At 45.5% G+C, this 144179-nt stretch overlaps 3 protein-coding genes across 3 annotated transcripts; 1 reads left to right on the top strand and 2 right to left on the bottom strand.

Moving 5' to 3' along the window:
* Positions 1-20245: 20245 nt before the first annotated feature.
* On the top strand, positions 20246-41362 carry TECPR1 (tectonin beta-propeller repeat containing 1; the record flags this gene model as incomplete). The annotated part of the gene is made up of 24 exons (XM_084251543.1): positions 20246-20470; positions 20936-21118; positions 21326-21448; positions 22314-22439; positions 24336-24510; positions 24615-24715; positions 26296-26397; positions 27513-27658; positions 29749-30212; positions 30536-30681; positions 31518-31673; positions 32179-32328; positions 32427-32584; positions 33431-33558; positions 34537-34639; positions 37049-37145; positions 37216-37295; positions 38036-38092; positions 38561-38741; positions 39016-39151; positions 39919-40011; positions 40628-40734; positions 40869-40988; positions 41201-41362. The coding sequence occupies 24 exons, from the start codon at positions 20246-20248 to the stop codon at positions 41360-41362; spliced, it is 3519 nt and encodes a 1172-aa protein (XP_084107669.1).
* A 3525-nt stretch (positions 41363-44887) lies between these two features.
* BHLHA15 (basic helix-loop-helix family member a15) lies at positions 44888-45451 on the bottom strand (the record flags this gene model as incomplete). The annotated part of the gene is made up of 1 exon (XM_084249496.1): positions 44888-45451. The coding sequence occupies one exon, from the start codon at positions 45449-45451 to the stop codon at positions 44888-44890; it is 564 nt and encodes a 187-aa protein (XP_084105622.1).
* A 5730-nt stretch (positions 45452-51181) lies between these two features.
* Positions 51182-140411, bottom strand: LMTK2 (lemur tyrosine kinase 2; the record flags this gene model as incomplete). Its single annotated transcript, XM_084248777.1, has 14 exons — positions 51182-51210; positions 52185-52427; positions 52936-53068; positions 59054-62012; positions 63235-63384; positions 67677-67798; positions 68946-69030; positions 81442-81575; positions 91984-92071; positions 95922-96040; positions 97702-97775; positions 102124-102268; positions 105623-105747; positions 140318-140411. 14 exons carry the CDS (start codon positions 140409-140411, stop codon positions 51182-51184), a joined length of 4500 nt encoding a protein of 1499 aa, XP_084104903.1.
* Between the last annotated feature and the right edge of the window lie 3768 nt (positions 140412-144179).

Below are 144179 nucleotides of genomic sequence, written 5' to 3'. Positions count from 1 at the left end.
CAACATATTTATCTGAAGCACCAGAATCATTACTTGCTGTTTCCACTCTTTCACTATCCTAACTTGCTGCTTTAATATTCTTTATTTTTAAAGATTTATTTATTTATACAAGAACCGGGGTATAGGCCAGATACACGGGAGGGTGAGAGGATTCACCAGAGACAGAGCGGGAAGCAGAAACAGGCAGATTGATGAAACACACTGCTGAAGGGAGCAGCGGGCGGGACCAGAGAGGTCTGCTGTGCCATGTGGCATTCTCGCCAGACGGCTGGGATTGAACCTGCGCTGCAGGTTCACAGTGTACAGCTTCACAGTGCGGCGCTCAACCATCTGCGCCACCAGGGAGGCCCCTAATTTGCTGCTTTAATTGATAATGTTCCTGTAGAAGTGCCTCTAACTGATTAGAATTGACACCAACAACCTTATTCCCAGTTCTGGATATTTGAAGAAGTGTCAATGATGCTTGACATTGCTGACTTAATGCATCGATCTCCATGTCCATTTCTTGGGTTAAGTCTAATAGGTTGCTCACAGCTTCCCCATCCATGTGTTGAAAATGACTTTCAAATTCAGTGGACAGTTTATTATCATCATCTGGAATTCTTAAGTTCTCTGCTTCTTTAGCAGTACCAATAGCCATCATTTTGTGATACTCTCCTTTGAGATTGTTATTTTCCCTAGTCTTCTCATTTAAAACAGCCAGTACTTGTTGTTCCCTTACCAAACCATAAGCTTGTTGCTGCTGCAGGTCCCCAACATCCTGCCTGTGGGTAATGGAAGTTATTTTACGGTAAAGATCTTGAATTTCCAAGTATTTATGCCCAATAATTTCAGCTGGTCTACCAATCTCGTCTTTGGATGGCTGAGCCATATCGGAGGTAGTCTGGCCAGAGAGCTCAAATTTTATCTCAAGCTTTTTGATTAATCTTTCAGGTTTAGTTTGAGAGAAATCATAGTCTTCACTTCCATTTTCCAAATTAACTCTCTGAACTTTGACAATTTGCAAAATATCATAATTTTCTGTTTGAATGCCCTATTTTTCTTTAAGAAAATATGTGTTTATTTGCTCTGGAGTTTTCTTCAAATTCTTAATTTCCTTATCTCCGGCTGAGTATTTGCCATATTCATTTGCTCACGTTGGTATGTAAGATCATCCATTTCCTCCGTCTGCTTTCCTAAAGGTGGAAGTAGTTGCATAATTTCCTGGCTTTGGTCCTCAGTTATCTTTGGATGAGGGTTGATGTCTTCTTCCAAATTATTATCTTTGCTTATGTTCAGTTGACATATCTCAGATTGGAGTTCTGTCGTCGTGTCTGGTATTTTGGGTTCAACCACAGGTGCAACTGGACTCTTGTCCCTCCAGTTGCTCCAGTTCTTCTTTCAGAGTCTTTTCATCTTTCAGAAATGTGGTACTGATGTCTTTTTCCTCTACGGTTTGCTGTACAGCTTCATCGTATGGAGGTGTCAGTATATTCTAGTTCCTTCTGAAGCTCTGAATTTTCTTGCAGAGGAGACTTTTCATCTTTCAGAGATGTGGTATGGATGTCTTTTTCCTCTACAGTTTGCTACATAGCTTCATGGTATCGTGAGGTGTCAGTATATTCTAGTTCCTCCTGAAGCTTTGAGCTCTCTCGCAGAGGAGACTTTTCGTCTTTCAGAGATGTGGCACTGACACTCAAGGTGTCAGTATATACTAGTTCCTCCTGAAGCTTTGAACTTCCTTTGTGGGTAAAAAATTCTTTCTCTTTAATAAGTAGTACCAGTTGCTTCCACTCTTCTAAGTGAGACGACAAAATGGCCTTAGTTTTCTGATCAACTTCTATCCTCTCCATGTTCTTTTTGAGTTCTGCTATTTCCAAGTCTTTTTCTTGATTGATTCTAATTAAATCTTCCTGCTCCTGCCATAAGAGAATGCTATCCAAGTTACAGTTACTTGATAATTCTTGAATGGTTTGCTCACTTATTTTCATAACTTCTGACAGCCCCTTTTCAGCTTCATGCAGATTCATCTTCCATTGCTCCCTTTTCATCTGGAAAAGTCCCACAATGGTACTTTTCCCCAAAGAATCCTGATGGTTCCAAATAATCACCTTTCCAACATAAGTCTCATATCTTCATATGCTAAAAACGTTTCACATTTCATTTTGAAAGCCAAAATGGCTTGTGAACTGTTATGTAGTTGTTCCAGTTTTGAAATTATTTGCTTTAAGTTTCTATCTTCCGCTTCCCTTTCTTTAAGTATGTCACCCTCAAGATGATTATTAGTGTTTGATTAAGAGAGTAACTTTAGTCATTCCTGACTTCACAAAGCTCTTCATTTTGTTTACTATGTTCTTTATCGTTAAAGTCTTGCTGAGTGTCTAAATTATATTTTTGTGACTGACTGAACTAATGTTCTAAAGTATCAGTTTCATCCTCAAGCTTCTGCATGGTTAAATCCAAACAATTAACATTCAGTTCACTTTGGACTAACCTCAATGCAAGGCCATCTCCAGAACTGACTTGGAGTAGCTACAGCTTCTGCAATTAATTGCTCTTCTGGCTGTGCTGTCTTGTTTGAAGTTTTGGTTGTCATAGTTAAACTTCAGCAGAAAACCGTTGAAAGGTCAATGCAGGGGGCAGGAATGCAGAAGCCCACCAGGGGCAAGAAGCCCATCAGGGGGCAAGAATGCAGAAGGCCACATAGAAAAAATCAGATAATAAACCTTTTCCCAACCGGTAAACCTTTCCCCACCCTGCAAACATTTTCCCACTGTGCAAGTTTCCCGCACTACAATCCCAGTTTCCCACCTGACCTTTCTCACCCTATAAAAGGACATCTCCCCCCCACAACGGGTGCGACTTCTCTGATCCCCACAGGGGTTGGCGAACCTTGCCCGGGGGCACAATAAAGTTTCCTGCCTGTGAGAAACTTGGTCTGGCTCTCCTTTTCTTTACCACTCCGATCCTTTAATCTTGGTGCCAAAACCCAGAAAGGCTGTGTCCCCTGGCACCGGGACTGCCTTCCCGTTCCTGGGACCTCTCCTCTCCATTGCAGACATCTCACATCCACCACCGGACTTGATCCTTGGAGTAAATCGCCTGTCTGACCCTCCTTTCTGGGAGGCCCTCAGCCCTGGTTACCCAGCTCCTCTCCTAACCCCCTACCTTGGTTGACTGTTCCATAAACCATGGGCCTACATCAGTCGACCCCCATTGCACATGGTTCTGGATTTGGGGATGCCCGTTCAGACCAGGTGTCCCAGTCCAGGCGACAACCGAGCAGTGGAGATATCCTTCTCACTTGTCTGCCCCCATTCCAAAGGCCAGGAGCAGGTCATGGGACACTGCAATTCGGGGTCTGTGCCCCCATAGGTCAGATCAAGTCATGGGATGCTGCATTCCTGATGCTGCTCTGTACCCCTATTAGTTGGGTAGAGCAGCTGACTTAGCCATGGGGTCCACAACTTCTAAGCCTGATCTGGCTACTCCACTGGAATGCCTTCTCTCAAACCTCGGTCCGTTGGGACTAAGGCCAGATATATGCTCTAAGTGCCTTACTTTTTATTGCAACACTGCATGGCCTCAATACCAATTGGATAATGGCTCTCACTGGCCAGAACATGACACTTTTGATTTCACAGTCCTTACAGACCTAAACAATTTCTGTCACCGCAATGGAAAATGGTCAGAGATCCCTCATGTCCAGGCTTTCTTTCTCTTACACTCCCGTCCCTCCCTCCTGTCCCTCCCTTCTGAAAACCTGCCATACTTTCTAAGTCTCGAGACTCCTCTCACTCTTCGCCCTTTCTAGACCCCTCTTCAGCATTCTCTGATCCTCTAGATTCTCTGTCTTCACCTCCTTCAGCTACCCAATCTAGCCCCCCACCTTTCACCTCCTAGCCGCCATACCCACTCTTGCAATCATCCTCTTCTCTGTCCCCCTAGGGAAGTGGCAGGGACTGAAGGAGTAGTTAGGGTCCACATTCCTTTCTCTCTGTCTGATCTCTCCCAATTGAAAAGCATCTTGGCTCTTTCCCTAACAATCCCACTACCTACACCAAAGAGTTTCGTTATCTTACCTATGATCTTATGTGTCATGATTTACATGTTATCCTCTCTTCCACCCTCACCTCTAATAAAAGGGAATGTATTTTTTGGTCTGCTCAAGACCATGCAGATCAGGTCCACTTAACTGATACAACCATGCCCCCAGGCCCTGAAGCAGCTTCCAGCCAGGAGCCTGGCTAGGAATACGCGTCGCCAGGCAGGGCTTGCTGAGAAAGCTTCATCACCTGCCTCTTAGCCAGTCTTCAAGCAGAAGCCCATAGGCAGTTAATTTTGACAAGCTGTGAGAGATCACCCAGTTCCCCTCAAAAAATCTGGCCACTTTCTTTAGCCGCCTCACTGACGCCCTCCAGCAATACACTAGGTTAGATCCTGATTCTCCAAGGGGTGCCACAGTGCTGCTACTCATTTTATCTCCCAATCAGCCTCTGACATCAGGAAAAAACTAAAGAAGTCTGAGGACAGTCCTCAAACCCCTATCCGGGATCTGCTGAATATGGCCTTTAAAGTATTTAACAACCAGGAGGAATAGGACAGGATGGATAGAGAGACCTGTAGTCGCCAGAAGGCTGAGCTTCAAGCTCAGGCCCTAGTAGCGACCTTGAGACCAGGCCCTGCACCTGCTGCCTGACAGAGGACAACAATGGGTCCCAAGGGCCCCAACTGACCACCACCAGGAGCCTGCTTCAAGTGTGGCCTGGAGGGCCAATGGTCCAAACATTGCCCCAACCCCCACCCTCTGCCAGGACTGTGCCCCATCTGCGACGCCCAGGGTCACTGGAAAAGTGACTGTCCCTCTCTACACCTGGCTGTGGTGAGCCAGTCCTTCCAGCCCCTGCAACTCTGCCACTGGCAGTCTTGGGTTTGGTGGCTGAAGACTGAAGAGGCCTGGACTTGTCAACCCTGATAAACTTCGAGGAACCCAGGGTAACAGTCAAGGTAGCAGGTAAGTCCACCTCCTTTCTGGTTGGCAATGGGCTACCTTCTCTGTCCTCCCCTCGCACTGCGGTCAAACTTATCCTTCTCAGGTCTCAGTTACGGGTGTTGACAGCCTTCCTTCTCAGCCCAGGACTACTGGACCCCTTCAATGTCAGCTTAACAAGCCCTTAGTTCACTCCTTCCTAGTCATGCCTTCTTGCCCCATACCACTCCTGGGTCGCGACCTCCTGACCAAACTCGGGGCTACTCTCTCGGTTCCAAGATCCTAGCACTGCTCTCATCCTCCCACTGCTCCAAACATCTCCTAATCCTCCTCAGGACTACCCTCTGTCTCCTTCTACTGCCAACTCTAGAGTATGGGATGTCTCTACCCCAACTATTGCCACCCATCATACCCCAGTCCTCATTTGCCTCAAGGATCCCTCTTTTTTTCCCTTCGCCCCATTTCCAATTTCTCTCACTCACCATCAGGGTCTCAAACCCATCATCCAACGACTCCTGGGAAAGGGAGTCCTTACTCCTATCAACTCACCCTGTAATACTCCCATTCTCCCCGTTAAAAAGCCTGATGGTTCTTATCGCCTAGTTCAAGACCTTTGCCTCATCAACAAGGCGGTGGTGCCTATCCATCCCATAGTGCCAAACCCTTACACCCTTCTAGCTCATACACCATTTTCTACCACACACTTCTCTGTACTTGACCTCAAATATGCCTTTTTTACCATCCCTCTGGATCCTCAATGTTACTTCCTATTTGCTTTTACTTGGGAAAATCCGGACACACACACCTCCCAGCAACTGGCCTGGACAGTCCTGCCTCAGGGTTTCCGGGACAGCCCTCATTTGCTTGGGCAGGCATTAGCTAGTGATCTCCTGTCATGTCATAGTCCACCCAGCACTCTCCTCCAGGATGTTGCTGGCCTCCTCCTCTGCAGTCCTTCTCCGCCACAATCTCAGGAACACACTGCACAACTCTTCAACTTCCAATACCATGTCTCCCCATCCGAAGCCCAACCTTCAGTTCTTACAGTGATTTATCTGAGTCTTCATCTCACTCCTTCCTCCAAACAGCTGACAGCAGACCGCAAACAGGCCATCCGGGAAATTCCCCCCACTGAATCTGCAGAACAAACCCTTTCCTTTCTAGGTTGGTTGGATTCTTCCGTCATTGGGTCCCTAATTTTGCTTTCCCAGCCAAACCACTGTACAACGCAGCAAAAGCCTACCCTGAAGGACCGCTCCAATCCCCTGGGGAGGTCCACAGGGCCTTCCTTTTACTCAGAAATATCCTTCTTAAGGCACTTGCCCTTCCCCTTCCTGATCCAGAAAAGCCTTTCCTCCTGTTCACAGATGAACATCGGGGTATTGCGGCAGGAGGCCTTTCCCAGCCTCTCGGGCCAGCCCTGCATCCTATCGCTTATCTCTCCATGAAGATGGATCCCACTGTCAGGGGCTGGCAACCTTGCCTTAGAGCCCTGGCGGCAGCAGCTCTACTCACCCGGGATCCCTCAAACTTACACTGGGTAGGCCTATCCCAGTACATTCCTCGCACGGCCTTCAGGACCTCCTGTCTCACCGCTCGCTCTCCATTCTTACTCCTTCACACTTACAAGATTTCCATATGCTCGTTATCAAAAACCCTCTGGTGAGTCTTACTCAGTCAAATTCTCTCTACCCAGTCACTCTTCTGCCTGTCTCTAGTCCCCATGTTCTGCTGCTCATTTGTGTCCTGAAATCCTGGACAAAATGCAAACCTTCAGACTGGGTTTGGCCGACTCCTCTTTGTCAGATGCCTACTGGATGCTGTTTGCACACAGCAGCTCTTGCGTAGGTGCGTGAGGTCAGAGGAGGGCTACCTATGCCATTGTTATTGTCGATCAGGTAATCGAGGCAGGAAAGCTGCCCAGAGGAACCACCTGCCAAAAGGCAGAGCTCATAGCACTTACCAGGGCCCTTACTCTCAGCAAACATAAGAAAGTCAACATCTATATGGATTCAAAATATGCCTTCCTTATTGCTCACAGTCATGCTGCAATTTGGCAGGAAAGGGAGTTCCTTTCCACCAAGGGGTCCCCCATCATTAATGCTAAACTGATCCTTAAGCTTTTAGCGGCCTTGCAGCTTCCAACTGAAGTCACCATTATCCACTGTAAAGGACACCAAACTGACAATTCTCATGTTACCACAGATAATAACAACAAGGCTGATGCAGCGGCAAGGCTCTCACAACTGACTCTGCTGCAGACCCTGCCCCTATTCTCTTTCTGTCAGTCCCCTCCATCGCTCGGACTTATGAGCCTAATGAATGCCAATTCCTCATGTCAAAAGGAGGAACTGAAATAGCCCAGGGCTGGATTATGGTAAATAACAAATTGACCTTACCTGCCAAACAGGTGGACTTGGTCATTCAACAAGTCCACAATATCCTCCACATCAGGCTGTGCCCACTACACAATTCCCGAGTTCGCTCTTCTTCCACCCACCCCTTGAGTGCAGAAGTCTGGCAAATATGTTCCCCTTGTCAAACCTTTGCTCATGCGTCACCTCAAGGGGGAGTCCGCTCACCTTCTTCTTTTGCAGCTCATCAACTGCATGGATACTTACCCGGACAGGATTGGCAGGTTGATTTTACTCACCTCCCTACTCACAAGAAGGTTAAATATCTGCTAACAATGGTTGAGACAATGACAGGTTGGGTTGAGGCCTTCCCTGCAGCTAGAGTAATGGCTCAGGTGGTAACTGAGGCCCTTCTTAACCACTTTATCCAGCTCTTTGTCCTCCCCAGCTCTCTCCAATCTGACAGTGGTCCAGTTTTTATCTCAAAGATTATTCAACAGGTCTCCTTGGCTCTGGGTATCACCTACCCAGTCCTGCCTCGGATCTCGACCTTTTCAACTGACCTTCGCCACCACTGCATCCAGGAGACCAAGTCCTGTTCAAATCACTTCAACCAAAGCCACTGCAGCCTCGGTGGACTGGTCCGCACACGGTCATTCTCACCATGCCTACAGCGGTAAAACATCTGGGAGACCCCTCCTCGCACAGTCTATCACGGACCAAACATGCCCCTGAAGACAAACAGTATGTATGTCATAACCTGGGAACTAGTAGGATGCATATTTCTTGTCAAAATCTTCCCTAGCCCAGTGTCCTATGTATGGAAATTCAAAGTTAGGGAGACCTGTGTCTCAGAGTCTACCAAGACCACCCACTTGGTGGGCACAGCAGACTGTCCCCTAGTTAGTTTTTCTGCAGAAATCTCAATAACTCTTAAACTTGGCTCAGAAAACACCATGTACCAACCTTTCCTCTACCCATGATCAAACGCAGGACTACTGCAAAAAGGAGTCTACTTGAGGGAAGAATACAGAGGCTGCCCACATTGGAGCTACAAGATTCATTTGTCTCACTACAAATGGAGCTCCACTTTCCTCCTGGAAGGAAATCAGTCCAACTTTAAAATCCAAAATCCCTGGGACACAGCCTTATTTCTGCCCAGGATTTTTATGAACAAATAGATATCTCCTTAGAAAAAGTCTATGTGTCTTTAGCATCATTAAAAAGACAGCTCACCTCACTGGCACAGGTCACTCTCCAAAACCGGTGAGCTCTGGACTTGTTAACAGCTGATAAGGGGGGTACCTGCCTGTTCCTCAGGGAAGAATGTTACTATATCAATGAGTCAGAGATTGTAGAATAAAATGTGGAAGCCTTAATGAAACTACACAAAGACATGGAAAGGGAAAGAGGGGGCTCCAACTCTGCTAACATGGTCTCAAAATCCTATAGTCTTATGGCTCCTCCCACTCTTGAGGCCAATACTAATGATAACCTTTTTTTTTTTTTTTTTTGCTCCTTGCCTCCTAAAATTCATACAGGCTTGATTTGGGAAATGTCCTGTACCACCTTTAACTAACTCCTTCTCCACCCATATTCTCGCATCCCTGCAGAAGACCGTCATAACCAGGCCTAAGCCCTCCCCCCTGGTCTTCACCCCTTTCCAGCAGGAAGTAGCCAAAGAATGAGCCATTGCCCCTTTTCCTATCAATAAAAGGCTGGTATGAAAGGTCAATGCAGGGGGCAGGAATGCAGAAGCCCACATAGAAAAAATCAATAAAAGGCTGGTATGAAAGGTCAATGCAGGGGGCAGGAATGCAGAAGCCCACATAGAAAACATCAGACAATAGGGCCTCCCTGGTGGCACAGCGGTTGAGTGGTGAGTTGTGAAGCTGCCTGCAGCCTCTGCAGCGCTGGTTTGATCCCTGGCCACCAGTGAGGGTCCCACATGGCGCGCAGACCTCTCCTGCCGCCCGCTGCTCCCCTCAGCAGTGTACTTCATCAATCTGCCTGCTCTGCTCTCCGCTCTGACTCTGGTGAATTCTCTCACCCTCCCGTGCTTCTGACTGTACCCAGTGCTTGTATAAATAAATAAATAAATCTTTAAAAAAAAGTATGACTTAAAAATCCATGAACAAAAAAATATTAAAAAAAAAAAAAGAAAAAATCAGACAATAAACCTCTTCCCGCCCTGCAAACCTTTTCCCACCATGCAAACCCAGTTTCCTGCCCTACAATCCCAGTTTCCCAAATGGCCTTTCCTCACCCTATAAAAGGACATCTGCCCCCCAAGCAATGGGTGCCACTTCTCCAACCCCCACCCCCAGGAGTTAGCAAACCTCACCTGGGGGCGCAATAAAGTTTTCTGCCTGTGAGAAACTTGGGCTGGCTTTGCTTTTCTTTACTGTGCTGGTCCTTTCAACTGTGAGTCTATATCTCACAATTTGTAGTTTATTTGAAGGTCTGATGTTTTACTCTTCTATATCACTATAGAGATTTTTTTAGGTCTCTTGTTTTTCTGATCTTAGCAATGCTTGAATGGCTTTAATCTCCTTTCTGCTGAAATTAGTTTTCTCCAATCTACCTGTGCCTTTCAGCACATCATTTGCTATGTTCAAGATGGATACAGTGAAGATTAGTACACTATTACCCAGTTGTCCAGGTAATGGTGATTGTGGGAGCAGAGGCTCCCTAACTAGGTGTGACTCTATCAAACGCTGAGGGTGACTGAACTGACCTGAAGAGCTCAACAAAAAGCCTGCGGGCACAGTCAGACTACCCCGCCGAATGTCCCCGAAGGGCTGCAAGCACAGGGCTAAATAAGTATCATAATGTTGGCGCTGCTGAGCAAACAATGCCAGGCTGTCTGGAAATGCTGAGGTCTGGGTGGAACGTCACAAAGGGTGGATGGGGGGTGGGGGAGGCCATGGAGCCAGAAAGGGATGGGGGGGCGGTTGGAGGGAACTTGGCTCAACCCCACTATGCCCTAACTTGGGCCTCTTCTTCCTTAGCTTCTGGTACTTTCCCAGGTGCTACCCAACCCCTGCCACCTCCGACAGTGGCCACCTGCAAAACACCCTGACCTGGATGCCTTTGAGCGCGCAGGTAATAAAAAAAACGCACACACCTGGCCTTTGAGTCTTTTAGCCAGTGCTATCACATGCAACACCTAGTCTGCAACTGGTGATTTTCATGCAACTTTTTTTGTAATTGGGGTAAAATGCACATGACTCTCATGAAGACTTAGACTATTCATCCTCCAAAAAGTTCCCAGCACCCTAGGCATGGCAGGGGCTCCCCTCCCCAGGTGCCCTGGTGTGAAAGCCAGCCCCGCGCCCGAGCGTTGGTGGCTCTGTGCGCCCCTGGTGGGGTGCCCCAACACGGGTCCTCTTGTTAGGGGGAAAGGATGTCCTGAGCTAATTCCATACGGACTTTGTGGACTCCTCCCCCACTCCAGACCAAAGCCATTAAGACACTGGAAATGACAAATCTCATCATCACCAAAGGGAGGGTTGCTGGGACCTGAGGGTGGAGTTAAGCTGCCAGGTTTGGTATAAAACCAGACACATGGGCCTTGGGTCTCTCCTTTGGCCTCATGGCTCTTGGCTCTTCACCAGCTCTCAGCATGCCATTGGGAATCCAGGTCGGTGGAAGGGGTAGGACACATTTAAGAATTTATCTCCCTCTTTGCTTCCTGACTTGTACATTTCCTCATTTCCCCTTCCCTTGTAAATAAACCTTTTATCAACTGTTCGTGTATGTCTGCAGTTTACCATTAATAAGTTCCTTTTAAGCAGGTGGGTAAGGACCCAGAGTCAGGCAACCCGTTTTATATGGGGGTTGCTCTGTAACAGTTTGGCGCCCAACGTGGTTTCTAAGATAACACCCATGGTTGACCAGCCCAAGTAACTCCTTGTGTAGGTCACCTTAAGCACACTAGGTCTGCAGGACACTGGTAAAAGTCTTTGTCCCAGGTCTTGAACAGTTTGTTTCTCTTGCATAAGGCTCTGTCTGGTCTTTCAACCATGAGCTTAAGTAATCTCATCCCTAGCTTGAGTTCTTTCAGTTTTTTTCCGGCTTTGATCTTAAGTAGTCTTTTTCGTTTAAACATCACTACCAGTTTTATAAACATAAACAAGAAATATTACAGCCAGCTCTGGGTTGCTTATCAGGCATGCCCTTGCACAATAATTATTTCCCATTGTCAAGTGGGCCAAATTATTCAGTGTTTAATTTTTAAGTAATTTTCTATGCCATGTACTTACAATATTCTTATATGTATAATTTATTACCCAATGTATATTCCATGAAGTTTTTTCTTTTTTATGACCAAGAACAAAAAACAAAAGGATGTTTAATCTTCAGCCCCATGGTGTGAGGAACAAGGAATCTTCAGCCCCATGATGTGAGGCTCTTTAAAAGTCTTTGGCCCCATGGTGTGAGGCACTTTTTCTTCAGCCCCATGATGTGAGGCTGTTTAAGCTTCAGCCCCATGGTGTGAGGCCCTTTTCTTAGCTGCTTTCCAGTGTCTTACCTGGCTGGGGCAGCAAGACCCCCTGCAGCAAGCTGCCAAGCTGAGCTGGGTCCATACTGTGGATAGACCCCCTCACTCTCCAGTCAACTGATTTAGGGCCTTAATTACACCCACAAAACCTCGGCACCTCTGTAGTCTCCTATCAGCAAGAAAGCATCCATGGCAGGGGACGGTACTCGGGGGCAGAGTTCATGGGGGCCACTTGAGGGTCTCTCGGCCACACATTAATGAAATTAAACTTAAACATGACTTTTACCTTCTGCATTTGCAACTCCCCTTGTGTATGCTTCATAGCAACGTGTCTTGGGAGGTTCTCTGTGAACATGTGACTTTGCCACAGCCCCAAAGACTCTCTGAGCTCGTCTACTCCTGAGCCTCATGTCCCCAGGGCTCCAGGCATCCTGGCTCCTTGCCAGGACCTGGGTCTTTGCACTTCATGTTCCCTCTGTCTATGCCACTCTTTCCAAGAGATCCACGCCCTGTGCCTTTACTTTACTCAAGCCTCTGCTAAAACGTCACCTCAGAGACATCCTACAACTGCTCAGAGAGGCAGCAACCAGGAGCATGAGCCCCAGGTCTGCTCACCTGAAGGTTTAAGTCCCAGCTGCCTCTGTCCCTGCAGTGTGATCTCTCCACAGTCACCCTGGGTCAAGGGTCACCTTGGTCAAGTAAAGACAAGGGCATGGCTCTTATACATGCTGTCCAACTCACTCCCTTCTACCTGGAATGAAAGGTACCCCCTCATGTGGTTTCAGGGCAGCATGTTTGCCTGCTTTCTCAGAAGTCCAGAGGCCTTGGTCAAGGGTCCTCCACTGCTCTTTTCCCTGTGCTGGCCACTTTTTGCTTTCTGGAGAACTTTCCATTAGGATTTTTAAGTTGACTTTCTTGGGTTCATTAATCTTTTGAGTGTAGGGTTGGTCTGCAAAAAAAATGGTCAGACAGGCTTTTCCCAAGATGTCTAGATTAGGGTTTTTCCCAAAACACATTAGCTTGGTATGTGAACAGTGGTTCACATACCTTTGTTAACTGATGTCCTATGGGCCTAGGGAGAAACTGTTATCACCTTAAAGAATGTAGATTATCTATATGTAGGGGCATCTGATGAAATAAACAGTTCATCAGAGAAATGTTTCTTAAGACAGGGCAAGTACCTAGACACAAGGAACAAAGGTGCCTGGCTCATGGAGGGGAGATTGTATAAAGTCATTCCCTCCCTGTTGTGTGGCCGCCCGCCCCCCGCCACCATGCCCAGGCCTCTTAGTTCAGCATATAAACGCCCATCTTGTTCCATGTATCAGTACTTTAGAATCTACTGCCTTGTAAATTCTCGACGTTTTTAAATTTGGTCTTTTCTCCTCCTGATCTGTCTGATGTTAATTGTTTGCTTGTCCAGCCCAAGAACCCAGAGGGTTGTGAACATTTTACCTTGTGCCCTCCCGATGAGCACAAAAAGCCAGTAACTATGCCACTGGAGCCTGAGAAGAGTTTAGTGCAAGATCATCTTACAAGGAGACCGGAAGCAAGGCTCAAATCAGCTCCTTGAGTGTGGAACTTTGGGCAATATTTAAGGCGTGTATACACTCCTTATACCAAGGTATAGAAAAGCGCAAGTTGGCAGAGTCTGGTTGTGTTCTGCTGGATCATGGCATAACTCAAATTTAGGTTCATAACTGCAACAAAACTGAGTGCCCCCTGCTTCTAGCCTTAACCATGAGCTGGGCACCTTGGTTCATTTTCCTATGGCAGTGTTCTTGTTGCAGACAGTTGAGAGGGCACCTCCAGAAAAGCAAATGTTCTTCTGAGCCTACACTCTGAAACGCGACTTGTCAACATATGAGAAAAAAAATTTTCTTTTAAGCTGTGTTTGAGTGTTTTGTTCCATTGTTTTCATCTAGTTACACAATTTATGGTCAAGCCCTCCTGATCTTTAAGATAGGCAGAAACAGGAAAAAAACTGACACAGAAAAGTGTTGAGATGGCAGGACCATCACAGTGTCACCACTCACCAGCATTTATGGAGGGAGAAAGGTGGGGGGGGGGCACTTCTGCTAATCTCTGTATTTTTTGCTCAGGTCCTTCCAGCATTTTCAACACACGATTTACCCATTATCTGGGGGGACAAAGTGGAATCCACCCCTTTAATACAGATTGGATGCCCGTTATGTGTAAGGTAACCATCAAGACTTGGAAATACCAATATGAGTAAAAAAGTCACCCTCTGAAAGATCTCACAGTGTGGTTGGGGAGACAGATGCGAAAATAAACAACAGAAATACAACTTGTGAGGGGACGGAGTGGAGAATATCCATAGCAGAAGCACATGAAAGCCCAGTTCTACTTTCCCCTGGGTTCAGTAAGTTGAGATCTGAGACTTTGAAAGCTGAATGAGAATGGACAGAAGAAAAAAGAGGGGAGACACACGGACAGTGGGGGCTATAAGAGGGAAGCCCCTGTGGGGAAGGGCACACAGTTGTGAGTTCCACCAAGGCTACGGCTTGAAGGCTCATGAGAGCTACAGTAGAAAAGAGGCTGCCAAGGAAGTCAAAGCCACGTGGGAGAGAGGCCCTCTGGAAAATCTAAGCTCTCTTGTGGCTGACAGACAGTCTTTGAGGAGGTCTAGCTGGCCCAGCATGGCATCAGCCCAGTCACTCACACAGACACTGTCAACCAGCTGGAGTGGTGACGTACTCAGTGTTGGTTCTAAAGTATTTCCAGAGCTCTCTCTAAGCAGTGGCAAACTGTTTGTTACCCCAACCTGAACAAGCAGAGGTTGTAATAAAGATACTAGTAAAGTGTGAGTGCTCCTTGGGTGCCAGGCATGTAAGTGCTGTACATTCTCACTTCATCTTTCCCACACCCAGAGTAGCATGTGGTGCTGCTATTCCCATTTTACAGATGAGGATACAGCTCAGAGGTGTGACTCCCACAGAAGTGATAGAGCTGGAACTTGAACCCACTGTCACTGGCCTGGGAAAATGGTGGGATGGAGAAAAGACAAGAAACGAAGGTTAAAATTAAGAGGTATAAATGGGCAGTATCTAGATGGGATGCCCAACTCATAAATTATTTAATAAAGCCCCCGCCCTCCTAAAAAAGTAGAAGGGTTATCACTTGTGGTGAGGGCAGAAAAATGCAGCCTGAACACTGAAGAGAGTCAGCCTGCAAAGGCTGAGAGAACTGAGGGGTTGAAGAGGGAGGAGCATGATCCCTAGGCGGCTGGTTGCATCAGGCCCCTCAAATGCTGGAAGCACCATGGAGAGCTCCTAACTCCAGGTTTCTTTTCATGTGGAAACTGAGGCCAGAGAGGAGAAATGGCTACAGTGTCACAGACAGATTGGAAGTGAGTTTTTGCATCCTGCTAACATAGCTAATCTTCCTCTAGGAAGTAACCCCTTTGCCTCAATGAGCATCCCTGCAGTGGGTCTTATTTGGGGCTGCCATAACACAGATACCAGCCTGGCTAAGTTACACAACATTTCTCTCACAGTTCTGGAGGCTGGGAAGCCAAGGATAAAGGTGTCTGGGGAAGGCCCACATTCTGAATGTGGACAGCCACCCTCTCACTGTGTCCTCACAGGGGGAGGGAGTGTGAGTTTATGTCTCTTTTTATAAGGGCACTACCCCCATGAGGAAGGCTCCACCCTCAAAACCTAATCACCCCCCAAAGGCCCCATCTCCAAATACCAAGCCACTGGGGGGCAGGATTTCGACATACAAATGGAGGGGGGGGGGGACACAAACATACAGTATATACCAAACCACACCTCCAGACTAAACCATGCTACAAATGCCACTCCCTCAAGTGCAAGCTCAGGTCAAGGTTATTCACAAGACTCCAAAAAAACATCCAGGGTCAATCAGAAGCTTCTGTCTTTTCTCCCACTGAAGTTGGCTTAAGTGAGTTTTCCCCAGACACAGATAAGGGAAAAGTGGATTGTTGCTACGCCTAGCCTTTCATCAATCACATGTTTTTTCATTCTCCATCCTAGTTTTGGGAATACCACCACAACCTCTCTGGGTTGTTGGAAGGATGAACGAAGAAAGTGCATGAACATCACGCACATAGGTGCCTGGATCCAGCCAGCACTCATATTAGCCAGTACCTATCATAGCCACCTGAGCTAGTTTCTCAGTTGCTACCAACACAAGAGTCTGAACAAAACAGTGACCTGTTACTGCTAGTACACCACCAATATCCATAAAGTTACATGTTTCCAGGCCGTCCTCCAAGATCCAAGCTTTCAGTCTGTGTACTCTGGGGCTACATTTCAGTTAGACGGAAACCACCTACACACCTGTCTCCTACACACCCACGCACAGCTCTCCTCCTTCCTCCGGTCACTGCCGCTCCCAGCACCCTCTCCACCACCCCCTCTCCTCGCCTGCGGGTGGAGAACACACGGGATGCTCCAGGGGGCCAATCCAGCTGGGCGGTGGGCCGGGTCCTGGGGATCCCGGGATGGTCCCCAGGTGGGGATCCGGTGGAACCGGGAGAGGGGAGATGGGCCGGATCCTGGGGATAAGGGGGTCGGCTCTGGGGGAGAGAAGGGAGATTTTAGGGAGCCACAGGCCAGTTCTGGGGGGGCGGGCGGGTGGCGCGGGGAGTCAACGGGCCGAGTCCTGGGGAACAACGGGTCGGTCCCTGAGGAGCAGGGGGCTTCGGGCCCGGGACCTGAGGGAGAAGGGGGCAAAGGGCCGGGTCCTGGAGAGGAGAGAGGCGACGGGCAGGGTCCTGGGGGCGGACGAAGGTCGGCCCGCCCGCATCGCTCCGGGGAGCCAGCGGGACACTCGCCGCCCCGCCGCCCGCGGCTCGGACCGTCGCGCGACCCCGGAAGTGGGCGTGCGTGCGACCCCCCAGGCCTGCCCGAGCCTCCCCCGACCCAGCCAATCACTGCGCACCCCGCCCTCGCGTCACGGCGAGACCAGCCAATGGCGCGGGCCTGGCCGCCGCTTCCTGCCCGCCCGCTAGCCGGCGCTGGGGGAGGGCCGAGCGCCTCGGCGGCCGCGGGGACGCGGCGGTGGCGACCCCGATCGCGACCCCCGCCGGGTGGCGGCCCTGGTGAGTGCGGCGGCGGGCCGGGCTGCGGGACGCGCCGCGGCCTCGCGGACTGGTTGGGCCGGTGGAGGCGGCGGTGTTTCGCCCGCATGTCGCGCGGAGAGAGGGAGGGGGGAGGCAGGGTGGCGCTGCGCTCCCCCGCACACCCGGCGGGGCGCCGCCCCCGTCCCCGACCGCGGCGGCCAGGTGACGCCCCGCCCCAGTCTCCGCGCTGGAGTGATTTGGGGCGCGAATCGTGGGAGTCCGGGGGTTCTGGAGACTCGAGCTGCGAGGAGCCCTCCTCCGGCAGCAGTGGGCGCAGATCTGCTGCGGCGTCAGTGCGGGCAGATGGAGCGCGCCCGGCGCCCGCGGTGCTCCGGTCGGGGGCAGGGCCCACCTGTCGCCCAGGTGCGCGGAACCCGACGGGAACCAGCCGGACTCGCGAGGATGGGGGCGAGCAGTGGGTGTCCCTTTCGAGCGGCGAGCTCGGGACACCTCCGGCTGTCAGCCGGGCGAACCCTGCTCTTCAGGAAGGACTCAATTGCCATGCACGTCCTGCTGTTTCCTCCCACTCTTTGGGCCTGTCGTCGCCCCCGCCACTGGCAGGCAGTAAACGACGACGTTAGTAACCTGGGTTCTCTGTTTGCATTTGGAGTGGGAGTGGCGGACTGTAACAGAAAACAACCCCCAGCATACTTTTCAGGAAGGAGCCCCAAGGCAGATTACCTTGGGACTGTGTCCCTCCCTCGACCACACCCTACCCTCTTTCCCCTATTTCCCACCTTCCCTGCTGCACCCTTTGGTCTCTGACGGATACTGTTAATGAACCCAGAAATCAAAACAGAAAGCAGATGGCTCTGAAGGTGGTGAACAGGACTTGTTGGCAGAGTCGCTGTGGAGAGGACTAGGCTTCCTTTTGCACTAATCATGTGTGAATCAGAGGTTGCTCTCTTGGAAGGTGTTCCCTCCATTCCTTCCCTCGCCCCGCCCCCCAGGACCCCAAAATCATGGAACTTAATGCTCCAACCTCCTTTTTTAAGATTCCCCGGACCCAGTCATTCAGTATTTCTGCATAGGTTACTGGATCACCTCCCAGCCAGGAGTTGGCAGAGGAAGGAGAGAGGGCTACATTGGCAGATCAGAAAGAAGGTACATCTGACCAAGGATGTTCACCCCTTGTCATCTTTGACAGGGCAGTGACTGGTGCCTGGGTCTCTGCTCTGAAGGGAATTTGTACACACAAGCCTCACCTATCCAGCAGAGTCTTCCATTAGCTGCTCATAAGGTTCAATTATCCCTGTGTGGAAATTACTGCTTAGTCATTTCTCTGAGGGAAAGTGTATCAAATACAAGTGAAGTCCATTCATTGAGTTCAGTTTGCAGAGAGAATGACTTAACTAGTTGCTTAGACAGTAAACTGTGAGCTTAGAAATATCTTTGAAGACTAAACCCACAGAAACAGTCCCCACCCCCTAGAAAAATCTTACATCCCCCCCAACAATTTATAATGAGAACTTTCAAACAGACAGCCAAGTTGAAAGAATTCTACAATAAACACCCACATACCCACCCCTGAGATTCTGCTATTGACATTTGACTGGATTTGACTAACTATCCACCTTAGTTTTAACCTTAACTAATTGATGAAATTTGTCTCCCCTGGAGCAATATTTTCTTCTTGGCACAGGAAATCGGCAGTAGTGCACACTAGTGGTGGTGATTATCCCTGAACATTGGTTGAACATGGGGCTAGGAAATAAAAAGGCAAAAGACTCAGGCTGCCCAGAAAAGGAAGTGATTTTTCTTTTTGAGACATAGAAGGTAAACGGCAGCTAATAAAATGGCATCAGCAATACCCGTTGACTTCTTGCTGGGAATCGAGTACTGTTTATTATAAGCTCTGTATCTGTGTAATTTCATTTAATTTTCATAACTACATAAGTCCATTGCTGTTCCTTTTAGAGATCAGGAAATGAGGCACAGAGAGGTTACTTGGCTTTTGGTGGGGCTAGAAAGTGGTGGGACCAGGAATTGAATCCAGAGTGGCTCTAGGCACGTAGATGCCAGAGTGGGATGGGAGGCCCTCAGGTTGGAGCGAAGGGGTGTCTGGGTTGCCCCCGATCTTCCAGGGGTCCCAGCTCAGGCACCAGGTAGAGATGCATTTTTCAAATGACTCCAGGTCCCTGGTGTTCTGACTTTTTCCCTGTGTGGACCTGGCTTTGGTGCCCTGGGGTGGAGAGGTCAGGGTTCTGGGCAGGTTCCTCCGTGTCTGGCTCCACCCTGCTGGTCATCTCCTGCCCTGGCTGGTCCCACGCTTGGTTCCTGTTCCTCTTCCCTTTTTCCTGTTCCTCATCCTTCAGCCCCTTCTTCCCAGCTTGCACTCTTTCTCCTTGGGTATTTGTAAGACGCTTTGTTCCCAAAGAGACAGTCTGTGGCATATGCTCTTGTTTCAGCCTGAACCATTTCCATCACAATGCTTTTCAGAGCCCGTGTGCCCCTGGACCCGGCCTGGAGGCACCCCTACTCCATCTGTCTTCTGGCAGTTACCAAACCAGATAGGCTGTGGCCTCCCTTTCAGGCTCCTGTCCCCATTCTGTCCCTGCAGCAGTGATAGACTTTTGGACCGGGAGCCTCGCTGCCAGGCAGAGCTTCTCCAGTGAGTCCCCTGCCACCTCCTCCAGCCACTGTGTTTTGTGGCTGTGACTCTGACCTTGTGACCCTTCCCCAGTGGGAGGATTGCCCCACCAGAGCCAGGGCACCACGGAGGAGCAGCAATGCCAGCTCGGGGGTGGGGGGGCAGTGGCAGAGCTTACTGGTAACCTCCTGCGCCCCTATAAAGCAGAGGGGAAGAGAGTGGAGAAGAGTGGAAGGGAGGTGACCAGCCCAGAGCGTGGAGACAGGATCCTCCCATCCCCACCGTACCATCAGGGGGCACCCCCAGAACCATGTGAAGCCGTCGGACACCCCCTCCAAGCTCTTTAGGAGTGTCATGGTGGCACCAGCTCAAGGGTGGGGTCCACCTTGGGGAAGAGGCCTCTTGAGCTGGTGGCAGGATGGGTGCGTGTTTTCATGAGGTTCTAAAGCTGTAACTTTTCACAAATAAAAGAGCCAAAGGAAGTATGACTAGATAATAGTACTCCTTATATTTGGGGGAGTGGCTACTTGTGTGTTACTTTTTTTCTCTGCATTTTGTGTGTGTGTGTGTGTGTGTGTGTGTGTTTGAAAAAATGCCCATAACTAGAGGGATGGAAAAGCAAAGAAAAGAAAGCCCAAGAGCCCCGGACTGGGTGCCAGTGTTGGCCGGTGCTGCTCACCCCTGTCCCCCACCCCCTTGTCCTGCAGCCGCCGCCGCCATGCCCACCTCGGTGCTGTGGGCAGTGGACCTGTTTGGGAGGGTGTACACGCTGTCCACGGCCGGGCAGTACTGGGAGCTCTGTAAGGATGTCCAGCTGGAGTTCAAGCGGGTCAGCGCCACCACTCAGTGCTGCTGGGGCATCGCCTGCGACAACCAGGTCTACGTGTATGTGTGCGCCAGCGACGTCCCCATCCGCCACCGCGAGGAGGCCTATGAGAATCAGGTGGGGCCACCTGGGTGTGGGGTGCTGCGTTGATGGGCTTGCTGGGAGACAGACCCCCCTCTACCCCTGCCATTGCCCCGGTCTAGACCTTCATTCTGATTAAGATCTGAGTTGGGTGATGGCCCGGAGCCCTACGGTGTCTACACAGAGAGGCTGGCCAGGTCTATACAGGGTGGGTCCGGTGGCTTCCAGGAGCCCAGGACAGGGCCACACGGCCCACCGCCTGCCCTGTGGAGGACTGTGGCCAGCGGTGGGTTCTCTGCCCTTTGGGGCCCCGCTGATGGGATGGCTCATGGTGAAGAGGGGTGGGGTCGCTGACCCCTGAGTCCCAAGCAGGCCCTCCACTCCTTCCCACTGCAGACCCTGCCAGGCAGGGTCCTGTTGGCCCCGAGAGGCCCTGGCTGCCCAGCCCGGCTGCCCAGTCCAGCGGCCTGCTAAGGCCCATCTCTGCCTCCTGGCCCTCAGCGCTGGAACCCCGTGGGTGGCTTCTGTGAGAAGCTCCTGCCCAGTGACCGCTGGTCGTGGAGTGACGTGAGTGGGCTCCAGCACCGGCCGCTGGATGGGGTGGCACTGCCCTCACCGCACTGGGAGTGGGAGTCAGACTGGTACGTGGATGAGAATTTTGGAGGGGAACCCACCGAGAAAGGGGTAGGTGAACTGGCTTCCCACCGTGGTTCCTGGGGCGGGAGTGCCCTGGGCATGGCTGTCCCTGTGCTGGCCTACGCTTTGCTCCCATTCGCTGCTCTTGCCCTGGGCCATGCTGCTGAGTCCTTGCTCCTTCCAGCCTGCTCCCCACTTTCCCCCTCCTCCAATGCCTTCTCCCAGAGCCTTATAGCACCCCCCTTGGTGTTTCAGGGGTGGACATATGCCATCGACTTTCCTGCTACCTACACGAGAGACCAGAAGTGGAATTCTTGTGTGCGCCGGCGGCGGTGGATCCGGTACAGGAGATACAAGTCCCGAGACACCTGGGCCAAGGTCTCCAAGCTGGCCTGTAGCCAGGGGGTGGGCAGGGCCGGACAGCAGTCCCGCTGCGAGGAAGGTCACGTGGACCCTCACACCCCTTCCCGCCTGGGCACCAGGAACACCGTGCCCACCCCGGGCCTGGCCTTTGAGCTGTTTCCTGTCCCAAGAACTCTTTGGCACTCCATGTCCCTTTGTTTGGAAGATGGCCGTGTGGGGTCTGGGCCAGGCTGAGGCCCAGGATGGCACAGAACTTGTCCAGGACTTAGTCTGCACTTCTTCCTGCCCACTCTTCCCCTGCCAGAGCCACTTTGGCTCTTGGACTGTTCTGTCCACCCCCAAAAGCTCCAGCTTCAGGACATAAGTCCAGGACTAGGGTACTCAACCGGGATCCTGCTTGACCTTGGATGAGAGGAAGACCACAGGCCCTTGCCAGACCTCTCTGGAAGGTCCCACTGTGAAGTTTGAGGTGGGGCTGCCAGCCCAACCCACTAGCCCTTTGGGCTAGTGCAGCCTAAGCTCCAAGCCTCTTTCTTTGGGGGGTTGAGGGGAAGATGGAGGGACGTAGAGTCACAGAGGCCGGGTCACTGCCAAGTGCACATCTGCCTTCCATGCTGGAGCAGCAGTGACCACTCAGAAACAGCAGCCCAGGTCTGGTGGCTGGTAGAAAGGGGACTCAGAGCCAGAGGCCTGTCCTAATGCTGCCCAAGTGCCATGAGTCAGGCAGTTGTGGTCTGAGCTGGAGAATGACAGGCAGCAGGCCAAGGCTGGAGGGGGCGGCGCGGGTTCATGCTCAGCTGTCCACCAGGAGAGATGCGGTCTAGGTATTGGTCCAGGTCCCTTGGGTGCTGACCGTTCTGCCTCACACCTCATGTTTCAGATCCCTTCAAAAGATGACCCCAAGCATCTGCCGGATCCCTTCAATGACCTCTCTGTGGGAGGGTGGGAGGTCACAGACGAGCCTGTGGGCCGCCTGTCCGTGTGGGCCGTGTCTCTGCAGGGAAAGGTAAGGCCTGTGCCATGGATGGGAGGTGGTTGAGGGAGGAGGGCCACAGGCAGCGGCGGGCAGGGGAGAAGCTGGTCCTCAGGTGTGTTCCCAGAGTTGGCGAGAGCGGGAGGCTGACCTACTCTTCACCTCCCATCCCTGCAGAGACTTCCCTGTGCAGGTAGGACTTTACTGGGCTCCCATAGTCCCCCATCCTGCGGTTCCTGTCCTGTGAACCCCTTGGGGTCTGCTTCTCCCGGGAGCTCTGACCCCCCACTTCGTGCCTGGTCCTGGCCTTTCGCCCCCTCTGAGTTCCCCAAACCCTGATAAGCACCCACAATGGGCTCAGATGCCACTGATGTTGTCTCTTCAGAGTCTGAGTTCTCTACCAGCTCCCTGTGTGCTGCCCACATAGCAGTCTCCGGTGGAGTTGTGTGTGAGAGAGAGGGATAGAGGCTGGCTGGCTGGCTGGCTGGCTGGATGGATGGAGGGTGGGTGAGTGGGTGGTGTGCAGATGGATAGATAGATGGGCGGTGGTTTGAAAGGAGAGGCTATCCTCTCAGGGAGTCTGAACTAAGCAAAAGAATAACAACGCTGACAGCAGCATTGACCTACATGGCCCCAAGTGCAGGTGACCGAACACCTTCATCGTGGTTTTTGAGAGTTCTTGACATCTGTTCAGGCCTCTGCCAGCTACAGCAGCATTTTTTTTTTAAGATTTATTTTATTTGTGCATACAAGAGCTGGGGTACAGGCCAGAGGTGTGGGGGGTGAGAGGATTCACCAGAGACAGAGTGGGGCACAGAACAGGCAGACTGACTAAAGTACACTGCTGAGGGGAGCAGTGGGCGAGTCAGGAGAGGTCTGCTGAGCCATGTGGGTAGCTCCCTGGCCGGCTGGGGGATCAAACTCGTGCTGCAGTGGCTGCGGACAGCTTCATAGGTTGCGCCTTAACCCCTTGCACCACCAGGGAGGCCCTACAGCAGAGTTTTCATTTGGCTTAGCTCTGGGTCCTCTTCGGCCCAGGCTTAGGTTAATTCACAGTTGTCCCTGAACCTTTCTGAAGGGTGATGGGCAGGACAGAGTCCCATCACCAGCCCCCCCCCCACCCCCACCGCCCCTATGCAAGACAGGGAGAAGGGTGTGCAGCCAGTGTGGTCACCAGCGCCGACTGAGCAGGTATGCCTGCACCTCTCCTGGGGTCCATGAAGGTGCGACCAGAACCAGGGCTCCAGGAAGAGCTGGGACCACAGGTGACCCCAGACCAGCAGGTGGCAGAAGGGAGGGTACCTGGACCTGACTGCGATGCTGGTTTTAAGGGCAAGGTGGCAAGGTTGGCAGGGCTCAGGAGGGGTTCCCCTGCTTCCCTGGACCACGCAGCCAGATGAAATGAGCCAGGCAGCCTAGATGATATGGGCATTGGATCCGCCTTAAATATTTGATTATGCTCGTTTCCTCTGGTTAAGGAGGAAAAGAAGTGGGCATTTTAGACATTGTATGATGGGGGTTTGGGGTGTTCCCAGGAAACCACTCAGGACTCTGCTTCCCCTAGAGATGGGTGGCCTGAGAGCATGTGGCCACCAGGGGGCGCAAGACACCGGGTGAGAGCGTGTAGGGTGGAAGTCTGCCCAGCAGGTGAAAGGACCCAGTCTGTCCCCAAGAACAGTGGAAATCTGGGCGTTATGTTTGTTAGCAGTGGTGGGAAGTCCTCAATCTGTTATCAGTATCCTGTTGGCAGTGGGGCAGAGTGAGGGAGATCTGAACAGTCAGGGCACTCTGCTCCCCAGCACCTCTTGGACTCCACGCTAGGCATGTGTGGGTATGAATGCAAATACAGCCAAGTTTGGCAGCTGGCTCAGCCGCAGCGCCCTCTCCTGACCCCTCTGACCCTCCCTGTGGGTTTCTCTTGCCTCCCAGGTGTGGTACAGAGAGGATGTCAGCCACCCCAACCCTGAAGGTTCATCGTGGTCCCTCGTGGACACCCCAGGGGAGGTGGTCCAGATCAGCTGCGGGCCCCATGACCTCCTGTGGGCCACACTCTGGGAGGGGCAGGCCTTGGTCCGTGAAGGAGTCAGCAGGAACAATCCCAAAGGTGGGCAGCCCTATGCCCCACACTGGGAGCGGTGGGGAGCTCCCAGCTTCTCCCTGTACTGTTGCTGATGGGGGCTGCCTGCGCTTTCTTTGGGGGCCGGGTAGGAAGTTCCTGGTCCACAGTGGAGCCCCCCACATCTGAGAATGGAATCATGCATGTGTCTGCAGGAGTCGGCGTGGTCTGGGCTGTCACCAAGGACCGGAAAGTAAGACAGACTGGGCCCCGGGGCTCTGTTGGGTGTTGAGGCTTGTGTGGTTTTGTGTTCTCCTGAGTGTGCTCAGTGTTCAGAAAAAAATTTGTCATCTGTCCAGCACTGTGTACGAGTCTCTGGCTCACGTGGGTGGTCTCCAAGATGCCTGGTGCCTGCAAGATCCCCCCTTGCCTACAACCTGTACCCAAGTGCAGAAAAACAGTCACGTCACGTAATAGGTGACCTTCAATCACCAGAGCTGACTTTCTGAAACCCAGTTAATCAAATGCCTCCACTTGCTCTGGCTTGGTGCTTGTCACTTTTAGGTCACAGAGGGAGATGAATAAAATGCCCTGATTTCAGGTTGTTTATTGGATCTCTTTCTAACCCCATGTCATGGCATCCCATGGTATGTCATGGCATCCCATGGCATGGGGGGGTTGGGGGGGGAGGGCATATCACCCACACTTCTGAGTCTGTTCCCAGTGCTGAGGGTTGCTGAGGCTCAGGCCACCCCCCGGCCTGAGAAAATAGAAATCTAACTGCCCTGCTCGTGCTCTCCAGAGACTGTGACATCGTGTTCAGATTAAGTGAGCAGAAAATTTGATTTACACGAGCATTTTGCCCAGTCTTCAAATATTTGATTATACAAACTTTCTTTACGTTAAGGAGATATTTTACTCTTTTTAGAAATTTTTATGAAAGGGATATGGGGGGTTCTCATGTAGCCAGTCCCCTACCCTTGACCTGCCTCAGGAATTACAGTCAAACAAGAGCACAGGATCCCCTGTCGGGTCCAAGAGCTGCCAGGGCCTTGCCCAGGCCACCACCTGGGGGGACGCAGCAGAAGGAAGGGGAAGTTGAGTGCGACCGCCAGGTGAGCCTTAGAGCTTTGCTCAGGCTTGAGGAAGTCCAGTTGCTTTGTGTGTATCTTTACAAGTTGGTGTGAAAAACGGTAGATGTAGAGAGACTGTTTTATAAAGCACTAAGATTAGGCCCAAAATATGCTACTTAATTATGAATTAAAAAAAAATGGTTTTCTCAAATAGCACCATTCAGGCCGAGATGTTATGTGGGGCAGATTTGACTGGGCATAATGGCCTTTTCCAAATGTTCAGCCTGAGCTAAGTCGGGGATCACACAGAAGTCCGTGGTGGGGGTTAGGCTCACAGGTCATCCTCTGGATTTATGGTGCAGTATGTGTGCCCCAGCCCCACCTCCTGCCTCTCATTGTCTCAGTGAAACAACTCACACCTGGTGCCACCAGTTCTGAGCTAGTAGAAAGTTCTAGAAAGAATCAGGTAGTCCATTCTCCTGGAGGGTATTCCTTTCAGCCTGAGAATGGGTGGGGAGCCACCATGGCAGGTGTGGCCAGGATAGGTGACCCTTAGCCCTGGGGACAGTGCCAAGCCTGAGGGAGATGCAGCAGGGGTGTGGGGAGGAGGGATGTGATGGGCCTTTTCAAATGATGCACCGTGTCTGTTTGTGCAGAACCAATGGGTCAAATCATTCATTTGTTCTTCCTGAGCCTTAAACAGCAACCCTTCTGTTTCAGTGGTCCTCCAGGGAGGCATGTTTGTTTCTGACTTTCTCAGGTATGGTTCCGAAGAGGTGTTAACTCGCACAATCCCTGTGGCACCAGCTGGATCGAGATGGTCGGGGAAATGATGATGGTGAATGTAGGGCTGAACGACCAGGTGCGTCTGGTTCTGGGTCTTGGTTGCTGAGGCCCAGGGTGGTAACTCAGAAATAGTGGGGGTCTCAGAATGGGGCTCCTGATGTTCCCTGCTGCCCCATCTGTGTGGGCATGCTCACAATCCTGCCATGGGCATGGGGTCCCAGGGCCTCCACAGCTCCCAGCCTCAGAGGCCCCCCGCTGCTCCCAGGTTCCCCTCCCAAGGACCCTTAAGCAGTGACAGTGGCCCTCCAGGGCAGGGCACACATCCGGAGGCAGGCAGGGTTTTGCTGAGAAAGATATGGGTGAAATCAGATCTCCAACCTTCCCAGCTTTGAGATGCAGCCTCTCTCAGCTCCCCTGTGCAGTTCGTGCAGCATGTTCTCGTGCGTGGTGTGGTTTGGTGACTTAAGATTGAAGGCATGAGGGTGACACCTTCCCCCATCCTGTTGTCCTGAGCTCGAAGCTGTTCCTGGGGTTTCTGGCCTCCCCAGTGCCCCCACATCCTCCTCCCAACCCACATAGCTGGGAACTGAGCACAGAGGCCACCCCACCATGGCCAAGGGGTGGAGCTGCCAGTCCTGAATCTGTTCCCTGGCCCTCTCATGGGCCCTTCAGCTGCCCATCCAGCACCCAGGGGCAGACAGAGGGAGGCCTGACCACCACCTTTCCCATAAAAATTGAGATCAGAATCAAGGAGGCTGTTGTACCCTCTGGGTTCACTTGGGGAGCAGCTTCCTGACTCCATGGGTCCTGGGGCATGGGTGGGCTCTGAATCTGGCACTGCACCTATCACCTGTAGACCCTGTCACTCCTAAGTCCCAGGTCTCCTGCAGTTGGAGAGCCAGGATAGGCTCCCAGCCTCTCCTGAGTTGGCTGCTGTGCCCCACCCTGCTCTGTGGGCGCCTCTTCCTTCATCTGCCTCCCACACCCACCTCACCTCCACGCCATCACCCTTCCCAGTGTCAGTGCGCACACATGCATGTGCCTCACTGCCTTTACGGGAAGCCTCCTGCCTGCGTTTACAGATGTGTCTTCCAGCCTTCCATGTTCTCCCTCATTTTTGTTTTACCCCCCCATTCCCAAAAGGGAAGGGAACCCCCAGGCCTCCCCCCCAACAGTGCCTCTCTGTTCTAGGTCTGGGGCATCGGCTGCGAGGACCGGGCAGTGTACTTTCGTCAGGGCGTCACCCAGAGTGAGCTCAGTGGGAAGACCTGGAAAGCCATCGTGGCCAGCAGAGAGTCTGACCGCTCGCACTCTGGCAGCTCCTGCAGTCTCCTCAGGTGATCCTGGGGCCAGGGCAGAGAGGAGAAGGGGGCAATAGGCTGTCTGATCCCAGTGGGCAGTACTTCTGGGTGGGGTGCTGTTTACCCCAGGCAGAAGACCAGGTTCTGAAGCCCAAGAGCCACTGCCTGTGGGTGTCCTGGCTCAGCCTGAGGGTGACACATGGGAGCAGCCTGGGAGAAGGGAGGTAGCAGGTGAGAAAGGTGGAGATTGTGTCCATGATGGGACTCGGGGTCTCCTTCAGAAGGGCTGGACTGCTGTTGTAAAGTCCCAAGGTCCGGGAGAGAGAATGCCTCTGCCTGGTAGACACCCAGGACCCCTATCACAGGAAATTAGGGGAGATGGAGCCTCAGACTTGGGCGTGCACCAGAATCACTGCAGGACTTGTTCCAGCACAGATTTACAGGCCCCTTCCCCTGAGTTTCTGACTCAGTAGTTGTGGGTGAGGGCCCGAGCTGTTGCAGGGTCCTGGGTGTGCTGCTGCTGCTGCTGCTACTGCTGCTGCTGCAGTCCTGTGGGCCAGGCCTTGAGGTCTATGGGTCTAGAGGGTGCAGCTCTGCCCACCAGCCTTTAGGGTACAGGCAGATGACTTAGCGTGCGAGCTGGAGACCCCTCTGCTCTTGGTGGGAGTACCCGCAGAGCTTGCTTACCCGGTCTCGTGGCACGTGGGGCCTTGGCACGGTGCTCCGTAGCCAACCACTTCCTGTCCATAGCTCAGGCTCTCCCTGGCCTTGGTCCAAGCCCCTCTGCTCCCCTGGCTTGGTGGTCAGCCCAGAGGGCCAGAGGGCCACCCAGGCACAGTTTGCTCACAGTTACGCAGACCCTGTGACAGGTTCCTCACTGGTGATTCTCAAAGTCGACAGCACATTGGAATCAGCTGAGAAGCTTCAAATACCACAGATATCAAGTCTTCATGAACTTGGGTTTGGCAATGGCTTAAGTAGAACACCCAGACTCCAAGCAACGAAAGGCAAAAATAGGCAAATTGGACTCATCAGTATTAAAACCTGTTGTGCATGAAAGAATACTATCACGAGAAGAGACAACCCGCAGAATGGAGGAAAAAATCTGCAAATCTTCTGTTGGGCAAGGCTGTCGTATCTAAATCACATAAAGACCGCTTGCAACTCAACAGAAAGCCAAACAGCCCAATTTTCAAAAGGGCAAAGGATCCGAGTAGACATTTCTCCCAAGGACATAGACAGGTGGCCGACCAGCACACGAGGAGGTTCTAGCATCTGTCACAGGGAAAAGCAAGCCAGAACTGCAGCAGCGATTCTGCTCCACACCAACCAGGACCGCTGCAGCCAAACAGAAAGTGATGAATGCTGAGACGTGGGGATGCTGGAGCCTCACACTGCTGATAGGGGTGTAAAATGATGTAGCTGCATGAAAAACAGTCTGCTGGTGCAGGAAGTTAAACATTCCCACATGACTCAGCAATTTCACTCCTAGCTATGTCCCAGGGAATTGAAAACGGTGTTCAAACTTTCAAAAACTTGTAACAGTTTATTGAAGCATTCTTCATAATCGCTGAAGGGTGGAAACGACGTAAATGAGTTATCCATGTCATGGAATGTTATTCAGCCGTTAAAAGGGATAAAGTACCTACTGACAGGTGCCACAACTTTGCACGAACCTAACATTACCCTAAGTGAGAGAAGCCAGTGGCAGAAGGTCACATGTTACATGATGACCTAGAATAGACAGGTCCCTAGAGACAGAAAGCAAGTTAGTGGTTGCCAGGGGGCTGGGGGCAAAGAAGGGATGAAGAGTTGCTCTGCTCCTTAATGGGTACAGGGTTTCCACTTGGGGTAATGAGAAAGTTCCAGAACTAGGTAGAATGGCAGTGATGGTTGCACAGCATTGTGAGATGTGCTTGATGGCCCGCATTGCCTGATTTAAACGGTGTGTTTTACCACAATAAAAAGTTCTCCTGCCAGGTCTGGGCCCCCAGCGGCTTCCCATTCGGGCTCCCTGGGAAGCAGATATTTGCGTGTGTTGCACAAAGAGCTTGTGACTTGTCTGCGGCTGCACAGCGAGCCATGGCCTGGGGGTCACCAGTCTGCCCCTGCCCCTTCTGTTCCAGTGCCGGCTGCTTCTTTGGTGATGAGGTGAGGGGCAGTGGCGAGTCCTGTGCACCAAGCGACACGGATGCCTCCTCAGACGCCGAGAGACCTGGGCCTGACCCGATTGTCCCCGCAGAGTCTTTGGACAGTGCCAGGCACCCCAGGGGCAGCACGGCCTCCTGCCCAGGTGGGACCACAGAGCATGCTGCAGAGGTCACCACAGGGCCAGAGTCACACCCTGGCCCACCCTCCACGCCAGCCGAGCTGCCCTGGACCAATATCGATCTGAAGGAGCCCAAGAAGGTGCCCAACCACTCGGCTGTCAGCTTCCCTGAGACCAGCAGCCTCTCCTCGGCGGGACTCCTCCCTCTGGGCTTGGAGGAGCCCTATGGCGCCGACGACCACCCACTGTGGGCCTGGGTGTCAGGAGGGGGCTGTACCGTGGAGGCCCATGCCGTGCTCAAGTGGTTCACCCTCCAGTCAGGTAAGGGTGGTGCTGGAGAACCCAGCATTCCATAGGGTGTTCCGGGGAAGGAGCTGAATCCTGGGAACCCCAGAGCACAGCCAGAGCCTTCAGGAGAAAGGCAGCATCTTGCCTGTCCAAAAATCAGTGGCCTGAACTGGGGGGGACATCAACCTCCCATCAGGGTAAATGGTGGGGGCAGACCCATGGGACATCTTATAGGAATGGCAGCTTTCATGCAGAAAGGACCTAGTGACTCAAAGAAAAAAGCCCTGGCCTGCCCTCCCCCCACCACCACTGTGCTCAGCCTTGACGCCTGGCCCTAAGGCTTTGGCTGCCCGCAGGCCTGTCCCCCTCGGTGCAGACACTGTCCCTGTCCATCACGCCGGCCCAGACTGCTGCCTGGCGGAAGCAGATCTTCCAGCAGCTCACGGAGAGGACCAAGCGGGAGCTGGAGAACTTCCGGCACTACGAGCAGGCCGTGGAGCAGGTGGGCGGCCCCCAGGCCCTTCTTTTCAGGAGGGCTTCGTAGTGCCTGCTATCTACCAGCCCCAAGGTGAGGTGGAAGAAACAGACAGACAGAGGCATCTGTCCCTCTGTCCATCTAGGAGATGAAACCATCCCTGCCAGGCCCTTGGTAGATCAGGAGAAATAAGTACACTCATTTGCTCTTTATCCCTCAAGAACTCTGCTTGGTTCTGTTGTGGCCCTGGGGCCACAATGCCACAGCCATGAAGTGGGGGGTGCACAGGAGGCGGTGGAACCACGTCATCCTCTGCCCATGTGCCTGTATGGTGTGCTGATTGAGACAAGCGGAGATAGGGTTGAGGGTGATCTCGGCCCCCTGTGCTGTTCCTGCAGCAGAGCCCAAACCCTGGAGGCCCACAGTCAGTTTTGGGGAAGGAAGTTACTTTCAGGGACCTGACTATGTCTCAGCTTGTGGGGCAGGAACACCTTGCCCGGTCTACGAGTCAGGTCTCTGGCGACAAGCTGGGCTGGGTGACAGGCTGCACAAGCCAGGCTGGGCGTGGGGCCTACTTTGCCACTAATTTACTCTGTAACATTAGGCCAGGCCCAGAGCCACCCCAAGCCTCAGTTTCCCCATCCAGAGCAGTGAGTGCCAATCCCACTGGCTCTGGGCCTGGTGCCATCGGGGCCCAAAAGCATCACTTTTGTTGGAAGGGTGATGTGGGGGAGCTGCCAGTGCCAGGCAGGAGTACTATGTGAGGCAGCAAAGGGATTGGGGACCATGGTGGCTCTGGGAACTTGGGGGCCTCCGGGACATGCCTATGACTGTTCCCACTGCCCTCTGGGCCTGTATTGCAGTCGGTGTGGGTGAAGACGGGGACCCTGCAGTGGTGGTGCGACTGGAAGCCCCACAAGTGGGTGGACGTCCGTGTGGCCCTGGAGCAGTACACGGGGCAGGACGGGGCTCGGGACAGCATCCTCTTCATCTACTACATGGTGCACGAGGAGAAGAAGGTGCAGCAGGAGGACCAGGGTTTGGAAGGTGGTTGGGGGGGCCTGCAGCTCAGTGGGGGTGGGGGCATGCAGGAGCAGGTCTGCGACGCTGGCTGAGGTGTTCAGCCCAGGACTGGCATCCATGACACTCTGGTCTGTGGTACCCAGAGCCATCGGAGCCGGTGGGTGTGTGCCTGCCATGCCAGGCTCAAGGGTCCTCTCCCATCCCCCTCCCAGAGGCTGCCAGGCTCTCCTTGTTCAGGTGGGAAGTCAGGCTCCGGACACAGGCGCTCTCTTCCCGGGCCTTGAACCCAGTCTGATGCTAAGTGGTCTTGTCAGAGTTCCAGACGTCTCTAAAATGCAACTGAGGCCCATGAAGTAGGGCTTCCAGGCTGGGCCTCACGACCACCGCTAAGCCCTGTAGGCCTGGGACGCCCCAAAGGACTGGCTCCAGGGGGTCAGAAGTGACCCCGGCAGCCTGCTCTGTCCTTGGTGACATCCCCCCCGCCCCCACTCCTCCCAACAGTACATTCACGTGTTCCTCAATGAGGTGACGGTGCTGGTCCCCGTGCTCAACGAGTCCAAGCACTCCTTTGCTCTGTACACCCCCGAGAGGACTCGGCAGAGGTGGCCCGTGCGCCTGGCCGCCCACACTGAGCAGGACATGAACGACTGGGTGAGTGGGTGCTGCACCCAGGCTGGGAGTCAAGGGGCAGCCTGGCTTTGGCCCATGGCCCCACCTTCCCAGCACTGACCAGCCGTCTCCCGCTCCAGCTGGCCCTGCTCAACCTGGCCTGCTGTGAGAGCCGTAGGGTCCACGGCCGCCCCTCCCCACAGGCCATCTGGTCCATCACCTGCAAGGGGGACATCTTCGTGAGCGAGCCCAGCCCGGACCTGGAGCTCCCCGAGCACCCGCTGCCCTGTGACCAGATGTGAGTAGGCTATGTGGGTGGGGCTGCGGCCTGGCCCCCCACCCTGAGCGGTGGTCCCCACTGAAAGGGACGCACCAGGGCCTCACTCCCTTTGGCCAGAGTCACGGATGACTGGCTAGGTCCCAGGTTTCTGTCCTCCTGGGCCTGTGTGAGGACCCCAAGGGGAGACAGGAGCCCGACTGGGCTCAGTTGCTGTGCATGGGGCAGTAGGGAGGGTGGTTCTGCAGGTGGTATTTAAAACCATCCACTGGGTTACCAGGGCCAGTGAGCACCAGGTAAATGTGTGTCCACGCTCTGGCCCTGGTCAGACAAGTCACACCACTGGTGACAATGGCAAGGCCTCAGTCAGGAGAGAGGCCCAGGAAGCAGCTACATCTGCCCGTTGCCACCCAGAAAGCCTCGCTGCACCACTGGCCTGTGGCTGCGCCTCTCAGCCTACTGCTGGCCCGTGTGTGGCTCATCCAGCGGATGAGACGTGACGTGCCATCCTGACCCCCAGGAACTACGGTGGAGCTTAGGCTGTTGACTTTGCTGACACCCCCCACCCACCCACCTGCATAGCTTTGGGGATTAGGAGGGTGGGCTCCTGAAGCCCCCTGCATGCTGGGTGACCTGACCCCATCTACCCTGCTGGCTGCAGACACCCTGAGCTCGGGGCTGCTAGGCTTTAGCTCTAGTTAGTAGCCAGTGGAAGCCAAGGAGGTTGCATGTCCTGGATACAGTGTGTGCATGTGGAGATCAAAGACAGTAAAATAGGATGCCCTCGGGATGCCAGAGGAAAAGCAGGCAGCAGGTTGGAAGTCTGCTGAGACAAGTTTCTCGCACCTTCTCTCTCCGTCCTCCCAGGTTCTGGCGGCAGATGGGAGGCCACCTGAGGGTGGTAGAGGCCAATGGCCGGGGCGTGGTGTGGGGCATCGGCTATGACCGCACAGCCTGGGTGTACACAGGTGGCTACGGAGGAGGCTGCTTCCAAGGTGAGGGCACCTACCACCGTAGCTGGCAGGACCGGCTCCCCTGAGCTCTGCCCACACCCTCCAGGCCGTTCCCTCCTCTAATCCCCGTCTGGCTTTCCTGGCCAATGCTGGAGCCACTTGGTTGACAGCTGGCTGACAGCTGACCTTCATCACTGCCAGCATCACAGAAGATGGGGTCAGAGCCAATCCATGAGGCGTGAGACCCGGAGACCTGGCCTTGTCCCCAGCATGCCTTCCCACAAACCCACAGCTGACTCAGGGGCCTCGAAGGGTCCAGAAAGGCAGGTGCCGGGGCCCACCAGCCCCTTGTTTCATAAATGAGACTTCAGGGCATGTTGGGACAGCCCCAGGAACCCAGTCTCCGATTCCCAGACCCGAATTCCAGTCCCTCTGTAGGTAACCCAGGCTTTAGGGGATGAGAACTTCCTGAGCCCTACGGGCTACTCAAGCTCTAGGAGACAGGTAACCATGGGAAATGGAAGCAGAAACCAGACATTCAGTGCCAAGGCCCCCATGACCCCAGTGAGGGGCAGAGGGGCCTATAGGACTATCCCTGAGCCCACAGGAGGGCTCATCTGCACAGGCTGAGCGGCTTCCCCTTCTATGAGGTCGGAATCACCTTTGTCTTCATTTTACAAATGAGATTGGGGCTCATAGAATGTATGTGAGTGTTAATAAGGTGTGAGTTGGATGGGCCTCACTTCTGCCTGGTGCCAGGTAAAGGTGGCAGGAGGGGCAAGAGGTGCAGCTGAGGACAGAGTATAAGGTGAGGGAGCCAGAGGTGGTGCAGACAGGAGATTAGCGGCAGCAGGTTCTTCTCACCCAGTTTGTGCAACCCCAGAATAGTCACAGGAGAGAGGCCCAGGTGGGGTTAACACCCCAGAGACAAGCTCAGCCGTCCCGGGCATCCTTCCCGTGGTCCCCGGCCCGCCCTCCGTGCCCATTCTCTGCCCGAGCTCCAGCGGCCTCCTCCCCCAGGCCTGGCCAGCAGCACCAGCAACATCTACACGCAGTCGGACGTGAAGAGCGTCTACATCTATGAGAACCAGCGCTGGAATCCCGTCACAGGCTACACCAGCAGGTGCGTGAGTGGTCGGGCCCACAGCGGGGGTGCTGCCCCCCGAGTGAGAGCCGGCACCAGACATGGGGCTGCCTGCATCTCAGCGCTCACGGGCGTTTCTTAGCGAATCTAAGAGGAACCCACGTTGTCAGGCTCACCCGTTGAGAGGTGCACGTAACGTACGTGATCACGTAGCACACACATGCACACACGCCTCAAACACCCAGAACTAGAACCTTGCCCCCCCACCCATCTCCTCTGCGCCCCTTCTCTTTCCTTTGCTACACCCCCTGCCCCCTCGAGAGCCCAGTTCCTGTTTTGTCACTAAAGAGATTTTTGTAGGATGACGGCAGGGGATGGTGGTCACTTTGTTTTCTTAAGTTTTGCCTACTCGAGGCAACTGAGAACATCATGGGCTCCACCAAGATTATTTTAAAACCCTAAATGTGAGACTTTGGGGCAAGATGGTTGCTCTGACACTTGGGGCAAGAAGGGGGTACTGTATATAATTCTAGGTTATATGTATTTTTTTTTTCCCCCTGCCCACTCAGCCAGAAATATGTTTCTCATTGCTCTTGTCCCTGTGTTTGGTTTAAGAAAGTCAACAAGTTGTATTTCTTAGCATTTTAAAACCGGAGTCCTCACACTAGCCTTTGGGAACCTCGTGCTGATCCCCGGCCATGCTGTCCCTTTATGAAGATTTCAGCGCTGCTGGAACAAACCCATTCATCTCCTCTTCAGCATGTCTTGGCCATCCTGGGATCATTTCTAGATCCATTTTCAAAGCAGCCGGTCACAGTCTTCCAAAGCCATCTTGGTTGGGTGGCCTTGGGTCTTGAGTTTTGGTAGGAAAGTTACCTCACAGTTATAAGTCTCTATATAACCTGGATATAGTTTAAACCTTCCTTCATGCTGCCTTCTTCAATTTTTCTTAGTAAGGTCTTGTCATTTTCTAAGAGTCTTGACATCCTCTATTAGGTAGTATTTCGTGGTTTTTTTAATGCCATTGTAAATGGCACATTTGAACCTTTTAATTTCTTTTTTTTTTATTTTTTAAAGATTAATTTTTTAATGTATACAAGAGCTGGGGTACAGGCCAGAGGTGTGGGGGGTGAGAGGATTCACCAGAGACAGAGTGGGGAGCAGAACAGGCAGATTGACTGAAATACACTGCTGAGGGGAGCAACGGGTGAGTCAGGAGAGGTCTGCTTGCCATGTGGGTTGTTCCCTGGCCAGGGATCGAACTCATGCTGTAGTGGCTGTGGATAGCTGCATAGGTTGTGTCTTAACCCCTTGCACCACTAGGGAGGCCCTAATTTCATTTTTAAATTTTGCAGCTTTCTAGAGAAATGTAGTTGAGTTTCTTCTTTTGTAAAATTGGCGGAAAGAAGAAACACCAAATGATATGTCGAGCAAACCCAACAACAGCTGAGTCCCGCCACCCAAAGCTGGTCCCTAACTGTGAGCGCGTGGCCTCACCTGCCCATCCTTGTGTGCACACGCCTGCCGTGCCAGGGACACGAGATCAGGCCTGTAATGTGGCCTGTGACTGCTCCCGGCTCACTGCTAGAGGCTGGACCCCCACTTATCTGAGCTTGCTCGGTGTTGGAGGAGATTGTTTGTGATCTTTTACTGTTAGATGAACAGTTTACAGGACTCCCTGTGTGGAATATCTGAGTATTCTCTCCAAGCCAGTGTACCAGGGCCTGAGCTTTCCTAAGGTGCTTGTCACCCGTCATCAAATTATGTTCCCCAGAACCTCCCCACTGACTGTGTGTGGTGTCCACAGGGAACACCCACTTGTTTGCACCCCCACTTCCTCCTTGGTCCTCAGGAGATGGGCCACGTGCTTGACACAGAGGGGGCAAGCCCTGACCCTCAGCCTCAGGCCGCCCACCCTGGACCACCCCTGCTGCCAGGGCTCCCTGAGGGGTCTGCTCAGCCCTGTGACAAAACCCCACATACCCCAGATGTTTACTCCCGTAGTTCTAGGGGTTGGGGACCTGAGTTCACAACAGGGTTGGTTCCTCCTGAGAGAGAGTCTGTTGCCACTCTCTCTTGGCTTCGGTGGCTTCTGCCAGCTTCGGGTCCCCTTGGTGTGTGGCATCCTCACTCTGTCCTCACATACCTACCTGATGATGTCATCTTTACTCGATCATCTCGAAGACCCTGCTTCCCAGTGCTGGAGATTAGGGCCTTAGCACAGCCAGCCACACGAGGGCAGGGAGGCAGGCCCCAGAGCACACAGCATGCCACGGCCCTCCGGGGCAAGTGGTCTGCATGTGTCTGTTTGGAGGTGGCTTACTCTGGGCCTGGAGGCCAAAGCTGTGCTTCAGGACAGCAGGGACAGGTTTCCAGCCTGTCACCAGCGGTGCTTGGGCGGACAGACCCGTTCTCACCTCTCTGAGTGACCCCTGTTGTCCTGTGCAGGGGTCTGCCCACCGACCGCTACATGTGGAGCGATGCCTCAGGGCTGCAGGAGTGCACCAAAGCCAGCACAAAGCCTCCATCCCTGCAGTGGGCCTGGGTGAGCGCCTGCTGCCCTTGGGGGTGGGGAAGGGGTGGGGATTCACCACACTGATCCGCCCTTCCCTCAGATTTCTGACTGGTCCATAGACTTCAGCGTTCCTGGGGGCACTGACCAGGAGGGGTGGCAGTACGCCAGCGACTTCCCCGCGTAAGCATCTTGTCTCGACATGGGGGGCCATAGGGCTGAGGTCTGCGTGTTAAGCCTGGTATACAGCCCGGCGGCCCTGTCTTCTCTGGAGTGGGGGGCCTCACCTCTCTGCCAGGCAGAGCCCCTGCCTGCCCCTTCCACCCTCCTCCCGCCATAGCCCCGACCCCACAAGTGCCCCAATGAGCAGACCCTTGCCTACCCACCCCTCCTGCCAGCAGGGTTGGGACCCAGCCAGAGAGGTGCACAGGGGCCCAGGTGAGCTGGAGCCCGTGCAGGCCGCGTACCTGGCCTTGGTGAATAGGCTCAGGGCTGAGCATCACGGCTCCCTCTGCATGAGGCTGTGCTGAGCATGGGTTCCAGAAGGGCCAGGGACCCAGCGGCCTGTGCTGAGGCGCTTCAGCAGGGGCAGCTTGGAGGAGCTTTGGGGCAGGCCTTGGCTAAGGGGTAAAGAGGCAACTTGAGCACTGCATGGAGTGAGGCCCCGTAAGGTGGGAGGGGAGTATCGAGAGTAGGTGATAAAAGAAATGGGTGACAGACCTGCAAAGCTGTGGGGTCCTGGTGGGGCAAGAGGTGTCTGAAGGCTGAGGACCATGTTCTGTGATAGTTGCAGCCCCTTCAAGCCCTCTCCCGGCTCGCACAGAAGCTCTGTGCCCCATGATGGGTAGGAAAGAGTGTGTGTGTACAGCATCACCATCCAGAAACTTCCATGAAGTCTTGATTTCAGCTTCTTCCTCTTGCAGCTCATACCACGGGTACAAAACCATGAAGGATTTTGTCAGGAGAAGATGCTGGGCCAGGTAAAAAGTGAGCCACCAGGGCCTGGGGTGGGTGCCGGCCTCTGCTGCTGCCCCAAGTTCTCCAGCTCCTCTGGCCACAGAGCTCAGGGGAGGGAGAGGTGGGCGGGAAAACCAGAATCAAAGTAAATGTCAGCCCAGGAAATGCCCGCGGGCTCCCAACGCTCTCCAGTTTCTGAAGAGTTTGTTTTCTAGAACAAATAAGAGAAATGTCATAGACAGGCCCTGCTTGTGAGCAGGAACCAGGACCAGGCCGGCAGGGCCGAGCAGGCGAGAGTGGGGCCGCCTATGCAGGCCCTTTTTCACACCCAAAGAGAGGTGTGCCCACTTGGGCACTTTGGGGGCCCTGGCTCCAGTCCCCCCATGACCTGGTTATTCCCTCTGCTGCCTCCCACATGTCTACTGCAGGCGACCCCTGGAGCTCCAGTAACACTGGGGCCCCCCGGGGTTTGTTCTCTGTCCCCCATACAGAAAATGCAAGCTGGTGACCAGCGGGCCCTGGCTGGAGGTCGCCCCTGTTGCCCTCGGGGATGTGTCCATCATCCCAGAGAGCCTAGGCGCCCACAGGAATGGGCATAGCATTGCCCTCTGGGCCATCAGTGACAAGGGAGATGTGCTGTGCCGTCTGGGGGTGTCCCAGCTGAACCCCGCAGTGAGTACTCTTTCCCTACTGTGGGCACCATCATCCTGCCCACCCTGGCAGCCCTCAGGCCCTCCTGGGGTTCTGGCAGATTCTTCCAGAAATCAGACACTTGCTGGGGAACAGGCTGGGCTGAGACTTTCCCAGCATGGCCCTGCACGTGGCCTAAATGGGTCACTGGGCTCAGTGGGCACTAGAGCTGAGCACGAGGTTGGTGTGAGGGGCCTGCCTGGGCCCGGGGGTCCAGGGGGAACAGCCCTCAGCGTCTCTCCTCGCTTGTCTCCAGGGCTCCTCCTGGCTGCACGTGGGCACTGACCAGCCCTTCACCTCCATCTGCATTGGGGCTTGCTACCAGGTGTGGGCCATAGCGAGAGATGGCTCCGCTTTCTACCGGGGCTCCGTGTCCCCCTCCCAGCCCGCCGGTGAGTGCCACCCCTTAGAACCTCCCCCCAACCCCCTGGGCCAGCTGTGTGGGGCCAGAACGGGGTTGCCCTGCTTCCTTGGAGGAAGCTGGTTGACAGGGCTCCTCGATCTCAGGGCAGCTCGACAGCCATTTACTGAACCCTGCTTGTGGGCCAGGCACTGGGGCCCAGTCAGGATCCCCCCCAGAGGCCATGTTCCCTCCAGCTGGGACTGACTGGGGTGGCCGCCCGGCAAGGGGGTGGCCCCTCGCAGCTGCCCTGCCCAGTGTGTTCTGGTGGTGGGTGCTTTGCACTTGTGGCCCTCAGAGGCCAAGCCTATGGGTCCTCTGTTCCAGGGCAGCTCCTCCTGGGGAGACCCCACACTGCCCACTCCTCAGCGTCCAGCCTGGCTGCCTGGGCTGTGCTGGCTTGTGCTCCCCTGGACGGCTAGACAGTGGCCAACATGGGGGAGGCTGGCACAGGGATGGGCTGGCAGACGGTGGTAGCTGGCATGTCGCCGTCCCCCTCTGGGCTCCCACAGCTGGCCCCCACCACACCCGGGCTGGGCTCATCCCGTCCCTGTTCACAAGATCCACCCATCCAGCTGCACAGTGTGGGCAAGGCTGGGGGGCTGGGGAACAGCAGGGCCCGGGTCAGCTCCGCTTGACCTCAGCTCACACACGTGACGAGTCCCCACACATGGGCGGGGCAGCAGGCCCCAGGGCCAGCTACACCCCAACCCTGTGAGCGGCAGCGGAGCCTCAGCCAAGGCCCCTCTCCTGTTGCAGGCGACTGCTGGTACCACATCCCATCTCCCCCAAAACAGAAGCTAAAGCAGGTGTCTGTGGGGCAGACGTCCGTGTACGCCTTGGATGAAAATGGCAAGTGGCCACCAGAGGAGGTTTGGGGGTCCCTGCGCCCCCTGATGGGTGGGATAAGACCTTCCCCTGTCCCAGGTCCCTAATGGTGATCCTTTGTTAGTTACCATGACATGCCGCCTAGCCCAAGGTCAGCTCTGAACTGGTCCCTCTTCCAAGATACAGGGGAAGGGGGCTGCTCTGGGAGCGCCTTCTAGCAGGTGCCACCCAGGCCTGAGCCAGAGTCCCCAAGAAGTTGGAGCTGACAGAGACAACCGCTCACTCCAGCCACCCCTGCCCCTTGTGCCACCTCAGGTGGGGCCCCCTGGTCTTCAGTCGTTGTTTTCACAGATGAGCAAAGCCAGGCAAGGCATGGGGACTAAGATCCAGGCCTTTATTCCAGACCCCGCGCTCTATTTGTTTAAAGAATTCCTTGTCCTCAGGTTCTCATGCATAGAAAGAGAACGAGGCTGCCAGCCCCACCCGGTGGACAGCCGTGCGGCTTGGGGGCCCGGGGCGAGGGGCAGAGGCAGCTCTGCTGTGGATCTGCCCAGGAAGTGGGGGCACAGGGGGAGGCTCTGCGTCTCTGGGCAGGGGGTCCCGTGCCTGCGTCTCATGTCGGGTGCCCTTCTCTCCCCAGGGAACCTGTGGTACCGCCAGGGGGTCACGCCCAGCTACCCGCAGGGCTCCAGCTGGGAGCACGTGTCCAACAACGTGCGCCACGTATCCGTGGGGCCCCTGGACCAGGTCTGGGGGGTGGGAGGATGAGGGAATGGAGGGTTCGGGGACCCATGAGCCCTGGGTTCCGGCTCTGGTCTCCCCGCCGCGGCCCCCACGGTCCCACCAGTCCAAGCCCGGGCTCCAGCAGGTCTGCCTTCCAGGTCTGGGTCATCGCTAACAAAGTCCAGGGCAGCCACAGCCTGAGCCGGGGAACCGTGTGCCATCGCACAGGCGTGCAGCCCCACGAGCCCAAGGGGCAGGCCTGGGACTACGGCATTGGGGTGAGCAGGACAGGCCAGAGGGGGCCTGCTGGGCCTGTGAGGGCATCCTCCTCCGTGTGCTCAGGCCCTGCAGGCAGTGCTACCTGGGATGTGGCCTCGAGGTTGGTGGGAGGCCCCAGGTACGGCCCCGGAGAGGGGTGGGGGATCCTCTGGAAACATGGTCTTTACTCCCCGCCCCTGCCCCCCTGGGTGACACAGTCGTCTCCTTCCAGGGGGGCTGGGATCACATCTCCGTCAGGGCCAATGCCACCAGAGCCCCCAGGGGTGCATTCCAGGAGACAGCCGGAGAGCAGAGTGGGGAGCAGAACCTCCCCAGTGGACCAGCAAAGGTGGCCGGTGCCCCGCAGGAGACCCTAGATCCCGTCCGCTGCTGAGGCCACCTCCTATCACCTGGAAGCAGGTGTGGCCGGAGTGAAGGACCAAGTGTGAAGGGTCACGTAGCGAGCCCCCCTCCGCAGATACGTGCCTCCCGGGAGAGGCGGCTGGACTGAGACTCAGGCAGGAACCTGGCCAGAGGCCGCGCACCTCAGGGGCACTGGTCGGAACAGCCCAGAAATGTGAAGCTCTGTGGACTTCAAGGAGGTCCGCGACGGCGTGGGGGGGGCCCCTTCACCCCAGCCTTGCCCTTCCCTCTCTGCCTCCCGCCTTTCCAGGACGGGACCCGGGTACTGGAACCTCCCAGGAATGGCGCCCCCAGGGGAACGGCACCCAAGAGGCAGCTCCCCGATCCCCGGGTGTCTCCAGACAGCTCCCCAGGAGGAAGGAGCGGCAGGGCCCGGGTCCACTCTGACCTTTGATGGTTTCTCAGAGAGGACTTGCCGCCGGGGCTTATTTTCAGACGTGCAGGAAGGAGCTGGCAGCTTAGAAATACGTACCGCGGGGGGGCGGGCAGTTTCTTCCCGCAGCGGCCGAGCCCCCGGGGGTCAGCAGAGGGCCCAGGCGGGCAGTGCCGCCCAAGCGCCGTCGCTGCCCTCTCGTCGGCCCTCGCCGGGTGCGTTCCTGGTGGTCTTCGTGCAGGAGGCGCGGCGGGGTGAGGGCCCTTGGAGCCCTGTCGGGTCAGACCCTGTGGTGAAACCCCTGCCCGGCACAGCGCGTCCCGCACCGCCGACTCCCTCCTGCGGCCTCTCTGCGCGTCTCTGGCGGGTGGCCCTCCTGGCCCAAGTCCGCGGTTTGCTTGCTGCAGCCAGCCGCTCTGCCCGGCGGCCCCGCGCCCGGGCCTCGCTGGCTCTCAGCTTTCCTGCCCCCCATCCGGGTGCGGGTAGGGCGTCTGCAGCTCCACTCTGGGCGTTTGACCCTACGGTGGGCTCCTTGGGGGGTCCCCTCCCAAAGGGCATGGAGGGAGCGTTTTCCGGAGCGGGAACCAGGAGGCATGTGGTCTGCAGAGCCCAGACAAGACCTGGGGAGGCCGTGAGCTGGCACTCCGTGTTCACATCTCAGCAGGCCCCCGAACGGGCCTGGGGTGTCCCACGGGCGGGGTGGGGGGTGCCTTGTGGCTCCACTGACTTGCCGTCTGTGGCTGGCTCACCCCGCCTTTCTCAGGGCCACCCTGCCCTCTCGCCGCTGAGCACCCACTGTTTATTTGCTCAGCATCACCCGACCGACCGTCTCAATCTGTCAGATGCTTTACTCAATAAACGTTGACGCGGGAGTGTGACGGCGGGACACCTGTTATTGCTACATGGCGATTAGATGCGCACTTCCCCGGGCACGCGGGCGTGGGGCAAAAGTAGCAATTCCAGTGGAATCTTTTATTTTTATTTTATGACAGCATCAGTTTCATTAGTACTTTGAAGGGGCCATTAGGAGACATACAAGCCAATTTGGGCCACTTAAGGAACATTTTCACCGCAATTACGGCTGGAGCACTGGCCGTGCAGTTCCAGGGCAGCTTCCCTGCGGAAAGCGGCAGTTCTGGTTTCTCTGCTTGCGTGGCCGGGCTCTCCACCCCCTGCTCACTCAGTCCGGTGCCAGGCGGGCCCCAGTCCTGCCGCAGGCCAGGCGGCCAGGGCTTGGCGTGTGGACCTCACCACTTGTGTGGTGCCCTTAGCAAGGGCAGGGTCTCCTGGGACCAAAGAGTCCCGCCTCAGCTTGGGGGTGCTGAGAGTGGTGGGAGCCAACCAGGGTGTCGCCAAGCCTGTCCTCTCACCTCCCTGCTCCCTGCGGTGGGACAGAAACCTTGACGGATCCTTTATGATGCGGCCACAGGGGCAGGCAGGTGCCCTGCAGCCACTAGTGAAGGACTGGGCATCTGGACAGCGGCCACCTTCTGGGAAGCAGGGAAGAGACAGGTGCCAGATGGGGACGTAGAGAGCCATTGTCCCTAAGGTGTTGATACCCAGCCCCTCCTGCCCCCCCTACAGCTCGTGGCCAGTCCCTGGGCACAGTCTGGATAGAGCCTCTACTGGCCAAACCTCCCCGAGCTCCAGTTCTGTCAGTTCATTCAGCAAGATCAGAGACGCACCGTGTCCTGCTCTGGTCTCAGCTCAACCAGACAACAGCACCAGGCTTGGAGGCCTCAACCTCTGGTGTTCCAACCTGGCAGGTCCCAAGTAGGGGGTGCCTGGACCCCATCTTTCCTGTGGTCAACGTTGCCTCAGTCATAGTTCCCTTGGAGGGTTACCCTAACCACTGACCTTCCAGAGCGACCAGCCCTGAGGGCAGGCCAGGAGGGCCTGGGGTCCCCAGGGGAAAGGACAGCAGGGGCGGTGGGACAGGGACAGACCAGCCTTCTGGAGCGGTCCATAGTGCCCCGAAGGGACCTGGCCCTAAGGGCTAGCTCAGGCACGGCTCTGGGCTAGCGGCGCTGGCCCGGCTCACTCCCCCATCTCTGGGGATTCTCTTGCTGGAGGCTGCCAGGGCCCATGTCCCTCCCCATATTGGCTGTGGGCAGAAGGATGAGGGCGGGGAGGTGCCAAGGCAGTGAGAGAAAGTCGCCAAGCCTGTCGGAGCCAGCAGGGCAGGAACATGAACAGAAGGAAGCTTGGCCTGAGGCGGCAGGGACCTGCCAAGCTGTCCAGTGTTCGCCTTTAAAGAGCAGCACCCAGGCGGGGGAGGGGAGCGCCTGCCACCCCCAGGTTCCTTTTTGCAGAGAGCCCTGCAGGGCTCCCCAAATCCAGCCAGGATGCAAGAACATCCTGAGGTCCTCTCACATCACCGCTGTCAGTGATATGACCGTCCATGACCGTGAACGGTGAACCTGGATGGGACCCAGGGGAGACCTGGCACAACTCTCTCCCTGGGTCTCTCTTGGGAACTAGGCCCTTGAAGCCCTCACCCCAAGGGGCCCAGAAGATCAGCACCCTGTCTCCAGCCCCCTCAGCACCAGGCTGCCGACCCTGGCACCCTACTCCGGCCCTGCTAGTCAAGAGGGAGGAAGGAGCCTGCCCCTTTCCTTTAAAATCAACTCGAGGTCATATGATCAGGGTTTCTAACAGCCAGTTACTGAACTAGACGCTTCAACTATCTCAGCTGGTCACGTTCCTCGCATGGCCGTGGGCTTTGCTTGCTCCGTGCCTCAGTTTACCCTGAATGAGGAGGCTGAGTCTGGCCCCATCTAATCCTACCATGCAGATTGAAGGAGCTCCCAGGGCCTTGGGGAAACTTACCAAAGTAAACCTTTTCCCACACACTCTCCCGGCCCAGAGGAGTCAGGGTGGAGAGCACAGTTACAAAAGTGAAGGCCTGAAAGCCGCCTGGTTAGATCAAAAGGCAGGGCCTGGGACCCACATGGAGGCTGGGGCCTCCTGCTGCTCAGAGAGCCACGGCCTCAGCCTGCCCACTGGTTCCCGGGACCAGGCTGTGCTCCAGGGTGGCAGCCAAATTGGAAAATGGAGCCACTCGGGCCAAGTCCACGTGGGGCAGGAGGAGCAGGCCGGACTGCTGACCCCCAAACCTGAGCGCTAGGAGCCCTCGCGGAAGCTGTGGATCTGCGTGGAGTACCTCTGCAGGTGGCCCTCGGGCTGGGCCTCCGTGGCACCGAGCGTGCCCCCAGCTGCCTGCTGCTGCTGGTAGTGCTGGTAGAGCTTGGGGCCTGGCCCGTCCAGGCCTGGGAGGTGGCTGCTGGACATGGTCAGGATGGTGGCGGTCAGCGACTTGATGTAGTTTTTGGCCAGAGTGAGTGTCTCGATCTTGGAGAGCTTCTTGTCGGCCCGAACGTGGGGGATGACCTCCCGTAGTGCCTGGAAGGCGTTGTTGAGCTTGTGCATGCGCTGCCGCTCCCTCTCGTTGCTCTCCAGCCGACGCTGGACACTGCTCTCCCGGCGGCCACCTGACCCCGAGGACCCCGGTCTCCTGCGTCCGCCCTCGGCCCGGAGCCCCGGCGCCCGCGCTGCCCTGCTCCGCAGACCCTTGGTCAGCTCCAGCTCGGAGCCCTGCTGGGGTCTCTCTGGGGTCCGCTCCTGTGGGCTGGTCTCTGTGTCCTGTGGTGGCGCCCGGCGCCTGGAGGGTCGGTTCTTGGTCTTCATAACTCCGAACTGGTTGTCTCACCGGGTGGCGGCTCTGAGGGGGGGGCTTGGAGCTGAAATCCAGAACACGGGTCACCCTGTGGTCAGCTGGCAGTGACACTTAGTGGACACGCAGGGCAGCTGCGGGATGGCAGCTGACCTCTTGGTGCACAGTGACCCCAGGGTCCTTCCTATCACCACGGGAGCTCTGAGTTGACCCCCTAAGATCCAGTTCCCCTTTATGGCTTCAGGCTGACCCCTCAGATCCTCACCTTATCCGTGGCTCCTTTCCCCTTGGGTGACACAACTGGACCTTTCTCTGGCCCTAGCTCGTCACTGCCCCCCACCCCCACCATGTGCCTCCTGAGCCCAAGTGACCATCAGACACGGCTCAGACCACCCAGAGAAGCAGCCTGACTCTAGCTTAGGGCAGCTCTTCCGCCCGAGGCGTGCGGCCTCCTGCTTGCCCCAGTGGACAGGCAGCTCCGGCCACCACACTCACCGCCCTGCCCTGCCCTGCCGCAAGGTCCACATGCAGGGACAACATTGAGGCCAAACCTCTGTGGACAGGGGCAGTGGTCAAAGGTCAGAGATCAACAATGACCAGCCTGCAGGGGCCCCAGTCCCTCCGTGTGCATGATTCCCCCCTCCAGGGCCCACTGCCCCCCCCCCGTCCCAGTTACCTGGGGATCCGCGGCTGCACGCGCCCAGCTGCCCACGGGGGACAAGGACACGTCGCTTTAGCCGCCCCGGGCGGGGCCGCGGCCGCATGTAAATGAGCTGGCGGGGCGGGGCCGGGGCGGGGCCGGTGTCCGCGTGTCTCCCGCCCAGGCGTGGAGGGAGGGGGCGTGGAGGGGGGCGGTGGCGCACCTGGGGGAGCCGCCGGGCCGCCCCGACTGGCCGGCCTCCGGGGCTGCGGAGCCCACGCCGCACCCTGGGAGAGTGTAGACTCTGGGCGCCCACCGGGCGGCGGGGACGTCCCGGGGCCGCACCTGGCCGCCCACTTGGCCTCGGGGTTCAGGCCCATAGTGCCGCCGATCAAGTCGGAGGAATTCGCGGAAAAGCCGTTTTGCCATAATGCTGGTTTCTGAAAGGGCAGCAGCCACATCCTTGAAGAGCTCGGCCCAGGTACCCCGCGCCCTCCCCCGGATGTTTCCGGCTGACCCGGCAGCACCCCAGGCGTGGGGGCCTCCCCCACCCGGCCGGCCAGGTGCGAGTGGGCGGGGCCCGGGCGGCCTTCTAGCCGGCTGCGGGACTGCGGGAGTTAACAGGTCGTCGGTTTTCGGTTTTTAGGGGCAGAAGGCTGAAGGCCAGGGCTCAAAACCGACTCCACCCACTTGCTTTATTCAATCGCCCCGCCTCAATTTCACCTTTTACGGGCGCACTGAAGGGTGCTGAGCTCAGGGGCTCTGGGGACGGATGGGAGGCCCCTGGGTGCATCGCGTGCCTCGCGTGGCCCCGGGTCTGGTGCTCTGCACTCCCACCTTTGCCCCGCAGGTCCAGGAGCAGCGCTGTGCTGCGCTTCTCTGGCATGATCACTTGCTGCCAGTCTGCGGGCTCTCAAAACCAGACTTCCGGGCCTCTCCTCACCCCCTACCCCGGGGATTAACTGGAGCTGGTGTGACCTGAGGCCTGCTAGGCCTCAGCTTTGGTAGGAGCCTGTGACCATGATCTTCGCAGTCAGTGGCGACTAGAGGGAGGCCGGAGGCTGTGGGCCACCAGTTCCACCCGCGGCTAGTATTGAGCTGATTAGCTGGCTGAAATTTATCACTCATCACAAAGGCTTTGAACTTTAGATATACTTTAAGGCAGCATAAACACTATTATAAAAGTTCGGTTTTCCAGTGACTATGCAAATCTTGTTCTCAGGAGTGTGGGGAATTTAACTGGGCCATAGAAACCGGCTTCCCACCCCTACAGACCAGGGCTGTGAGGAATCTCTGGCCACAGCCTGCAAGTGCCCACCGCAGGCCAGTGCCAAGCCATCTGCTCCAGCATTGGAAAAACATAGAATGAAACAGCAACGGAATTTATAAATATATAACTATATTTATTTTGAATATTAAATAGTTTTTAAATTACAAGCAATTTATTGAATCACACTATGCATCAATATACAGTAAAAATCTTACAATTTAAAAATGTACACAATTTAAACTGAAAGTTCATTAACTGTTGTATTGCCGTGAACCTCTTACAACTGTTAAAATGCAACATGGGAACCTCATAGGTGTGACTGCCCCACAGATCTTCATTTTTGGATAGGATTCAAACACTGGATACACACACCAGTCTATTATTAAGATCTATCTAAGCCTGCGTGGACTTGAACAACCTGAACAGCACGTGTTCAAGCCGTTCAAATAACAGGTTGTTGGTAATGCAATACTGGTAACACGTCTTTTAACAATTTACTTATATCCTAAAGAGAATTTTCTTTAACAACCAGAACTTGAGCCAGATCCAGTGCCACTTATAAATATTGTCTTTCAGATTTAAATCTGAAGTACGTGCCTACACCTGCTCTTATTTTAAGGCAAGTATCTTGAAGCCCCTATAACTTCATAAAGCCCAACATTTGGAGCCTAACACTTGGTTGCTCTTGGAATTTTCGGGCAAGGGGCTGAACAGAGTCAAGCTAGGAGCCACCGCCTTTGTGCCCCAGCCCTCAGGACAGAGAGCAGTAAGTCTTTCACCCTACAAATACCCTCTGGGAAATGTCTATGAAAGGAAGAGGTTTTGACAGGCTTTTGAAGGCAGCAAGACAAATATTTTGCTTAGATAAACCCATTTCTATAGAAACAATTGCCTGTACATTTAAAAACAGAATGAATGTTCTGTTTTTAGTTTATGGAGCTTCTCCCTCAAGATGAATGGCGTCTTACCCAGCACAGTCTAAGTCTCAGATTCGGAGAGCACTTTTTCTATATTTCTCTTTCTGGTTTATCACAGGGTCATTTGATATTACCATCTAGCTAGTAAGGAAATGAAAGTTAGATTACATTTATCATAGAATTTAAAATAGGTAAACTCCACCAAAGTAAGACTAATGAAAATCTGATAGATTCCAAAGAAGGCCTGAAGGATCACTGAGTTATTATAAACCTTACCCAGATTATCTAGAGAATTTCACTGATTTATTTCATTGCATAACTCATGAGAACAAGTACAGCTTGAAATCCACTACTGGTAACCAACTTAGTAAAAAAATAAAAACGAATCAAACAACAAAGCACATGCTGACATTTCAAAAATGGGCTGAAAATTTTAATTTACATAATTTATTTCCTGTGTATTGCTTGAGATTTCAAAAGAACATGTTAACGCACATGTTTATTATAAATATAAAACCTTCCCTACCATGCAATATCACAGTAATATCTACTACTCCAGCCCCACCCCCCAACTCAATGTATAAAATGCTTTCTTTTGGCAATTAATTATGAGAGTGATAAAGACAAATTAAAATGGGAGTTATGCTGTTAAAATCTCCTTAAATATAGTGAAAAATGTACAGCCCCAAAAGACCAACTAAACATTTACCTCAGGCTGACTGTGTAAGAAGACTATATATCCTGTAGATCTGCTTGATTTTAATCATTAAATCTGAACTCCTGAAACCTGTAATTTGAAACACTACTGTAATTGCTTCTCATTTCCTTTTCAACCAAGACTGGTAGTTAGCTGTAAAAATTCAGAAAACTCACAAAGTCTCCTTAGCAAGAAATTCAGAGTTATGACAATTTTGGCAATGCCCTGTTGACTTTCTTTTTCTAATGCTTGGTTGACTTTTTCAATATGCACATCACAAAGTCCAGCTCTCTGTCACTGCTGTCCCAGCCGTGACAGGGGACTCTCTCCATTCTGAATTTTCTTGTCTGTAAAGTTATTGCTATGTAAAAAGTTAGTGGAGTGGATGGATAATAAAGGTCATCATTTGCTCGTAAACTCTAGCCAGTATATTCATTTGTAACTTGCACTAAGACCCGAGTTCCTGTGACTTACAATCACGTGCTCCTACCTGGGCCTGGGGAGTCATCCTAGAGTTACACTCCAGTCAGGAAAGCAAATCAGCACCGGAAAACATTGGGATAAAGGTTCAGGGTGTGGGGACCACAAACGTGAGGCTGCACCTAGAACAAACGGCTTCATGACAGACATGCAAGCCTCCTCAGCACAGTGCCACTAAGCTGCTCTAGCCCCTGGAAACTTCCTGATGTCAAAGTGGAACTCAAGGACTGCAGAATGAGGTCTGCTTTTTATTATGAACACCTGATTCCTGTCAGCATTGTGCAGCCGTGCCAGACAAGCTTGGTCACTTTCAAAGCAAGGGAAAACACTTGGTGCTTAATGCAGAGGGGAAGGTTAGTGCAGATGGTGTGGGCAGTGTGTGGATATGATGGCAGCCCAAGGTCCTGACCAGGAGAACAAGCCAGCTGTGGAGGCGCCACCATTGTCCTTATCCACAGCTGTAGGCTCTAGTGTATCTCCATGGTAACAAACCAGTCACACCTGGACATAGGGGGACTTGGCGTGATTCTGAGGGGAAAACCACGGAGGTTATTTAAGAGCTCAACACCCAAATTGTGTAAATAGATCTCAAACTGTCCCTCCGCGGCTACCAGAGCGCTCCCTGGAACATCTTCCTCGGACTTCTCTACCTGCTAGATGGAAGGAGGTGCAAGGACACTGAGGCCACAGTGGTCCATGCTTTAAGAACCGGCTTTAAGGGGAAATGACTTGGGGGCCACTTCCTTTGCCAGAGGCCAGCAGGGAGACAAAGGGTGCTTGGGTCCCCAGGGAGAGAAATCAGGGGATCCCACATTCTAACTCACAGCTAAGTTCTGGGGCCCACTGCCTACTGATTAAGAGTTTTAGAAAATTGGGGGGTGGGTAGAAGAATCACACAGAGGGGCTGCAAGACCCTTCAGCTCCTCAGAGAAGCCTCATTTGCTATAGGGAACCTGCCTTGGAGAGAAAAGACAAAAATGTATTTCATCCAATTGACAAAACAGAGCAACCTTTTTGGACTCATCAAAAATATTTCCTATAAGAACATAAAACACTAATATTCGGAATCATTTATCATTTGCGAAAGAGTACCATATGTACAATTCCAGCAACTCTAGAGACAGCATAACACTCAAAATATTTAAGCTTTACAAGTACCATGCAGAGCAAACAAACTATAAAACAGAAAAAAAAAATCAAACTAGTGGATAGCACCAGCTTGACCTGCCTTAGTTTCCTTGAATAATTTAAGATTCTGTACAATATCAGGGACTCTTAGAACATTTATCCACAGTGCAATTACAGAAAGCAATTAGTGATTTCTTTGAAAACAATAAATATGGCTCACTGGTGCCCATTCCATCATGCGTCCTCCGGGCTGTGCACAGACCAGGATGCACAACGTGGACACAGAGAACAGCCGGTGTGGAAACCAGATACAGTTCCGAGCCTGCAGTCCGCACATGCCAGAGCGAGGCAGGCGCCACCCCAGATGCCCGAGCGTGGGCACTTCCCCGGGTGGGAGGTTCGCTGTGCAGGTGGCAGACTGCGTGGATGGACGTGCCTTCAGCCAGGCCTCCTACTTGGGCACCTGACCCAGCGCCACTCCCCTCCATCTCCTGAGTCGCTCTCTGTCCGGTCTCGGCAGATGGCGAGTGCATGTCGTTGCTTGGCTGGCAGCGCAGGAACGCCACTGGGAGGGGGAGCAGCCAGGGACCCCAAGAGTGCATGAGCACCCACCTAATCTTTTTCTCCATCTTCACTGCTTCCTATTTAGGAAAGAGCAAGCAAAACTGGGTTTTTAAATGATCATCACAGATAAAAATAGCCTGGCCAGCATCTGTTCTCTGCCGCAGAAAAGGGAACTGAAGCTAGAAGTGCGGCTGTCCACCACCTGCACAAGCTGCATGTTTTTGTCCTTTTACAGCAGCACCTGCCAGACTCTCGCGAACACATCTGCTCAGCTCACACGCTGGGTCAATGTCAGTGCTGGGGGCACAGGAGAAAACCAGCTCTGATGTCCCTCTGACAGATCGTTAGGTAATGGGCATTATCTAATCGGTACAATTAAACATAGCTCAAACACAAATAAAAGCTCTTTATATTTCAGTTATTATTTGATCAGCAAACTTCAAATAAAAAATGTGCCTATTAGCATTTATCTTTCAATCTAGTTATGGGGAAAAAAAGGATCCATATGTTCAGATAATACAACTTCAAATGTGCCCTGCCCATGACTTCCCACCCAGACCTCTGGTATCACAAAGACCAGAACTTAATGGCAAAATCAACATTCCGGGGAAAAACCAGAGCACGTTTGGGCTCAATCCTTAACTCAAGGGGCCAAATGTTCCAACAGCATAAACTTTCTTAAGAGTTTATTTTCTCCAGGAGAAAGTAGAGATGGAACTGGGACCTTAATTCAGACTAGGACTTAAATCTTAAGGAAGAAAAAGAAGGCAGGCAGAGTACACCCCAGGGAAAATTCTAGTGACCCAGAGCTAGGCTCCACTTGTTTGGGTTGCCCAGCCCCGCAGGGGGCATCTGCAAGTAGTAAAAAGCTTGTGGAGTAACAGAGGACTAATAGTGGGGGTGTGGCCCCCAAGCACACACTGTCAAGATTGTGAGAGCTTAACAATTTATGACCTTAGCAAATACCAGAACAGATCAAATTAACATGCATTCAAGCCTGGCAAGGAGGGTCACCAGGCTGACACCCACCCCCAGTGCACATGCTCCTCACCTCCTTGCTCGATGTCGGAGTCGGTGAGGTGTGTGAGAGAGAGGCTGGCGATGTTGGCAGGAGAGATGGAGAATCTGGAATATGGAGACGCGTGAGGCCAGCTCTGCTCTGCACTCCGGGGGGGTGGCGGAGGAGAAAAATACTTTGATGTTTGAAGTGAAGGCTTGGAACTAAGAAGATTACTTGTTGTCTTTGACATAAAAGGATCTGGGGAGAAGTCATCATCCCATTCAAAGCCTCCACCTAAGCGTTAAAAAAAAAAAATTCTTTCATCATTTCATGATAAAGAACAGAGGTGAGCGCAAATGCACAGGTGTGCTGGACAGAACAACACGCCCACTTGGGTGACAGGTGGCAGAGCCACTCCACATGTTTCACAAGGGACCATTTAAAGCAATATGTTCAGTTAGCTTCAAAAAATTTGCAATGTGGGCCTCCCTAGTGGCGCAAGAGGTTAAGTGTCAGCACTATGAAGCTATCAGCAGCCACGGCAGCACGAGTTTGATCCCTGGCCAGGGAGCTGACCCACACGGCACAGCAGACCTTTCCTGTCTCATCCACGGCTCCCCTCAGCAGTGTATATCAGTAGATCTGCCTGTTCTGCTCCCTACTCTGTCTGGTGAATCCTCTCACCCTCCCACGCATCTGGTCTGTACCCAGTTCTTGTATGCATAAATAAATAAATCTTTAAAAAAATGCAATGTTCACAAGGCACGATCTTCTAGTTTCTAGTCACTAAGAAGTGAAATACCTTCTTCATCAGTTGAACTTTCAGAATTTATGCACCTGCTCAGGTAGGGAGAACCTGATGATGGTGCTGTGCTGCTTTGCTCAGGACTGTGAGCTTCTCCTCCGCAGTGCCCCAGCTCCTTGGTTGGGGTCTCCTGAAAAGTGAAGCAGAAATTCCCATCAGCAAAAGCCTGCTCATGGGAAGCTGCCAATGTATGTATCACAGACTGGCAGTTCATCTCAGTGAGCAATGTTCACTTTTAAACGTTGGATTCCTGGAGAAGGTGGCCTTGTCCGTCCTACCATGCAGCTCTGAAACCTGGGCAAAACACTAGAATTCAAAATACAACCAACCAGCAATGAGTTCACTGCCCCAATATCTCCTGTGAAATTCAAAGTGAGCAGTGGTATGAACAGAGAAAACTCCAGAAGCCCTTTGGCTCTGGTTCTGGAAGCATGAAGGGGGTCTTCTGAGCTCAAAGTAGAAAGGAAATTCTATGTTTTCTCTCTCTTTTCTCTGTTCTCTTAATCCCAGTCCCTGTCTGGCTGGCAGACACCTATAATCCTGAGGGCAGTGACACTTTCTCTCCACCTGGAGGACATATAATCGCTGAGGCAGAGGAGAGTCCCTCCTCCCCCCATCTCACTGTTTTGTCTCTGAGTCTAAGACATCAGAAAGTACCACGAACATCATGGAGAGGAAAGAGCTCAGGAAAATGACCCCATAAAGTAGTTTGTGAACTCCCAGTTTTCCCTCTGAGCTGTGCATGGCAGATCTGATCCTGCACCTGCACAGCACACCCAAGTGCTGAGAAATGAACTGCAGGGAGACTGCTGCCAAGTTCCAGTCAATCAGTGGGTGTGACATGTACCAGGACAGGTCCAAACAGGACAGCAAAGACTTGGAAAGGGGAACTCACACTGAAATCCCAATCCACAGAAGACTGGTCAGAACTTATAACATAAACCCAAATGGATCAATGCCCACTAAGGCAAATATATCAACATTCTCCACAAAATATAAGTAATAAGACACATCACAAAACATTGAATAAAGATACAATCTAAAATTACTCAGCATACAAAGCATCAGGAAAATCTTAATTCAGAGGGGAAAAGACAATAAACAAGTAGACAGGGATGTTGGAATTATTTGAAAAAGACTATTTTTAAAATGCTCTTACATTAAGCGTAACAGTTTTGAACAAAAATACAGAAAAATCTCACCAAAAGAACAGGTGATAAAAAGGATATCAAAATGCAAATTTCAAATGAGAAAAACACAATAACCTAAATTTAAAAACTCACTGGACTCAAAAGCTGACTGGAGATGACACAGAAAAAAAAAAAGTGAATGAGAAGTAGATCAATAGAAACAATATGAACAATACCGAGAATAAAAATAATTGGGGGACTGTGGGAAAGGAACAGACCTTAGGATCTATAAGACAAAACCATCAGGTCTAATACTAGAGTCCCAGAAGAGGAAACAGAGTGTGGTAGAAAGTTATCTAAAGAAACAATGGCTGAAAATGTCTCACATTTGGTGAAAGACATATAACTACAGATTCTAGAAGTTCAGCAAATCATAAATGGTATAAACACAAAGAAATTCATGCCCATAATCCAGAAATCCACCCCCAAAATCAAACTACTTAAAACTAAAGATGAAGAAATTTCAGATAATGCTAAATAAAAAAAAGGGGGGGGGCAACTTAGCAGTCTATATTCAGGGAAAATATCTTTAAGGAATGAGTGTGAAATAAAGAAGATCCCAGATGGAGAGAAATTAAGAGAATTGTCAGATTCGCTTTAAAAAAAAAGGCAAGGAAAAACTATACCAATGAAACCTAGAACATCAAATATGAGAAAAAGAAAACAGCAGTAACTATAGTAACTATCTGGGTAAATAAAACACTGCTCTTCTCTGGAGTTTCTTTCTTTCTTTTTTTTTTTTTTAATAGAGGCATGTTTTTCTTTATTTATTTGTTTGCTTGTTTGTTTTGTTTATACATGCACTGGGTACAGTCAGAAGCGCGGGAGGGTGAGAGAATTCACCAGAGCCAGAGCGAGGGGCAGAGCAGGCAGAAGGACCGAAGTACACTGCTGAGGGGAGCAGCGGGCGGCAGGAGAGGTCTGCGCGCCATGTGGGACCCTCCTCCGGTGGCCGGGGAGCAGCCGGGGATTGAACCGGCACCGCAGAGGCCGCGGGCAGCTTCGCAACCCAGCGCTCTACCGCTGCGCCACCGGGGAGGCCCTCTCTGGAGTTTCTTAAAACATATTTTACTGGAAGTGAAGCATACATATAGCACTGTCTGATGGGTTTTCAATATAAGTGTATATAATACACCAGACAATTCAAGAAAAGGGGGGAGATTTAGTAAAAGGCCTACAGAGTAGAATGGTTTCCACATTCCATTTGCAATGGTAAAGTATTGATTCTAGGTATACTGTGAAAAGTTATTTATATTGGATTCCCAAGAACCACTATAAAACTCTAAGATACATAGTAAAAACATAACAGGTAATACTAAATATTGTTCAAATTATCCAAACAAAGCCATGAAAGAGAAATAAGAGCCAGAGGAATAAACAGAAATGAATAAAATGGCACAAACCTAGATCCAGACATATAAGTAATTATATGAAATCTAAGAGGTCAAAGAACATCAATCACAAGATACAGATTTTCAGAAGAGACTAAAAAACATGACCCAAACTATAGGCTTTCTACAAGAAGCTAATGTCATATAATGATATAGATAGATTAAAAGTGTAAGGATGAGAAAAGATCCATCATACAAATGCCAATTAAAAGAAAGTCGAAGTAGCTGCATATTACATTTTCATATCAACTGATGCATTAATATGAGACAAAGGCATAAATGACATCACATAATGATTAAACAATCAATTCAACAAAGAGTTCAATGATTAATTCAACAAAGAGATATAATAATCTTAAATGTGTATGCAGTAACAACAGAGCTGTAAAACTGATGACACAAAAACTGATAGAAATGAAAAGAAAGACAAGTTCACAATTATATTTGGGGATTTCAATACTTCCCCTCAGCAACAGGTAGAACAGACAAAAATCAGCAATAACACAGAACTGAACAACATCAATCAACCAAATCTAAATGACATTAATAGAACAATCTGCCCAACCAAAGGCAAAAGACACATTCTTTCAGGTACACATGGCACATTCACCAAGAGAGACCATATCCTAACTCTAAAACAAACCTAAACAAATTTAAAAGAATTGAAACCACATAAAAATATAATCTCTGACCATAATGGGTGGTCTAATGGAAAGTCTAATGACTAGAAATCAATAATGGAAAAATGCAAAATCTTCAACCCTTGGAAATCAAACAATATTTACAGTCCAGGGCTCAAAGGGGAAGTCTCAAATAAAATTATAAAATATTTTGAACTGATGAAAATACAACATATTAAAATGTGTGTGATGCAAGTAGTACAGAGTGACCGTTACAGTGTTAGATACTATAAATATTCATATAATAGAGAAGAGGTGTCAAATCCTAAATTTCTACCTTAAGCATCTAAAAAAGTAAGTAGAGAGAAGGAAATAATAAAGATAAAGCAGCAAAACTGAAAAGAAAACCAGAAAGAAAAAAAAAAATTCCATGAAATCAAAAGAGTTCTTTGGAAAGATTAAGAAATCTTTACAATCCCTTCCAGAAAGAGGACATAATACTTTCCAACACATTATATGAGGCCAGCATGCCCTTGCCCTTGATACCAAAACCTGACAGTGCCCAAATGAAAAAGAAAAAAATCTGCTACACCCTCCAAACTAGATTAATATACCTCATGAATACAGACACAAAAATTCTCAACTGTTAGCAAATCAAATCCAGTAACACATAACAACAACAAAAAAGCAAACCCTTAGAACTAAGAGGGTTTTATTCCAGAAAGGCAAGGGTGACTAAAATTTGAAAATCAACGAATGTAATCTACCATAGTAACAGAAGAACATGCTCCTCTCAACTAATTTATAAAATGCATTTGAAACAATGATGCAAGAAAATATATTTTTAAAAATGTACTTGATGAAATTCAACATCTGTTCAGGATAAAATTCTCTCAAACTAATAAGAGAGAAACTTCTTTCATTGGTTCTTGATATTTGATAAACAGCATCTACCAAAAAATATCTACATCACAATCAATGGTGAAAGACTGAGTACTTTTCTGCTAGGACTGGGTTCAAAGCCAGGATGTCTTGGGCCTCCCCTGGTGGCGCAGCAGTTGAGCACTGTGCTGCGCTGGGCTGCGAAGCTGCCCGCAGCCTCTGCAGTGCCGCTCGATGCCCAGCCGTAGGCAAGGGTCCCACATGTCACGACAGACCTCTCCTGCCACGCCCGCTGCTCCCCTCAGCAGTGTATTTCGTCAGTCTGCCTGTTTTGTTCCCTGCTTTGGCTCTGGTGAATTCTCTCACCCTCCCGTGCTTCTGACTGTACCCAGTGCTTGTATAAATAAATAAATAAATCTTAAAAAAAAAAAAAAATGCCAGGATGTCTTGGGCACACACATCACTCCTATTTGTACTAGAAATCCTAGCTGGTGTAACAGGTAAGAAAAAATAAGTAAATAAAGAACTTACAAAATGGTAAGGAAGAAATAAATTTATCCCTATTGCAAGCAACATGATTGTTTATGAAGACAACCACAAAAAAAATTTTCCAAAACACAAACCACCCCCAAAAAACTTACTAGAATGAGTGAGTAGTTAAATTGCAGGGCACAGAGTTAACATACAACAATCAATCACACTTTTATAAACCGGCAAGGAACAAATGGAAACCAATATTTTAAAAATACTGTTTACAGGGCCTCCCCTGGTGGTGCAGCGGTTGTGCGCTGGGCTGCGAGGCTGCCCGCAGCCTCTGCAGCGCTGGTTCGATCCCTGGCTGCTCCCCAGCCCCTGGAGGAGGGTCCCACATGGCGCGCAGACCTCTCCTGCGGCCTGCTGCTCCCCTCAGCAGTGTGCTTCAGTCCTTCTGCCTGCTCTGCTCCCCGCTCTGGCTCTGGTGAATTCTCTCACCCTCCCGCGCTTCTGACTGTACCCAGTGCTTGTATAAATAAATAAAAATAAATCTTTAAAAAAAAAAAGACTACGATGAGATATGGGGTTACCCACTAGAGAAATCAAAATAATGACAGTACCAAATGCTGGCAAGGATGCTGACAAACTGGACCTTTTGGGCACTGCTGGTAGGAGAATGTAAACTAGTACAGCCACTTGGAAAGCTGATACCTTCTTAAAAAAATAAATATGTACATACCATACAACTAGCACTCACACTCTTACATCATTATCCCAGAGAAGAAATATTTATGTCTACACATACCAACCCTTACCTAGCTGTTCAAAGCAGCTTTTATGTGTGTTGTCAAGTGGAAAAGCCCAAATGTCCTTCGATGGGTGATGGTGAAACACACTGGGATATATCCAGACCCTGGAATACTACTCAGTGATGGAAAGGAAGGAACTATTGATATAAGCAAGAATTGGATGATCTCAAAAGGAATTATGTGCTGAGTAAAAACAGTCAGCCTAAGGTTATATACCTTGTGAATCCATTCAGATGACATTCTTAAAGACAAAACTAAAGTGACTGAGAACATATCGTGGTTCTGGGGATTAGGATCAGAGGGCAGATGGGATAAGGAGGGAGCACAGAGTGAGGGAACTGTTCTGTACCACAATTGTGGGGCAGTCACATGAACACTGACGCTCATATAATGGTACAAAAGGGTCAATTTTACTAATTACTAAAAAAATAAAATTAAAAATCATGAAAACAAAAAATGTCAAGCCAGCCAACAGATGAATGAATAACATGTAACACACCCACAGGGGACCGCTAATGAAACAGAACATACAGATGCATCTCAGACTACCAGGGTGAGATCACGCATTGCCTCACCCCACCACACACATGAATTCTAGGACTGGAACTGGCAGTAACTCCCAAATTACTTTCTTTTTAGAAATTATAAAACAATCTGTAGCCCCAAAATGGCAATCAGGAAAACACATCACACTCAATTTCCCAACACATTCTGGAATTCTCTACTATGACAATTCAGAGATAAGATACCTGGTCAAACAGATAAACCGTGACATCATCAAAAAATGTCACAGCTTTCTTTTCTTTTTTCCAGTCTTCGGGCAACTGGTCAAGGGCAACAGAGGCTGAGGGTTTCAACAGGCTCCGTAGGTGCCTCCCATCCTCGTTGCTGAGGATCACAGGCACAGGGTGCTCTGTCTCGTCCTCTGACTCAGAGCTGAGGCTGTGAAGATTGAACGCCCGCAGGTCGTCGTCTGAGTCATCGCTGTTTTCATCTTCCTCATCTGCATCGATTCCATCCTCAGAGAGATCAAGCGTCCCTGACACACCAAGTTTTCCCAAGTATTTCCCTTCAATGTCTGGTTCCTTCAACTTGGGGCCCTCAGAGTGGCTGGAAAAGGACTTATCAGCTATCAGGTCTGCTGGGCTACCAGAGTGGAGGGTGGAATTTGCAAAGGCGAGGAGTTCATTAGTGTTGGTTCCAGTGGAGGCCAGCGTGCAGGGGTGATCCTCTTGTGCCTCCAAGTCCTCACCGCTGCTCAGCTCCAAGTTCAACAAGGGACTTCCCGCCACATCTTCAGGAGGATGTGTCTGTTTAGAAATGTCAGTGGGTGCTGGTTCTGCTGTTTCTCCTAACTCTAGGTGACTGGAATTCTGCAAAGCAGACTGACAACTTTGGTCTGGAAGACTATTTTTGATTTCCAGGCTCTGTTCTAGGATGACTGGTTCAGGTAGGGCCTGATCCGTTACCAACTCTGAGGCTGATGCTGAAGTTGCCGGGACACCCTCGGACTTCTTATCAGGTTCAGAATCATTATCTGAGAAATAAGCAGAGTCTCGGTAGGAGCTCTGGGAACCAAGTGCAAAAGTCTGTGAGGTCACTTCTGTACCTCTATGGCCATCAGCTGCATCTGAGATGACAATAATGGGGTTGGGAGGTAAACTGTCAGGACCACAATCATGGGCTGTGGCTGAGTCAGAGGCTGAGGCTGAGGCTCCATCGGGAGCAGGGTGCAGAGTCCATTCAGGAGACTCCAGGTTTTCCGTCTCGTAGCCACTGTCTGCAGGCTTGTCAGGGGGCAGGAGTTTCTGAGGAGTGTGAGTGCCCAAAGACCCCAATAAAACTTCACGAACATCCACTGAATCCAGAGAGTCGGGGGTCTCCACAGACTGTTCCGAAGTCGGAATAGGTGTTGATAAGCTGTCTTCTAAAAGGCTATCTTGACTGGTGGAGTCTGAGGAAAGGGCAGATGTCAAGCCCATCTCTTTTGTAGCATCTTTAAAATTCAGATGATTCAGAGTCTCCACAGCTTCCAAGTTTTTCTCCAGCAGACTATTACTGGAGTGATTTTCTGTAAGTGACTGATTTTGTGAGTCCTGTCTCGGTTCTGGAAGACTGCTCCCTATACTCACCTTACTGGCAAAAATGTCATCAACAAGAAGTGAGTCAGTTTCAGTCCATCTCAGGGTTTCCTCACAGTGGTGAGTCAAGCCATGGGACCTGTCTCCAGTGCCATGTGTTCCAGCATCAGTCGAGGGAACTTCAGTTGGGATGGTCACGGAGTCTGGACTTGTTTCTTGGCAGAGGCGGTCTTCATGGACACCGACATCTAAACAAGTGGGCTTGGTTTCTCCTTGCTTCAGGAACATATCTGGAGGTACATTATGAAGCGTTCCTTCTGTTTTGAGTGAGGTAGGGGGCACCTGCACTTCCAGGGAAGCCTGCAAGGAGGTAGTCGAGGTGCTGTCCTCAAGCATGACCCCTGAATCTTTACCTTTCACACTTACATTTTCCTGCAACAAAGAAATATCTGGTATATTTTCAGCAAATTTAAACTCAGTGGTTAAAGAGTTTCTACACGGAGTTTCTAATATAGTTTCAGTAAAACCAGCATTTTTAAGTTCTGTTTGAAGATCATTTACATGTTCCAATGAATCTTTTAGTAATTTTTTCTCTTGAAGAAATAAAAAGTTTTCCGACAATTCCTGAATTTTCTGTGGGTCAAAGTTATCTTGGTGCATAAGGTTTTCTGTTAAGCAAAGAGGCTCACAATCAAAAAGCTTATGGGGTTTTTCCTTCTCAAAGTGGTATGTTATTGCTGACTCTTTGGGATCATCCAAACTTGAACTTAAAGTGGTTGGCTTAAAGTCAGCTTGAACTCCATTTAATTCCATTAAATCAAATATTTTTTGGTGACTGGGCAAATCCTCTGATTTGTCAAGATCATTAAATATATTGTTGAAAGGGCTCTCAGGTCCCCTGGTGGCATGTACAACCTCAGGCATGCTGGAATCTTTGGGGTCTACACTGTTTTGGAAGAAATCCTCATCTGTACTAGACTCCTCAAATTCAAGATTCCTGAGAGCAAGCGACTGGGATGCCTTATCACTCGTCCTTTCTGGATTGTCCATTTCAGTCGTGAGCAGTGCAGGCGGGTAATCAAGCTCCAAATTGCTACCACTCTTTTCTTCTAATTGGATGTAATAGTCACTGCCAACAGAAAGGTTGTGAGCATCAAATACCGGAACCACTCCAGGAGCCCTAAGCGAAACATCCTGGCCACTGCCATCTTGTTTCCCAGGCCCAGGATCTGAAAGTGAACTCTCAAAGACTTCAACTGGGAAGAAGATGCTTGTGTAGGACAAGGCTTCCTCTGGGTGGCCCCGACTGTGCTCATCAAAATGGTCATGCTTAGCAGCCTCCCAAACATACTCGAAGCTCAGGCCCTGGCTTGTTTCAGTCACAGTGAGGACTTCCTCCATTTCACGACCAAGGCGATCTCTGGTAAAATGGTCGAGAATTGGGAATGCAGCATTATTGGAAGTGTCTCTGCTATTTGTATTTGGTTTAAGAGCATTCCACTGTTGTTCAAAGTCAACTTCTGAGTCCCTCTGGCTTTGCATGCGTAGGTAGGTAAGCAGCCTATGCACGTCTTCAGCAGCTGGTCTCTTGTCTGGTGACAGCCAGCAGAACTGTAAAACTTCATACCTGAGTGACACATAAGAGGTAATTAATGGAGGAATAATAAACTTTTTAAAAGCAAGAAATGATGTCACAAAGGCCCTTAAGCCAGCTCAATGCCCCAAAAGTTCCTACACTTACTCATTACCAACCTTATGAAGTTCAGTTCATGGTGAGTTTACGGTGAAGGAGGAAATGAAGAAATACAATATTTGGTCCACTAATTTTTTTTGTGTTCTCAGTACACTGCAGTGTCTAACTGCAATTTTTTTGCCCTGTCATCTATTTTTCTGGTGTTTATCCAGGGACCTAGCCACTAATGTAGATATTGTGTACTTGTCTAATGTTTTTACCCTTACTTTATTTTGCGAGAATTCAGACAAAGGCAGTTGTAACTAATCTCTATCCATTACTCTGAGAAAGAGTAACACTACAATCTTTTGCAGCACATGTCTCCTTAAGAGCATAAGAGGAGCTAATAGTGGAGGGAAAGGAGTAGAGAATGGAGTCCTGAGAAAGCACCACCAGGAGCTGAGTCTTCAAAGGGTTGGCTGAATAAGGGCAACTTCTCAAATAAAAGCCATGGGCAAAAGGGAAAACAAAGATAACTTTTAAGTATTAAATTTATAGAGTACACATCAAGTTATTACTCTGGATGAAATAGTTCTAGCAATTTAAGGACCTGAGCAATACCTAAATGCAGGATGCCAAGCTTCAGAGGCCATAACAGCTGGGCATGTGTTGGTACAGAGAGAGATCTAAAGAGGTAAACCAGATCATGGTTGCAAATGGAGTAAGAATTAGTCCCGGAGGCAAAATTATAAATTTGAAAAAGAAGTAAATTTGTTTTGCAAATGTCAATATACATTATGAAAATTAGTATTCAATTGCCAAATTAAATATTATTCCTATGCTATCACTTTTTTCACAAATTAGATATAAATTATGTAAATAGCCTCATTTTAAAACAATCCCACAATAGGAAACTCCCTTAATATTGAATTTTCTAATTATTTCAGACTTCAGATTTTTTTCTTATTGCATGTAATTACATATATAAATTCCTGCTTGTTCTAAACATTTTCCACAAATATCATTAAGCTTTAAAAATAGATGTTAATTTAAGATCAGTCATAAATAATACACAAACATCTACTGTTTAAAAAAATAGGAAATATATAACTAACATTCATGGAATTGGGATTTGCTTACTTTTTGAAGAGAGTAAACAAAACATGGAGTTACTAACCATCTATCAGAATAAGGCTGCTCCAGCTGGGGCTTAGGTAGTTTGGTGTCTCTCTCTCGGATCACCTGATTGAGGACATCTAAGTTGGAAAGGTTGGAATAAGGCTGAGCAGCATTATCAAAAAGCTCCCAAAGCGTCACACCCAGGGACCTGTGGGAGGGAAAAAAAAGGTTCTTTCTTTCTCCCTTTAGATGTCAAATTTTCATCATTCACACTTTTAATTTGTATAGGCATTAATAATTTTAAGGGCAAGGTGTGTACTGAAAGATTATTAAAGATAGCTCTTTGACATGATTTTAAAAAGAGTCGTTTCTAGTAAAACGAGGAGTACAAGAAGAATACCTCCCTCATACTCAGTATTTAACACTACTTTAGAAGTTCTGGCCAATGCAAAAAAACTAAAACAAAACATAAATAACAAGCATAACTATAGGGAAAAGTTGACAAGTCAACTTGAAAACTCAAGAAATTATTTCAAGTTATTAGAATGATCTAAGTTCAGCAAAGCTGTTGGATATAAGATAAACATTCTGAATTCTGAGTTTTGATGGGAAAAAAGTCCATTTGTAATAGCAGTAAACATCAGAAAATATCTAAAGAAAACTTTCATGGACAAGCAATCTTTTTCCCTGTTAGAGCCATACTCCTCTGGTTGCATTTATTCCTCAGTAGTTTGAGTTGTTGTTCTAATGAAGGGACTTCCCTCTGTGACTCTGTCAGCACTCTGTGCCACAAGAGGCCACCTGCCCAGTCCTCTCAGGACCTTAAGGACATAGCCATCCTCTACAGGCAGGAAAGTTCCTTCCACATACTGCCTTCTACGTACAGAGCTCATATTCCAGAGCTCTGTCCCCATGGAAGTGGCAGCTGCTGCTCCAGACAGATGAATACTTATTCTTCACCTCCTCCATGCAATCCCTGCATTTCCTACCCACCTCTGCCATTTATTGGAGTCTCCAGTTTAGTGAAATGGTCCCAAACCTGGCTGATCATCTGTGCCATCTGGGAAGCTTTAAATTAACACACTGGTATTTAAGACCCATCCCCAGCACTCTTTAGCGAGTAGATGCAGGTTGCCTCAGGAAATGCATTTTCAAAAAGCTCCCGAGTGATTCTGATGCCCAGCCTGCTTTGAGTATTAATGGTTTATGCAACTTTGATCAATTCCCACCAAGATGCTTATTTGAATATTAAACAGTATGTTGATACATATATGTGACATTATATAACAGCTTATGAGTTAAATTCTCTTATGGTAATTTCACAATTTTTTTCAGTGAAAAAAATCACCATATTCTGTATCTAAGTTGGGAGATCATTTCTGTCAAAGGAAATTAAACAACCCAAACTTCCTAATCAATTTAAAAAGTAAGAAGCACCTTCACTCTGGCACAGAATTGCTAGGATAAAGGGCTATTTTGGATGCAAAAGAAGGTTAAGACATGGCCAGTGACTTTATGGAGTTTATAATTTAAATGAAGGGAAAAAATTCACCTGAAAGGTAGTATATAATCAGTGGCAAAATGAATCTTGTCACTATCAAAATTGGTTTGAACTTGGGGATATAATTCAACCTGTTCCAAATCCCCAATTTAACTCCTCTTGCTCTCCCAATAAGTCCTACTCTGAAACCAAATACCCCTCCAGGCTGTCTTACCCTATTCTTCAGAGAACATGTAAGTTGGGATTTCCTCAACTGCTCATACCTCACCACTCCTCACATCTTTTCTGACAGTCCCTTTCTTATCTTGTCAAAATGGTCACAGGGAAGGACGAGGGTCTCCCGTCCAAGGCCAATCCCTGTCTGGAGCTTTCCAATCTAACCCCCATCCCATCTCCCTGAGACCAGCACCATAGATCATCTTTTATTTCTGTCTATTCAGCCCTTCACCTCACACTGGCTCCTGCCTCCTTGAATATCACCTTCTGGGAGAGAAAAAAAATCCTGTAACTCTTACCCTTCTTCATCAAGAGAAAGACCCTCTCGCTCACCCTGGGACAGGGCAGTGCAGCCCCTATTTCTGCTGCAGTTCTGCCACTAGATACTTTTCAGACTGTTAGAAACAAGGGATGGCTCTGTCTCTGGGAATGCAGGCTAAGTTTCTGGTGAACCACCCTGCAAAGAACAGTAAACAGATGAGGCATAGAAAGTATCTTTTTAAAGGAATCAAAGAGCAGGTAAGAGCAGGAAACCACAAGGGCAAAACCTAGGACTTAGAGATCTAGTAGAACACTTAAAATTACCTCTGTCCTGGGACATCTGCTGAAGCACAGAAGCTGTGCTTCTATGTTTTTGGTTCACAAAACTTAAAGGGAATATTGGTGGTGGTAGACAGGCCAAAGTCCTGAGTCTGCCCAAGGCAACGGGTCTCATAGAGAGACCTCCTCACAGCGGTAATAAACCTGCTCCCACTTTACTTCAAGTGCCTGAAAGACAAGTTATCTATGTGACCTTGGTATTGCGGTTCTATGAGTGAGTGTGAGTGTGCATCTAAGGTGTGTGTGTGTTGCGAGGGAGGGAGAGAAGAGTCCCTAAGAAGCCGTAAGCTGAGAGCTGGGCTTTACTGGGACTTGCAGCCCAAATTCACATCATCTCAGTAACCTAAAAAATTGTCACACTGAATATGTAAAGTGCTGGACTAATACAGTGCCCTTCCATGGCAGGACATCCAGGTGCCCAAAAGAGCAAATGCACATCCTCTCTGGAGGAAGGTTCAACTAGAGTTTTCTAAGACCCCTCACCACAAAAAATTCTCCAAGGAAACAAGAATAAGATCAAACCCACAAAAACTTGAGATATTGGAATTATCTGATGCAGATCATAACTCAATTATTAAAACACTGGGGTGATGTTTTTAAAAAATCAAATAGACTTCTTAAAACTGAAAAATCAGTAACTAAGTATAAACCTTAATGGAGAGATTTAACAGAAGAATAAGTATAGCTGAAGAGGGATTTCCAAAAAGAGAGAGAATTAGTGGCTGGAGCACAGATCTGAAAAGTTAGGTAGAGTATGTCACAGAAGAGTCAAGAAGATGGAATATGCAAGAGATTATGAAACAAAAGATAGCACAAGAAGGCATAACACATGTCTATTTATGTAGACCTTTAAAAGGAGAGAAAAATGGGACAGAAGCAATATTTGAAGGATAAGGGCTGAGAACATCAACCTATAGATTTGAAAGCCAAATAAATCCCAAGCAGAAAAGCATAAGAAATTCACACCTATATACATCATAATGAAACTACAAAAAAACAAAAGACAAAGAGAAGAGTTTAAAAGCAGCCAGAGAGAAAAAGTCACATTACCTTCAAAGAGCTTAGGTAGACTGACAGCTGACTTCTCAATAGCAACAATGGAAGCCAGAAGACAGTAGAATGATATCTTCAATATGCTGAGAGAAAATAACTGTCATCAAGTAAAAATATATTTCAAGAATGAGGACAAAAATAAAAGTATGTTTGGACCTACAAAAAAAAACTGATGGTCTATTACCAGTAGACCTACACTAGAGGAAATTCTCAAGGACATACTTCAGGCAAAAGGAGTGCTCCCAGATGGGAAGCCTGGGATTAAATTTAAAAAAAAAAAAAGGATGAAGAGCAAAGTGATCTGATCATGTGGTCAACCTAAACAAACATTGATGCTAAAAAACAATAACATCATCTTGTGGAGTTAAAAGAAAAAAATAAAATGCCCAGCAATAGTAAAATATTTGTGTGTGCATATGTGTGTGATGCAATGTTAAACTGACTCAAAGTATGTAAAGTATTCTGAGGTTTTTGTATTGCTCAGAAAGAGGGCCAAGACATAAATTTATAATATTACACTAAGGTACGTGAAATATACATGTTATAATTTCTAGGGAAACCAATAAAAGTGTAGGAATAGAGTACACAGCTCCCAAACTAAGAGGAAAAACAATTTAAAATAATCCAAAGGGCGGTAAGAAGAAAAAACGAAAATTCAAAATAAAACAGCACAATAGCACGAATAATGTAGATGTGAATGAAGAAAGCTGTAATAGACATTATTAGTCAAAGACTTAGATACATCCTTTTGACTTCTATTAACTGACCTCCCATAAATCACAGTTAAACATAATAGTCCAAACTACTTTGTTATTTCATTCACTTCAATAAGTATCTATTAGATATCTATGTATGCCAGGTCCTGTGGTAGGCACAGATAACAGTGGTTTCTGCCTTTAAGGAGCTTCCTGCTGTGGAAAGAGTAAGGGAGGTGGTGTTTAAAAAGGTAATTATATCACTGTAGCTGTGACAACTGCTGTGATGTCAATAAATAGTCTTTTTCACACCATCAGGTACTCTTTTATTCCTCCATCTGATTCAATTACTTTCCCTTAAGAAAATACTCAAGGAGAAAAGAAGTTTGGACTTTGCTAAACAAAAGCACACTAAGCAGGTAAATTAATACATACCAGATATTACTATACTTAGTTTGATCTGCAGTTAGTAGTCTGTCTTGAAAACTGGTTACTAATTCTGGAGCAGTCCATCGCAGAGGGAAATTTTTTTTATCATCTGTTTCAATATAATCCTCCTGTTTTGTTAGAAAATATACATAATTTTAGTGAGCTCAATTATTTGATTTCAGGTCATTCTCAGAAAACATACTCAATTCCAAAAACATATCTGAAAAAGAAGTGGGCATGAAGGAAACTCTGGGTAGAAAATAGATGAGAGTTTCTCTGGGCTTCATGGGCTGGTGTCTGAGCCATGAACACAAGCTCAGTCATCCTTCCTGGAAAAGGAAGGTACGTTGTGTCTGATGCACAGAACACAGACTCTGAGCAAACATCTTCTAAAATACACTGGGCTTATGCCCCAAGTAGGGGAGTGTTTAATGAATAAGAGCAAAGGCTTTGAATTCTGACAGACTATGTTGTAAGTTCTCATTCATTTATGAGCTGTGGGACTTTGAGCAAGCAACAGATATGATAAGCCTTTTTCCTTAGCCTATGAATAGAGATGATACAATACTACCTCTCTTTATGAGGAAGATTAAATGAGATAATGTAGGTAAGACCTCCACAGTGTTTGGTATAAAGCTAGAGTTCAAGATAACTCTAAGTGGCCAAATAACCATTTTCTGTTTTCATATTTTTTTGGTACAAAGTACGTGAAAAGATGACTCCTGTAGTCCTCACAAGAACCTGAAAACAAGACATTCTCTTCATGCTTAGAAAATAGAGACTAAGTGACTCATCCAAGGCTGCCTATATTCAATTACCTCAAAAAAAAAAACAACTAGGGAGGGGGAAAGGAAGGAAATCCAATCCCATACTTAACTGAATTTGAGATGAAATTTTACTGAACGTGTAATCAAGAAAAAATCTATAGACTGCATATGTTATTACACAAGTGGTAATAATTTTTATTGTTCATGTACTCTAAAATTTATCAGCCACCATTAAACGATATCACTCACACTGTGTATAAGCCTTTTTAAAGAGAGCATTCAGAAAGCTGTTGCAAAACCTTGGGTGTAAAGTCATTGATATAGACAACTTGCATCAGATGCCAACACCACCACTAAAATACCTGGAATAAACCTCTTTGCAGAAATGCGCCACAACCAGATTCTTAGCCTCTCTTCCAAAAATGGAGTGGCATTTTGTAATATTATCACCTCATGAATAATGAAATGAAATCAGATTAAGGTGAGAACTCCCAAACCTTCGACTTACCTTGTACCTGCTGAATCCTATTCCATAATCTCCCACTTTCACATTTAAATCCGAGGTAAGAAAACAATTTCGCAGGGCCAAGTCACTGAAAACACAAAGATTGCAATGAGCACAGGAACAAGGAGAATCAACCACCAGGACAATTTAACCATCAATTGGGTTAGCTGACAAATGACATTTCATGTGACATAAAATTTCTGTGGAAGAATGCTTTCTCTCATAAAGTAATATATTGAGGTTCTGATTAATAATTAATGTTTTAAAATTTATTTTTACAGAAAAAGGATTACATATCATATTCTTAATCACTGAAAAATAGAGATGACCAGATTATTTTCCCCAAATAACTCTGACAGCTAAGGTTAAATATCCTTTCTGTACCTTGGTCTGCATCAATACTCAATTTACGGCTCATTTCCTAATATTTTCAGAGTGACCAAGAAAGAATTCTAAAATATTGATCTGAATTTTGTTATAATAATTTATAATATTAATTATTTAGTAGTACTAGTCTATTTACTATTAGTAAAGAGTAACAGTTATAATGCCAAGCACCCTAAAATAATCTACATTAAAATTTTTGTTTTTTATCTCCTTTTTTGAAGCCATGCAAGCATTCCTATAATGGAAAGGCCCTAATAATGGGGGTCTTTTCCAAATTACTCTCATCTCTTCTAAACTCTGTTTCTCCTCAAGGGAGGTAAAGGGCATATTTCCAAGACTTACTAAAAATAATTTACTTAGTTTATCTAAGAACGAATTAATTTTTAAAATACGTAATTTGAAAAGCAAAAGCTGTTTTTCCTAAATGAAGTTCCTACATAAATAACATTAAACTTTTTGGATTTATCTTAAACACTTAGATCTTTAAGCCATCAATTGGCAAATGAATAAAAAAGTCAACAAATTAAAACAGAAAAGGATACCTAATCTATAGTTTTAAATCATAATACATAAAAGATATCAAAAATGGAATTTCTATAAGCCAAAATTTAAAATATTTATCTTTTTGTGATTATAGACCAAAACCAATTTTTTAAATCCTTCTTTTCAAAGATTTCCAAAGCTCACCTATGTGAAATACAATGATAACAAGGATGACGACAGCAATAGCTAACACTGATAAAATTCAATGACAGCTTGGTACATAAAACATGGGCTCTATTATATAATAGTGGTTAATATTTACAAAGCACTTACTTTACACAAAGCATTTCTCTAGGCACTTTATATTTATTAAATAACACATTTAATCTTCACAACAAACCTATAAGGTGGGTGCTGTCATTTTCCCTATTTATAGATAAGGAAACTGAGACACAGATGTTGAAGTAATTTTGCTAAGGTCACAAAGTTAGTAAGTTCAGTAATATTTTCATCCTTTTGCCATCAATGACCATTAATAACAACACAATAGCAATCAATACTATACTATGAATATGGCTGATCTTTGACAACCATGTGCTGATATGAATTTCCAGTTACGTTAAATTCCTTCTCTATACTCTAAATTTACAAGTGGCAGTATTCATGGTGCTCCCTCCAAAAGCTTTCAGGCTTGAGGAGGTGTCTGGGGAAAACCTTGGGATACCCCATTCCACTGCTGCTAACAATATAGAAACTCCCAACTTCCAGAGGATTGGTCCCTGTTTTCTGGAATGAAGGGAGGGAAGACAGGCAGAGTAATACACTTTTTGGGAGCAGAAAGAAGAAAATGCTTTAAGTCAGGCAGCTTTAGACAAACAGCTGCAATTGGCCAGTTTTGCAGGTTTTGTCAACAGAGGTTCTATTACCACTAACCATCATTCTAGATAGAAACAGAGCCTTCTAAAACCTTCCCAACATCTCCCTCCTAAGAACTGAATGAGAAATGAGTGCCAGCATTTCAACCTGGGCAGGTGTGTGTTCAGAAGTAGGCTGGGGTGGCCTGAAGTTTGGCTGAGCACCTGCAAGGCACTTGGCACCTTCTGCTCTGAGTCCTCCATCCTCTCCTCTTTCCTTACACACATTCAATGAGGTCTTCAGATACAGTGAATGTGAAGGTTAGATAAAAGATGGAAAGTTATATATGCAGAGGGCCTTTGCCTCTCATTATAAAACTCTCCTAATGTTCAACTGATAGTCTCAGGGAAAGCAGGAAAATTTCTCATAAGCTGAAATGCAGAGGTAATGAGGGAAAATACAATAGCATGATTGGGAGAATTTCTCATAAACTTACTCTTGTAAGCCCAAACTGCTCAGTCACTACAGTACAGTGGGAAAAGCACTGGACAGAGTCCCCAGGTCTGGGCTCAGTTTCAGTTCCACTAGAACTCTGCAACTTGGACTAAGTCACTTTTTGGAGTCTCACCAAAAAGCAGCAATACATGTGAATCAGCTAACTCAGGTTTCTACAAGGATAAAATTAAAACATATATGAAATGTTTTGAAAAGAAGGTGCTATTCAGATTCAAGATGATATAATTTGATTCAAAATTGGTAAAAACAAAGATTCGCTGAAGTCCAAACATGCAAAGCTAAACAACAGAAAAATATAAAGGCACAACTACTTAACAACAGAGGTTAACTCTTGACGTCAATGGCTGGTTTTGGTCAGGAAATACAAACATACCCAGGATATTCTTCCTTCAAGTTGAAAAACAGGTCTTATGGCCAGGCTGCCAATGACCCAGCCCTGAAAGGCTCTCTCAAAAGCTCTGACTCGGCTCCACACATTGGCAGCATGCACTGCAGCCCGTGGCTGCAAGGGACTCAGTGGCAAGCTGATGGACACAGGAATTGGAGTCCACAGTTCTAGAGAGTCCCCACCCCGATTCACAAGGAAGCATCACTACGTGTTCTAACTCACCCTAGAACTAGCATTTATCCAAATTCTGAAGAACTGTTTTTAAGGAAACAGTTTGATACTGTTGGGCTCTCTTTCAAAAACATCCTCATCTACTTATGTTTTCCTGAGTAACCTGGATTCCTGATAAAAAGTGTAAGAAAGTAAAATTATTAAAAGTTACTGAATATTCTTCTAGAGGGTGGCATATATTATCTTATTTACGTAATCTTGACAACAGCACTTCAGGGTAAAGCTTATCCCCATTTCAAAGAAATAGGCTCAAAAGGATGAAGTAACGTGGTTTATACTGGTTAAGACTGAAGAGAGGTGAGCTAAGAACATGGACTCTTAAGTCTCACTTTACTCACCACACCACTCTGCCATGAAGTCTCAAAAAAGAAAAATTACTACATGAGTTCTGAAGAGATTCTACCCCTTATAACTGGAAGATGGGATGTCACTCCAAGAGGCACCACAGATTATAGCAAAGGGTTCTGATGTGACACAAAGAGGCAACTTTCTACTTAAGATTTTTGTCCCATTTTTTAGGTCAGTCCTTGCGAGCTGAACAACACTGCATTTACTGAGTGCCAATTGTGTATCAGGCACCTGCTCTGCCTTAGCTATACAGGGAAAACCTATACAGTGAAATGCTGGGTAGACAGAGGAAATTGCCCCTGGCTGGAATGTGGTTCACCACTGACTGCTTGGGTTTTGAGGACTGGTGATAAACTAGGGACAAAGCCTTCAGGACTGGCAAGAGCTGATGCAGGCCTACACAGATTTCAACTTCTAGTCCTGGCTTATCTTTTATAGAAAACAACTATAAAAGTGGACGAAACAGGGAAGGAGGCAGTTTTCAGTTACTGGACAGTGGACAGCCTAGGGTTCTGATAAGGACCAGGAGAAAGGTAAGTGCCACATTCACTCTGGTTTTCTGCCGAGGGACACTTCCCAAACCATGCAGATACAGGGAGCCCAAAGAGCAATAGCTTCCTCGGGTGGTGGCAACAGGGAGAGGCACCAGAAGCTGAACTTCAGGGCAGGGTGCAGGAAAGGAAGAAGGCGCCCCAGAGAAAGAGAGCACCCCACAAATCTGCACAAGGGTCCAGGTCCCTCTGAATCTTGTCTTTGGCTGACTACTGTGCAGCAGATGTGGGTGATGAGACTGGCATAGCTTGGAAGAGAAGTTGGGGCTGAGTCCACAGGACACTCCAGTGTCCACAAAGTTGGAAAAACATTCATGGGTCAGACAGGATGAGGTCCCTCAATATCCTGGTAGTAAGTTATCACCCCAAAGTCTGAAAAAGGGGCAACATTGACCCAGAGTGAGAATGCCTCTCAGTCTGCCCTATGCCACCTCACAGCAGGATGCAGTGGAGCTGCCAATTAACTGCCTCTCAGAATACAAACCCATGTTTTTCAAGAGGTCATTCTCACACTGGCTGTCATCCCAACCACTTGGAGGGTCACAAAACCCAGCAGGCCTGGGATGGGGCCGGTACCACCTACCAGGCAACCCTGCAGAGTCCAAGCTTAGACCAGAAGACCACTTCCGATCAGCATGGAAGAGGGCCGGCATGTTTCAGGAGTGCACATTTCAACCTGCTGGCTTAACAACACAGCCAGCACTTAACCACAGTCCCAGAACATTAATTCCCATGGGTCTACCAGAACTTTTAATACTTTATATATAATAATTGATTTTTTTAAAAAGATTTATTTATACAAGCACTGGGTACAGTCAGAAGTTGCGGGAGGGTGAGAGAATTCACCAGAGCCAGAGCGGGGAGGAGAGCGGGCAGACTGAAGAAATACTGCTGAGGGGAGCAGCGGGCAGCAGGAGAGGTCTGCGTGCCATGTGGGACCCTCACCCAGAGGCCGGGGATCAAACCGGAGCTGCAGAGGCTGCGGGCAGCTTCGCAACCCAGCGCTCAACCGCTGCGCCACCGGGGAGGCCCTAATAAATGATTTTAAATCAAGGGATATGATCTCAAGCTGAGGTGGCCAGCAGCTGAGGACATTTGCCTCCATCTTATGCTGTTGCACACCAGCACCTCCTGCAACATCTCCTTTCTCTACAGCACAACTCAGACAGCCCAAAGGTCTAGAGTGCTGTCCTTCCTAATCTCTTGCATGGACATTTTATGTAAATTCAATTATATGAATATGGGGCTTTCATTGCGTTTTCCTGAAGTACAGCCTTTAAAAACCAAAATTTTATTTTATTTTAAAGATTTATTTATTTATTTATTTATTTATTTATACAAGCCCTGGGTACAGTCAGAAGCGCGGGAGGGTGAGAGAATTCACTAGAGCCAGAGCGGGGAGCAGAGCAGGCAGAAAGACCAAAGGACACTGCTGAGGGGAGCAGCGGGCAGCAGGAGAGGTCTGCGCACCATACAGGACCCTCCTTCGGTGGCCGGGGAGCAGCCGGGGATTGAACTGGCACTGCAGAGGCTGCGGGCAGCTTCGCAACCCAGTGCTCAACCGCTGTGCCACCGGGGAGGCCCTAAAAAACAAAATTTTAAAGCCACCTTCCTCCTCCTTCCATTCATTCCAGGTAACATGTATTAACAAACTGGTAGCTATAATCATTCTTTATCTTTTCCCATACTTGTATACTTAGTGCACACACAAATATACAAATAAGGGCTAAGGAGGACTGCCTCACAAAAATGTAATGTTATGTCTTCTTAGCTGCATCTTTATTTTTTATTTAACCACATCACTCCATTGAAATGTCTTCAAGTTAATCCATACAGTAGTTTTATTTTTAAAGATTTATTTATACAAGAACTGGGGTACAGGCCAGAGGCATGGGAGGGTGAGAGAATTCACCAAAGACAGATCAGGGAGCAGAACAGGCAGACGGACAGAGGACATTGCCGAGGGGAGCAGCGGGTGAGATAGGAGAGGTCTGCAGTGCCGTGTGGGTATCTCCCTGGCAAGCTGGGAATCGAACCCGCACTGCAGAGGCTGCAGACAGCTTCACAGCGCTGTGCTCACCCCACTGCGCCACCAGGGAGACCCTCCATACAGTAGGTTTAAATCTGTCTTTACACAATTTGTGCGATACTCCATCGTGCAAACAGACTTAAATGTATTCTAGTTCCCCCTGATGAACATTCATTCTGTCTCGTCCTTTTATTTTTTTTTGTCTTGGCCACCACTATAGATGAAGTTGCAATAGATGAGTCTAACACACATCCTTAAATTGTAGTGCTTCTAATATCTATGAGATAGAATCCACGAGCAGGGTTAAAGGAAATGTGTATTTTTCACTTAGACAGCTACTGCTCAATAGTGGTTTAGAAGTATGTGATGGTTACCATAAAATATGACACCACAACATGCAGCAAAATCTCTTCCATCTCTACCAGCAACAGGTACAACAAGCAGCTCCTTTAGTTTTTGAGTTTCACTTTAATTTACACATCCCTAATCTACTTTTGAATTTTAACATCTTTTCACATTTATCGTTTATATTTTTGTCCATTTTTCTCCTGGGTCATTATTTTCTTGTCAATTTGTAAGAACTCTTCATATGGTACAAATATTATCCTACTAGCTGTTTCTGCACTGCAGATATAGCTTCCCATTTCTGTATTTTACAGAAGGTATTGATGGTCAAAATCATTAGCAATTTGTCTATCTTAGCCACCAACTAGATGAACAGTTTAAACCTGACTCGTGAGCCTGTGGTCTTACCCTTTGTATTGTTCTACACAGAGGGTGTTGTCATTTGATATACAATCACCATGTGTGGTCCCATATAAGAGAGAAGTTACTTCTGTCTGGTGGAAATCAAAGTGGTGGCATTTTACTTTTCTTTGAAGAATGGGCATAAATTGGAAAATACAAGAGCTTAGGAAATTGCTAGAGAAGGAACAAGAATGTGTGCAAGTGGGAGAAAACCCTAAATGGGTTTTAGGGAAATATCAAATAGTTTAATTGGAAATGGAAGATGCATTCAGGGAAATAGTGGAATATAAGAATAGAGAGGCAGCCTGATGCCACATTATAGAAGGCCTTGAGTGCCAGGATGGAGCCTTTGGGCTTTATTTTGTTGGCAGTGGAGTCCATCACCAGACCCATGTGCACATACATGTGTGTGCTGATCACTTTTGCAGGGTGGTTTAAGATGGTTTGTGAGAGAAGGTGTTATTTAAGACAAGAAAACCAAATAGCAGTTTATATAGGGTCACTGTCGCTGAATGTTTTTTTTATTTCCTCTTGTATATGGAAAATTTATTGGCGGCAGGGATTGCTTCAGCTTTCTTCTGTGATACATTTCACTTCAATGTGAAGAGAGAGAGCAGGGAAAGGAACCAATTTAAATGGAGTTTAAACCCCATTTAATAAGATAGTTAAACTGGAAAACTAAGTAAATAGCTTTTATTGAAAAAGGCACCAGGTCCAGAGGGTTTTGTGGTTAACCTCTAACCTTTAAAGAACAGATGACCCCAATTATTTGAACCATTCCAGGTCATAAAGCAATTTCTATCACTTGTTTCATGAATCCATCACAACTTTAATAACAAAAGACAGCATAGAAAAAGAAAATTATAGTTGCTTCTCCCTAATGAATACAGATACAAATACTGGCAAATTGCATCCAGAAATATGTAAAAAACAAAACAGATTAAAAGACTTTTTCTAGGAATAAGGGTAGATGCATATCATAAAATATGCCCGCATCATTTATTACATAAAAACAAAGTAAAAGAGAACAAATACATTACGTCAACAGATTGCTGAAGCATCATTTAATGTATAATTCAGAGCCATTTTAGATTTAAACCTCTGCTAGGAAACAGGAAACAAATTAGCTAAGGACTATTTGCCAAAACTCAATAGCAATTATCTATTTAAGTGGCAAAATAATAAAGCCTTTTCAATTAAAATCAGAAACCAGACAGATGTCCACAAGTTCTGTTATTTTTTAACATTTCTTTGGGGACTCAGTAGTAAAATATCTATCATATTGTTGCATTCTTAAATGTATTCATTTAATGAAATCCTATAGCTTGTATTACAGTGTCTGGCCCAGAACAAACCGGAAAGAAATGAGAAGCAAGAAAAATGAGGCTTGCCTTGTCTTGTCGAGCACTAGTGAATACAAACAAACTAGAAAATTATTCATTTAAAAATAAAAGTTAAAATGTACTGAATGGTTTCTGTGTGCCAGGAATTGTTTTTAAGTATTGTGTAGATAGCAACCAGCTCCAAGAGGCTCAAGAGTCAAGTTTAAACTACTCGTAAAGTTAGTGGCTAAAGTAGACAAACTGCTCACCATTTTGACCATCAATACCTTCCTCTGTAAAATGCAATTTATAATGTGGCACCTGCCTCAGGCTCTTAGGCTGTTCTCAGGATTATATAACTCTTCACAGAGAGCTTTGCAAAGCCTGGAACACACTGATGATGCTGCCTAATGTGAATACATGTTTTAACTCTCCAGCAAGAGCGTTAGTTAGCAAAACCTTGCTTTGATTTAAAATACGTATCTTGGGCCTCCCTCGTGGCACAAGGGGTTGGGACGCAACCTGTGAAGCTATCCGCAGCCTCTGTAGCACAAGTTTGATCTCCACCAGGCCAGGGAGCAACCCACAGGGAGCAGCGGACCTCTCCTGACTCACCCGCTGCTCCCCTCAGCAGTGTATTTCAGTCAGTCTGCCTGTTCTGTTCCCCGCTCTGTCTCTGGTGAACCTTCTCACCCCACCCCTCCACCTCTGGCCTGCGCCCCAGCTCTTGTATGCATAGATGCAGAAATCTTTAGGAAAAAAATAAATAAATAAAATACGTATCTTCCCTCACCTCATCTATTTAGAGCATTTGACTTTGAAGATTTAATCAATTAATTTTAAATTGTCTTTATTAAATATCAAAGCAAATGCAAAAAAGGGTAAGGAAACTGGAAACTAAAAAACAAGGCCAGCCCCATTGATCAAAGTTATTTTTTCTGCTTCTCCTTTCTCCCCTACTTGTACTGGGTCAGACACTATAATACAAGCTTTAGGATGTCATTAAATCCACACATTAAGAATTTAGCACTATTATGGAGATTTTACTACTGAAGAACAAGAGCTAGACCAGGTGAGTAATCATGACAGATGCTCATCTTTCTTCTCCATTACACATATTAAGTGTTTGCAGAATTTTAGGATTCGAATTCCAAAGTCTAAGGAAAATTCTTAGATTTTCATCATGAAATCAAAATGATGTTAGTACTGTGGTCTTTTTTTTTTTTTTTTTCATTTAATACCAGCATGTGCCAGATGCTATCTGTGGCTTTGTTTTGAAATGACCAAAAAATTATTAGCATACAAAATTCTTTTCTTTACAGACCAATTTTCAAATAGAAAACATTAGAAGGATTTTTAAAATATACAATCTAAAGATTTTACACATACGTAAAGTTACACACTTTTTCTGACTATAAGAAACACTCAAGCTGGAGGTGCAGCACAAGGTGCAGCAAGACACTCTACACTTTACAATGTGGATACCTGAGGCACTATTTAAGAAGAAAATAATGCAAAATGGCACCTGTTATTTACCAAGCTCCTGTAATACTAGATACTTTGTGCACTGGGTAACTTAGTAACCTCAATGTTTCAGGCAGAGGGTAACTTTAACTTTAAAATTGGGTGAAATTGGGTGAATGAATCCTCAAGAGGTTCTTTTGTGCACAACTGGCTCCCAGATTTTCCTCAAAGCCACTGTCACAAGTCTCCAGCTACCTCCACTAGGCCCACACTGTCCACAGCTCTCCTTTGCACTTAGTTCACTGCAGTGACCTGGTAGCAGTACACTGGGGCTGCTCAGGAAGAGTGACAGGCTGGGGACAGGAAGTCCCAGGCTTTTGGCCAGCATGGCAGGAACGCAAGAGTGGCAGTCTCTGCTGTTTACGTGGCCTTCACAAATGTCATGTGTACAACCTCAGAAACGCAGGCTGCCTAAGACCCAGGTGTAAGCCCCCTCTTGAACAATAAGGAAACACAATTTAATTGAAGGTACTTTACTAGGTCAGCTTCCATACACAGCTAACAGGTTTTATTTGGACAATGTGGGCTGTTCTATTTTCAACCAACACAGAAAATCTGAATGAGTCAGTAAAGATACATTCTAAATTCCAACTTAAAAATATACTACACAGCATATGACCAACAAAATAAAGTACAAAATTCTGTCCTAGACAGAAATTTTACATAAAATATGGCTACTTTAATTTTTTTTAAAGATTTATTTATTTATACAAGAACCTGGGTACAGGCCAGATGTGCAGGAAGGTAAGAGGATTCACCAGAGACAGAGGGGGGAACAGAACAGACAGACTGACGAAATACACTGCTGAGGGGAGCAGCGGGTGAGACAGGAAAGATCTGCTGCGCCAGGTGGGTTTCTCCCCGGCTGGCCAGGATGGAGCCCGCACCAGAGAGGCTGCGGACAGCTTCACAGTGCGGCGCTACAGTGCGGCGCTCAACAGCCTGTGCCACCAGGGAGGCCCTGGCTACTTTTTAAAAGAATATGAAACAGCTGTCAAGTTTCATTTGGCTTCAAGAATTTTCTTACCTTGAGTTTTTGTACCAGAATAAAATTCAAGCCATATGACTTATCTTTATTTGCTCAAAGTTCACAGGATTTTAAGTAAAACTTTAACCTAAAGAAGTTCACAGGAAAATAACATTCACTCTAACATCTTTGTTAGTTTTTAAAACACAATGGTCAGGGCCTCCCCTGGTGGCACAGTGGTTGAGCGCTGGGCTGCAAAGCTGCCCGCAGCCTCTGCAGCGCCGGTTCGATCCCCAGCCACCGGCGAGGGTTCCACATGGTGCGCAGACCTCTCCTGACACGCCCGCTGCTCCCCTCAGCAGTGTATTTTGTCTGTCTGACTGTTCTGTTCCTCACTCTGGCTCTGATGAATTCTCTCACCCTCCCGCGCTTCTGACTGTACCCAGTGCTTGTATAAATAAATAAATCTTTAGAAATTAAATAAAAAAAATAAAATACAATGGTCAAAACAATGGGAGTAAACACTATTTCTGGCTATCTGATGACTTTATACTACTGAATCTAACATGATACTCTTTTTAAACACTCCATTCTCCAAAATCTAAAAAACTCCTAAGCCGAGTACTAGGTAATAATCACCTGTGTTTTACAAAAGATTAACAGTACAAATATACTGTGTATTAACCTATTATAAGAGATTAAATATGAAATATAAGATTACACCAATAAAAAAACAAATACATCTTCTTATTTTGAAATTTTGCATAAGGAATTCTGCCTTTGGCCTGAGAAACCTAAAATTCTCTATCTTTTAAAAAGCACTTTATCAGAATGATTTGTTCATTATGCAAGTCAAGCAAGATAGAGATGTGTAAGAAAAATGTCAAAAATGTTCCTTTTTCTCCACCTTGAGGTAATACTGAGAATCTCATAGGTACCCTTCCTCTGTTCTCTCTCACACACATACACCCTCTCTACAGATACAACCAAGTTTTTCCTCATTTAAAAAAATGGATAATATATACTATAAATATATTCCTGTGTAGCCTGTTTTTTAAAAAATACTTCATAGACATCCCTGCACATCAATACACACAAGTGTTCCTTTTCAGGTCTTCGGATTGTTAAGAGCTAAGTGATTTAATTAAAACCAACTTTAATTAAATCCTACTTTCTTGGGCAGTCTGAGAAATATTTTAAACATACCCAGGGCTATAAGGCTAGAAGAAAATAAGCAGAAATCTCCCTCTGGGTTCACTGAACCATCATCACAGACAGGACTCAAAGCTCTCAACAAAATACAATGTGCTCCAAAACACTGGCACTGTTCAGTTGGGAACTGAAGAGTTTTTTTTTTTTTTTTTTTTTAATAGAGGCATGTTTTTTATTTATTTGTTTGTTTGTTTGTTTGTTTATACATGCACTGGGTACAGTCAGAAGCGCGGGAGGGTGAGAGAATTCACCAGAGCCAGAGTGGGGAGCAGAGCAGGCAGAAGGACCGAAGTATACTGCTGAAGGGAGCAGTGGGCGGCAGGAGAGGTCTGCAAGCCATGTGGGACCCTCCTCCAGTGGCCGGGGAGCAGCCGGGGATCGAACCAGCGCCGCAGAGGCCGCGGGCAGCTTCGCAACCCAGCGCTCAACCACTGCGCCACCAGGGAGGCCCGGGAACTGAAGAGTTTTAACACATACATGTTCTATCAGCCTCTGTGGCCCCGACCAACTGCATCCCCCTGCCTCTCAGGGTGCTGGTCTGAAACCAATGCTGAGGCTGCATACAAAAAGATACCATTAACCTTTGATCTCCTTTTCCTCTCTCAGGAATGTGAACTGGGTTACAGGGGGATACCTATGACTATACCAGCCTAAAGCTAACATGACAAGTAAAGGTTGCACCAACAGAGGTCACAGAGTAGCCTGGGACTGTTAACTCTGAGGAATGTACCACTTTTTATATTTTCCAAAATTCTAAAAGAAATTTTCAGACCAGACGCTGTATTAAAACATTCTGTTCCCTGGCATTGATTAAAATGAAGCCAAACTCGATCCTTATTCTGATACCACAGCCATTTTGAGTTTTATAAACTCTGTCCTATGCCCTCTCTAGGCTGCACATCAGTGCATGTGAGGAACACCTCTGTGCCAGGGACCCACCTGTGCAGGAAGTGCAGCTTGTGCATGGCAGCCAGCCCCGCCGCGATCTCACATGCCATCCGCTGCAGCAGCATTGTCTGCGAGTCCCCCCTCAGGTGCTCGTGCTCGTTGCGCAGGTAAGCTTTTAGATCACCCTGCAAAAATCAGTTCAGTTTAGTGTCAAAAGGGAACTCTGTGAACAAACTGTCCATTTAAGATGTGTCTTGTTGACCTTAATTATTATTTAATAGAAATTTGAGTTTGCCAAAGAATCTCTGAACGAGTTTCAACTTACAAGAAAGGAATTCCAACCAAATTATTTCAAAGTTATATATTAGTTTATCTTTGTTGTCTATAGATACATGTAAAACAAAACCAAAAGAGAATCATTTTGCAATGATGCACAATTTAAACTAAGTGTAGAAGTATACAAATTTCTGGATGACTAAGAGATGACAAGGAAATTAGGGAAATGGTGCCACTTGCTGCCTTTAGGTTCTAGAGGCGGTGAGAGAGCATGTCACGAAGGCTACCAGCACAGCTCTGAGTGAGAGAACAAAAGGAAAACAGGCGGAAAGGAGGGCAAGCTCGTTCAGTGCCGGGAACAACTCTCAGGGCTGCCAGCTTCCCCAGGGTGCTGTGCCACCCACAGTTCACTGTGAGGAGAACGTTCCAGCCATTCCGGGAAAATCTGCAAAGTTAGTAAGTCTATTTAGAGGAGAGCAGCATGGGTAGGAAAATTAACAAATTCACCCGTGCACTGATGTACAAATTTTTAAAAGCTGAGTTCCCTGATGTACAAACTTTTAAAAGCTGAGTTCCCCGGTTACACTTCCCTATGCTACAATGTCTTTATTTCATGACTTTTAATTTAGGACTCAAGTTTGGGAGGATGCTGTTTTATGGAAATTGAATCTTCCTTTCCTCCTTATCATATGATTAAAGATTACTGATGTAACAATTCCAAATTAATCATTTAATAAAACTTAAAAGCAAGCCAACAGCTTTCGGTTTTCTTTATGTCTGAATCAATAAGTCACTTGAGAAAGTTTTCTTTGACCAATTAAAGAACATAATATAGTTCTTATAACTGTTACCAAAGATGACAATTTTATTAAATTCCTCCCAGAATAAAATTTTATAACACAATATTCCTTTGCCAACATCTGTCCACATTTAATCCTAAGTTTATTCTAATATAACTTACAGGGCCATGCCAAGAATCTAAATTTGTTTTCGTTCCCAGTTTCAATGTTCTTTATATGAAAGGGTAATGTTGATGCTAATAATCACTACCATGAGCTTCTGAGCAGCATGCCAAGCACTATGCCAAGAGTTTTCACACTTGTTACCTCAAAAAATTTTACTTCAAAAACCTTTTCCAGATGTGGGATGGGGTATAGGAAGGTTAAGAAATTTGCCCAAGGCCACAGTGCTGAAAATGCTAGGACTATGCTTTTCCTCTTCAGTTTATCAATTTGTTTTGTTTTAAAGATTTATTTTATACAAGAACTGGGGTGTAGGCCCGAGGTGCGGGGTGGGGAGGTAGATTCACTAGAGACAGTAGGAAGCAGAATAGGCAGATCTACTGAGATACACTGCTGAGGGGATCAACAGGCGAGACAGGAGAGGTCTGCTGTGCCATGTGGGTTAGCTCCCTGGCTGGGGATCGAACTCATGCCCCAGTGGCTGGAAGTTTTACCTTGACAGTGGTGAGACTTAACCCCTGCGACACCAGGGAGGCCCCTATCAATTTGTTTAAAAAATTCTATTTAGAGACTGAATTAAACTAGTATGGAGATCAGATCGATTTGTTTTATAAGAATGACCTACATAAGAGTGACAATACCTATAGGACTTGTAGGATTCTCCCAAACGTGATAAAGCCTCTCTCTCTGCCAGGGTAGTTAACTACTCCCTCAAGACCAACCTGTGAACACTACCTCCCCCTCATCCCACCAGCCCATCACTGTCTTATTTCTTTCCAAACATAGTGTTTTCTCCTTTTGTTCCCACTGGAATTACACTCCACCCAAATTAGAAACGGACGTCTTTTTTCCCTTTTAAATATATGTGCCCCTCTCTAGCTCAACCCACCTGATGGGAATAAAGACTTGGATGCAATTACATTAATCCAGAGAAATCCCAGCAAAAATTTCCAGTCCTAGTGGCTAATGAGATTTTCATAAGGTAGCCATTTGGAAAATGAATATGAAAATAAGTAGTTTATGTTTATTTACATTACCAAAGAAACAATTTCAATCCATTTGTGTAACCCCTTTCTTGCAATGTTCATCTAAGGAAAAAACTACTCTCACACAATAATAGGATTATGCTATGCTGTATCTAGCCAGTTCTGAACACAAAGAAGCTGCTGGCACACCATGAACATTCTTCACAAGTGACTCTGGCTGTGAAGGCAGAGAAATGACAGACTGGGTGTGAGTTACTTTTCAAGGTTATCTAAAGCATATTCAGTATAACGCACGCTTCTTAAAATAGCTTTTTTTCCAAAATATTCCACTCCCTAAATTCCATTAAAAGATAAAATGTAATAAACAGAAAGGGATTTTGCTTAAGAACGTTAATGCCCTAATGTTCCCAGCTTGGCAAACTAGAGCCACTCACCATCTTCATGAGGGGATGAAGGGGCACAACCAAGGCAAATACATCTCTAACCCTAGCAAGAGACTATCACCAACAATTACTGAGGACCCTGATCAGTTTCTCATGGATGAGACTTATAATGGATTGTGCAGGATCCAGGGTTATATTCTAGAAAGATCCTGTTCTTGGTTCCACCATTTAAAAGAAAAATCAGCAGAAAATTTCATATTACTAAGTATATTAAGAAAGCACTAAAAAATTCAAACGCAGATAAAGTTATATATTTTTATAAAGATGTATTTGTTTATGCACACAAGAACTGGGGTACAGGCCAGAGGTGCAGGGGATGAGAGGATTCACCAGAGATAGAGTGGGGAGCAGGATGGGTGGATTTACTGCTAAGGGGAGAAGCAGGCGAGACAGGAGAAGTCTGCTGCACCATATGTGGGTTAACTCCCTGGCCTGGGATGGGACCCAGGCCGCAAAGGTGACAGCATTGAGTCTTAACCCCTAGGCCACCAATGAAGCCAAATAATGTATTCTGAATTACAATAAAGTTTCCTTTATTCAAGTTTTAAAAACTCAGAGCCTCCCTCAAACCATCCAAAAAACTCAACAAGAAAAATTTATGACACTAGATGGCAGCAAAGTGCAATACTAGCAACTCAACAGACCAGCAACTTGGAAAGTCTTGGAATGGGTCATCCAAGATCTTTAAATGGGTTACTAACAAGTGTCCTCTTAAATTCCAACATGCACTGCCATGGGAGCCTTATCCAGCCTTTTCTGCAGGACACTGAGAAAAGTGAATTAATTTCTATACAATATAAAAACACAAGTAAGCAGCTCTGTAACTGAAAAATTAGTCATTTATGTTTAATAGGCTGATTTGGGGGAAAATTTATGATTTTTAAACAAAAATTTGAATGAAAGGGTAAAAGAATTGTAAGTTACATACCTAGCACCCTGCTGATGAAATAAAACATCACAGCAGAACATCCCCATGTAGCCTGTCCCATCACCCCTCCTCCACCTGGGCTGTTTCTTAACTCCTACAAGTTCTGCGGCTATTGTTCTCATCACCTCTTGAGCTCTCCATATCTATATCCACTTCCTTACACATTGTCTTCTGTTATTATGGGTCTTACTTCATTAAGCTCACCCCTTCTTTCTGCTCTCATGCTAAAATACCTCCCAGGTAAATGTAACAAAGAACCAAACCAGCTCCCTCTGCCTCCACACCACTCCTTTCCTACTGCCATCCCATCTCCTCTTCTCCTCACATATAAACTCAAAAGCCTGGACTGTTCTGGTTGGCCCACCCCAGCTTCCCACTCTCTCAAGAACCCATGTCGGGGCCTCCCCAGTGGCACAGTGGTTGAGCGCTGGGTTGCGAAGCTGCCCGTAGACTCTGCAGCGCTGGTTCGATCCCCGGCCACTGGGCGAGGGTCCCACATGGCGCGCAGACCTCTCCTGAGGCCTGCTGCTCCCCTCAGCAGTGTACTTCGTCGGTCTGCCTTGTTCTGTTTCCCACTCTGGCTCTGGTGAAATCTCTCACCTCCCGCGCTTCTGACTGTACCCAGTGCTTATATAAATAAATACATCTTTTTTTTTTAAATGTAAAAAAAAAAAAAAGAAAAAAGAACCCATGTCGGCTGCAGCTGCTTCCCCACAGGGCCATCACTGATGTCAAATGCATCACCAGGTGATGGCCCCACTCCTTCCTTCACCAGTCTTCTGGCTCTCTTCCTGTCTCATTGGTCACTCCTCAGTCCCCTTTGCTGGATCATCCTCCTCTTACTGATGTGTAAGTGCTGGAACACCTGGGCTCTGTCCCTGTTCCCTGTCAGAGTGACACTCATTCCCAGGCAATTTTATTTAACTTCAGGCTGGAAAAACCATCACTCAGATTTCTCTGGCCCAAACTCAGAGGAGCCCCAGACTTATCTAACCAATGCTGATATGAGACCTTCCCTGGATGCTCTAACAGGTAGTTCAAATCAATCCATTCTTTCTCAGGAGGCATCAGGAAATTATTTTCCCAGTGGATCTGACCAAAACATCAGACGTCATTTCTTGAGTTTTCTGTCTCTACACTTCCACATCTAACCCATCATCAAGTCCTGGACCTGTTATCATACTAAATTCAGAATCAGACTTACTTTCACTGACTCCACAGTGGCCATGCAAGTCCCAGGCACCACCGTATTTTGTGTGGATTACCCAGGAGCCCCTGTGTGGCCTTCAGGCTTCTACTCAGAGCAGCCAGAGTGAATTTTTTAAAATATGAATCAAATCAAGACACACAACTGCTTAAGATCACCCCCTGGATCCCCCCTGGAATTTCATTTGTTTACCTGCTGCCTTTCCCACTAGCAAGCAAGTTGCATATGGCTGGGCCTCTGTCTACTTCTCCTGTTTTTTTTTAAAGATTTATTTATTTATACAAGATCTGGGGTACAGGCCAGATGCGCGGGAGGGTGAGAGGATTCACCAGAGACAGAGCCGGAAACAGAACAAGCAAACTGACAAATACACTGCTGAGGAGAGCAGCGGGCGAGACAGGAGAGGTCTGCTGCACCATGTGGGATTCTTGCCGGCTGACCAGGATCAAACCCGCGCTGCAAAAGCTGCGGACAGCTTCACAGCATGGCGCTCAACCACCTGCGACACCAGCGAGGCCCCTCTGTATACTTCTTTTTTTTTCTTTTTTCTTTTTTTTAAGATTTATTTATTTATTTATACAAGCACTGGGTACAGTCAGAAGAGCGGGAGAACAGTGCTGCAGAGGCTGCGGGCAGCCTTGCAGCCCAGCGCTCAACTGCTGCGCCACCAGGGGAGGCCCCACACCTCTGTATACTTCTTAACTGCATCCCCAGGACCTAGATTAGTATTGGGCAGACAGCAGAGGTTTGACAAATATGTGCTCTGTGAGTGGGAGAAAAAAAAAAAAAAAAAAAAACATTGAGACATTCTAAATGATGTGTCCCCTCCCAAATTAAAGTTTGGACAACCATATTTTCCAATGTAGTTCCATCATATTTTAATGATCTTACATGACTAAGTCTGTAATGTCAAAATTTGAATAGGCTTTAATTTATTTCATTACTTTGCACATTAAAGCTAACCAAAAACAGTTAACATGGAAAAATGTTTTATGTTAAGTAAAACCTAAGCGATTCCTTAGGAAGTTTTATCTTTGTAACCAGCAAATGCAATAGATTCTACTTCAAGAATAGGGGATCTAGAATACTAAAGATTCTCCTTTAGAACATAATCACTTAGATGTAATGCATTCTCCACATACATTAGAGACACGCACTGGCCAACACAGATATAATGCAAGACACATATGTAATTTTAAAATTTCTAACAGCAATAGCAAAGTCATAATAAGAAACATGCTAACTTTAATAATGCATTTATTTGACCCAGTATGTCCAAAATAATACCATACTGATGTGTAATCAACATTTAAAAATTAAGATATTTAATTCTTTTGCACTGAAGTCCTCAGATCTGATATGCATTGTAAACTTTATAGCATAACAGTTCAGACCCTCCACGCTTTCCGCTTTCCGTGCTCAGTAGTCACCGTGCCTGGGGGCTATTGACCTGGGAAGTGCAGATGTAGACAGTGGCAGGCTCCCAATCAGTCCCTAGCACCACTGGCACTGCAACTGGAGGCCAGCATTAAGCACACTGTTCTCACCACATGTTTGCCCTGAGTGCCAATTCCAGGTTTGATCTTGGGGCCCTAGCAGTGATGACCCATAACTGCAGTGACACAAGGGAAAACATAGTATTTGGGAGGAGGGGAGGCCACACAGAGCAGGTGGGATCAGCACCAAGAAGTAACCAACCCCAGGAAACCAAAGGGTGGGAGAAGCAACCACCAGGGACCAGGAAGGGCCTGACCACAGCTGAGCAACCTGTGAGCAAGGAGAGAGGGTAGGGCACGTAACCTTCCCCTCTAGCCACCTCACCACTCTCTTGTCAAGCCTAATAACATCATCTTCTCGTGCAGCACAAGCATATGGCTGAGTCAGGGGGCACTGCTCACAAGCACTTCTGTTCCACTTTAATTCCATGTCTTCTCTTTCTACAGAAGCCCATGCCCAGCCCTACAGGGGACTCTGGTGCATGGGTTTAACCAGTACATTTATAAATAGGACATGCCATAAATTAGGCATTTTCTGTACAAAAGGTCAATTCTAAAATGGAGGCTTTCCACTAGTGGAAAAAATACATATAAGCATTAAATCATTGTGTAAAAGTACAGCAACTCCTTACTTAACATTGGGGTGTTATTTGAAAACTGACTTGAAATGAAATGATGAGTAACGAAACCAACTTTACTACAGAATGAAATAAATAGGAGTTATGTTCCTATAGCATACTTCTGGTCACAAAAACATCATCAAACTTCTAAATAAAGGCTCCAAACACTTCTGATATTCAACAATCATTTATATTCATTCATTCTTCCCTTTTCCAACCCATTTATTCCAGTTCAGGGTCAAGGGTGGCTGCAGCCTCTTCTGGCAGCTCAGGGCACAAGGTGAGCACCAACCCCAGACAGGATGCCCTTGACTGCAGGGTACACTGGCATACACCCCCACATTTACGTGGAGACAATGAACCTCATATGACATCTTTACAATGTGGGAGGAGACCAGAGGCCCCAGAGAAAACCCATAGACATGAGGAGAACATGTAGATTCCATAAAGGCAAGGTCCCTAGTCCCAGGGAATCAACTTCTTTTTCTCATCAATGTCATAACGAAACAACATGAAATGAAACAATGCATCTTTGAGGACCTGCTGCACACAGAATAAAATTAAGTCAGCAGTTAAAGTCCCCACTTTGCCATTACTAATTATGTGACCCTGGCAGTCAATTCACTGGACAAAGAATGGGCAGGAAGTCAGAGACCTGGGTTTACTTCTTCAATGAGTCCCTTCTCTCAGTCTGTTTCCCAATCTGTAAAATTAAGTCACTGACACCTACCTCATAGGGTTCTCAAGAAAACTCATTAAATGGAGAACAAATACCAGATACCCCACACAAGGCCTGGAACAGACATGTTAAAGCCTCCCCTTCCTTACTCTCCTTCATGGGCAGCAGCCAAGGTTCCTTCCAGCATCAAAAGCCCACTATCCTAAGCCTAAAGACTCTTCATGAGGTTTATCACTGCTAATTTCTTTCGGAAATCACTCACTGCTTTATTGGCTGAGTATCGTAAAGGAAACCTATATGTTCCATTTAAGAATGCACCTTGTCAAACAAAATATCATCATCTCTTGCTTCCAAGTCAGGTGACAGAGTCAAAGGAACTGCTGATTCTCAAGAAAAGATTGAGAGAGCAAAGTTTAATCTACATCCTTCCCTTTATCACCTCAGCTTGCAGCCTGGTCTCCAAAGTGATTTGTCTCTCAGCTTTTCACTCTTCTGATGGACCTTGCCAACCCACCCAGTCTCCACCCCTACTGGGTCATGTGTTGTTGCCCCCCCCATGCATACGCATACTGTTGGGCTTCCCTACCTGCCCACGCTGCTCTGCTCTCCTTTTCTGCCTGAAGAAAGCCCACACAAGCACTCTTCAAACACTTGAATCAAAGGCCACTTCCTTTGCAAAGCCTTCCCTAGTAATCCTAATGAAAATCTCTATGCAGTAAGTCCTCATTTACCAGGCTCGCATACATTCTCCTATAAACTTTGATTTTAACTGAAACAATATATAATAAAAGCAGGGCCTCAAATAGCACCATTTCACTTAATGTGGGTTGGGGTTTTTGTTCTTCTCTCATCCATATTATAAGGAAACCATACTGAACTAAACAACAATACTGGAGGACCTGCTTTACTTAAATACATACTACTCTCAAATTTATTTGATAATTGTGATTAAGTAACTAAAAATGAATGAAAATAACTACCAATTCCTGAACACTTAGGAGTTACTGAGTACTTACTATGTGCTCAGTAATTTAAATGCATCATCGTATTTAAGGTAGATAAGAGCAGGCATTATTTCCCTACTTTACCGATATTTCAAATGAGATTTAAAGAAGTTAGGTAATTTTCCAAGGTGAGACACAAGTAAGGAACAGAATGAGTATCTGAAGGTAGACAGTCTAGCTTTACAGGCAGAAAAGGTAGGGATGGCATTTGCACTCTTTGGAGCACTGGGTATATCTTTGTACTCAACAGGTGTACAATACATTTTTGTTGAATGAGTGATCCTTAACCAAAACCAGTCTCATTGCCTTGATATTAGCTCTAAGTACCTCCTTGGCAGCAGGTTATATTCAACACCCTGCGGGGATCTGTCAACTCAGTTCAGGCACTTATACCACTAGTATCACAAGTCACAGTCCTGCTAACTCACTAAGAAGAGTTTTCATCTTTCATAAAACTATGAATAAGTGCTGTTTAAAAACAGACTGGTAATTCTATTTTACAAAGAACTACTTAAGTACAAAAACATTCTCTCCTTCCACTTAAAAGCATGATAACTGCTGGTAACAACTGAAAGGTGATGTTCATTCAATAGCTCCTGACCTACTAAGAACATGGGGCGTCCTTTCACTGTGACTATAGCTATTTATTTGTAACCTTGGCAACTGCCCTTGGATCTTTGGACCTTGAATGATGCCCCTCTGCTTAGCTGGTCTTTTTCTGGGAAGGTAACATGTAGCATAGCACCTTAATTGATAGCAGGTAATTACCAATGGTTTTTTCATTGAAGTAAAAAATATAACATACAATTATCACCTTAACCATTTCTAAGTGTACAGTTCAGCAGTGTTAAGTACATCCACACTGTTGTGCAACTATCATCCAAAACCGTTCCAAACTGGAACTCCATACCCATTAAAAGTTAACGGTCCACTTCTCCCCCCAGTTTCTAGCAACCACCACTCTACAGCCTGTCTCTGAGTATGACTGCTTTAGCTACCTCATAAAGTAGAATCATATAATATTCATTTTTTTGTGGCTGGTCTATCTCACTTAGCATAATATCCTCAGGGTTCACTCATAATGCAGCATGTGCCAGCCTTTCTTTCCTTTATAAAGCTGAATAATATTCCACTGTGTGGAAAGATCACATTTTGCTTATCTATTCATAAGTGGGCATTTGCACAAAAAACAATCTTTCCAACTGTAAATCTCCATGAATAATACTATCTAAGAAATAAGGGTATTAATTTTATGTTAAGAAAATAAGTCCTCTAATTAATTAAAAATATAAATGTTACATCCATTCACTATTTTAAAAATCTGATAGAGCAAGGGTACTCTAGGTAAGGACATTCCACAGAGAAACTATTTCAAAATGCTTTACTGAAGTTAAGACCTTAAGCTCTCAGGAAAGGCAAACATAAATCTAACCTCTGGCCCTGCCATATACTTGATCTACAGCATTTTCTTAATCTCTGCAAGTCTTACTTTAATCATATGTAAAGTGTGGACAAATATGATTAAAGTGGTAATGCCGGGGCCTCCCCCAGTGGTGCAGCGGTTGAGCACTGGGCTGTGAGCTGCCTGAAGCCTCTGCAGTGCCGGTTCGATCCCGGCAGCTGGCAAGTGTCCCACATGTTGCGCAGACCTCTCCTGCCGTGCCCACTGCTCCCCTCAGCAGTGTATTTCCTTACTCTGCCTGTTCTGTTCCCTACTCTGGCTCTGGTGAATTCTTTTATCCTCCCATGCTTCTGACTGTACCCAGTGCTTGTATAAATAAATAAATAAATCTTTAAAAAAAAATAAATGTGGCAATGCCTGCATATAGCTTACCACAGGGATGTAGTATAAAAACATGTGTCAGCTGATACTATTATCAAAGGTAATGAATTAATATGTCATAAAGTCCTTCAAACGGTAACATATTTGAAAAGGTCTTATTCAACATAGCTTTTTGGAGGCTTGGGCTTGAATTTCTAATAAAAACTTACCAAGTCACAGAACTCAAACACCAAAAGATAAGGAATTGCTTCAACACACTGTCCAACACACTGAAGAATATTTGGATGCTGAAGAACACTGGTAAAAATAAAAAGGCATAGTATTTTTCATCAAGGAGCATGCTATTAAAATTATGCAAACAGGAGTCCAAATTTTAACATTAATAATGATTTAATTACAACAAAATGAAAAGAGCACATTATTATTAGTACTTAACAGATATATATTAACTTATCCAATGATTAAGAAATTAAAGTCAATCAGGCAAACAATTTCACAACATAAAAACAAGAATCTTTAAATTCAGTAATTTATAGACATCACTTTGAAGTGGCACTTAAAAAGAAGGCAGGCTATATACGTACATTTAATAAGCACCTGATTTCATCTATCAATGACTCAGTTATTTCTTCAAGCTATCTAGCTTACATATGAGTTCCAGACATTTCCATAGTATATGCTAATTTTTTTAGAAAATATCTTATCCAAAATAAAGTAGAAAAGTATGTACATGCCAAAATAGTTTATTTACAAAAATTTTGCTTTAAAACAATTATGAATTAAGATAGTGTAAGGAAGTCATATGTTCTCTTCACAGTTTTTCCCAGTGGTTACATCTGACACAACTACAGTGCAAACCAGGGCACTGACACTAGGGTACAATGAGTGTAATAATTCTACCTACTATTATCACATACACAGATTCATGTGATCACCAGCTCAACAGAATTAGTCCATCACCACAAAAATCTTCCCATGCTACCCTTTCTGCTCAACACACCTCCCACTCACCCTCTCCCACCACCCCTAAGCCCTGGTAAACACTAATGTTTTCTATTTCTCTAATGTTCTCATTTTGAAATTATGTAAATGGGATCATACAGTATATGGTCCTTTGAGATTGATTTTTTTCACTTAATGCCCCTGAGATCATCCAAGTTGTTACATGTATCAATAGTTTGTTCCTTTTTAATGCTGAACAATACTGCATGGTATATATGTATACCACAATTTGTTTAACCATTCATATATTGAGGGGCATTTCGGTATTTACAGTTTTCAGCTATAACAAAAGCTGCTACGAACAATCATGCAAAGATTTTTGTGAAGTTCTTATTACTATGAAATAAAGTGTGATAGTTTAGTTACATTGTGTGATTTTATGTGTCAGCTAGGCTAGTTCAAGTGCCCAGATATTTGGTCAAATGTTATTCTGGGTGTTCCTATGAATGTATTTTTAGATAAGATCATTTACATCAGTGGGTTTTCAATAAAGCAGGCTGTGTTACATAATGTGGGTGGGCCTCATCCAATGAGTTAAGACCTTAACAGAACAAAGACTAACTTCCTGGGGAAGAAGGAGATCTGCCAGCAGACAGCCTTTCGACTTGAACTGCAACACTGCTTCTTCCCCGGGTCTCAAGTCTGCTCATCCGTCTGCAGATTTTGGACTCACCAGTCCCAAAAATTATGAGAGCAAATTCCTTCAAATTACCTGTCTTTCTACCTATCCACCTATACTTACCTACCCACCCACCCATCCACCCATCCATCCCACTGATCTGTTTCTCTGGAGAACACTGACTAATACATATGGAAAGCATGTGCTTGATTTTTTAACAAAGTGAATCTATTTTCCAGGCTGACTATACCACTTTATAGTCCCATTAGGAATGTACAATGGATCCAGTTCCACACATCCTCACCAGCATGCTATTGTCACTATTTTATTTTAACTTTTCTAACATTTATAAAGTGTTATGATCTTAACTAACTACCCTACTGTTCAATATTGCTGAACATCTTTTCACGTGGTTATCAGTTATTCATACATCTTCGGTGAAAAGTGACAGTGCTTTATACTGATGAGCTTTCAGAATTCTTTATAAATTCTAGATATGAGTCCTATGTCATACATGTGATTTGAAAATATTTTCTCCCAGTTGGTAGTATATTCATCCTCTTACCAAGTTCTTTCATTCCTGATATTAGTAATTTGTGTCTTCTCTCTTTTATTTTTTTGTAGTTTTATTTTTTTGTCAGTTTTGATAGAGGTTTGTCAATCTTCTTACCTTTTCAGAGAATCAGCTTTACAGTTCCTTGATTTTATCCATTATTTTTGTTTTTAATTTTACTGATTCCCTCTCTTTAATATTAGTATTTCCTTCCTTCCTTCTTGTTTTGAGTTAATTTTGTTCTTCTCATTTCAGTCTATAAAGGTCTAAGTTTAGCTTATTAATCCTAGATTTTTCCTTTTTCTAAAGTAACCCCCTATATGTAGTAATCCTCTCTCTCCTGTTTCCATTCTTTTTGTCTTATAGTTTTAGTTTCATTTTCTAAATGTCTTGGCATGGATTTCTCTGGATTTAGACTGTTTGATATTCAGTCAATTTCTTGAACCTGTAGGTTTATCTTTTCTAAATTTGGACATTTTCAGCTAATATTTCTCCAAATACTTTTCAGTCCACATCCTATCTCCTTTCTTTTTTTTTTTTTTATTTTTTTATTTTTTTTTTTTTTAATAGAGGCATGCTTTATTTATTTGTTTGCTGGTTTGTTTGCTTGTTTTGTTTATACATGCACTGGGTACAGTCAGAAGTGCGGGAGGGAGGGTGAGAGAATTCACCAGAGCCAGAGCGGGGAGCAGAGCAGGCAGAAGGACCGAAGTACACTGCTGAGGGGAGCAGCGGGCGGCAGGAGAGGTCCGCGCGCCATGTGGGACCCTCCTCCGTTGGCCGGGGAGCAGCCGGGGATTGAACCGGCGCCGCAGAGGCCGCGCGCAGTTTCGCAACCCAGCGCTCAACCGCTGCGCCACCGGGGAGGCCCACATCCTATCTCCTTTCATTCTGGGATGTCTACTGACATAAATGTTAGATCATTTGTCATAGTTCTCCAAGTCCCTGAAGCTTTACTTCTTTGTTTCCCCCCAAATCTATTTTCTCTTCATTGTTAAAATTTGGCATTATCGGGCCTCCCCTGGTGGCGCAGCAGTTGAGCGCTGGGCTGCGAAGCTGCCTGCAGCCTCTGCAGCCCTGAGGGTCCCACATGGTGCGACAGATCTCTCCTGCCGCACCCGCTGCTCCCCTCAGCAGTGTGTTTCTTCATCAGTCTGCCTGTTCTGTTCCCTGCTCTGGCTCTGGTGAATTTTCTCACCCTCCCGCGCTTCTGACTGTACCCAGTGCTTACATAAATAAATAAATCTTAAAAAAAAAAAAAATTGGCATTATCTTATTTTCTCTTCAACTTCATTGATTCTTTCTTGTCTTCTCCATTCTGCTGTTGAACTAGTTCACTGAGCTTTTTGTTCTGGTTATTGTAGTATTTTTCAGTTTGAAAATTTTCATTTAGGTTTTCTTTATGTCTTCTATTTCTTTGCTGAGACTTTGTATATATTGTTTCAAGGGTGCTGTATTTTAATTGTTCATTGAAGTGTTTTTATGATGCTTTAAAATTCTTCTCATTCATGTGCACCCAGGGATACATAAAGTAAAATAAAAATCCATGTCAGATAATTCTAACCTTTGTGTCATCTTGGTATTAGTATCTGTTTTGGTTTTGTCTCCCCAAAACATGGGGAATTCTGGACCTGATCAAGAGATAACAGGGAGCCAGTATAAACTGATTTCAGCAAGTGGCATATTGGAATAAGTGTCTGTGAGGTGGTGAGTAGGCAGGTTGGTATGGAGGGCAGAAGGTAGGAGAGGGGTGTGTGTGGGAAGGTGGGGGTTGGTTAACTTTTCCTATTTGAGTGTTCTTGGAATGATGAATGGATTTGATTGAAACCTGGACACTTCAGGTTTTAAATTATGCAACTTTGATTTTATTTACATCATATATTTTACAAGAGGAAATCCAAAGAAGTATTAATCAACTGATTTTTGACAGACCACAAACTATGTTTATAGAACAGAAGTTAAGGTTTACTTACTAGTAAGGTTCTCCATTCTTCAAAAAGGTGTCTTGTTCCTTTGGGCTTGCACTTGCTTTTAATTCCTTCACTATTACTCTTGCTACACTAGTGCCTGTGTAAATTTCTCCAAGGAGGACCTAAAAGCAAAGAACAGTTTTTCATTTCACTTTCATCAAAACACTAAAGAAATATGACTCACTTATAAGGAAATGGAATTTAGACAAACAAATTAAGAAATAAAAGTAGATAACCTTCTATTATTTTGCAAACTACCTAACAAAAAGCTTAGAAAACTCAAAATATCTTCCTTCAGTAAAAGGGCCATTTTAAGGTATTCATCAGGCATTACAACATTAAAATATTATATACATATATATTTCTTTTCTATTTATTTAAAAAATGTTATACTTTCATGGAAAGTCACAATGACATTATAGAAGAGCAATGTGTAAGTTCAATTCAAACTTAACTCAAACTGCTTGAGTTTCCCGAAAACAAATGTTTCTCAAAAACACTTCAGCTGAGTTTTGTTATTTTGTCCCCTTGAGATATGAGAAAGTAAACTGACAAACTATGTACAAATAAACTCACTGCATAATAACTTTAAAAATCCATGGCATTCCAATTATGCTAGTATTAAAATTTCAGTCAAAACACACAGAAAAAACATTCCACAGAAATTAACAGTATACACAATGAAAATCAGCTACCTGACATAAGAGCAAACAGCAGGTGAAATATTAAATATAACATAAGGCAATGTAAAGGCACTTCAAAATACAATATTTTAAGACAGTTTTTATATTTTTTATAAAACAATTAATTTTTAGTGTCCTGGAAATAGAGACTAACAACAGATCTCAACTGTGTTTATCAGGAATATCAGAAAAAAAAAAAAGAACAGGATAAGAAATTCTGATAATTAAGTCATATTCTTTGTATCAAATAGCCAGTTTATCTATGTACAGTAAGCCTAATAATCACAAGTTATCAATATCAAAAGAGAGAAAGATTATAGTAGACTATTGTAGCAACCTGGCTTATGGGTCTCCCTTGGTACCACCACTATTGTTGTCATTCTTGGAGTCCAATATCTGCAGGGATAAGTCATTCAACTTGAATGAACTTTCAGTTCTTTGGCTTCAAGTCCAATAATTTCTTCTACAACCCCATCTAAGCAAACACTCCCATGGGCCTAGACTTAGCTAATAATTAATGATATTACGTCCTAAACCTCGGATTTTCACTTCTCCGTCTTTACCAGTCCTTTTATTTTCAGCTCACTTATTTCAACACTCTAACTCAACAAGTGGAATCATTACACTTTTCTACCATCCTTCCCCTACCACAGCTCCTACTCCCCTTCCTGACAGCTTGAACCTTTGCGATGGTTTTCATTATAACAAGACTATCTATCTACAATTCTAAAGTGGCCATAAGGGGAAGTGGGAAGAGTAAGAGGACCAGGGGACAAGGAGTAAGAAACAAATAATTTAACTTGAGAAGGATAAAAAGCTTCTAAAATTCCATGTCTCTTTTCCCCTTTTATTATTCTCATGCCAATAATTTAAAAAGTCTCTGATATGTAAGCAAAAGAAACTCCTTGAAAAAACTTACATATACAGGGATGTTAAAGCCCATATTCCCATTTGATTTCATCAAGGGATGATGGGGAAACTCAATGAGAACTACAGTGTTTGGAGTGAATGTGGGATGTCCCAAGTGCAATTCTTAATTAGCTTTTAATTGTAAACAGTACAACTATGAAGAAAAAAAAAAAAAGTGGATAACATTTTACCTTTCCAAACCAGCCATTTCCAATTTCCTGTATATAGTTCAGACTGTGGCGGGCAACTTGAGACTTCAAACCTTCTGTAGGAAAAGGAACATTAAAAACTAAATAGGGTGTTTGATGGAAATAAAGTATTAAATAGGTAACCTAAACTACCAAGACTAACATAAATTTAATGCCTGTGCTAATAAGGCAGACTAAATACACAAAACATGTCTTTCAAACTAGTAATACCAGTACATATCAAGTTTTTTTTTTTTTAATAGAGGCATGTTTATTTATTTGTTTGTTTGTTTGTTTTGTTTATACATGCACTGGGTACAGTCAGAAGCGCAGGAGGGTGAGAGAATTCACCAGAGCCAGAGCCAGCAGAGCAGGCAGAAGGACCGAAGTACACTGCTGAGGGGAGCAGCGGGCGGCAGGAGAGGTCTGCGCGCCATGTGGGACCCTCCTCTGGTGGCCAGGGAGCAGCCGGGGATTGAACTGGCACCGCAGAGGCCGCGGGCAGCTTCGCAACCCAGCGCTCAACTGCTGCGCCACCGGGGAGGCCCCATATCAAGTTTTTAAACTGACAATATTTTTTAGTAAGTATCCTACCCTGATTCCTTCAAACTGGCATTGCTTGTCTGATCCAACTACTCTACTATAACCATAAATCACCAGTCCATTGGCCTTTACTTGATCCATAGCAGCAAGAGAGCTACTCATCACATAGAAAGGGTCTTCAATAAAATTAATAATTTTTCATCAGAAACTGTGAAGGCCAGAAGAGATGACATATACAAAGTGCTGAAAGAAAAGAACTGGCAACCAAGAATTCTACCCCTGGTAAACTATCTCACAAAAATGAAGTAGAAACGAAGACATTCCCAGATTTTAAAAAAAAAAATTTTTTTTGGTCTGCTGCCAGCATACCACCCCTTCCAGAAATGCTAAAAGAAGTTCTTCATTAATTTAGTTAAGGAGATTAAATAGTAACTCAACACCACATAAAGAAATAGACATCTCTGGTAATGGTAACCACACAAGTAAATATTAAAGTTAGTATTTATTGTATATTTGGTACATAGCTCCTCTTTTTATATACGTTACATGATTGAAAAGACAAACACAAAATTATTTGTCTATATTAAAGGGCACACAGTGTGTATAAAGCTGTAATTTGTGACAACATAAAGGGAAGGGACTGAACTTTTATAGGAGCAGAGATTTTGTATGTTCTTAAAGCCAAGTTGATATCAATTCAAACTCAGTTATAAATTTAAGGTAATTGTATCTCTATCATAATCACTGAGAAAGTAGTTAAAAATATACATACATGAAAGGGACTGAAAAGAGGAAAAAATGGCAAGCCTAAAAAAATTTTAAATATGCATCAAAATTCCAATGGTCTATTTTGCAGAAATGGTAAAAAAAATCCCAAAATCCCTATTGTAAGGGACTCTGAATAGCCAAAACATTGAAAAAGAAAAATAAAGATGGAAGACTCACTTCTCAATTTCAAAACTTACTACAAAGCTATGTTAATCAAAACAGTGTGGGTACTGGCAAAAAGATAAATAAACCAATGGAACACAAGTAAAAGTCCAAACATAAACCCAAACAAACAATGTCAGCTGATTTTTAACAAGAGTACCAAGACATTTCAATGGGGCAAAGAACAACCCCTTCAAATGTAATTGCTAGCACAATGAGTTAACCACACTAAAAGAATGACACCTCATATCTCATAACAGATACAAAAATTAACTCAAAAAGTGTCAAAGATCTAAATTTAAGAACTAAAAGTGTAAGACTCAGACGATGACATCACAGCATATCTTCATGACCTTGGATTTGACAATGGTTTCTTAAACAGTTATGACACTAAAAACATAAGCAACAAATGAAAAAAAAATAGATATTGGATTTCCTCAAAATTAAAAACTATAGTGTATCAAAGGACACTATCAAAACAGTGAAATGACAAAGTTGGAGAAAAGTATTTGCAAATCACATATTATGATGAAAGTAATATACACAAACAGTGTGTATTGGAGCCAGGAACAGACAAATTAATGAAATAGGGGGCAAAGTCGAGAATAAACCCAAACACAAATGGAACTAAAGAGCAGAGAGGAATGAAAGGACCAATTAATGAATAAAGGTGACAACAACATATTATCCACAAGGAAAACTCAAATTGGATTCCCTCCTAAAACCACACTCAAAAATCAACTCAGGATTTCTTATGGATTTAAACGTCAAAGCAGAATATTAACAAAAAGCATTCTGGAAATAGGATGAACATAAAAGAATTTCTTAAGGCATAAAATGCCGTGACTCTAAAAAAATGTTTAACTCTGAAAGACTTAAATTTGGCTATATTAAAATAACAAGCAGTATTCATCAAAAAATTCCTTTTTTGCACATCTCATTAATATTTTTAATGCACCATTTTTATTTTCTCTTTAGTATATTTTTTAGTTCTCTTCTTAGTGGTTACCATGGAGAGTACCATTATCCTAATTTATAACAATCTAGTTTGAACAGATACCAACTAAACTTCAACAGCAAAAGCATACACCATTTGATACCCAACTGGCAGGAATATAATACACTGGCACAACGCCTATGGAGAAGGGTAGGATGGCAATATCCATCAGAATTATAATCATACTTTTTAACCCATTTTTGAAATTGTTTCTACAAATATACCAGCATAACAACAATGTGCAAAACAATGTAGGGACAAGCTTTATTTTATTTTAAGATTTATTTTCATTTATTTATTTATTCATTTATTTATTTATACAAGCAGTGGGTACAGTCAGTAGTGCGGGAGGGCGAGAGAATTCACCAGAGCCAGAGCGGGGAGTAGAGCAGGCAGAAGGACCGAAGTACACTGCTGAGGGGAGCAGCAGGCGGCAGGAGAGGTCTGCGCGCCATGCGGGACCCTCCTCCCGTAGCCGGGGAGTAGCTGGGGATCGAACCGGTGCTGCAGAGGCTGCGGGCAGCCTCGCAACCCAGCGCTCAACCGCTGCGCCAACGGGGAGGCCCGACAAGCTTTATTTTAATAGAAACAGCTCAAATACTCACCAATTGGAGACTGGTTAAATTGTGTTAAGTCTACCTAACTTAAACATTGTATGAAACTGTGAACAAGAATAAAATGGCCTCTTTATATTGAAACGAAAAGATCTCTAAGTGAAAAAAACCAAGGTGCAGAATAATGTAGCTACCATGATACCTCTGAGTAAAAAGGGTGGTAGGGAAGGGAATATTTGTGCCAAGAAACTCTGGAAAGTTGTATAAGGAACCAAGAAGAGCAGTTACCTAGGGAAGGTAGGGATGGAAGTTGAGGTTAGATTCAAAGATTAAAAGGAGACTTCCACTATATTTACCATCTTACAATTTGCTTTTTTAAAAACCATGTGGTGGCAGCCAAGTTCATCTCTGGGAACAGAAGAGATGAAACTGACATGCAAAGAGGAAATTTGAGGATTATATATAAAGTGCTGAAGTTCAAGTTCAAGCCCTAGGCTCTACTTGTCTCTGAGGCCAACTTAGCCCCTACTCTTCCCATAGTCTGGTTCCACATATGCATTCAACTTATGCTGATCTGAGGTTGGAGTCTACAACTTGGAATTAATTCATGGGTGCTAAGACTCTAGGCTGCAAAAGCCCTGGAGAAGTCTCTCAGGCATTTCCTTAAATATAAAGGAAAGAAGAATATCAAGTAAGCCAAGAAAAAAATACTTCCATTTAGAGATAAGGATATTAGGTTATCCCAACGAAATGTTAGACTTCTTTAAACACTGCTTTAGCTGAAGTAAGGGTAGTAATATTTATAGACATTAAAGCTGAATACTAAATGTCATTTTTAAAATGTTGTAAAATCTACAAATGTTAAATATTCTGTACTTTTTAAATATTTTCTATGAAATGCACTAGCTGTGTAAGTTTTATCTTACTTTTTCTTTTACTCATGCAGGCCTATACTAGTACAATCCGCTGTTGGTTTTATACTGTCCTAAACATATACCACTATGCATGTAGTACCACAAAAGGCAGGTCTGTCATCTACAAAGACTTAAATACTCAGCAAGACCAGCAGTGACCAGAACTAGCAGAGAAATCTGTAGACCAAAACAGGGTTCAAGGAGTTCTGTCAGAGCGTTCCATCTTGATAAAACTATGATAAAACCATTCTTTTATCCACTTTGATAAAACTATTCTTCTATCAGAACCAGGGTCTAAAAGGAAAGGATCCATCTTTTCCAGGAATGCAGTGGGCCTGACTACTAGAACGCAATTTCCCAAGAAGTAAAAAGAAATGAGCAAGGAGAGGAAACAAGTCAATAATTTATGATTAGCAAGCAGCAAGACTTCCATTCTTCTTCTCAGAAATAAACCATGAGAACATGACATTAGGATGCATGGTCTTACCTACAGAAGGCTGGAATTGTGATGGAGCTGGTAGTGAAATATTTGGTACTGAAAGTGTGAAAACTTCTGCTGGAGACTGAACAGAGGGAGTATCTTCTGCTGGTGGTGTGAAATCTATCTCATCATCAAAATTATCTTCAAATTCCTAGCAAATAAAAGAAGAGCAAGGTTATATCTAACACAAATCAGTCTGAGAGTAAATGTTTAAAAAATATTTGCTAGTATTTAAGATATGGCCATTTACTGACTCATTTGAAACATGCTGCCATAATTTATTTTATAAATATTTCAAGTAAAAAGCACATGTAGGTGTGTTCTCCAATTCCAAATAACAGAATAAAGGGGATTTTAAAAATAAATCAAACATATTTTATATAGCTCTTTAAGTTGATAGCTTGAAGTTAAATGCAAAATTTTCTAAAATGACCATGGAACCTAAAATGAAAATTCTCCTAGGCTCAAATTTTTACTTTAATGTTAGTCTAGTCTAAGTTTTTCTTCTTATTATTCACTTTCACAAATCTCTTTGCATAATGAATCAAACTAAATTTATTTTAAAATTGTATATACATTTCTAGTTGCAACATGATTTCTATCAAAATAAGGACAGTTAAAAGACTCAAAAATTCTTTTTCTGGAAAGAATAACAATGGGAAAATCACTAGACTAGGAAGAAAAACCAAAATCTGAACCACAAAGGTCAGTATAAAACTGGATAGCACTTAAGAGCAATTTACATACTAAGACAGTTTTTGAAAGATGGTACTTTAAAACCGAAGCTGCAACAAGAAAGGTGAGAATTTGGCAGAAAGCTATGCCGACCCTTCCATCATCACCCCAGTGAGTGGGTGGACCTCAGAGTCCATGCTGATTTAATATAGACACAGAAGATTATCAAAGTCTTTCACTGGTTCAGATAATTGATAAGTACCATAAAAAAAAAGCTGAGAAAACATCTGTGAGCAAACTTTTTGTTTCTTTTTCTATCGCATTCCTAGAGGCAGGCAGGCAGACAGACAGACAGACACACAAAGTTACAGGGGTAGATTTCTCTGATATAATATTTACATTCTCATATACACGGGAGAGGACATTTTTCTCATACATGTCACTTAAATAGTCAAACGCATTAGGCCATGAGTGCTATTTGCAGGAGGGGTGGGGGAGAGTGGGGAGACTGAACAGGACAAACAAGTACCATAACTTCTATCACCCTCAACAGAGGGATTTGTTCAGTTTTCCCTCTGGACATTCCTGAAAGTTCTCTCATTTAAAAAGACTTGATCCAGCACTTCTACCTTAAAAAAGTACTGTCACTCAAAACGTTGGTAGCAGCATGACACACCATTAGGCAGCAGATGGTTCTAAAGATTCAGAGAGGCAACGCAGGATAATAATAAAGACACAAGCCTATGAGAAAAGACTGGCTCACTGCTAAAGTCATGCCCATGGCTATCAGAATGCTCTTGGGCAAGTCCCTTACGTTACCAGACTTATATTCCTGGTCTGTAATATGAGTTTCAAGGAGCTACTCAGCTCTAAGCCCCACATCTGTCAAGACAGTTTGTAGAGCTGGAGAGGATCCGCTATACAATGTGTCTCTGGGCCCCTGACATCAGAGTCACCTGGAGTAGCTGGAACCTGTATCATAATAAACTCCCTCAGTAAATACTGAGACCAGTCATATTAGAACAATCTAAGGCATGACATGTGAGAGAGAGACTGGATTTCAGTTCCAACAATGTTAATCTGACTTTCTTTGCCCCCAAGTAGCCAGGTGTCTGTACAAAGTCTCCTGGTAGAAAAGACAAGGGACACACATTCTCTGCCTGCACAGTGCCGTCAGAAGTTCCCACAGCGACTGCCGTGATCCTAACACCTAAGGATTGATGTCATGAATAAAGCCCTACATGTTTCTGGGAAAATCTTGTAAAGGAAATGGCCTGTGCTAGTGAGTCTTCCCATAGCCTTGCTCTGTTTTAAGCACTGTGTGTGTGTAATGTTAGTGCTGGGCCAAAAAACAGCATATCCCTCCTAAGATAAGGCCCCAGACTCAAGGTAAAGAGAACAAACACAAAAGAGAAACAGGTATGCAGCTCTCGATACAAGGTTCACCTGTCTACTAAAAAGATTTTAGCTGGAAGTTTCTTTTTTCCCCCCAAATTGAACCAGCAGCTCTCAGGAGAGTCCCTACAGTTGGTAGGGCTCTACAGTAAGGAACATTTTCTCAGCAAGCAGTATTCATTTTTTATTCCCCCCATGTATTCCTTTTTTTTTTTTTTTTTTTTTTTTTGTGGGACCCTCGCCAGTGGCCGGGGAACGAACCTGCACTGTAGAGGCTGTGGGCAGCCTCGCAGCCCAGCACTCAAGCGCTGCACCACCAAGGGAGGACCCATGTATTCCTTTTTAACAAGTATTCATGGAGCCCTGGTCCACGCCAGCAGCATGTAGTAAATTCTAGAGCTGGATACCCCAGCTTGTTTCCAGCAGATTCCACCCATCTGCTGCTACATGCCAGGATTTACTACTGGCAGCTTCTCTCTCCCTCTTAGGGAACTATAGGGTTCCAGGTAAATTAAAAGATACTCTTCCTTATACACAAAACACAGTGGAGGATCCTTGGCCTCAATAATCTTTTTCTTTTTCTTTTTTTTTTTCCACATTAATTGCTCTCAGTTTATTTTTTTAAATAATAAATTTTATTTTTATATTCCCCCATACAATTGCAAACACCCCATTCTGACCCCAATCCTTCCCCTCCCGCCCCCCACCCCCCAATCTTTTTCTTCTTAAGGATTTATTTATGATTACAAGAAGTGGGGTATAGGCCAAAGGTGCGGGGAGGTGAGAAGATTCACCAGAGACAGGTAGGGAGCAGAACAGGCGGCCTGACTGAAATACACTGGGCGAGACAGGAGTGGTCTGCTGTGCCATGTGGGTAGCTCCCTGGCCAGGGATCAAACTCGCACTGCAGAGGCTGTGGACAGCTTCACAGCACAGTGCTCAACCCCTTGCACCACCAGGGAGGCCATGCCTCAATGATCTTAACAACCACAAATTCAACCATGTAGAAAAGTTTGAAAAAAAATCAAAACCAGGCTTTTCTTCCTTACAGGTCTCATTGCAAGTGAATTCAATCATCATGTTTTATTCCTCACTTAGCAAAACTTAAAACAAGCAAGAAGTTACTGGCAATGATGCTCAAAAGCATGTAAACTACAGCTGGAGGGCCAAATCCAAACCACCTATTTCCATTTTTGGTTCACAGCTACATCCATTTATTTAGATACTATCAGTGATTGACATAGCACTACAATGGCAGAGCTGAGTAGCTATGACAGAGACTGTATGGCCCACAGAACTTACTATTTATGATGGGAGAAAACAGTTATTATCTGGCCATTACAGAGAAAAGTCTGCCAACCCCTCTTCCCAAGATCTTGCCATTCTGACAAATGCATCAGAGGATGACTTACATGCTCCTACCATCTGTGCTCACCTTAAAGTCTATTTCTGGGTCCTTGCAGCAGGATACACAGTTGGCAATTAACACAACTAATAGCAATAAACTGCACAAAGACAGGATCACAAAAGATGAAGAAACTTCTGCAGCAGGTGCCACCCCTGGAAAGAGAAATAACTAATATTAAAAACATAAATATTCCAAAATCAACTTTAATTAACAAACCAATTTATTTTCCATCATCTAGTTAGTAAAATAATGTTTAAACGCTCAAGATAAAGCAAATGACAGATCCAGGGTAAGAAACTGGAGTTTTTAAAAACTTTCTATTTTGAAACAATCTCAGATTTATTGTTACAGAAAATATAGTCTCCATAACCCTTCACCCAGCTTCCACAACATTAACATCTTACGTGATCATGACACAATTATCGAAACTAAGACGTTGGTATAATATTACTAATGAACTTCAGACTTGACTGAAATTTTATTGGTTTTCCCACTAATGTCCTTTTTCTTTTTCCCCAAGGCTTCAATCCAGGCTACCAATCTTGCATTTAATTTTCATATCCAATCTCTGACATTTCTCAGCATTTCCCTGTGTTTGCTTGTGTGTCAAACTTTGATACTTTAGGAGATTATTGATCAGTTATTTTATAGAAAATCCCTCAATATGGGCTGCCTGATGTTTACTCATAACTGGACTGAGATTGTCGATACTTGGGAAGAATCCGCACAGGATGAACTGCCATTCTGTCACATCACATCAGGGCACATGATGTTGGCATCATTTATTCTTGGATGTGAACCTTGATCACTTGGCCCAGGGGTTTCTGCCAGGTTTTACCGCTGTGAAGTTACCACTTGCCCCTGTACACAAAGTCCAGTGCACACACACAGAGAAGGGACCTCTGCCATACTTCCAGGAAGGAGGCATCCTGCAGACACAGTTCGAAACACCACAGTAATATTCTGTGTCTCAGTTTTGCACACCCAGTTTTGCCTTTGCCAGTGCATCATTCCTACAGCAATTAATACTGTGATTTTCTAACCATGGGTTTCTATTTCCCTCATTCCTTCTACATTTTTTATTTGGAATTGTTCTATTAGGATGATTTGTCCCTTTCCCTCATTATTCAACCGTGTGTGTGTGTGTGTGTGTGCATATACAAATTACATAATCACATATGGACTTGTTTATATATACTTTATTCCTTAAGCTATAAACCAATAGTTTCATTATTTGTTCTGTGGCTCAAACTGTTCCAGTTTTGGCTCCTGGGATCATTCTGATGTGCCCCATTCCTTTCTCCCTTTTTCTCCAATGCTTCCTCAGGTTCTGGTATTATAAGAAGTTCTGGGCTCCTCTTATATTTTCTCTGTTTTGACTTTAGAGTCATTTCACTTCTCCGAGAAGCCTGGTCATGATAAGCTTTTCTGCTAAAGCAGGGCACTGCAAATCACACGAAGCCTGTTTTTGCCACGGCAAAGAGGACCCCAGGTAAAAATGATTTTTACCTCTTTAAAGGGTTCTTTAAAAACATAACAAAACAATAAAAACGACAAAAAAGAATTTGTAATAGATATTGATGTGCATCATAAAGCCTAAGTCTTTTACTATCTGGCCCTTTAATAGAAAAAATTTACCAATTCCTGTTCAGGGCATAAAGAATTTTACCTTACTTTCTGTAAAGACTTAGTCATCTGGAAAGCATCTTAGTGAACTAGGACTAGTCTGAACCTTTTCTTTAGGGGCAAACTGTTAAATCTCACATGCAAGGCTTTTACTAAGAAACATTTTTCTCCCACCTTTACTATATAAATGATACACAGTATGGTGTATGTTTAAGGTATACATGTGATATTTGACATACATATACATTATGAAAGATTACCATAATAAAGTCAGAAATAAACTTTTCCTTAAAATCCTCAACTATAGCAATTACGTGTTCAAATGCACCAAGACAAAGGCAGAGAGACAGTAAATAAACCATGTCACAAATTTCCTTAAGTGAGACTACAGAACCTAAAGGAAAGAAAAACTAACCCAAACTCCCAACATGAGCATTCTTCCATATAAATAACTTCAGTAAGGGTATAGAAGTCTAAAGTCAACTGCAAACAAGTCAAAGTTCCTTTTCAGTTAACAAAAGGTCTGTTTGTGAAAGAGCAATGCTGACACCTGTACTGTTACAGTGGGGCTGATGCTTTCCTTAAGTCTGTGCTGCTTGAAAGTCAGTTAATCCAATAAAAAGCATAACAAAACAAAAATAAACACACAACTATAAATCAGAGACATTCTGCAGGAGAGGGGAAGGAAGAGGAATCAAAATGAGGGAGGGAAGAGCACAAGGGACTATGGTGATGGTGCACAGGTAAGCTGGTGGTGGAAATTATGAGAAGTTTTAACATGAGTATGGAGACCTCAGAAAAGAAACACCTGAGAAAAGAAAGCAAACATTGTGTAAAAAAAAAAAAAAAAGACGTAAAATATATATAAATAAATTATATAGAAATAAATAAATAAAAATCAATTAATCAAGAACAATCACAGACCTGCAAGTTCTGAACCAATCAAATCTAAGACTGAGGAAGCTATACACTTAAACACAGAAAGTGTTGATTTCTCTCAAAAGTCAATCTAGAGGGAAGCCAACTTTCACTGGGCCTAAGAACTCCCTAAACTAGAGACACTTGTGTACTTTTGGAAACCTAAGTAAGGAATCAGGAGCCACTGTGCTCACTGTCTGAAGACCAGAAAGGATCACTCCTCTCTCCTTCAGCTTGGCCTGGTATTCTTACAACTTTGTTTCACTCTCCTGACTCACAAATTAAAAATGAACTATGACTTTTGAGGTTTAGATAGTACAGCATTTTGGCATACACTGTATTCTATTACTTTTTAAAATGCAGTTTGTCCACTGAATTTTTAACATCCCAAATTCAGGTGCATCTTACTGAAAAGAAAGTTGGTTTTCATTTGGCAGCATTTCTTTTTTCTTAATGGCACAGAAATAAGGGTGCGTCAGAATCATTATCTGAGAGTTGCTGAAATACATTATTATGTCATTCAATCATCTCAACATTTCAGGGAATATGACCAGGTCCACATACAGAGGAGGATGCTGATGGCCAAGAACAGCAACAGGGCCAGACTCTGGGGGCTCAAGGGTTGATTTACAAATCTCCCATACTTCCTTTGATACCACAGTGTTTGCCTTTTCCAGGTTAACTCTTAACAAGTAAAAGCAGCCTAACCTAAGAATTCTGAACTGAAGTCTCTCATTAGGATGGTTTATACTTCTGGGGCTCTCCTCCAAACTCCAAAGAATAGGTATTAAATTACCTTTTCCTCTCTTTTCACTCATGACTTTTTATCATCACACACTATATATTGCAAAATTTGAACAGAAGTGCCTGAAGGCCAGCTCAATTAGCTGATTCATAACACTGTCTCCTGTGAGTCATTAGGAAGGCATGAAAAGTCATACCCATGTTAAAAATAACTAGTTATGCTAAATTTTGCCCCACCTTGACAATGTACTTATTTCTGTTAAGATACTGCCAGAGGTCCTGCTCTCTCAAGCTCAGATTTCTGTTAGGTCTACTCAACCTACCATTCTCATTAAAAAAAAACACTGACTTACTGCCCAAGAAATTTGCTAGGTAGCCTCAAGTAGAATATTTCGATATTACCATTTCTTAAAACTTTTATTTACTGTATTTCTCTTCCTCAGTCCAAAGCAGCGGGCTTTTAAAAAGAAACAAGCAAAAAAGGAAAAAAAAAAAAAAAAAAACCCTCCACATACACTAATGAAGGATAACTTCCACAAAACGAAGAAATCACACCAAGCTAGTACAGGCTGGAAGGTGAGATGTGCTTACATAAACCAAAGAGAGGAAGTAAATTCTAGACCTCAGGAACGACAACTAAAACCCCCATGCCCTGGTGGTCAAACCAGGAACCAAGCCCTTAAAAGGTTCCTGATTGCAAATATTAGGAAAACATGAAGAAATACAATTTTCCTTTAACATTTTCAGTCTACCTCAGAAATGTATAAAACAAACCAATCATCTACTAGCAAAAAACAGTGACAATAGGAGCATCTCCATACATTTAGGCAGCCTCGTTGATGACACACTGAGACCAAGGATAATGACAGGTTTGGGGTATTTTGTATGCTTCTCCAACACACTGATTAAAAAATACCTGGCATCTCTAAAGCACATGTAAGTCTTCATTTTATAGTTTTCAAATCATTTTAATAGATATCTAGCACTTGATTTAATAAGGAGAAAACCTGAGAAACTCCAGAGGTAGGTATGTGTTATCTGCTTTTATAGGCAGGTAATTTGGAGAACATAATTTCTCAGTAATGACTCGGTAAGTCAGGAGCACTGCCTGATTATTATTTCAGCCATCATAAATTCCTGCCTAGGGCCTCCATTAAAACTTGAACACATGTGATTAACTAAAGAGCTACCTATGAATCCATTTTTGGATTAAATAAAACACTTTAAAGAACCACAACAAGAAATAATGATCAATGTCTAGACCCATCAGGGATTGCAAAATGTGGATGTCCTAATTTTGTAATTCCTTCGTTAGTTACCAGCTAACATGCTTTTATAAAGAGAAAATTTCTAATATTTATGATTTGCTTAACCAGTGGCTCAAGCCCATAGCGAAAGGCAAGAGAGATCCTAGAATCTTTCTCCTTATTCATTGTTTTGGCTTTCTTTTAATGAGTTAGTTCACTCTCTGGCTGTTGTTATTGTTTTGTGATAGTATTATGAACCATGAGATTTACTGCTTGGTATGTTTCAGTCCACTGAAGTTATTCTTTTTTTTTTAAATTTATTTATGCACACAAGAGCTGGGGTGTAGGCCGAGGTACACCAGGGAGGGGTGGGTGAGAGGATTCACCAGAGACAGAGTGGGGAGCAGAACAGGCAGACTGACTGAAATACACTGCTGAGGGGAGCAGAGGTGAGACAAGAGATGTCTGCTGCACCATGTGGGTCAGCTCTCTGGCTGGGGATCGAACTTATGCTGCAGTGGCTGTCAATAGCTTCATAGTGCTGAGACTTAACCCCTTGAGCCACCAGGGGTTAAGTCTCATTAAATACCATCCGGTATTTTTCTTTTTCTTTCTGGCTTATTTCGCTGAGCATGATCCCTTCCAGCTCCATCCATGTTGCTGCAAACTGCATGTGTATCTTTTTTGATTGCTGAGTAATATTCCATGGTGTATATGTACCACATCTTCTTGATCCAGTCATCTATTTTTGGGCATTTGGGTTGTTTCCAAAGCTTAGCTATTGTAAATAGTGCTGCTATAAACATAGGGGTGCAGGTGCTCTTTGGAATTAATTTTTCTGTGTCCTTTGGGTAAATACCTAGGATTGGAATTGCTGGATCATATAGAAGCTCTATCTTTAGTAGGTTGAGGAATCTCCACACAGCTTTCCAAACTGGTTGGACCAGTTTGCACTCCCACTGGCAGTGCAGGAGTTCCTTTTTCTCCACTACAAAGCCATAATAACCAAAACTGCATGGTATTGGGCCAATGGAACCGAATAGAAAACCCAGAAATAAACCCACAGATTTATAGTCAACTAATCTTTGACAAAGGAGCAAAGATTATGCACTGGAGCAAAAAAAGTTTGTTCAATAAACGGTGCCAGGGAAACCTGGGTCACTACATGCAAAAGAATGAATCTTGACTACTACCTCACACCATGCACAAAAACCAGCTCAAAATGGATTAAAGAACTAGACATAGACTGGAAACCATAAAATATATAGAAGGAAATATATGTGAAACACTACATGACATGCACCTCAAAGACATCTTTACAGACACATCACCCAAAGCAGTGATAGTGAAGGCAAAGATAAACACCTGGGACTACATCAAATTAAAGAACTTCTGCACAGCAAAAGAGACAATAACCAAAACAAAGAGAAACCCCACTGACTGGATGAAAATTTTTGCTCACAACACTAATGATAAAGGACTGATCACAAAAATCTACAAAGAGCTGATGAGACTCAACAAAAACAAAGAAAATGATCCAGTCAAAAAATGGCCTTTAGTAGGATCCAAGTGCTCTTAGAGTGGGTTCTTCCAGGTTATTCCAGGTTCATTTTTTTTTAAAAAAAAGATTTATTTATGCATATAAGAACTGGGGTATAGGCCAGAGTGTGGAGAATGAGAGGACTCACCAGAGACAGAGTGGGGAACAAAACAGGCAGACTGACCGAAATACACTGCTGAGGGGAGCAGCCAGCGAGTCAGGAGAGGCCTGCTGCACCATGTGGGTAGCTCCCTGGCTGGGGATCGAACTTGTGTTGCAGTGGCTGTGGATAGCTTCGAAGGTTGTGTCTTAACCCCTTGTGCCACCAGGGAGGCCCCCAGGTTCATTTTTTTATATTTCCTGCTTCAGACTTTGTATCATTCATTTCCTAAGAGTCTTTGTTTCTTCTAAAGTGGACTATTTATAAGACCCCAGTCTGCTGCTTATTTATTGCCTGGGTCACAAGCACTTAGAAAAAAGAAAACAAGTTGTTTGGGAACACTGAACTTTGGTATCACTGTAGTCTAAGCAGATTCCCTCTCAGGTATGTGTTTTTACTCATAACACTTCTTCTGACACCAAATACACGAGGTTTTTTCCCCAGACACCCATTCCCTTGACATCAACAGGGTATCAAAAAATCAATTCAGCTCTGACTGAATTAGAGTTAGCACAAAACCCACAGGTTTAAGGGTTCAGTTCCACAAGACTGCCCTCATTTCAGACACAAGTCGCAAGGTTTGGTTCCAAGGTTATTCACACTCCATCCAACTTGCTACCAAGGATGGGGATGTCCCACGCACTTTCAGGTTGAATAGTTTGCTAGAAAGGCTCAATAAACTCTGTAAAACATTTTATTTACCATTACCAGTTTATTATAAATATTACAAATGAACTGTCAGATGAAGAGTCACAAAAGGCAAGGTAACGAAGGGTCTTAGCACAGGAGTTTCTGTCCCATGGCACTGAGGTGTTCTATGTACCTTGCAACTCTGAGCCCCTCTGTTTATGTAGTTTTATGAAGTTTCTATTATACACACAGAAGTGATTAAATTACTGGCCACTGGTGATATTAGCTTGAGCTCCAACCCTTCTCCCCTCCCTGGAAGTTCAGGGGCAGGGCTAAAAGTTCAAACCTAATCACAAGAATGGTTCCTCTGGACACCGGCACCCATCCTGAGGTGGTTTAGGAGTACCTCAAAAGTCATTTCATTAGCATAAATTCAGATATTCTTGGAAGGGGCTTGTTATGAATAAAAGAGATGCTCAGTCTGTAACTCCTACCACTCAGGAAAATTCCAAGAGTTTTAGAGCTTTGTGTCAGAAAGAGGACAAAGACCAAATAACATTTTTTATTGTGTCACAGGTATACACCTTAAAACAGGGATCAAGAAATTATGGTAGGAGGGTGAAATCTGCCCACTGTTGGTTTTTGGTTATGGCTGAAAGCTAAGAATAGTGTTTACAGCTTAATAATTGTTTTTCAAAGAGCCCAAGTAATTATTCTATGGCACATAGCATCTTTTAGCAGTAGCACAGAGAAAGACAACTAGGCACTACATTCCTCCTGATGGAAAAACACACCACCTACTAAACAGTACCACCAAAAACAATCCAACCATAACAAATTATCAAGCCAGAATCTGACCAAGTCTCTAAGCCCAATTTAAAGGAAATAAAGAGAACAGTGAAACACATTAAATTCCACCACAAGGGAGCTTCCTGGTTGGTAAACACAAGATTTGGGGGAATGGCGAGCCTGGACAGGAATGACGCTCTTTCCCCATACCCTGCTGTAGGCAACTCTTTTGAATTACATCCTTTGTAACAAACCAGTGATCTGGTTTCTACCCATAGAATCCATGGCCATCAAAGCTCCAAGGAAGGAAAGAACATACTGCCCAGGGGGCATGAAAGATTAGTGGATAAACAAAATGTGGTCAATCTGTTACAGGGCAGGGAGAGGGGCAGCCCAAACCCCGCAAACCTGCCTACTCTAAATGGGTTCTGCCATCCACCACATCAACACAAGACATATGAGACTTTAATGGGAAGGAACTTCAATACAACTAGGAAACAATACAGGAGAGGCAAAGAATCTAGTTTCTAAATCAAACACGCAAAGTTACCTGTCCTCTCATGGGTAAAACTCCATCCAAAGGGGATTGGCCCAGAGCAAGGCCCCAAAGCCTGCCACAGGTCTAAAGCATCTTCCAGTGGGGACCCACAGAAAAGGGTCAGAAACAACAGGACAAGCACAGAAGGAAAAGAGCAAAATCAAAATCAAAATAAAAGCTGCCATTGACACCACCCCACCGGTCTCACCCACATCTGTGTCACCCAGTCCACGACCAAAAGGCAAGCAGTTTCTTCACATGTCTCTCCATTCCATGCGCCTCCTCCAGGTCTCCTCCTGGCTCTCCATCCTGCTTCCTTCCTTCCTCAGTCTCCTCTGCAGCTTCTTCTCTCCCTGCTCAGCTCCACCCTCCTTTGGGTGGGGCAGGGAACCTGGAACCTCCCCCTTTCCTGGGGACCACCCTGTTACATCTCCATACATGGAATATTATTCAGTATTAAAATGAAAGGGAATTCAATACAATGGAAGGATCTGGAAGACATTTTGGTAAGCAAATTAAACCAGTCACAAAAGGAGCAGTCAGATTCATGGAAGCAGAAAGTAGAATGGTGGCCACCGGGGGTCAGGGAGAGGGAAGAACGGGGAGTTATTGTTTAATATCAGGGTACAGCCTCTTCAGTTGGGGGAATGAAAAATTCTGGAGGTGGTACAGTTATGATCATTGCACAGCAACATGAATGTACTGATACCACAAAACTGAATACTTAAAAATGGCAAATTTTATGTTATATCTATTTTACCACAATAAAAAAAAAAAGTCCTGGCCTCCCCAGTGGTGCAGCGAGTTGAGTGCAGCACTGTGAAGCTATCTGCAGCCTTTGCAGCACCAGTTCGATTCCCAGCCTGCCAAGGAGATTCCCACATGGCGAGGCAGACCTCTCCTGTCGTGCCTGCCGTCCCCCTCAGCAGTGTATTTCGGTCATCTTCCTGTTCTGCTCCCTGCTCTGTCTCTGGTGAATCCTCTCACCCCCCCGCACCTCTGGCTTGTACCCCAGCTCTTGTATAAAAATAAATATTAAAAAAAATAATAAAATAAAATTAAAAGTCCTAGACAGACACACACACTAAAAAAACCCAAACCACAAGAATGTAATCAGCAAAACTCAAGCTATTATACTCAGGGAGAAAAACCTGATGCATGACAAAAATGGAGAAGCAGTTAAGAGAGATTTTTAAAAGACTAATGATCACAGTATAGGTGTTACTTGAATCACAATTCACTTCCTTAGGAGTGGTAATGGTCAAGGCTTTGCTTTTAAAAGTTTCTTATCTTTTGGAAAGTGATCTCCAACAATGTCTGAAATTTGCTTCAAAAGAGTAGGAGGTAGAGAGTGATGGGGGTGGGGGGTAGTTTGAAAACAAGCTGATTTAAGATGAAAGGTATGTGGGAATTTATGATAGTATCTGTCTAATCTTGTATATGTTTACTTGAAGTATCCCATTTGTTAAACAGGTAATTTCTTCCTATCAATGTATAGAGTAGGTATATAATGCATAATCTATATCCTTGCCAACGGTAGATATGTACATTAGTTTGCTAGAGTTGCTGTAACAAAGTACCACACACCAGGTGGTCTAAACAATCAAAATTCATTATCTTAGTTTTTGGAGGCTACAAATCAAGATGTTGGCAGGGCTGGCTCCTCCTGAGTGCTGGGAGGGAAGGATCTGTTCTAGGTCTCTCTCCTTGCTTCTGGCAGATGACCATTTTCTCCCTGTGCTCTTCACACTGTCTTCACTCTATACCTATGTACAAATTTTCTCTTTTCTTTTTTTTTTAAAGATCTATTTATTTATACAAGAACTGGGGTACAGGCCAGAGGCGTGGGAGGATGAGAGAATTTACCAGAGACAGAGCGGGGAGCAGAACAGGCAGAAGGACTGAAAACACTGCTGAAGGGAGCAGTGGGCAAGACAGGAGAGGTTTGCAGCGCCATGTGGGAATCTCCCTGGCCGGCTGGGAATCGAACGGCGCTGCAGAGGCTGCAGACAGCTTCACAGCGCTGTGCTCAACCCGCTGCGCCATCCAGGAGGCCCCATAAGGACACAGTCATATGGGATTAGGTCCCAACCTAACTTGATTAACTCTGTAAATACTCTGTATCCAAATAAGGTCACATTCTTTGATATTAGGGGCTAGGACTTCAACATATGGATTTGGGGAGGATACAATTCAACTCGAGGATATATGTTTAAATGCAAACAAGAAAAAGAAAAAAGCAAGCTATCTCACCGGTGTGCATACACCACCACCATTAGACAACATGGTCACCATAGGTGTGTTGGGTGGCTGGGGGGGTCAGGTGGGGAGATGATTTGTCCTAGTCCATTTCTTGACTTTTGTACCAGGGTATTCCCACTGTCTTTAGCCTAACATCTAAGCTCCTTAACAAGGTTTGCAGTGTCCCTCATCATCCAGCTACTATTACCACTCTACCTTCAACTCCCATTACTCAGTCTTAACTCTACTGCAAGCTACAACAAACCCTCTAAGTTCTTCCACTTAGATTGTCACCTCAGGATCTTCAAGTTTATATTCTCTCCTACCAGAAAACTCTCCCATTGACACACCCCTCTACCAACTTATCCTCACCATTTAGACGTCAATTTGCAAACCGTCCTTGAGGTCCCTCCCATAGGTTAGAATTCCTGTCTTTGGACCACCACCCCCATTCACCCTGTCTCCCCACAGCAGAACCAGTCACTGTACATGTCAAATGTCCAGCTGTCTTCCCCACTAGAGTTCAAGCCAAATGGCGTTAGAGTCAAGGCCTGTGAACTCCTCCAGTGACTTGCACTGTTGGGTCAGTGCCTGACAGTCAGATGTGATGGGGAGCAGGCGGGAAGAGAAAAAAGTAAGAGACAGCAACTAAGGGGCACAAACAAGGGAGAGAAGAAAAGCAAGGAGGAGGGGGAGAGGCGGGGAGAGCTTAATCCATAATTAACTGACTGGTTAACAACATAAATTCATCTTTTCAGGGTCAAATAAATAACATTATAAAAGTAGCATCCTTTTATGCTCTTACTTGGCAAAGGTTTTCCTCCAATATTAATCATACCCTAACACATTGGGATGTTATTGGGGTGGTTCTCTCCCTTCCCACTATTAATAGTTTATTGTATATTCCCCAGGTCTCAGAGAACTCCCACAAACATTCTTTATTTACCCATTTGCAATTCATGCTTAGCTGTGTAACTATTAGGTTGCTTTCTTTAAAACAAATTTTCTTAAAAAGTGGATTTCACCCAAGTTGCATTTTCTTGTGATTACAATTATTTACTGACACACACCATATTCTTCACATAGTCTCATTTCAAAGGAAGCTATCAGAGTTGATTCACTCCGTGCTAGCAAAGCAGGAATCAATCCAGAAGCACCCGCTCCTCTGAGGGAGACACTACACACACACCCTCCCCCACCACCCACCCTGGCAGTGCTGGACTGAGGTGAAAGCTCAACATTTGAGGGGAGCTCCACTAGTGGCTGGCCAAGTTCCCTGAACCGCCACTCTAATGCTTAAAGAAATTTTAGCAAATGCCTTCTAAGACATGGTCTAATTTTGAGTTTGAACACTGCTAGGTTTGTCACCCAGAATACTACACCCTGGGTGGCTGAAACAACAGAAATAGATTTTCTGACAGTTCTAGAGGCTGAAAGTCCAAGATCAAGGACTTAGCAGTGTTGTTTTCTCCTGAGGTCTCCTTGACTTGCATATAGCCCTCTTCTCACTGTGTCCTCAACGATCTGCAAGCATCCCCATTGTCTCTGTGTGCTCAAATTTCCTCTTCCTGTGAGACTACAGTCATACTGGATTAGTGCCTACCCTAATAGCCTCATTCTAACATATTCAGTACTTTAAAGGCCTGATCTCCACACATAATCACCTGAGATACTGGTGGGGCATTCAATTTAGCCCATAATATGTGAATTTATTAATTTAGGAACACCATTCCCACTGGAAAGTGATGTATGCTTACCTATACCTGGGACAAGTACATGACCTTCCTCTCTGGCTTCCAGGCATGGTGGTCTGGGAATGGGAGAGGACTGTGTGATTGCTAAAGCAAGTGTTGGATACGGATATGATGCTTCTGTTTCCTCAGGAAATTCACATGCGAGATTTATTTATTTATTTATTTATTTATTTATTTTCCTCCCTCCCACCCCGCCAGGCCCCTCACATGCGAGATTTATGTGTTGTCTAGTGACAATGAAAACTGGTGGCCACTGGGATGACTAAGAAAGGAAACTTGGTACACTGAAGTTATCTTTCAAACTGGTCCTGACATGAAGTCTGCCTCTAAAATACAAAGTAAGGTATGGCCAATAAGTCATCTTCCTTTTTCAGCATCCTGACAAGTAGCTTTGTATTCCAGAGACTTGTAAAATGAACCTTTATACTACTTGGAGAAAAAAAAATTTAGACAACCACTGCAGAGCATACATTTTTACTTAACACCTAAAATTACAAAGCCACCTATCATAAAGGTTTTCTGTACACACAATCTTAAATCACTACATGTTTTCCTTGCTTCTTAATGTAACAATACATCTACCTACAATAACCTAAAATAATCCAGAATCTCCCGAGTGGATTCTAATATTAGAAAGGGAAAATGAAGCCTAGCACCAAATATACCCAAGCCACACAGAAGAGGAAATAGTGCATCGATGATCTAGTGGATGAATCAGAGATTCCACAAAGAACCCTAAGTCAGAATATGAACAGCCTAGAAAAACAAACTGTACTGTGTGCTAATCACAGTGACGTGTTCTTGTTCAAAAATGATTTTCAAGGTCAGCCAACCCAACTGTTCTCTCATACTTCCAGAAAGGTTATATAATTTGAGTGCTGACTGAATACCTGTGAATGAGATCATTTCATATGAAGGTGCTATTTCTCTCAGCCTACACCATTAAAATCTGTTATCAAAGGTTCCTTTCATTCCAATTTTAACAACACTTACTAGGATGGAGACTGTCACATAATAGCTAATCCAAGGAGGCACAGTTTGGCCAAGAGACTGTCTGATTTAAAAGACTTCTGTAAGACTACTGTGTCCCTACATCCCGAGAAAATGATGAGAGGACAATAATTTATGAACTAGAATCTTAACTTAGACATGATGGCACAGCTAAGCTGTGCAGTAATCCAATGCTCGGATGTTTGTAACAGCTTAGAATTCGAACCTTCCAGTAGCCCTATAAGTCAGCTCCAGAGTAGGTCCCAGAAGCTAACATAGATGACCAGTTTCCCACAGAATCCTTCCCCAGCTGGTCCCTTAAGTATACTGTTCACGTCTGGAGGAAAGGACAGTCTGTCTTTCTTGACACTGTCCCACTGACATCTGTAGAAATGTGCCGCAAGTAAACGATAGTATTAGTCACAAAATTGGTCGATTTCTGCACAAAAGGGCCAAAAGGATAGGAGAGATGACCTGTGTGCTCCTTACTTCCTGGTAGGGCAGACTCTAAATCCTAACAAAAATAGCTCTACCTTGTTCTTCAACATCCCCTTCAACACCCTGATGGATCCCTGGTCTCAGAACCTTTCTAGGGTCCTATGGTCTAACTTAAGTTCTTGCTAATATATGTGAAACAAATTGTCAGGTAAAATGTCTTTAAAATTTCTCCCTTCAGAGAGGAAGTAGATGGTAGTATGGATGCAGCCAAATTGGCCATAGGGATGTTCAGGGCTGGGGGATGGAAGTATGCACTTCTGTCTACTTTTGTGCATGATCAAAATGTAAGTACTATCTTCATAACTAAGAAAGAAACTGCCTACAACACTAACCTTGACAAGGTTCTACAGCACCTAAATAAATGATTCCCTAGGGTTTCCTATCTGATACTGCTCCAATGATATGCCATTATACTTAACAGAAAAAGTGTTTCCAGACACTCAGATGTCCAGCCCAAGATAAGACATACAGATTTTTTTTAAAGATTTATTTTATCTATTTATGCATGCGAGAACTGGGATATAGGCCAGAGGTGCGGGGGGGTGAGAGGATTCACTGACAGAGTAGGGAGCAGAACAGGAGATCTACTGAAACACACTGCTGAGGGGAGCAGCGGGAGAGAAAGGTGAGGTCTGCTATGTCATGGGGGTAGCTCCCTGGTCAGGGATTGAAGTTGTGCTGCAGTGGCTGCCAATAGATTCATAGTTCTGAGACTTAACCCCTGTGCCAACAGGGAGTCCACCAAATAGATAATTTAAAGAGTAAAGGGGCAGGGTATCTCCTATTGAAAACACTGTCCTGGGCCTCCTTGGTGGCATAGCGGGTTGAGTACAGCACTATGAAGCTGTCCGCAGCCTCTGCAGCGGGGATTCAATTCCCAGTTAACCAGGGAGATTCCCACATGGCACGTCAGACCTCTCCTATTGCGCCCACTGCTCCCCTCAGCAGTGCTTTTGGTCCATCTGCCTGTTCTGCTCCCCACTCTGTCTCTGGTGAATCCTCTCACCCTCCCGTGCCTCTGTACCACAGCTATTGTATAAATAAAAAATAAATCTTAAAAAAAAGATAAAAAAAAGAAAACACTGTTCCATCACCCACCTGTGATGTGACGCCCATTAGTCAACAAGTCCCATCTGACACATTATTCATTCAGTCAACAAATGTTTGCTAAGCATCTTCTATGGTCCAAGCCCCGCTATAGGTTCTGGGGAACATGGAAGTGGAGAGGACAAGGTCCCTGCACTCACAGCTTATATTCTCATGCAGGGATACTGACAATATCCAAATTACTGTGTATGGTGATAAGCTAAGTAGAAAAAGAAAGCAGGGGCTGGAGAGGTGTTATTTTATATGACGTGATCAGGAAACACATTTCTGATATCACAATAATTCACATGAGAAGTGATAATGGTTTGGTTTGTCCCAGGTAGTTATAAAAAGAGCTAATCCTTAAATGGTACATGCTATGTGCCAGGGCACAACTCTAAATTCATGTAATCCCATGACAACTGTAGAGGTTGGTATTACTATAGGCCCCATTTCAAATGAACAAATCCAGCAATGTAGACATAGAATGGCAACAAAGAGATGCTCAGGTGCACACTGCACGCCATGACAGCAGAGGGGTGAGAACAGTGCCCAGGCCTTGGAGTGTGAAGAGAAAGGATCCAGGGTCAAGGGAACACCCACAAGTGTCCCTCAATCTTAACCATGGACAGACTTTCAAGAACCACCTGGGATGTGAGAAAACCTTTCTTTAAAAAGGTAAAAGCAGGGCCTCCCCTGGTGGCGCAGGCAGTTGAGTGCAGCGCTATGAAGCTGTCTGCAGCCTCTGTAGTGCCGGTTCGATCCTGGCCAGCCAGCAAGGGTCCCACATGGCATGGCAGACCTCTCCTGTCATGCTCGCTGCTCCCCTCAGCAGTGTATTTCATCAGTGTTCCTGTTCTGTTCCCCACTCTGTCTCTGGTGAATTCTCTCACCCTCCCACGCATCTGGCCTGTACCCGCGTTCTTGTTTATAAAATAAATAAATAAATCTTTTTAAAAAAATAATAAATAAAATAAAAAGGTAAAAGCAGGGACCAATCCACATAGACAAAAAGGGACCTGAAGAAAAGAGACAACACAGGGTTTAAAAACTATAATATTCTCAAAAATAAGTGGAAATATTACACTCATGAGAAGATGCTATGGGAGCGGGGGAGACTCCAAGAAACAAAATATAACGGGGGGGGGGGCGGAGGAGAAGGCTGTCACATAGTAGAACAAAGACAAAAAGATGAACTAAAGGAGAAAAGCAACATTCAGGTAACAGAAGTTCTAGAAGAACAAAGAAAAGGAAATGTAGTTCTTAAAAAAAAAAAAGTGTATGTGTGTGTGTGTACATGTAAGAAATTTTCCCACAATTAAAGGACTGACTTTCCAGATTCAAAAGGCCCACTGAGGATCTATCTTAAGGAATGACATGAATAGAGAAAGATCCTACCAAGGCATGACTTCGTAACTTTTCAGAATTCTGACACAAAGTCAAACAGCTTCCATCCAAGGAGAGGAAAAGAGGCCACATAAGAAGAGATGACCTGAGATCTCTTACAGAACACTGGGCAGCAGCCAACTTGGAACAGGGCGTGGGATCTGGGATGGCCAGTCAAATATGCTGAGGAAAGATGCAAAGGCCAGCTGACATACACAGCCCTGAGGATACAGTCATGAAAACTAAGAAAATGGAAACAAAGCGCAGGTCTTTGGGAAACAAAAGATGCGAAAAAGTTTAATCACCACAAATTGCTACAGGGTCTGCCATGAATAGTGTTTGTCATCTTAAGAATGTAAGTGCTAGGCCTCCCCTGGTGGTGCAGGCAGTTGAGCCCAGCGCTGTGAAGCTGTCCGAGGCCTCTGCAGCACGGGTTTGATCCCAGCCAGCTGGTTAGGGTACCACACGGCGTGGCAGACCTCTCCTATCTCACCGGCTGTTCCCCTCAGCAGTGTATTTCGTCAGTCTGCCTGTTCTGCTTCCCCACTCTGTCTCTGGTGAATCCTCTCACCCTCCCGCGCATCTGGCCTGTACCTCAGTTCTTGTATACATAAATAAATAAATCTTCAAAAAAAAAAAAGAAAGAATATAAGTGCTAAAAAGTGATTTAGCCAGAAAGTGTAACTATGTTGAGAAAGGGGAGAGTGCGTGCCTGTGATATAAATCCTCTTTTTCCATAGGAGAAATTAAGCATTCACCTAAACTAAAAAAGAGTAATGCAGGTGGGCCTCCCCTGGTGGCGCAGCGGTTGAGCTCTGGGATGCGAAGCTGCCCGCCGGTTCGATCCCCGGCTCTATCCCCAGCCGCCGGCGAGGGTTCCACATGGCGTGACAGACCTCTCCTGCCGCGTCTGCTGCTCCCCTCAGCAGTGTTTTTCATCAGTCTGCCTGTTCTGTTCCCTGCTCTGGCTCTGGCGAATTCGCTCACCCTCCCGCGCTTCTGACTGTACCCAGTGCTTGTATAAATAAATAAATAAATCTTAAAAAAAAAAAAAAAGAGTAATGCAGGCATGTTATTTGGCAAAATGTTTGAAAAGGCTACTGGCCAATGTCCCTAAGGAACAGTCAGTAAGTGGGTAAGGGGAACAGGGTCTCACTGTTTACAAGCCCTGGAAAAATGTTCACTTTTAAAACTATCTACATAGACAAGAATCTAAATTTACAAAACAGACGTGCAGGGGGAGAGTCAAGGTAATATAGGCAAGAGCAGAGTCAAACAGGAAATAGGAATGGCGCTATAGGAGCCAAGAAGACGGTGCATGCTGTGCCAAGGCAAAGCGGGGAGCATTGTAAAGTGCCAAGGAAAGAAATAGGGAAATTAGTAGCCAAAGAACCAGAAAAATGGTTCACTTCATTATTTTTCCTCTTCCTGAGAATTTTTACTAACAGTTATCTGAAAGTAGAATATACATTAAGTTGTTATCTAATAGATATAATATTTATATCTATAATATAAACTGAGGGAAGGGTCCAGGAGAAAACACAGGAGATGAAAGAGGAATGTTGCTGGTGACTACACAGAAGAAAGCTAGAGCGGAGAAAGGATGGGGTTAGGGCACAATCAAAAAGTTAGTATTAAAACACTGAGAAGGGGCCTCCCCTAGTGGCGCAGGTGGTTGAGTGTCACGCTGTGAAGCTGTCTGCAGCCTCTGCAGTGCCGGTTCAATCCAGGCCAGCAGTCGAGGGTTCCACAGGGTGTGGCAGACCTCTCCTGTCACGCCTGCTGCTCCCCTCAGCAGTGTATTTCGTCAGTCTGCCTGTTCTGTTCCCCACTCTGTCGCTGGTGAATCCTCTCACCCTCCCACGCATCTTGCCTATAGCCTGGTTCTTGTATGAATAAATAAATCTTTAAAAAAAAAACTGAGAAGTGACATTTATCTACAACTCTACATACATCTCTTCATACCTATCTGTGAATCCTAAAAGTATACACAAAATTTCTGATAATGAGTATGTTCAGGGGATCCAGAGCATTCACCAGATTCTTAGAGTGTAAAACTGATGATGTTTAAAGTATTTTGTGTGTTCAAGTGAGTCAGCTCATGAAAACAATTTTTGAAAGTCAGAAAATCTTTTTATCATCTTTTGAAAGTGTATTTTTTTAATAAATAGAAACTAAATTATTGCTTTCATAGATTTAAAAAGTTAAATATGATGTTTTTCTTGAGAACTACTTACGGAAGTTAGTACTTTAGCTTCTCAGTTTTCAATAAGGAATTTTTTGATACCTCAACAATCAACAATACAGTAACTATCTTAAATTTCTCTCAGCACTTTCAGACAATAGAAATAAATATTTGAAGGAGAAATGATTGTGATAGGTCCAAGTGTGTGCATCACACTAATGAAAGTGTTCTTGAAAGTATAAGGCCATAGACAGATGTTAGGGCCCCCTTCATTCCAGAACTGGGTCTGCCACTGACTGGTAGCATGGGACTGAATCATTGCTTCACATCTCTCAGCTTTGTTCCTTCAGCTGTGAGTGGCATTTCAGGCCTAAAGTTCTACACAAATTTAATGAATCTACCAAGTGACTATATGGTTAATATTGGTAATCAGATCTATTAAAGTTTATTTTTCTTAAAGAAAATGAAGTTAAATTATAGATTACTGGATTGTACCCTGGCAGTAGGCCTCTGATGAAGTATTCCCAAGGGACTATTTTGGTAAGTTTGTTATTTTTCAGTGCCTCACTAGCAATCAGTGTCTGGGTGTTGCATTTTAATAACAGTCTGAAGTCAGAGTCAAGTGGGGCTCTGCCTGTAACTAGCAGGCTGGATCCTTGGAAAGTAACAGTTGCTGCTGACAGGAACCATTCTACCCAGGCATACTGCCAGGTAGGAAGTGGGAGAGGAATTTTTTTTCTTCTGACAGTGGCACAGGTTGAGTTTATCAGGGATTCTGAGAAGGAATTTGCAATGTGAAAAATACTTTAAACTTAAGACTCTAAGGCTACAACAGACCATAATACCTCGGTTGTTTGGTTTTTTGGTGGTTTTTTTAGATTGACCTTTGTACTGCTCTACAAAGCAGTTGTGCATTAGTTTTTGTGACCATGTTATATTCCAGTGTATGAAAATATGCACGCACACACCCATTCAGTGTTTGGATGTGTGGACTGTTTCCATTATGTGGCTATTATGATCAGTGCAGCTGTGAACATCCTTGCTCATCTGCTGTATCTATCCGCATGTACTCTTTTGAATATATACTTAAGAGTGAAATTGCTAGATGTTAAGATGTGTTCACAGTTATGATAAATGATGTATTCCAAAGTATATATATTAACTTACACTTTTACCAGGAGACTAAAAAAAGTTCCAATTTCTCCAAATCTTCTCCACACTTGGTATTCTTTTTCAATTTTTTCCCTACCATAATCCCTTATGCCCCCTAGACTCTATCTCCCTCGTTACCTCAGTTTGCTTACTAACGCCCACTAGCTTGTAATTATATTTCTCTATCAGTTCATCTACTTTGTTTCCTTATATCACTCCTATAGCGAAATCATTTATATTGTCTTTATCTTTCTGGCTAACTCCACTAACAGGATCCTCTCAAGTTCCTCCCATTTTGCTGCCTGGCAATAGTTCATCTATCCTTAGAGCTGAATAATATTCCACTGAGTATACATTCCACATCTTCTTCATCCAGGCCTCTCTCGGTGGGTACTCAGGTTGCTTCCATACCCTAGCTATTGTAAATAATGCCACAATAAACACTATGCAGCACATAAGTTTTCAAATGGATGATTCTGTATTTTTCAGCTAGATTCCCAGGAGTGGAACTAATGGATCTTATAATATTTCCATTTTCAATTTCTTTTATTTATGCATACAAGAACTGGGGTGTAGGCCAGAGGTGTAGGGGGTGAGAGGATTCAACAGAGACAGAGTAGGGAGCAGAACAGGCAGATCTACTGAAATACACTGCTAAAGGGAGCAGCAGGCGAGACAAGAGAGGTCTGCTGCGCCATGTAGGTTAGCTCCCTGACTGGTGCCACAGTGGCTGGTGATAGCTTAATAGAGCTGAGACTAACCTCTGCGCCACCAGGGAGGCCCCATTTTCAATTTTTATGATAGCTTTAGACTGCTTCCTAAAACGGCCGATGGCTGCACCAATTTACGTTCCCACCAAAATGTATAAGAGTTATTTTCTCTACACCTTCTCAAACACTTGTTGAAAGTCTTTTTGATGTGTGCCATTCTCACAGCTATGAGATAGTATCTCATTATGGTTTTGATTTGTATTTCCCTCATTAGAAGTGATAAGGGGGCTTCCCCTGGTGGCGCAGGCGGTTCAACACTGTGCTGTGAAGTTGTCCACAGCCTCTGCAGCGCTGGTTCGATACCGACCAGCCGGTGAGGGTCCCACATGGCGCAGCAGACCTCTCCTGTCTCACCTGCTGCTCCCCTCAGCAGTGTATTTCATCAGTCTGCCTGTCCTCTGTCTCTGGTGAATCCTCTCACCCTCTCGCTCATCTGGTCTGTACCCCAGTTCTTGTATACATAAATAAATAAATCTTTTTTTTTAAAAAAAGGTGATAAGGAGCATTTTTTCACATATCTGTTGGCCTTCAGTAGATCCTGTTTAGAAAATTGTCTTCAGATCTGCTCCCCATGTATTACTTGGGTTGCTTGTTCTGTTGTTAAGTTGAATGAGTTCTTTATATATCTTGGTTATTAACCCTTTGTTGGTTATGTGATATATAAATCTCTTCTCCATTCCAGTAAGATGTCTTTTTAATTTATTAACATTTTCCTTTCACTGTGTAGAAACTTTCTAATTTAAGGTAGTCTCAATTATTTATTTTTACTTTTATCTCCCTTGCCATAGGGGTTCCATGATGTCACTGACCACATGGAACATACTGTTAATGTCTTCTGGTATGTATTTTATTGTTGCACATCTTACATCTGAATCTATTTTAATCTATTTTGAATTTATTTTTGTGTATGAACTTAGAGTAATCCAACTTTACTCTTTTACGTGTGTCCATCCAGCTTTCCCAAAAACTGCTCTGTTAAAGAGACTGTCCTCTCTCCATTGTATGGTTGTGGCTCCTTTATTACTAATAAGATATCGATGTATATATGGATTTATTCTGGACTTTCAATTCTGTTCCATTAACCCATGTGTCTATTTTTATTCTAATACCATATTGTTTAAATTACTGTTCCTTTACACTATAGTTTGAAATCGGACAATATAACTCCTCCACTTTTCTTCTTTTTTCTCAGAATTGCTTTCATTATTCGGGGTCTTTTTTTGGTTCCATATAAATTTTAGTATTTTTTTTTGTTCTATTTCTTTGAACACAATGGTTTTGCAATAAAAAGCTGAGATCACAAAATTTTATAATTGCTAGTTAATTAAAGCAGATGTCTAAAATGTACAAAATGGTTGCAGACTCATCCTCCTTTATTTTCTAGGTCTAACATGCCTTAGAGTTTTACTTCCAATAATTACAAGTTGCAATTATATCATATCAAATGCAAGTCTCCCATTCAATATAGCAAAAAGGGGAGAAGATGTTTTGGGGATGGATATGAAGGAGGAAAATAAACACAGGTTTTTAATAGTTAAATCACGGTTTCACTTTAGAATAAGAGCAACTTTTCTCTCAAAAATCACTATCATATAAACACATGCAATTTGCAGCAACATGGATGGAGCTGGAAGGGATCATGCTCAGAGAAATAAGCCAGAAAGAAAAAGAAAAAAACCGGATGGTCTCACTCATAGCAGGAATCTAGAAAACTTAAATAAGGGACCGGGGGGAAAAGACTATAAGAAAGAAAATACCAAAACCAACAAACAACTATGAACCAGACACTCTATGGGGGGGGTGGGGGGGTGGAGAAAGGAGGGCTTGGGGTCAAAATAAGAGGGTTGTAATTGTATGGGGAATATAAAAATAAAATTTAAATTAAAAAAAAACACTATCACAGAAGTAACCAAATTCTTTCCTCCTATCCAAGGCATACATGTTTAAAAGTCTTGAATTATTTATACTAGTATATGAGTCTATAGTGGTTTTTTTTTTTTTTTTAATACAATAGCTGGGGTATAGGCCAGAGGAGCGGGAGGGTGAGAGGATTCACCAGAGACAGAGTGGGGAGCAGAACAGGCAGACACACCGGAAGCATTGCTGAGGGGAGCAGCAGGTGAGACAGGAGAGGTCTGCTCACCATGTGGGAATCTCCCTGGCCGGCCAGGAATCGAACTCGCCCTGCAGAGACTTCTGGCTGTGGACAGCTTCACAGAGTACTGCACCACCAGGGAGGGCTGGTGTTCTTAATTAAACCCAATTGATTATTCAATCATTATAATGTAGCAGTTTCTGAGATAGTTTACCTTGTTTATTTCATCATAAGAATGCTTTGTACTTATCAATACACCTGCAGCAAATATATCAAAATTTATCAACTAGCAATTGAAAAATAAGGAACAGGCTACAAACCCTATGCTATTCCAAAATAAACCAGTTTATAAAAAAAAAAAAAACTTTTTAAAGACAAGATGTTAAAGACATGATATTATACTAGAAAAAATAACCCAGCCAAGTTTTACTTAGGTCAAGAATCAGGGACTCTTCACTGGATAGTGTGCACATCTATTGCCTGGGGAATCAAGAATGTCACTGAGTTCTACCTGCTCCAGTTTGTTTCCTTCTAGTCTGAGCCGCAGCGAGCAGAGCTGCAGGCCAGGGCTGGCTGGCACATCAACACCACGAGGTTCTCAGTTCACAGTGCTGCATCAGATTGTCAGGCTGTTGGCTCACAGTTTCTACCAATTATATATACAGGATATTTATAAAAATGTAAAGAGTCTATTATTTGTACTAACTTCCAAAGATGAAACTGGAGGGTTTTTTTTAAGAATTTATTTAGAGTTATAACTCCTTAAATATTTAGTTATGATGAAGAACTTAAATTCCTTTTTGGTTAAAGCATACGTACTTTTCACTGGAAGAGAATGCTGAAAAATATTCATGTATAGTGGTCAGGAGTAGAGATCTCTTTGGATTTTAGGTACTGACACTATTTTTTAAATTTTCAGTCATTCTTCCGTCCTTGAGTCTCACTAGTTATACAGGTCAATGGATTTCTATTAAATAACAAATATTATTTTGTCTCTAGTAGAAGATGAAATATTCATGTTGGGGGAGTGGGGAAGTTGACATAAAGGTATTTATTATAAATGCAAATGTCTAGGCCAACCTTCAGAATTCTGATTCAGTGGCTTGTTGGGGCCCAAACACCTACATTTCTACAAATACCTAGGTGATCTTAATGCGAGTGACCTTGGCTTTATAAAAACATCTTTACTTTTCCTGAAGCATTTGAACTGATATTGTAACTGGGATTTACATCAAAACAAGCTGGGGAAAAGAACAGTGGAAAGGGTACAGGTAAACAAAAATGACCAAAAAAATGAAATTGACAAATTAAAAACTGTTGATGCTAGGTGGTGGGTACATGAGGGTTCATTATATTATTTACTCTGCTTCTATAAATGAAGAAATTTTTGAAATTTTTCATAATAAAAAATGAAAAGTTCAGTTATCAGATCAAAACACATCCACAGCTCCCTGGCTCACCCTACTTCTGTGCTCAAGAGACTGCCACTGATTATCTTTCTGAACTTTTACCAAGTAAAGGAGTGACCTACAAGCCCTTTTAATAATTTCCAAAGCTGATGGATCCCCTAAAATAATTCCAACTAAATTCTTAAGCCAGGAGGTTTCCCTCATATTCTTAGAGATTAGAGTGCTGTCAGGAAGAGTACATCAAACCTAGTATCCACATAGCTATTGCTCTAAAAATAAAAGTTCTTACCTATATCATTATATCACAAATACTGGGTATAGAGTATTTATCATGGTATTAACAGATGGTCAAGTGACAGGGAGAAAATATGGACAGAACCCTTAAGTCTCTAAGAAGTCCTTTGTCCCTCCAAAATCTTTCATTCTGTCTCCTCCCACCTTAACCCCTAGGATTAAATATAAAAAACATATGAGGAGGTATGAACCTGTACTCCTAAACATACACATGTGTTGTAAATCAATGTTACCTCAATAAAAGTTTTAAAAATTAAAAAAAAAATTTAATTAAATTTAGGAAAAAAGAGACATCCAAAACATTTATTGAATATATATAGGATTGTAACTAGAATGACAAACTTTTACTGGGAAAAGTAAAAGAGGGAAAAATAATTTTAATGTCAAAAAAAAACCCTATTATAAATGCTATGAGCAAATGCAGCACTCAGATCTTGATTTTTAATATCATTCTCTAAGAGAAGGAAACAGCCTGGAGAAGTGACTGTTTCCAGGGCTGGAGAAGGTAAAAATAAATATATGAAGCTTTAGTTTCTTATAGTGGCAGGAAGAAAAGAAGTGCTAAAAAGAAAAGGAAAAAAAAAAAGGGGGGGGGAGGGAAAAAAAAGGAGGGAGTAGGAATAAGTAAATGGGTCAGAGGAGCCAAATGAAAAACCTCCAGGTAGCCAAAGCTGCCACAATTTGAGTAGCAAAATAAGTAATACAGTATTGGATTATAACCCAAAGTGTATAAATATCCATGTCCATACTGCAATAATTGAAAAGGAAATAATAATCAAATCTTCATAAAGAAGAATCCCAAATAATTTATATAAATGCTTCTCCTTCAAGGAGGTGGAGCATAACTCGCCATCCCTCATGTGGGCTGTGTGTTAAGGAAAGGGAGGGAAAGTAACCTATGGAAAGGGAGGGAAAGTAACTTTCCACTGGGACAGCGAACACCACAGTCTCAGCTAGGTGATCAAGGGATCAGTCACAGTGAAAGCAGGCACCCTTGATATGAAGTGGTGAGACAGGCACTTTAAGCCTTGATCTTCCTCCCAAAATCAAAAATACTGAGAAACCTCAGATAAACCCCTGTTGAGGGATATTCTACACAATGCTGTAACAGCATACCTCAAAATGATCAAGATCCTCAAAAACAAGGGAGAGGATCCTAAGAAGACAGCTAAATGTCATGTGACAGTCTAGATCAGAAAAAGAACATCAGATCAACACAAAGAGAGATCTAATAAAGAATGGACTTTAGTTAATAATAATGTATTCTTATTGGCTTCTAGTTGTCACAAATGTACTATATACTAATGTGTAAGATGTTAATAGTGGGGAAGATGGGGTAAAGGATATACAGGAACCCTTTGTACTACCTTTGCAACTTTACTGCAAAACTAAAGTTTTTTGGTTGTTTTTTTTTTTTTAAGATTTATTTATTTATACAAGCACTGGGTACAGTCAGAAGCGCGGGAGGGTGAGAGAATTCACCAGAGCCAGAGCGGGGAGCAGAGCAGGCAGACTGACAAAATACACTGCTGAGGGGAGCAGCGGGCGGCAGGAGAGGTCTGTGCGCCATGTGGGACCCTTGCCCAGCCGAGGATCGAACTGGTGCTGCAGAGGCTGCGGACAGCTTCACAACCCAGCACTCAAACGCTGCGCCACCAGGGAGGCCCCAAAACTAAAGTTTTAAAAGAAAAACCTTATTAAAAATAAAACAACCATAGGGCCTCGCTGGTGGTACAAGGGGTTAAGCACAGCACTATAAAGCTATTCACAGCCTCTGCAGCACAAGTTCCATGCCTGGCCTGCCAGGGAGCAACCTATATGGGGCAGCAGACCTCTCTTGCCTCCCCTGCTGCTCCCCTCAGCAGTGGATTTCAGTCAGTCTGCCTGTTCTGCTCCCTACTCTGTCTCTGACGAATTCTCTGACACGGCCCCCCAGACACCTCTGGCCTATACCCCAGTTCTTGTATGCATAAATAAATAAATCTTTAAAAATAAAAATAAGGGCCTCCCCGGTGGCGCAGCGGTTGAGCGCTGGGTTGCTAAGCTGCCCGCAGCCTCTGCAGCGCCGGTTAGATCCCCGGCTGCTCCCCGGCCACCGGAGGAGGGTCCCACATGGCGCGCAGACCTCTCCTGCCGCCCGCTGCTCCCCTCGGCAGTGTACTTCGGTCCTTCTGCCTGCTCTGCTCCCCGCTCTGGTGAATTCTCTCACCCTCCCGCGCTTCTGACTGTGCCCAGTGCTTGTATAAATAAATAAATAAATCTTTAAAAAAAGAAAAGAAAGAAACGTAAAACTTTTAAAAATAAATAAATAAATAAATAAAAATAAGAATAAAAATAAAACAACCATTAATGGCCTCATTCCAGGTAAAGGACTGTGGCCAGATAAAAAGCAAAATTTACAAAAGAATGAGCCTCTAAGCTGATACCTCCCTTTTCTCACACACACACACACACACACACACACACACACACACGCACGCACGTGCGCGCGCAGAGTAGATGAGCTCAGTTCTCCATACCATCTTCATCATCCTCACCCATAAACTTTAAGCAGGCATCTATATAATCTGTAAGATGCTATGCAAAAACTAGAAATACCAAGGACATAAGACATAGTATTTGCAAGTCAGGTACCGAAACCAGACTTAAATGAAACTACAATAAAAAGTGTTATTTGCTAAGTGCAATGATAGGCTGATGTGAAAAAATTTTTTATCACAGAGCCCAGCACTAAATTTTCTTTACACTTATTTCTTTGTAAATAACATTTATTTACAAACCACAAAAACATGTTAGTGTGCCATATATTCTATACCTTTAAAAAAAAGTCAGATGAGGGCCTCCCTGGTGGAGCAGCGGTTCAGCGCTAGGTTGCGAAGCTGCCTGCAGCCTCCGCAATGCCGGTTCGATCCCCAGCTGCTCCCCGGCCACACGAGAAGGGTCCCACATGGCACGCAGACCTCTCCTGCCGCCCGCTGCTCCCCTCAGCAATGTGCTTTGGTCCTTCTGCCTGCTCTGCTCCCCGCTCTGTCTCTGGTGAATTCTCTCATCCTTCCGCGCTTCTGACTGTACCCAGTGCTTGTATAAATAAATAAAAATAAATCTTTTTTTTTAAAAAAAAAGTCAGATGAGTCAAAAATTTTAAAGAAAATGAAAATTTAAGTTCCAGTGTTTTCATTCTGCACCCCATCGGACCTCTTGTTCCACAAGTAAAGACTACAGGAGTTCATCAAAAATAGGAATCCCTAAGGACCAGACCACAGGAAAGAGCTCAGTAGGAATGCTAGGGCTGCAGTGAGCTTTAAACAAAGAAAAAGAGGACAGCACTTAGAGAAGCAAGAAAGAGTTAGACAACTGCAAACAGAATATATATGGCGAGCTGTCAGGAGTTTGTGTGGCATATTTTGCAAACCATAAGCAGATAAATTTAGCTCTTAGAGGCACAAGAGGTAGAGAACGGAGGCAGGGACAACAAAAGCATGACAGCAGAAATCTAGATGCAAAGCATTCCCTTGACCAAAGCTTCCCAAACTGGGGTCAGAAGCTGGGAGTCAGGGGCTATACACTAGCCACACCATAGCACATAGTCTTGGGCCATCTACTTCTCTTGATGGCGATTTAAGTCTTTCAAAACAAATATTATATAGTAAAATGCAAAATATTCTAAACTGTCAAAAATAAAATGCAAGCTTTAGTACCCGTCCTCTTAAGTCCCAGGAGGGCATTAAGAATACAAAGTCTCTCTTCTGTGTTGAGGGAGAAATGGCAGAGAGCTGGCCTAGACCAAGATGGGGCAAGGAGCATGCTGTGGTTTCAGGCACCTGAGACATCACACATCAACAGTTCTCATTCTTCCCACTTGAATCACAATAAAATTAAATGTTAAATCTCTGTACTATGCTAACCTTTGCATAGAAAACTTTTGAAATACTGAGGTTATATTTCTGATATGCTCATGTTTTGTGGCAAATAACTACGTAATGCCAAGGCATGGTTCCAAATTAGTCATTTGCTATGATTTCAAAATACCGCGCTCCAATATTTTGCTCTGACACACTGATTTTACCATAATTCCTTAGCTTTTTCTTACAATGGTGTCTTCATACGAAGATTCAAAGAAAAGTTGGGAATCAAATGTAGAAACAACCCTAGATGCAGCCACCTGTTTTAGACCAGAATCTGTGCAGTTTCTCCTATCTATAATATTCCTTCCCTTGTGTCTGAATAATAAATAACCATTTTAAAGAATAACGCCCAGCCAGCAAACTGCAAAAGTATATGATTTCAAAAGAGAGAGAGAACAAGTTAGGTAGAGTCCTCTCTCAAATGACACTGGCTAAGGGACACCTCAGTCCTGTGCTTGCTAACCCAGTCAGGGTTAACTGGCTGCCTTTAATGATGCTTTAAGTAAGTATACAATTTTGTGGGATCAACTAAACTTAGACTGCTCATGGTTCCTTTAAGTAAATTAAAACCAACAATTGTTCACATGCAAGAGCTTTAGTCATGTTAATGTTTTAAAAACAGGTTTATCATATAAAAAAACAGGCTAATCCAGGGCCTCCCCTGGTGGCTCAGCGGTTAAGCACTGGGCTGCGAAGCTGCCTGCAGCCTCTGCTGCGTTTCCATCCCTGGCCACAGGCGAGGGTCCCACATGGCGCACAGACCTCTCCTGCCGCCCACTGCTCCTCTCAGCAGTGTATTTCTTCGTCAGCCTGCCTATTCTGTTCCCCACTCTGGCTCTAGTGAATCCTCTTACCCTCCCGCGCTTCTGACTGTACCCAGTGCTTGTATAAATAAATCTTTAAAAAAAAAAAAAAAAAACAGGCTAATCCATTATCATCTTAAAAATTTCTAGCATTATTCCCCAACATCATGAACTTTAAAAAGTAACAATGCCAGCCTATATATCATACTTATATAGCCAGATTTCTCTCCGAAGGATCCCTTCTTCATCTATCATATAACAAGTTATGTTGAGTAATAATGATTTTTGAAATCAAGTAAATTCCAGTTATTCCATGATAAATAGCTACCACTCTGAGTGCCTTCTTCAAAGCCATTACCACCCACCATTAGCCAAGTCAATAACCCACCAAATTTACCCAAAAATCCAAAGCAATGAAAAAACTGCAAGTTACTGAAAGCAGGTGAGGCATATATACCATCACTCTACCTTACCCTAGCCCATTAGGTAGATGTCACCATCACCCTTTAATAGCTGAGTTCTAAGATACTTGGAGAGGTCAAGTAACTGGCCCAAGGTCTTAAAACTATTGAAGTGGCAGAGGAAGGCTTCACACCCGTACTAACTCCAAAGCCCACATTTTGGGTACAACATCCTCTCCTATGGTTGGCTCATGAATTTTCCTCTCAACTGAAGTGAAAAGTTGGAGAACTTTTTTTAGGACTCATTTAACTTTTTCAGAAGCCTGGATACAACCATTATTGAAAGCCATGTGGAGGATCCTCAAATTACTAAAAATGGATCTACCAAAAGACCCAGCAACTCCACTCCTAGGGATCTACCCAAAGGACACAAAACATTAACTTGAAAGGAAATCTGCACTCCCATGTTTACTGCAGCACTATTTACAATAACTAAGCTACGGAAACAACCTAAATGCCCCCAAACAGATAAATGGATAAAGATGTGATATACAGGGCCTCCCCAGTGGCGCAGCGGTTGAGCGCTAGGTTGCGAAGCTGCCCACGGCCTCTGCGGCACCAGTTCAATCCCCGGCTGCTCCCCTGCCACCGGAGGAGGGTTCCACATGGCGCGCAGACCTCTCCTGCCGTCCGCTGCTCCCCTCAGCAGTGTACCTCGGTCCTTCTACCTGCTCTGCTCCCCGCTCTGGCTCTGGTGAATTCTCTTAACCTCCCGCGCTTCTGACTGTACCCAGTGCTTGTGTAAACAAAACAAACAAACAAGCAAATAAATAAATAAAAAACATGCCTCTATAAAAAAAAAAAAAAGATGTGATATACATACACAATAGAATACTACTAAGCAATCAAAAAAATAAACTCATACCATTTGCAGCAACATGGATGGAGCTGGAAGGGATCATGCACAGTGGAGTAAATCAGAAGGAAAAAGAAAATTATCAGATAGTATCACTTTTAGGAGGAATACAGAGAAACTGAATAAAGTACCAAAAAAAGACAAAACTTGCAAGTTGACCATAGATCTGAGGCATCCAGAAGGGGAGGGAGAGGGAGAGGAAGAGTGGTCAAAACAGGGGAAGGAAGAGCACAAGGGATGACGGTGACAGTTTACAGGTGATATGGTAGTGGGGGATTTACAGGGACTACACCTAAGGGGGAAAACCAAACACTGTACAAAAATAAACAACAATATCAGAAAATTTAAAAGTTTATTAAAGAAATAAAAAGAAGCCTGGATATACTCTTTATTATACATACAGCTGTTATCTAAGTCCCACAGGGAACACAGAGGGTTCACGGACTCTACATCTCAAGGGAATTGCATGAACAGTCAGCACATCCGTATCAGTAAAACTGATAAACTTGAGTTGTAGCTGATCAGCTACAAAACTGTTAGACAGACTTCCTATTACTGTGCAAATGAGCATATTTAGTTAGCCCCAAAATATCACCACATGACAGCAATTATAGCATTACTAACCTGAATCAAATCTCAAACTTGATAGCCATAAATCCTGAAATTTGCATGAAAGCCTGTTGAAAATAATTTTATTTCTCAGAAGCTATTAAAAATAAACACAAAAATTCACACTTTAGAAAGCACTTCCTTTACCTCCAGAAAATTTTTTCAAGATGTCTGTTTAATTTTTAAAAATGAGAGCCCGGGTTTCATAAGCTGCTGTTTAATCAGTAGTTGAGTCCCACCGGCTTCATAGACTTCCGTGAGGTCCTTTATCTGGAGCTGCTAAAAGCTTCCTCTGTACTCTGTGACCTAATATGCCACAGAACAATAGAAGCAGGTTTCCCTGTCTAACCACTAGCCTAATATTAATAACAAACTTAGAGGAGTGCCTTCACACAGATAAGTACAAGATTTTTCCTTATGATGTGAATCTTGAGACTCTTATAAAAGGCACAGAGATGATTTCTAAGAGGACGATCTGGAGAAAATAATTTCTTAACTATAACCTTAGTTTGGTGACTTAACTGTGTGTGTGAAAACAGTGGACTTCCTCCCTTTAGGTAAGCTTCCTAGTGAGGACCAACAAGAGACATCACAGAAATACATACGCTAAGGAAAAGAGGCTCCCTGGGAACATTAAGGACTCCCAGAGTGATAAAGAGAAGCCCAAGAAAGTTCAAGCAAGAATTTTAGTGAAATTTTGAGATTGACTAAATATGCTCATCTGCACAGGCCTTCTTGCCTGATGGACAAAGTCAATATGCATATTTACAAAGCTTTATTATGAACCAATAGGTAAACACTCTTTTCAACTTCAAAACTAGGAATGATTTTGGATAACAAGAATCTTGAATACATGAACTTCAATTTAAATGTTGAATTTTACGTAACTGCCTCATCTCTCACCATTTAAACAAGCTGGTGAAGAATAAAATTCACGTATTTCCTCCAACCTATTTTTGCTAAGCCATGCTTGCTCCAGAACACTATTAACCAGTTCTCCAGATAATCAAAAGCTTGAGAATTATTAGGCTTTCCATGTTTAATTGCTTTTATCTACCATACATCTCAAGAAAGGTTCCTCTTTCTTAACCTGGAAGTTGAAGTATCAAGATAAGCTCAAATGTTTCTTTACTCATCTTGAGCTAAATCATCTTGGTCAACAATACATCTGTTTCCAGGATAATTTCTTTTGAATGGAAAGGCAAACACCCAGATCTACAAGTAAATGCACATCTTTTCACAGAACTTAAACCATGGAAGCTGTCATTCACAGGCCAAATATCCAACCAAGTATCCTCCAAGCATTAGAATCTTGAATTCTGGGGAAATGGGGGTAAATCTTTTTTTTTTTTTTTTTTTTTTTTTTTTTTTATAGAGGCATGCTTTATTTATTTGTTTGCTGGTTTGTTTGTTTGTTTTGTTTATACATGCACTGGGTACAGTCAGAAGCAGGGGGGGGGGGGGGGAGAGAATTCACCAGAGCCAGAGCAGGGAGCAGAGCAGGCAGAAGGACCGAAGTACACTGCTGAGGGGAGCAGCGGGCGGCAGGAGAGGTCTGCGCGCCATGTGGGACCCTCCTTCAGTGGCCGGGGAGCAGCCGGGGATCGAACCGGCGCCGCAGAGGCCGCGGGCAGCTTCGCATCCCAGCGCTCAACCGTTGCGCCACCAGGGAGGCCCAATGGGGGTAAATCTTAAATTACCAATTTTTTTTGTTTTCTTTTCTTTTTTTAAAAAAGATTTATTTATTTATTTATTTATACAAGAACCAGGGTACAGGCCAGATTCGCGGGAGGGTGAGAGGATTCACCAGAGACAGAGCGGGGAACAGAACAGGCAGACCGAAGAAATACACTGCTAAGGGGAGCAGCAGGCGAAACAGGAGAGGTCTGCTGTGCCATGTGGGACCCTTGATGGCTGGCTGGGATCAAACCGGCACTGCAGAGGCTGCGGACAGCTTCACAGCGCTGCGCTCAACAGCCTGTGCCACCAGGGGAGGCCCACCAATTTTTGTTTTCTAACAAGATTTCATATTTCTCTTCATAAATAAATTTTTCTGATCGCTCTGCTTTACAACACTCCAATGAAACCTTAAGATTTTATGATTCATACCTTCATAAAATAAAAGAATGAGATGTACAGACACACAGGATCTTATAAATAATTTTTTTTCCAAAATACATGAAATTTGACTAAGGGCAAAGTCATCTGGAAACTTCTTGAATTCCTTTCACATAAATACTCTTTATCAGGCCTCCCTGGTAGAGCGAGGGGTTAAGACGCAACGTATGAAGCTGTCCACAGCCTCTGTAGCACGAGTTCGATCCCCCAGCCCGCCAGGGAGCAACCCACATGGTGCAGCAGACCTCTCCTACCTTGCCCGCTGCTCTCCTCAGCAGTGGATTTCAGTAGATCTGCCTGTTCTGTTCCCCACTCTGTCTCTGCTGAATCCTCTCAGTCCCCACACCTCTGGCCTGTACCCCAGTTCTTATATGCATAAATAACCCTTTAAAAAATAAATAAATAAAGTCTTTATCTACTATACTATTCTAGTGCTCATTTTTATTTTCATCAGCAACATCTTCCAATATCAACATCAACAGATTTCCAAAGAGTTCCATAACTTCCCAGTTACTTTCTGGGATTCTCACCTGGGACACTGATATAGTTCTAATAATATCCACTCTTCCTATCTATCAGATCAGAAAACAGAACTACCTTACAAATATTTGATTCAAGGCAGTGGCAGACATTCAGTCATACATTATATGGTGCAATAACAGCTAATACACGACTAAAGGGCACTCAATGACATAACCTGGTGTCGCTCTCAAACAATTATATATATATATCTTCCATTATGGATGTGTTTGAAAAATATGTCTTTAGTAGGGTAATTTCCACATTCTGTACCCAATTAACAACATTCTAAAATAACTCTTGACCTCAAGAGTATTCCTAAGGAGTTACATGATTTGAAGTGGTAAAGTAAAAAAAATCACACAACGAGGGGAATTTAAGACCTGGCTTCCAGTTGTGACTCTGCCTACCACATAGCAGTGTCACCTTGGGCAGGTTATCTGACCCCCAAGGTCTCAATATCTTTAACTGCAAAACGAAGAAACTGGAATAAATTTTCTTTAAGGTCTCTTCCCATTCTAAAATTCTCTGCATCTATGCAATGTCAGTGTCTCCTCATTTCAAAGACAAGCAGCAGATGATAACAGCAAATCAGCCTATTTATTTTTTCCTTAAAAAAAAAAAAATGAACCAACTTGGCTCTCCTAGGTTTAAGTTTTATCTAGGAAAAAAAAAACCACAAACGAAAATGGGGAGGGGCGGGGGGGGGGAAATCACACACTGACATAACTAAAATAGAAACTTCAATCACCCTTGGGTGGTTCTGTCAATAGTTATTCAAAGGCTGCTACTCTAATCACTGGCTTCCGAAAATAGAAATATTTATATAGTATAGAGTTGTTTCCTCTTCATCTCCAGAGATTCGATCGAAATAAAAAGCACAGCATCAAAAATCAATTTACAACTTCAGACCAAGTCGCAGGGAACGAAGGAAACTCCGCACTGCTTTCCAAGTAATTTGCATTTAAATATGATGAGGCTAAGAAACGGTCTTATTATAAGATGTGAGACACGCACAGGAGGTAGATGACATCTGGAAAGGGAAGCAGAACTGCCGGAAAGGGATACAGGCTGAGGGAGGACCTTTGGGCAACAGGTCCAGAACCCGTACTGCAGCCTCGCCCGGGAGGGGTCGATCGCTGCCAAGCCGCCCGCCGCCCTCCTGCGCCCCAACCGCATCGCCTCGCCCCCGCTTCGGCCCCTGAGAGGCAGCCTGCACCCCCACCCCACGCCCCTGCGGCGGAAATCTCCCGAATCGCTCGCTTCCCCGGGCCTCCAGCCTTCCGATCCCTCGGCGCCAAGGCCAGACCCGGCCTGCCGCCTCCTCCCCGGCCGCCCGGGTCGCTGCAGCCCCGCAGCCCCCGCCCGGCCGCCCGGGCCCCGCCGCGGGCCCGCTCACCTGCACCTGTTTGCGGAAGTGGCGCGGCCCGGGCACCGCCGGCGGTCAGGAGCGGCAGCAGCAGCAACGGCAGCCACGCCGGCGACCCCGGCATCTCGCCCGCAGCGCGGCCCCGGGGCCGGCTCTCCCGTCGCCTTCGGTCCGTCAGTTAGGCAGTTGGTCCTGCCTCTCTCCGCCGCCTCAGCGGCACCCGCGCTGGTGGCTCCTGAGCGCACGTCGCTTCAGCCAAACCGCGGCCTGGCTCCTGGTCCGCACCCGCCACTCTGGCCACAGAAACACCATGCTTCCCACCTGCCCCCCAGCCTGCGCCGCTGCCGCCGCCTCTCAACAGCAGCAACGGCAGCAGCCCTGCGGAGCCGCGGGCCCTGGCAGCAGCGCTCCCGCCGCCATGATGGGCTGCGTCATGTGACGTAAAGCGGGGGCGGGACGCTGTGATAGACAACCCACCCAGCCAATCGATTGTTCCACACTGACCAAGAAGTCACGCCTATCGCCCTAGCGGAGAGAGGGTGGCAGCCAGTGCGCCCCCTGCAGACGGAGAAGTGCGTGGGCAGTAGGTAACCGACTTATTTTTAAAATACAAGGGAGTGTAAAGAAGACCATAAAGAGCATCCAGAATCTACACTGAATTTTTTCTCAGTATTTTAAGATATGTAAAAATTGGGCCTCCCCAGTGGCGCTGTGGGTTGAGCGCTGCGCTGTGAAGCTGTCCGCAGCCTCTGCAACGCGGGTTCGATTCCCGGCCGGCCAGGGAGCGTTCCACATGGCGAGGCAGACCTCGCCTGTCTTGCCCGCTGCTCCCCTCAGCAGTGCTTTCGGTCAGTTTGCCTGTTCTGTGCCCGGCCCCCCACCTCTGTCTCTGATGAATCCTCTCACCCTCCTGTGCCTCTGACCTGTACCCCACTTCTTGTATAAATAATTATTTATTTATAAATATAAATAAATAAATAAATAAATAAAATGAATCTTTAAAATATGAACAGATTGCTGGGTTTTATCTTTTCCTTATTTACTTGTCCATGCCTGTTTTAGGTTCTTCTCCTTAGGATGATTTACACATGTTATCAGCCATCAAAGAGCTTGTGCTTTTTACTTCAATTAACAAGGATGTCTCTCTCGTCGACACTCAGACTCAACTCTTGAACTTAAGCTATTCTCTTTGCCAAGATGTCCTTCCTGTCCTCTTATCCACCGGGACACTCCCTTTTTTCTGTCAAGCTCACCTGCAAGATGACTTCATCTAAGGAGGCTCCTCCCTAAACCCCAGGAGAAGCAACCTGCATCTGGTGCCCAGCCCCTGATGGCTAGCTTAGCTGCCATCTTTTATTGTTCCTGTGACTGTAAGATCCCTGAGGACAAGAGCTGGCCCTGTGTCAACCAGAGTCCCCGGGACCAGCTCCTAGTGGCCTTCTCTAAAGGAATGACACCAGAGATGAGCTCCCAGGTGTAATCTTCCCCACCCCCAGAAACAGGGCCCCAACACCAAGTATGAAAGACCATAGTCCTAAAGAAAGGGTAGCAAAAGTACTTTCCAGGCAGAATTAACAGTAGTCAAAGGCTGGGGGGGGGGGGGGCGGCGGACAGAAATGCCCCGCATTTCTGGAGAAGCAGCATTTGTAGTCCAATTTGTGCATGAGAGGCCCTGATTTGAATCTGATCAGATGGGGCTCTACTAATTAGCAACAGGGAAGCTTCCCCTGTTCTCCAACCTCCTCAAATGTTCACCTTAAATTCCAGGCTTCTGCCACACTAACCCAGCAAAGGACACACAAACAATGTCAAGGTAATATTTGTTGATCAATTAAAGCAAGCCAATAAACACCTATGTAAACAAGGAAAAGGAAATGTAAAATGTGAATTAGAGCATCCGTGCCTCTCTGACAATCTCTACTTGGAAAAGGAACGGGAGGCAAAGGTCTCAAAAATAGATATAAGCATTATTGTTCTACTTGTAGCAGGAAGCTATGGACTTTGAGTTTGAGGAAGCCAGGGAATGCTCCTGCTGACTATGGGAGGAGTCACTGTTTGCTTGGAGCAGTGCTGGCCCAAGCAAGGCCCTGCCTCATAATCCTTGTGGTTGTTAATCATAATTAAAGTGCACCCAAATAATATGTCAAGCCACAATCCCCAAACAGGCTTCTTATTTGAGCATGCCCAAAAGTTTTTAAAACTTTTTTTTCCTTTACTTCACAGAACAGAGGTTAAAGTTCACATTCCTCCCAGGGTGTCTAATGGCAACCTTTCCCCACCAGCCACCTGACTTCTCACACCTTTGCCCCAGTGCTTCCCTTTAAGGCTTCAAGTCAGAGAATTTATAAAACAAACGAAAGTCTGCTTGTTTAGTTTCACATAGCAGTCAGAAAATAGCCTCTGGCATCGTTTGGGATTTGTTCCCTAAAATTAGATGTAATATATTTTGGTGTTCCCATAGTCATTCACATATGTGCTCAGCTTTTTCCAGTTTTTCTCCCATGCCAAGCCATCATTTGGAAAACCCTACCATCAGTTGGTCTGTCCTGCCAGAAGTTCTGCCTAGCGACTCGTGCTGACAGATATGGAGTTCATTTGATACCGAATGTGCTTGAGTTTCTGGAAGTCTGGCACCAAGCGAATACCCTAAATGATTGTAGGGCTAAATTGGATTAAATAGGTACCTCCCTGAGGGTCCTGTCATTGATAAACTGGCGCCAGTTGGGACCAGCACTTGAGAACAATTCTTAAATCTTTAGGAATTCTGTATGCCAGTTGGTAAACACAGCCATTATTTAAAATTATATTACATAAATTTTACAGTTAAATAAATTATATTAACAAAAAGGTAATTCTCACAACTTTAAAACATCTAGGTCAATACCCTAAGCAACAAACCACCTCCTCTGCCTCTAGAGGGAGTCTAGTTTGCAGCATGATAAACTAGGGGCTAAGTATAGTGGGGTTAAAGGAGGGACATGAGCTACACTTTATTTTTTTTTATTTATTTATTTTTTTTTATAGAGGCATGCTTTTATTTATTTGTTTGCTGGTTTGTTTGTTTGTTTTGTTTATACATGCACTGGGTACAGTCAGAAGCGCGGGAGGGTGAGAGAATTCACCAGAGCCAGAGCGGGGAGCAGAGCAGGCAGAAGGACCGAAGTACACTGCTGAGGGGAGCAGCGGGCGGAAGGAGAGGTCTGCACGCCATGTGGGACCCTCCTCTGGTGGCCGGGGAGCAGCCGGGGATCGAACCGGCGCCGCAGAGGCCGCGCGCAGTTTCGCAACCCAGCGCTCAACCGCTGCGCCACCGGGGAGGCCCATGAGCTACACTTTAAAAATAAATTGGCAAAAAGGAAAAGCACTTCCTGAATGGGAAACAGTGGGAACACTGGCAAAAATTGTCAAAATCAACTTCTTCAAAACTCTAGAAATTAGCTAAATGTTTGCAACATTGAGGAGTGTTTATTAAAGAAAAATGAATCTCCCTAAGAATTGTGAGCTTCATGGTATTTTCATTTGTGCAAGTCCCATTTTTCTCTCCCCAGAGGGTAGCCTTGAAGAAGAGCAACCTGACAACAGTGATCCATATGAAAATGAGCAGTGTAACAGCCACTTGAGGGGACAGAACAGGTTTGGGGATTACCCCAAAGTTTCATCCCCAGAGAGAACCATCACTATTTGAGCTGCAAGGCAGCTCCCTAGAAAAGTACCTTTTCTAGGACTCTCTTTATTTAACATGACTCAGAACTCACTTAGTGCCAACAGCTCTTTCACTCAGTTTGTTGAAAACAATCAGTGGAAATTGTTTAACACTACAGCTTTCTGAGCCACTGACACCAATTGACTGATCAAAAACTTGAAAGAGAAAAATTTGGAGAATGAGATGTCA

The sequence above is a fragment of the Talpa europaea genome, assembly GCF_964194135.1.
Source record: "Talpa europaea genome assembly, chromosome: 12".
Lineage (NCBI taxonomy): Eukaryota > Metazoa > Chordata > Mammalia > Eulipotyphla > Talpidae > Talpa > Talpa europaea.
Note: the sequence above shows the minus strand (reverse complement) of the source record. Positions and strands in the feature narration are given on the sequence as shown.